The sequence below is a fragment of the Antedon mediterranea genome, chromosome 7, assembly GCF_964355755.1.
Source record: "Antedon mediterranea chromosome 7, ecAntMedi1.1, whole genome shotgun sequence".
Lineage (NCBI taxonomy): Eukaryota > Metazoa > Echinodermata > Crinoidea > Comatulida > Antedonidae > Antedon > Antedon mediterranea.
In genome coordinates this window covers 21,298,800-21,442,978 of record NC_092676.1, presented here as the reverse complement: position 1 = coordinate 21,442,978, position 144,179 = coordinate 21,298,800, and the positions used below count along the sequence as shown (strand labels likewise).

The 144,179-nt window shown below is 32.9% G+C and overlaps 8 protein-coding genes, 2 long non-coding RNA genes and 1 other non-coding gene across 14 annotated transcripts; 5 read left to right on the top strand and 6 right to left on the bottom strand.

Annotated features, from left to right (window-relative positions):
- Positions 1 to 2,963: 2,963 nt before the first annotated feature.
- LOC140055499 (uncharacterized) lies at positions 2,964 to 4,348 on the top strand. Its single transcript, XM_072100842.1, has 3 exons — positions 2,964 to 3,168; positions 3,347 to 3,711; positions 4,094 to 4,348. The coding sequence occupies exons 1-3, from the start codon at positions 2,964 to 2,966 to the stop codon at positions 4,346 to 4,348; spliced, it is 825 nt and encodes a 274-aa protein (XP_071956943.1).
- A 3,904-nt stretch (positions 4,349 to 8,252) lies between these two features.
- LOC140055498 (E3 ubiquitin-protein ligase rnf213-alpha-like) lies at positions 8,253 to 53,100 on the top strand. The gene is made up of 76 exons (XM_072100841.1): positions 8,253 to 8,327; positions 8,534 to 8,638; positions 8,838 to 8,966; positions 9,347 to 9,512; positions 9,664 to 10,008; positions 10,465 to 11,081; positions 12,011 to 12,170; positions 12,738 to 12,955; positions 13,257 to 13,388; positions 14,492 to 14,653; positions 15,024 to 15,877; positions 15,989 to 16,116; positions 16,731 to 16,808; positions 17,283 to 17,386; positions 17,802 to 17,940; positions 18,154 to 18,358; positions 20,034 to 20,265; positions 20,543 to 20,701; positions 21,189 to 21,303; positions 21,568 to 21,730; positions 21,980 to 22,154; positions 22,349 to 22,461; positions 22,623 to 22,814; positions 23,490 to 23,612; positions 23,906 to 24,035; positions 24,383 to 24,621; positions 24,826 to 24,908; positions 25,394 to 25,527; positions 26,266 to 26,346; positions 26,698 to 26,907; positions 27,358 to 27,521; positions 28,043 to 28,265; positions 28,514 to 28,684; positions 29,019 to 29,191; positions 29,418 to 29,531; positions 30,511 to 30,673; positions 30,996 to 31,108; positions 31,291 to 31,414; positions 31,788 to 31,981; positions 32,225 to 32,407; positions 33,201 to 33,309; positions 33,773 to 33,976; positions 34,125 to 34,261; positions 34,408 to 34,637; positions 34,870 to 35,034; positions 35,233 to 35,490; positions 35,727 to 35,859; positions 36,159 to 36,493; positions 36,615 to 36,787; positions 37,065 to 37,268; positions 37,523 to 37,713; positions 37,888 to 37,996; positions 38,148 to 38,248; positions 39,302 to 39,556; positions 39,705 to 39,813; positions 41,101 to 41,334; positions 41,526 to 41,690; positions 42,058 to 42,174; positions 42,364 to 42,474; positions 42,613 to 42,666; positions 42,770 to 42,964; positions 44,873 to 44,966; positions 45,187 to 45,221; positions 45,530 to 45,636; positions 46,130 to 46,289; positions 46,399 to 46,567; positions 46,896 to 46,996; positions 47,316 to 47,555; positions 47,803 to 47,941; positions 48,360 to 48,443; positions 48,761 to 48,941; positions 49,399 to 49,675; positions 50,181 to 50,378; positions 50,887 to 50,976; positions 51,173 to 51,345; positions 52,054 to 53,100. The coding sequence occupies exons 1-76, from the start codon at positions 8,253 to 8,255 to the stop codon at positions 52,199 to 52,201; spliced, it is 13,173 nt and encodes a 4,390-aa protein (XP_071956942.1). The 3' UTR covers positions 52,202 to 53,100.
- Positions 53,101 to 62,701: 9,601 nt separating this feature from the next.
- Positions 62,702 to 62,773, bottom strand: Trnad-auc (transfer RNA aspartic acid (anticodon AUC)). Its single transcript has one exon. It is a non-coding gene; the product is annotated as a tRNA-Asp (tRNA).
- A 5,115-nt stretch (positions 62,774 to 67,888) lies between these two features.
- Positions 67,889 to 69,075, bottom strand: LOC140055664 (uncharacterized). Its single transcript, XR_011846684.1, has 3 exons — positions 68,982 to 69,075; positions 68,410 to 68,580; positions 67,889 to 68,289 (listed from the first exon to the last, which is right to left on the bottom strand). It is a non-coding gene; the product is annotated as an uncharacterized lncRNA (long non-coding RNA).
- A 5,989-nt stretch (positions 69,076 to 75,064) lies between these two features.
- LOC140053914 (cysteine--tRNA ligase, cytoplasmic-like) lies at positions 75,065 to 88,710 on the bottom strand. Its single transcript, XM_072098665.1, has 16 exons — positions 88,604 to 88,710; positions 87,580 to 87,757; positions 85,323 to 85,518; positions 84,686 to 84,835; positions 84,016 to 84,156; positions 82,728 to 82,816; positions 82,172 to 82,406; positions 81,109 to 81,237; positions 80,467 to 80,700; positions 79,960 to 80,060; positions 79,261 to 79,450; positions 78,287 to 78,355; positions 78,033 to 78,114; positions 77,657 to 77,805; positions 77,041 to 77,184; positions 75,065 to 76,739 (listed from the first exon to the last, which is right to left on the bottom strand). The coding sequence occupies exons 1-16, from the start codon at positions 88,611 to 88,613 to the stop codon at positions 76,611 to 76,613; spliced, it is 2,226 nt and encodes a 741-aa protein (XP_071954766.1). The 5' UTR covers positions 88,614 to 88,710; the 3' UTR covers positions 75,065 to 76,610.
- Positions 88,711 to 89,695: 985 nt separating this feature from the next.
- LOC140053915 (glutathione S-transferase-like) lies at positions 89,696 to 96,018 on the bottom strand. The gene is made up of 8 exons (XM_072098666.1): positions 95,908 to 96,018; positions 92,496 to 92,528; positions 92,146 to 92,246; positions 91,764 to 91,851; positions 91,292 to 91,395; positions 90,893 to 90,949; positions 90,388 to 90,444; positions 89,696 to 90,225 (listed from the first exon to the last, which is right to left on the bottom strand). Coding segments are annotated over exons 1-8 (630 nt in total). The 5' UTR covers positions 95,909 to 96,018; the 3' UTR covers positions 89,696 to 90,036.
- LOC140054659 (uncharacterized) lies at positions 93,983 to 95,421 on the bottom strand. Its single transcript, XR_011846546.1, has 3 exons — positions 95,328 to 95,421; positions 94,760 to 94,821; positions 93,983 to 94,630 (listed from the first exon to the last, which is right to left on the bottom strand). It is a non-coding gene; the product is annotated as an uncharacterized lncRNA (long non-coding RNA).
- Positions 96,019 to 96,860: 842 nt separating the features above from the next.
- On the top strand, positions 96,861 to 119,446 carry LOC140055167 (nucleosome assembly protein 1-like 1). Of its 3 annotated transcripts, none has more exons than XM_072100405.1 (14): positions 96,861 to 96,895; positions 97,492 to 97,531; positions 101,371 to 101,480; positions 101,962 to 102,046; positions 102,519 to 102,660; positions 103,143 to 103,247; positions 103,972 to 104,014; positions 104,277 to 104,419; positions 104,686 to 104,825; positions 112,842 to 113,010; positions 113,448 to 113,561; positions 113,814 to 113,834; positions 114,045 to 114,092; positions 116,489 to 119,446. In XM_072100405.1, exons 2-14 carry the CDS (start codon positions 97,515 to 97,517, stop codon positions 116,519 to 116,521), a joined length of 1,170 nt encoding a protein of 389 aa, XP_071956506.1. In that variant the 5' UTR covers positions 96,861 to 96,895; positions 97,492 to 97,514; the 3' UTR covers positions 116,522 to 119,446. The 3 variants fall into 3 exon arrangements, with proteins under 3 accessions (XP_071956506.1, XP_071956504.1, XP_071956505.1); XM_072100403.1 differs by having other exon boundaries at positions 103,143 to 103,271; XM_072100404.1 differs by lacking the exon at positions 96,861 to 96,895 and adding an exon at positions 97,078 to 97,195 and having other exon boundaries at positions 103,143 to 103,271.
- Positions 119,447 to 120,146: 700 nt separating this feature from the next.
- Positions 120,147 to 133,241, top strand: LOC140055497 (low-density lipoprotein receptor-related protein 6-like). Its single transcript, XM_072100840.1, has 15 exons — positions 120,147 to 120,308; positions 120,518 to 120,902; positions 125,136 to 125,536; positions 126,153 to 126,284; positions 126,751 to 126,957; positions 127,338 to 127,704; positions 128,085 to 128,338; positions 128,607 to 128,747; positions 129,756 to 130,048; positions 130,220 to 130,446; positions 130,664 to 130,845; positions 131,452 to 131,655; positions 132,136 to 132,261; positions 132,693 to 132,889; positions 133,212 to 133,241. The coding sequence occupies exons 1-15, from the start codon at positions 120,248 to 120,250 to the stop codon at positions 133,239 to 133,241; spliced, it is 3,207 nt and encodes a 1,068-aa protein (XP_071956941.1). The 5' UTR covers positions 120,147 to 120,247.
- A 246-nt stretch (positions 133,242 to 133,487) lies between these two features.
- On the top strand, positions 133,488 to 137,178 carry LOC140054938 (low-density lipoprotein receptor-related protein 6-like). The gene is made up of 5 exons (XM_072100071.1): positions 133,488 to 133,677; positions 134,113 to 134,300; positions 134,489 to 134,683; positions 135,272 to 135,397; positions 135,904 to 137,178. The coding sequence occupies exons 1-5, from the start codon at positions 133,526 to 133,528 to the stop codon at positions 136,032 to 136,034; spliced, it is 792 nt and encodes a 263-aa protein (XP_071956172.1). The 5' UTR covers positions 133,488 to 133,525; the 3' UTR covers positions 136,035 to 137,178.
- LOC140054937 (hemocyanin AA6 chain-like) lies at positions 137,172 to 143,732 on the bottom strand. Of its 2 annotated transcripts, XM_072100069.1 has the most exons (9): positions 143,561 to 143,732; positions 142,359 to 142,974; positions 141,239 to 141,409; positions 140,487 to 140,663; positions 140,096 to 140,251; positions 139,193 to 139,360; positions 138,527 to 138,628; positions 137,913 to 138,099; positions 137,172 to 137,665 (listed from the first exon to the last, which is right to left on the bottom strand). In XM_072100069.1, exons 2-9 carry the CDS (start codon positions 142,911 to 142,913, stop codon positions 137,199 to 137,201), a joined length of 1,983 nt encoding a protein of 660 aa, XP_071956170.1. In that variant the 5' UTR covers positions 142,914 to 142,974; positions 143,561 to 143,732; the 3' UTR covers positions 137,172 to 137,198. The 2 variants fall into 2 exon arrangements, with proteins under 2 accessions (XP_071956170.1, XP_071956171.1); XM_072100070.1 differs by lacking the exon at positions 143,561 to 143,732 and having other exon boundaries at positions 142,359 to 143,033.
- Between the last annotated feature and the right edge of the window lie 447 nt (positions 143,733 to 144,179).

Below are 144,179 nucleotides of genomic sequence, written 5' to 3'. Positions count from 1 at the left end.
AACAATAAAACAAACAGAAGACAAATCACCAAATGCACAGTCTTGCGTTTTTGGTAGTCAAGACAGGCCTAGTTCTGTCTCACAAGTAGGGCATGAACTCTGTTCCAGACAAGGTCATTCGTCATCTGCAAATGCCTCTTCAAATGCTAGTCAACAAACAACACAAACACAACCAGTTGATCCTCTTTCTAATCAAAATGGTGATAAGCAAAGTTGGGAAGGTTCAGCAGTAGATCAAGTAAGAGTTATGAAGAAACTTTTAATTGGCCCTAATTGATGATTTTCAAAGTGGTCACCACTTTACGACCCTAACACTTTTAATTGTCAATAATTTGTTTAAGACTGTCTGGTTGTATTTAAGCCAACATAATTGTTTAATTCCTTCTTTACCAATAAGGACATTTTATAATTCTTTGATATTTAATCCATGTTTAAATTATATTGCATAGAGAATTTTGGAATGTTAATGTTTTACATTTAGTGAACTCACAAACACACGATTTTCAGTCAAGACCAGAAAGCAGACAGGGAAAACCAACTGTAGACAGTGGAGACCATTCGTATGCTAAAGCTGCCAACTTTAGATATATTTATTAAGAGCATTTTTTTACAATTTACCGTAAAAAAATAGTGGATACTAGTCTAGAGAGAAAGAAGAATGGGAGCTTGATTTGTTGAATATCTATATATAGTATATATAATGTATCATTTTATATTTTTCTGAAATTTGACATCTAATTTGTTTCCAGAATGGGAATGATGGAAGAAGAGGAGGTCACCAATACAAAAAAGACAAATCTAAAGTTTCCACTCAATCTGTTCCGTAAGTATTTACTGTCCAATTTTCAGGTTCAGATATGGTAAATGTCTCTATCAAAGGTTAACGCATTTATTTTATATAGGAACTTTTCGTTTTGCACGTCCACTATGTCGACTGTCTGACTGACATTTTTATGATATTTGCGCATGCGCAAGTCAACTGCCAAACTGAGTATGTCATAAAACTGCAAAACGAGAGTGATCTCGCGATCATGACGTGTACAAATCTCTTAGATTTTTTAACCTGTCAAAATTGTAATGAGGTATCCTGTTGTGAATTATTTACACAAACGCGTACAGCAGAGTCCTTGTAACACAAATCTGCTTCATTGGGACTGCTATTCACTTTTAGTACAGTTTCTAGGTTGTCACCCCAGTGAGGCTCTCCTCCTACAAACTGTGATTTATCAATTTTTATTGGTTATTTTAAATAAAAGTGTAATACTACATGTTATGGCGTAGGTTAAATTACATACATAGCCTGGCATAAGCCTGTGTCCTACCAACGGCGTAGTGATGGAATAGCACCACAAGCACTAGAGATTACAAGGTCATTAGGTCATACGTTCACTGGCACATGTAAATGTCCACTTAATGGGTGAGTACCAGTCGACTACTACCCATGTGAATGTGAACTCTGTACACATTCACTCAAATCGAAAAGTTCCTATTGATTGAGGATGCTGCAACTAGGCTGTCAATTGTTGCGGTTATAGCTATTTTTATCAATTCACTCAATTTCAGTCTTTTATGTGGCAGACCTGCATTCTTGATAATTACAATGGCAGCCCTTACTCTTACTGCCAGTGCAACAATACATATTTGTACATAATACTGACTACATAAACATTTATAAAAAGTGGGTTATTTTATAATCTATTCAACTTCACTTGTCACAAACTCGCCATATACTAGCATTATTGTTTAATTATCATCTGTGTTCTAACTGTAATTAGTTATTAAGTACTGTGGATTTTATAAAAGACTTGTATTAAAGTTGTATTACCAATATTTGTTATAGCAAAGAAAACGTACCATCCGCTTTGAGAGATAAACAAGGTGGGATGGTAAAAATATACTTTCATGCAATTCTTACACCTGAATTCAAATTCAACGAAACTACTGATGCAGTATACATTCGTTTTGGATCTCCGGAACTAGGTAGTTTTAAGTATGACGCAGTTAAAATGATTCCAAACAAGTAAGTAGTACAGCGTTATATCTTATTTAATTGAATGCTTTTGGAAATACATGATTATACATATTTTATCCAAAGTTTGATTGGATATGTCTCTTGTTATGGGTGCTTAGTTGACCTATCATTTTTTAAATTTTAATTTACATTAGTTTGTTTACATTTGTATTAAAACTGCAAAATGAGTAAATGTTGCCAAAAAAATGCAGCTCTTTAATTACTTTATATCTTTTTGTACAAAATATATTTATATATAAACACAACAGGCAAAGACCATTAATTTTAAACCGCCCGGTGAGATACTGAAAATGTATTAATTAATTAGAAACGATAAGGTTAGGAAATCTGTCACAATGAGAAAAAGTCGCCCAACCGAGATTCAAACCCGGAACCTTCTGCTTGATATGCAGATGTTCTAACCATTAGACCACAGAGGTTTTTATGGTATTGTTCAAAGACGATTGGATATTGACTCTTTAACAGGCATCTGCTATGGTAGGCTAAAGATGTAAATGTGCGTCCGTTATGCGTATTATTATGATGTTGAAAAAGGTTTATTGAATCTAAATTTGTGACATTCAGGCAGATTACTTCATTAAAAGCTAAGCAATAATATAAAGTTTGAACCCACAAGTATAAAATCTGATAATGCCTACATAACAGAAATAAGGTGTATGCTATCCTATGACCTGAAGTTCATATGTCTAGTTCCTGGTCTAATGACATATTATACATGCATGCAGTAAAAAACAAACATCAGGTGATAATTTTTACTGTTGTGGCCATTAATTGTTAATTAAATTTGTGTGGGTGTTTTCAATTTTGCATCCCTCTCCATAACAATGAAATGATTTTTGAGCTGTGATTGTGTTGTATTTAACAATCTATAGTTAGTATGTGATCCATGATGTGTTACCATTGTTATTATTTTCTATTTCATTTCAGAAATATGCACAAATATGTGTTTATGACAGGTGAACTTGAAGTTAAACCAGGCTATCTCAAATTTGACTTTCTTACCTATAAGTATTGCCTTGTTAGAAAAAGTAAGAATGGGAAAAAAGAATTTAGTTTTGAATTTCTTTACAATCAAAACGGAAAAAAAATTGTCAACAGAGCTTTGATGACTAAATCGATGAATCTTAAGACAGGAGGTACAATATACTCTATTTATTTTTTTATGTACAACACTAATTTAAAAAAAAAAAATTAAATTTCAAATTGTATAATTAACAAATTGAGCAAGGATTTGCGCAATTTTAAATGTTGCAAATTATGCTTTAACATTAATTAATTAATAATTAAATAATTTTGTTTTCTTTCTTTTCATAGAAATTTGGCATCAATATGATAACATGATTCACCATCGAAAACTAAAAGATCTCATGAATAACGCATCTGGTGGACAAAAATCATTATTTGGACGAGCAATAGAACATGTCACCGTATTCTTTTTTGGTGATAGTACAATGTCAAACTTTGACAAGCGTATTGCAGCAGACTATAAAGAAGGTTTGTTGTCATACCTTCCTGCTTGGGAAGGTTTTGTGTGTGCAAATGCTGATACATCACTGAAGCCTTGTGAAGCGATTAAGAAGTTCATTGATATTGCTACAAGTATGAAAGGAACACATACAAACCTCCAGGATTCACCAGAAATAAAAGTGTGGGTTCCTTATGGATATTCATCTAATCAGGTACTACATTTGTTTTTATCGTTCAAAGTGTATTAATAAGAAAAAAAGGAGGTTAAATAATTTAAAAAAATAATAATGAAGCATTAATGTTTAATGACATATGAAATTGATGAAATTTAATAAAAGTGTGGTACTTTTGGCACACAAAAAAAAAATGAAAAAGGTACAACATTTTTTAACAAATTAAGGTCACGTTGTTGTCTATTTTTTTTTTTGTCAGATGGATTATAGATCTTGTTTCTATGATGTATATTCTATACTTTGATCCATTGTTGTTTTATTTATTTTGCTTTTGTCAATTAAAAATGGGTTTTATCTGATTTGAAAAAAAAATTGACTAAATTTATAGAAACAACTGTGTACTTTGTTGCTTTTTTAACAGGTTATTTGTCAGCATCTTGAACCAAAGATCAACCAGCTAGGAAGTATTTCTACTTCTGATAATGATGCCATCATTAAAGTCTTGACGTCAGCATTAGCTATTGTTCACATACTTATAAAGTCTAGCATCTATTTGAAACAACCACAAGTAAATAACTTACTACACGCTTTGCTCATACCACCCAATTTGAGCACAAAAGAGTATGACTTTATTATTGAAAAAGTCAAGGAAGAGTTTGCTCCTATAATGCAGTAAGTAAAATAATATTTCTTTATTTTTTATTTTATGTTATGTATCTAGGCACATGTAGCAAAGGATTATCAATAGTAAATTAATCGCTGTCTTATCATATGTGATAATCCCTCTGATAAAGGCGCTAATATTGTATGGTGCAATAATAAATAGTTTGATTTTGACATAAAAATGTCAGATACAGATTCCGTTTATTATCCAATATAATGGATAATAATTACAGTGCTCATATCTTGGCTTGCCTAATTGGATAAATATAAAGGAAGAAAAACAACTATCTAAGAAATCTTTTGCGCGTTCACTGTCCTCATCCTACTTCTAACGCAGCCGATTATGTCGCCATGAAGAGGATGATTGGTGTCTTCCAATATAGCATGGAACACATCAGCAAGCCGTTCGCTGTATAAAGAGTCAAGAGTTTGCACAGACTAAACAATTACTTTCCCCGCTCTACCCAGCTCCTTTTCAATTCGATCTTTATCCCCCTTACTGATATTCCCAGCCCAGCCCAACATACAATATCATCATCACTGATGAGAAACATTCTACAAATATCCTGCGTTACCCCAAACGAACCAAGTTTCCTCAAACAGTACAACCTTGTATTTAACTTCTTAACTACATAACCTTCATTGACTTTATTACATGTTAAATGCATTTTTTACCAACTATAGGTATATCTAAAACACCAATATGGTTTTTTTTTCCAGTTCTTTAAATTATATGTGGCCTTACTGCAAGAAGTAATTGTATGAATTCTTAACCCTACAAATGTTACAGTAATGAAACAATTATACTAATGATTGATGCAAATGTAAATAACTGACAAAAACATTTAAAAAAATGTTAAAGAAACGTAATGCCCCTTTTTTTAAAACAGAGATCTAATCAAGTCACTTGAATCCTGGTGCAGGAGAATTATAACATCAGATAGCAATTATGATGCTTCTTGGTTGCTGGTAATGCCTCTTTTGCACTTTTTGCGAGTTGACTCTAGGCCAAACAAATGGCCTGCAAGTTTGGATAAACATAACTACAATGAAGAGCAGTGGATGACATATAATGTGATGAAAGTTAATGAAAGTGAAATACATCAAAATAGAACTATGTAAGTAGATTTTTTTACAGTTATTCATTCAATACATTTTTTTTTTTGGAAACCATACAACAATCTTTGTTCTTTCTGTACAATCTCAATCAATAGACTTCATTTCGTTTCATGGAATGATTAGAGGCACAAGAGAAAATGGTTTCTGATCTCTTGTATTATATCAATACACTCTGAATGGTTGACCAGTAGACGGAACATAGTTTTCTAAATCCAGTGCCATATTGATTGTTCTTGTAGTACCTTGTGAAACCTTATTTTAGAAGAATGAAACCGTAAGCCCATATTGATCTTACATTAGAGGAAGACTTGAATTATTTCATTCACATACTTTTTGACCTAACAACAAAAAGCAAATATATATTACATAATTAATCTTTATTTTAAAAAGAAAGAGAAAGAAGTATAATACTTTATTATACTGTATTTCCATCTAAATCTTTATATAATTAAAGTACATATTTCTTTAGTATGGTGTAACATTTATAATAAAAGCATTCCAACCTTTAATTTCTTCTGACTATAAACAGAAGAGAAATAACACAGTAGCCTATGTGTGAGTGGATAACATATGTTTTTTTTCTTGAACTTCTTTTACTCAATTAATATTTTATTTTAAATCCACACTCTGTCTGTCTACTTTAATTTAAATACTTAATTTCTAATATTAATCCCAATAGTTTTTATCTTTCCTTTTGTCAATTCTTTTGTTACTATGCATTGCATTTGCGTATTGATACAACATTAATTTTAATCTTTATATTTAGGGAGCAATTGCCAGGAATACTGAACAAACTTCAACATCTTTTTGAAGTTGATTTTCTGCTTCAGTCAACAATTTTGTCATCAATGAGCCTAGTTCACCTCACAGAGATCGTTCGCATTGCCAGTTTTAATCTTTACATAACATGTCGTGCAGTTGCACGTATGGTTCACCAGATTTTTGTAAGCCATCAATTGGGCTCAAATAAAATTCAGGTAAAATTACTTAGTGTTATTTTAAAGCTTCATCTACTCTATAAAACTAATTTGACAAAAAATGTGTGATTTGCCCAAATATGATAGTGATGTGACACCAATAGTGTCCATATATGGGCACATCACAAAGTTTGATAGTGTAGACAGAGCGTAACATTGAAATTTGATACTGTGGAATTATTGCACTTTAATTATTTATCATAATAAATTGCAATCAAGAAATTAACATAAATATTCAAAATTGTACACATTTCATTATCATTATTGCACTAAGATTTAAAAATAACAACAGTGCTTTAATTGTAACCTTTTTAATAATTTGTTATAATTTTGTTAAAGATTTGTCACCTTTTTATTCATATATTTTGGTTTTTGTTACTTCACTTTTTATTTATATATTTTTTCCATAAGTTTTATCAACTTTTTTATTATTAATATATGTTAATTTTGTGTAACATATCTCTGCCTTTTCTAACAAAGCAGTACAAACATCTGATATATAATTATCTTTGCCATACAGGAGTTTCAGACTGTCCTCTACATTATAATTGACAAAATGAAAGAGATGGAAAGGTATGTAATGTTTTTTTAAGACAAAGGTTATAAGTTAATTTGGATATGGAATAGGTTTAGATGAAATAATACTCTATTTGCATTTGATGCTAAAAGGAACTATTGTAATCATTTTTCTATGTGTGTGTAGACAATTAGGATTCTGTTTTTCGAGTTATGTGCAAAACAAACTAAAAACATGATATTTACTTATTCACTTTGTAAAAGTTGTATGGTTTGAAGATTCCTACTTCTATGTTTACTTGTACAGAGTGTGCTCCTCATTCCATAAGTGTGTTGACAAATAGTAATATCTTATCCTACTCAAAAGGTGTACTTTTTTATTGTTTAAATTGTACAATAAGTTACAGTCCTTATCCTAAAACTCTAAGAGTTTGTTCTACAAATTATCATTTTTTTTATTGTATGTGCTTGGGAAATACATTACATTTTGTATAATACCTTATGACTACTCAGAAACTTGTATCTTTTATTTATATCACTGGTATATTTATTCAATAATTCAATTCAACATTCATAAAATTTAGCAGCAGGAAAAAAAATTCCGCTGAAATGCACTTTATGATAACAAAAGGATAATCAAAAAACAATAAACACATTAAAAATTTAAATTATTAATTAACTGTACTAAATATGATAGAGGGCTAGTCTTGTGACGCACAGAGTTACAATTGATGTTACGTATCCTACAGTATCAGCATTGCGACTATAATATTTATGAATAGTATTACCTCTAGGCGGAACAAGTGAGAGCTTAGAGTTGGGATTCAAAATGGATTTCGCAAAGGATATACAAAGGTCTCTACGCCTTTCACTAATGCTGTTTAGACGCAATACAATCATTATCATCATAATCATTATTTTAGGAAATATAATTTCTTCCTAACAAAATTTCTTATCTTTCTTTTTCCTAGAACAAAATCATTTTATTTGTACAGTATTTACTTGCAAATATACATATATTTTACCTATACTAATACAAATTGTAGAAATAGGTGTGATAATTTGAAATAATACTGAATAATTGTTTTTTTATTGAACAGTTCAGGCAACCAACTTACTGAACATGATTACAAAGCAACACAAACTATCTTAGAAGCATTGCTATGTCTTAAACGTTGTCCAAATAAAGACAATTTTACAACAATTATGTTGCTGCTGCAGTTGTTTGTTGTAAGTGTAGACAGATGTGTAGCTCGTTCTAATTTGGATTCAGCATCTAATTTGGTTGGAACAATGAAAGTATATATGGCTGATGCTGGAGAACTTTTTAAAAACCTGATAAAGAGTTTGATAGAGAGCAATGGTTATTCAGATTTCACAGTAAGTGCTGAAACCTTATGCAATAACTGCATCACACAGTTAAGTTGCAATCACTGCAGAAATTTCACTTCTATCATTTTATACTGGAAAAAACTTGCTGTACAATTCTGCATTAACATCAGTAATCATGTTAAAATCTTTTTTAGTAAATTTAGAATGTTTAATTAAAATGTTTTATTAAAATGTTTTCCTTTTATATTTACAAGCTTGGCCTGATCAATAACCTGTTCAGTATAGGTTTCAGTCATAAAGAGTTTCAAGAAATATGGCACAACTTTTTGTACACAAGTTTACAAGAAAGCATCAGATCGGTAATAGTTTTTTTTTATCTTTACAAAATCTTTTCAGTAGTACAGTATTATAAAATGATAACATTTGCAAAAAAAGTTAATTTCGTTGAATCCCATAATAGTAAAAAACCAAATTTAAATGTATACATGCCTTTGATCCCCATCCGCATACAGTATCTCTGTTTAGTTTCATAAAATGTGATAATGTAATTGATTGTAGAGAATTCAGACAAACAAAGAACAAGAAGTGGTAACATTTTATTGCACTACAGACTTTGGAAATATAGATGGTAGGATTCAGGAAGCCTTTTCAAAAGCAGCATTTGGTGTCATAGATAAAGTTATGGAGGTAAAATAACTTTATATAAACAAAACTAAACAAATGGATATTTCAAGGATCTTTATTTTGCATAAACCCTACTTTTTACTTGGTCTACATTAAGATAAAATGTACACCTATCAATGTTGGCTTAGGAGTTAAAGATAAATACTGTTGCTTTAACAATTTTTGAAACATCCTTATTTTGAATATTTTTGCATATTTTTATCAAGCCAACAATACTTTTTTATGCAACGGCTCAATTTGTAAACGTGGAACATCAACTAGATCTATATACACTGTTCTGTAGGCTTTATGAAAAGTGTTTTGGACTTATAATATAAATCACACTTGATTTTATTGGGAGAAAAACTCAATACAATTTCTTAAATGTGCATTACATGATGTAGGGTACTAGTGGAGAAAAAATTATGTCCAGTATCCAGTCATCTGAAGCAACCAAATATGGTGAATTATTCTCTCATCTGCTTGAAAGCTCATTATCAAAACCAGATGCCATGACACTTCGGTACCAACTACAATGGAAACCACTTGCTAATTTTCTTAAGATGACAGGTACGACACTATTAATGCGTTTTTAATTCATAAAAAAATCTATTTTTTAAATGAATATTTATAACAATATATGTTTTGTTAAGATTATGGAGAAAAAAAAACTGTTGGACATCATAATATTATACATCTTCATTTTTATATTTTTTTTCAGTTAAGTGCAAAAGCAGCATTGATTTAACTGAAACAGCCCAGTATTTGCTCTTTCAAGCTAAATCTTTGATGGAAGATTGTGTACTGGACAGCATTTTCAGTGGCTCAATTAAAGTAAAAGATCTTAAATTGATTCTAGAGAAGAAAGAACAATTTTTCAAACTTACTGATGTCATGGATGTTGCAGGAATTGCAAAGAAATACTTACCACATTCTGCTAATAATAGCAATATTCAGTTGGATGTGTTGGTGCGTAGAGTAGTTGAGCAGCGAGAATATGAACTGAAAGCTTTTGTGGATTTTTCAATTAGTGTTGCTGTAATGACAGCAATGTGCAGAGACTTTGGTAAATTTGAGATTCTAAAATAATGCATCTTCCAAATGTAATAATATTCAAGTAGTAATTTAACCAGTCTGTTGGTCTTTCTTAATACCATTATTAATATTGATCATAATGTACAGTATTAGTATAAAAGAATGTTTTTGAGTGGGGGAGAAAATCATTTCGAGATAGATTTATTGATCCCAATAATAAATAACACCACCATAAAGTGCAAGAGATTCTCTAGGTTGAAATTAGTTTTTGTTAATTGCAATACAGTACTTGCACACCTTTCTATGTACTTGATTGAAATCAAAAAGAGTATACATGCACTATACTATATACTCACTCACTCAAACATAAATAAAATGTATGCATGTAAACTGTCATTTCATTCCATTGTGAGGGTTGGAACCTAGGACAAGAAGTATAGTACACAAAAGAATAGTATGATGATGCAAAAACAATTTTTTTTTTTAGAAGACAGCAGTGGAAGGAAAAATCAGATAGTGGACGTAACAGAAACTGAGAAGTTACTTAAAGTTGATAAAGACCCACTAAAGTTAAATGAGTTATGCTGCCCATCTGACATCCAAATGTGTATGTTGAGTATGTTGACATCCCCAAATATTACATTCTTCAATTTTTCAAATGAAGTAAGGGGAATGCTCCCAGAAATTCAAATGGTATACAAGAGTTTAATCTTTCGACAGTTCTGGGACAGGAGCGTCCGTAGAGAGTTAAGGCAACGAGGAGAAAGTGGAAAACTGATGACACTGGACAATGTGGAGAAGAGAATATGGCAAAATGTCAAGACAGATTTACATAACTTCATTCAATCCTTAAAGCTTGGTAATATCACATTACAGTCTGTTGAGAACAACTTATCTTGTATCTCTGATGGAGACTTGGAGATGCATTTTAAATTCTTTGAGTCTGACAACTTTTCAACATACTGGATCAAAAATCGTTGTGATCTAATCCGTCTCTACCGACAAATTAACAGATGTTTTGCAACAGCCAAAATTATCCAAGAGATCCATGTAACTTTTCAACTGAAAGGAGATTTCAGTGCTGTAAACATGTTGTGTTCAATGGTAAGTTATTCTATTAGACGCGACTCTACAGCTCACTATGTCGGTCGGTCGGTAAACACTAACTTGTATAAGCCTTATCTTGATATCAGTTTCATCTAGCTAAGTCAATTTTTCACAGTATATTCCTTATGGCCAGGAATCGATGTGGTTATGTTTTCACGGTGCGCAATCAAAAATTACGCGGTCTACGCACGATTTAACGAAATCACGTTTGTAATCCGTATCTTCACAAGCATGAATCACAATTAAATAAAATTTGGTACTCATAAATTTCAGGGCATAAATCATCATATGGCAAAACAATTACGTGTAATTAATATCTTCACAAGCATGAATCACAATTAAATAAAATTTGGTACTCATAAATTTCAGGGCATAAATCATCATATGGCAATACAATTACGTGCGTACGTAATTTTCAAAATTGTCAACATTTATATTCGATGAAATAAGAGTACGTTCAAGCAATTTTAAGCATACAAAAACTTGCCATAAGTGCGCAGATTTTCATATTTGATTCACTTTTCAACTCGAAATTACGTTATACGAGCACGTAAAATATGACAGGTTACGCAAGTGTAAATTAAAAAAATATTAATGTTTTTAAACATTTTCAGCAAATTTGGTCGGTCGGTAAACGCTAACTTGAGCACGCGACTGCAGCCATCTATATGGCCTTGTTTTTAATAGAAAATGCGTTTTTTTAACAAATGTCTAGAAAATTTATTAATAGTTTTTTTTCTTCTAGATCTGAGCTTTCTAGACATCTTGTTGTTTTAACATGTCTTTTAAAGTATTAATTCTAAATTTGGAATCATGATTCACTCAGAATTAAATAATACCATTTTTACATGCACAAGGTCAGCTGAAGTCATTTATAAATATTAAATTAATGCATTTTGATTTCTTATTTTTATATGTACTTTCAGAAAAAAACAAATTTCAAACAGACACTTTTGAAAAATGTGGATAGTGGTATGACAAAAGTCTGTAAAGAGCTTGAAAATGTGACGAAAGAAGAGAGTGAATGTTTGCAAACACTAATGAAAAGTAAAGACCTTATTAGTTGGATAAAAAAGGAAATAAAAAGTAAGTATGTATGTTTTGTGTCATGTTTTAATTCTTAAAATCACAAATTGTTAAGATTGTTTTTAGAATAGTTTACAAATAAAAAATAATACAATGCAAAATATCAGGGTTTAGCCAACATGGTAGGTAGGATACAGATTTTGTTTTTGTATATTTATTATTTACAAACTTTTAAAATAAACAATACTTTGTTATTACATGCCTGTGCTTGTCAACAGTCAATTTATTAAGATCAAATCAAATTAATAGTTGCAGTTCACTAAAGTTGAATTACTAAATGCCATAATGCATCAGTGAATATGAATAGTATTGTTCGAATGAAAGTTCATATGTGCCGGTAACTAGATTAAATGGTTTAAACTAACTTACAGCACAGTAGATTCAACATACCTCAATTTTTAATTTTCGACACAAGGTATGTTGAATTTAAAGCTTGTTTAAACTATTTAATCTTGATAGTATTGTTAGTACCTAATTACACGCTTATATGATATGTAGTCAGTACTGTAGTTGAAAGATACATTTCAGAGAGTTTTTGACAATTCACATTACTTTCAATTTGTATAGGTGTGCAGGAATTGAATGTGTTTGTAGATTTGGCAATGATCCAAGCTGGGGAAACTCCAATGGAAGTGGACAGAGTTGCCTGTCTCCATCGGGTTGCAACTGGTTTTTCTGCTTTTATTTTTAATCTTACTGAAGATTGTAATTTTGAAAATCTCATAAACATCTGCAAACAAACATGGAAAGTTCTGAAAAATGATCCACAATTGTCAAGTAAACTGGTAATCACAAATTCATTATTCTACATGTGTTGTAACAACTATTTATTTAACTTTCTTTAATGCAAGAAGTAAACAAAAACAATAGCAAGCACATATTGTCAATTACAGAATTTGCATAAATGTTATGAGGATTGTAATGTGATTGCTTTTGTTCTAAAACATAGTAAACAAATAGAACTTTATACAGTTCTTGTACATACTTGGTTATAAGCAATCCATTGATACTTTTATACTTGTATGTAGACTTAATTCAACCTGGAATGACAATCTTGGTAACTGTCTGTTTTGTTATTTATTATAGTCGGATATTTCTCATTACATGGAATGGCTGAATGGTATTAAAGAATCACATGGTGCAATGGAAGTGACTTCAATACAGGAAGTGGAGAAAATTAATGCAAAAGGGATTTATGAAATTGGCAAATTAACCAAGGTATAATATACTACGAGAGCATTGAGAGATTACTTCGCCAAGAGCTGACTTTCAAAATAAAAAATGATTTTTTAAATTTCTTTATTGTTTAATAAAGTCCATAGGCTTAACAGGTAGTGGTCTGTAGTGTAATAAATGTATTATGTTTCCAGTTAGTGATCACAAAAAGTCACAATTTGGCCATAATTTCACGGCCTAAAGTAGTCCAGAATTGGGAGTCTGTGGTTGTATTCACCAATCACACTTTAAAGCTTGAATTCATAAATCATGAGCTGCCCCAATGTCTGCTAAGGTCCAATCCTTATTGGATCCTGTGTGAAGGCATATGAATCCAAGGTTGGGGCTATATACATGGTAGGCCTACTGGCTAGTTAAGGGCACTTTTAAGAAACATCTGAGAACTGTGATGTCTGCATAAATATATTTGTGCATGCCACATGCAAATACTCAGATTAATTTAGGTTTTGGGGTTAAGCATTAGTCCTTAGACCATGGCTTATTCTTTACTCCATGCTTAGACTGATTATTGTTAGGTGGCTTAAATGCTGATGAGAAGTAAGTTAACTGTGCTGTTTGCATAAATATATTTGTACATGCCCACACTTCATAGTACGCACAATCTCACTCATGTATTCACATTATTAAGTGTTGCCAGTAGTGATTATTTATTTTTATAAATATAAACAACTAGAATTGGGAGGGTGTGGTGCGGCCAATGCATGGAAGTACTGTAACTAAAGCCTGGTTTCCATAAAATCGCTACACGACAGTGCGTAGCGATTCGATGAAAACGCTAGAATTTATCGGGGATCTAGTACGCGAGCGCTAAATATAGTACGCGAGCGCTAAATATTCTTTGGTACGCGTATACGATTCATCGGCGACAAAATCGGTTGAACTTTGTCGATTTGTCTGCGATGGAATCGGGGAGCCTTCCCGATTGCGTCGGCGACATCTGCGCGTGTAGCGACAGTGTAGCGATTTTATGGAAACCAGGCTTTAATGTTTTGCCAGCGTCACAGAGACACATGATTACAGGGTAAATGAAAAGTGTGCACCGATAACATAATGCAACAGATAACTTGATTGAAATGTTATTTTAGGGAAGTTTACAGCTTCGTGTCCCAGCAAAAAGGTGCAGAAGTGATAGTGAAAAGATTTACACGGTTAAAGAGCTGAAAGACCTACAGAGTAAGTTGATGCTTGTTGCTGGCAAGGCCCACAGAACTACTGATTCAAAAGGAGAAATTGATCGCTTTGTAGAGGTAAGGATGTGGTAATCCTTCTGAGTGGGTTGTTACAGCTATTGAAACTTGACTGAATTACTACACAAACCACATAATGTATGTCAAAGGGCAATCAACATTAACTGTCGTAATGATACATCCAATTTTATCTACAGTAGTCCTACTGTGTTATATAACATTAACAATTTTAAATATATTTATTAAAATAGTTTCCTTCCATCCAGTAATACATTATAGTTACACATTGAAAAAGTCATTATGTCCTTATAGACTTCATTTATTTTTGTTTGATATATTTGTTTATTATATGTAAGTATGCTTTACTCAAACTTCCTACACCACACTTTCACCTGCATGAAATTATGCAAATTATTTGTTCTTTTCATAGATATTTGATGGGGCTCAGGATCTGGAAGCATACTATCACAAAATGTGTGCATCAGGAAATATACACTTTACAGATATGAAGATTTGTCTGCATTGTGATAAGGACAGTGAATTCAATGTTCTTGTAGATTTCTGTGTCAAAGACCTGAAACCTCTGTTTGGGAAGAGAAAGCTTACAGTTATTTTAAATGAGTTGCTAGTGTTTCTGAAAGAAAGTCTGAAGGAATGGTATGATTATATCGATGAAAGAAGAGAAGATTTGTATCATCTCAATTTTTACACGACAAAGCAACTTGTGATTCTGCAGCGTGCTCTCGCAAAGTTTGGAAATGAAGATGTTCGTCCAGAAGTATATGCACTACTAAGTCTTGTGAGACCAAATTGTACAGTTCAGGATTTGAGAAGAGCAGTTGCAGAGTGTTCTGAAGAAATTGATTCAAATATTGAAGAGGAAACTGTAAACGAAGATGCCACATCGGAAGATATTGTAATCAATGAAAGCAATGAACAACTGATTACCTTCTGGGATGAAATGAAAGAAATGGTTGATGTACAACAGACGATGGCATATATAGAGGACAAGAAGCCACTCAGTATTGAAGAAGCAGTTGAGTTTATTTTCAATAGTCCTTATGAAGATGAAGTCTTAGAAGAGTTGGTGAAGAGATTTATTGATAGAGTTGGTTGTTGTCTGTCTGATCTAAGAAATGATGATGAAGAATTCGGGAATGAAGTAGCACAGGATACTTTTGATAGCAAAGAAAATGAACAAAAACCAATCAGTCTTCAGAATCGTGGCTTGGGAACTGAAAATGTCAGGAAAGATTTGTTAAAGGGAATGAAATCAATCAAAGGGTGAGCTTCATGTTGTATAAAAGGATGATTTGTTAAGAACTTGAATCTTGTATCGTATGAATTGGTGATAGAATTTTTACAAATTTGGAATAATTAATATTCTTTTTTCAGAACTCTTGTAAAAAAACTTAAACATCTATGGAAAAACTATCTAAGCTCAACAAAGTCTGTAGACTTATCTGATTATGTTAGTCTTGAGACACTTGGGAAGCTTCTGTACTGTTTGGCGTCATTAGATGGTAAGTCAAGTTTGCAATAACTATATGGTTATTAGATGATTGGGAAGGTAACTTCAGATAAAAAATATACCTCTTTTAACATATCTTTTGTATTAAGGAATGTAAATTTAGAGCATATTTTAATAGATGGAAAGTCGTCTAAAATTATATTGGGTATGGAATCATAATAAATGGTTGGAGGCACTAATTTACATTATTATTATTATACATAACTGGAAGTGGGGTGATTTTCTTTTTTTATGTTAATTTACTTCACTTACTACTATGTATGGCAGCCCTGTCAATTCAGATCAAATGTGTGTGTGTGTGTATATTTTGGCCTTGTGCCCACCACAGAATAGTCCTACTACATCAGATAGACTACTGTAGGCCTACAATAGGCTAGAACCACTGCTGTGATAGGTAAAAAATGATGTATTCACATTTACATTATACTGCATTAGGATAATCTTGATTATGATTTTTTACATACTTTCATAACTAACTCATACAAAAACATAGTGACGTCATTGTGGTTCACTTGCCAGTTACCTCTATTAGGAGATTACAACTTCAATTCATCTTTAATGTTCATGAATAATGTATAATCAAGTTTTTCTTTTTCTTTTTTTTAGATACAACAAATACAACAACAAGAACTTTCCCTCAAGTATTTCAAATAGGAAATCCTAACCTCATTGTTAGCCCTGCAAGTAAGTACGAAAGTACAGTACTTTAATTATTCTTTGGTGTTTTCTTTTTTAACAAAATTATTGAACTTTAATTTGTTCCATATTATTTGTAGTTAAACTAGCGTCCTCAAAATACAACATAAATGTTTGTGAATAATCTTTGATATTGACATCACAAATATCTTTGTGTTTGTACTGATACATACACATTCGAACACACAAATTTAAGTAATGCTACTGTACTTTGAAATTGAAATTAAAATGACCCCTACCATTACAATTTTTAGAATCCTGTTTATAAAACATCTTATTTCATTATAAATCAAAGAGATGCATAGGCAGTGTAGACAGAAAAAATAAAATTAAAATAAGTTAAAAGTACCTTAATAGAATTTTATTAACACAACATGTTTGAGACATTGAAACTCTAACAAATGATAACATTTCATTTATATGTTTAACAATTAAAATGTATCATGTTGTTTATGTTAACAGGAAATGTTCTTAACACAGTACTGTCTGTTTACATGGAAAACAATGAATGCCTACCAAGTTATGATGAAGTGCTACTGTGCAATTCTACAACCAGTCTAGAAAAGGTAATGCAACATTTTAAATTTTTTTATTTTTTTTGGTTGGTTGGTTGTCTAAATATTCAACACATACAAATGTATGTATAAGAAAAAAAACAAAACAAAAAAAAACCATGAAATAAGACTGAAAGAAAATGACACAGAAGAATAATTTTCACTGTTTTGTTGTTCAGCAGTTTGGAGCCTTCAAAACAGAGCTTGCCAAAACAGAACTCACAAGGCTTTCGCGTACACAACATAATAGCCCATCCAAAGCATGAAACTATGAGGAACTTAACTTAAATAGAAGACAGGTCATTCCCTCACACTGCTTTATCTACTGTGATTACTGCAGACATATTGTTTTCTTCTGCATTTTCATAATTTTAGCTTCAAATTTAAAAAAAGGAATTAACACACTTTCCCAAACCTTTTTCTACAGGTTGTATTACTATGGCGACGGGCGATAAATGGTAATAATAAAAAGACATACTGCCTTGTGAATGCTGATGTTTTGAATTATGATGTCAGTGTTGAAGCTGTTAATAAGCTTGGTTATTTAATGAAAGGAAAAAATGAAGGTACAGTATGTAGAACTTGATCACACGACACTCACACACATCAGTGCATGCGAACAAAATAAAAGTGTTTTGATAATTTCAATTGAAAATTAAAATACAATACTACTGATATTACTTATAATAGTTATATTAATGTTTTTAAAATGACTATATGCTTTCTCCTTACACTTTGTGTCTCAGGATTATGTCATTTTTTCTTAAATTACTTGTTAGGTTTCAAGCTTGTGATTATTTGTAATCGTGAAAGAGAAGACCAATCTCACATGGTGGCAGCATTTAACTCTTACCGCATTTCATCAGACAAACAAACTTGCAGAAAGCGAGAGGAAATACAAAGTTACCTTTATAAACAGTTCATTCAACAAGTTAAACTAACAAACCAAGGACTGACAACAGCAGCAATTTTAACCAATCAAAGGTTAATTAGATTAAATTTATAATTAAGTAGAATATTGATATTCAATAATTATTTTAATTAATCATTTTTTACAAACATTTAAAGTACTACAATTGTATTAAAAACCGTAATCATAAATAACATCTTTCTCTTTATAGTTAATTTTAGATTACTAGATGGTACGCTCGCTTCGCTCGCGTACCATCTAGGTCGTGCCCACAGATGGTTCTCGAATACATAATAATTTCAGCGTTAAAAAACTGGCGATTTCAAATATGTACGTACAATAATACATGTCGTTTACAGGAACGAATAAATAGACACTGATTTATGTACTCAACTAAAATTAGCACCCGAGAATTACTTCCGAAAGAGAAACTTGTCACAAAATGAGACCAATTGTTTAAGTCAAATTTAAACAAACTTAATTTGTGTTTTGTATGTAACATTAGGGGTGAGGGATGGGGAAGAGGGTGGGTGCAAAGAGGAACAATTTTTAAATATATTAAATATATTCTTTATCCATTTAGTAACGAAATATTAATTGTTTTCATGTTTTACAAATAATATATCACTAAACACAGTAAAACATTGCTATGTAACACTTTGTTGAAACTATCACCGTCCTAGTCGATTGAAATAGTACAGTACATGTAACGATACATCACTACGTCGTGTATGTTTATATAATGTAAAACAATTTGTGAAAACCACCTCTATTCGGGGAAAATCATAAAATCGATTTAATCGTCAATAAAAATTAAATTATCTAACTCAACTTTATTAGTAGGCCTAATGGTTTTCAATTGTTTCTTAGAGCCATCATACTTAAGTTGGTTCCTACCCTACCCACCAAAGTTGTTCTGCGTTTAGGGGATTTGATGCACCGTAGGCCTATCCTCTACTGGCTTTACAACGCTACTCATGCCAGTGAGGGAAGGGTGATGATGTGGGTGGTTTAAATGCAATAATAAAGATTTGTACATAATATACGGCGACTGAAAACGCTAGCTCATTATCCGTTTAAAAAAAATTATATCCAACCTCTGCAGCACAGATTGAAAAAAAAAATGGATCGAATTTCTGTTATGAGTATACAGTACATTCCTTTACGACGCCTGAGGGAATAGACACTTGTGGAAAGAGATTGGAATGTTCCATTCATCGCAAATCAATACATTTGTATAAACGTATATTAAATCTATCAAAAAAGTATTTTTTTAAGAAAATCGGCCTGTCTTCAACATTATGATACTGTACTCGAGCTGTTCAACCGGTTTTCAGCTATTAAAAACAATTATCGTAGGAGGAGATAGGAAAATGCGAAGCCTCCTCGCATTTTTGTGGCGGGTATTTTTCAAGATGGACATCCATTAGACAGTGTATACCACGATCGGAAAACACCCCTATCTGGGGCAAATCGTTGAACCTAAATTCGTTTTAATCGTCAATAACTAATTATCTAACTTAATTTAATTAGTAAACAGGGTTACATCAGGTGGTTAAAATCAGTACCGAAAGTACGAACCAACTTTACATACCATCGAGTAAAAATTCTAAAAGTAAGGCGCGATTTCCCGAATTTTGCCCTTACGTAAATTTATATATAGATAATTGCATAACAGTCATTGTACAATGAATAGTGAATAAACCATTATTGTACGTTTTAAAACATTTTATTCTGCCACTCTTATAGAACGTGTGTACAGACTATATCTTCTAACAGACCTGGTGTTGGAAAATCACTTCTAGTTCAACGGTACAAAGAGCAAATTGATTATGCAGGCCAGAAAGAAAATTGCTGCATCACGGTCCCTTTACAGACACTTACTGTTCAAGAGCATGAGATTGCAAAGAAATTAATCGGAGAGATTCAACAAGTTGATTTAATCTTTCCTCGGATTTTCCATCTTGATATTTCACCAAATGTGAGATACTACAGTACATCATTTATTTAATACCATCTACTCTCTGTAATTCTGTGTTTTGTAGTTGGTCAACACAAAACAGAAAAATAAAAACATCTACAAGAAATTGACCAACTTCAAACAATCTCTTACATCGTAAAAATTAGAAAATATATACAGTATTACAATAATTATGTAGTACAATACTCTTAAAAGAACTACTGTATAATAAATTATAATAGATTTAAATTGCGATTTTTAAAGAATTCTGTTATAATTACTTGTTATCTTGTTGTAGGTGTGTGTAGCTAGTTTGAACAATTTCTTGTTTAATCTTCTTGTACTAAACACAATATGCTGCTCCGATGGCTTTGTCTGGCGAAGACAATTATACGACCTTTATCTAGTAGAGGTCACTCTTGACCCCAAGGAAGCAGAATCTGAGGAAGATAAGAAGGTCTGTTGTCACTTGTCTTCTTCTCTTTTTTTTAAAACTTAAAATAATCAGTATTTATTATTGTCTAAATCTGGAGATATCTGCACTACTGTAGGGTATTTTTTCTGCTAAGAGAAATGTGAAAGGCTTGAGACTTGTAACCCTAATGCAATAATTTTAGACTTTTGAGCCCATTATTCATGATAGGGGAATATCTTTAGTCCTGAACTACAGTATCTCTGGGATTTAGTCCTGGACTATCCTAAACGGTATTCACAAAAGGGGATTATCTTAAGTCCTGAACTAAACCTGTAAAATCGCCAAAAGATAGACCACCCAAGGGTTAGGTATCTTAGGAAGTTAGTTCTGGACTATCTAAGAATAGCTAGAAAAAAAATTGCGGCCTGAGGTACGGTACTGTAGGTTACAAGTGTGAAAACTTTAAAACCATGAATACGGGCCTTTATTATTTGAGTCTTTTATTTATAATGAATTTTATTTCACTTAGAATGATCAGAAATTCGTCAAAGAATGTTTCTATGAGATTCTCCCAACTGTTTTGTGTCGACCACCAAGAGAGGTACTCGGGTTGGAATTGCAAAAAGCTAATGAACAATTAACAGGTATAATACACATTTATTATGCAGAAAACTGAATGACAACCTTAACAAGGACTTTCAGAAGAAATCATAATCTGTTCATCAAATCTACAGTATCCCTGACAACCAAAACATGGGCATCAATTTATCTTATTTGTAATTAGTACATCTATTGATATTATTATCTGTTATTACACAATTACCAAAGAGCTATTGCTTTTTTAACCACTTTTTAATTTATAATGAAGAACATATAAATCATCATAATATGATTTTTCTTTGTTGAAGATTTTAATGATCCTTTGATGGACGATCAGCAATTCCGAAGTTCAAGTTTCCAACTCCCGTATCGTTATCTAATAGGACTGGAGCAGAATGCGAATCTAGATAACTTTAGGTTTAATATAAGGGTTGATGGAACTCATGCTGAGTGCCTGACAACACTACTAAGGTAAACAATCTACTATAACCTATTTTAGTAAGGATAGTAATAAGTCTTTTTTTAGTTTTCTGTTAAACCAAAATAACAATGTAAAGTTAGGTTTGCGGTACATCAAGGAAATAAAGTATAGTTGAAAATGTCTCGACGTTTTGCTATGCTAACCGTACATTTTAATAGTATTACAGTATCATTAATACGAAAATAAACTTGTATATTAACTGTTTATCAAGTAAAGCTCATGCTGATTTTACATTCTAGACATTGTGGTCTTTGTAATCCATCATGGTCCGAGTTATGTCACTTTGCTCGTTTTCTTGAAAAACAATTAGAAGCTTGCGAAAGCTCTAGTTTTTGTGACCCTGTCATGCTGGCTGACACAGGACTGAATGGTTTTAGAACATTTGTTGTCAAGTTCATGTTACAGATGTCAAAGGTTGTTTATTTTTTATTTTAACATCGACCTTGCCACAATTTGTTTTAGGTGGCTTGTTTCTGCCTGATCTTTGGCCTAATGGAATAATTCATTAATATATTATTCCACATTTTTCTTTCTCTGCATATTATTACTGATTTCTATAGTGATTTTAACTTGAGAGTAAATATTGTTTTTTGTTTTTGTATTATCAGGATTTTGCTACTCCATCTCTTCAAATGAGTGATGAGAGTTACCGTGTAGATCTCGGCCAGGAAATGGATGACAATCTACAAGCATTACAGCTTCGCAGACGATGGGAAAATAGGTAAGATCAGTACAGTGGCCAACTAACACCTAACTTTCTTTTTCTTTTCCTGTTATTTTACTATTAAGTTAATCCAGAAAAGAAATGAAGGAAAAGAAAATGTAAAAAGAGGTATAATTTCTAAGGATAGACACTGGATAATACATCTTTTTTTTTCGTAGCCCACATCCATACATCTTCTTTAATCAAGACAATCAGACCATGACATTTATGGGGTTCAGCATTGATCGCAACGGAACACTTTTGGATATAAATGAAGAGGTACTTCAACGCAATGTGATGACAAAGAGTTTAATGAGAGGACTTAGTAATCAACAAGTTAACCTTTCAGAAGATTTCAACTCATTACCAAGGTGAATTTTCACAGTTAGACTTTGATATATATATAAATTTTTCATAACTTACGGAATAAATTAGAAACAGAATCCAGGATTGAACCTAGTACCTTGGGATTGGAAGGCTAACACGTTAACCAATAAGCTGCAGCTCATCTGGACTGAGCTTATTTTCTTTTGTGAATGCCTGTAATGCAGTATACAAATAATAAATAAATAAATAAATAAATAAAGTGCAATGGTACAAACAATTTCATGACAATGTGAAAGATGAAAATAGAACAAATTTTCGTTTTTTACCAAATTAAATGAAGAAAATGTACAATTATAAAACATTTATTATAGTTGTATAACACACCTACTTTTAACAAGAGGCTAGGCCAAGGATTAAACCATTCGAAAAAGCAGCACTCTAATTTTGTACGCGGAGTACAACAATTACTAATTGTACGAAGCATCATGTTGTGTGTGTTGCTGCTCTCTGTGTAACAAAAAAGGAACTTGCAAAACATTCGCAGTACTCGAATTATTATAACACAATTCAATACAGTAGAACATTTATTGAATATCATGTGACCCACAATCCTCCAGTGAAATGACAAGAACCTACTCAGGTGTGTTATAATGTGGATTAATAGTCTAAATATAGGATACTGTAGATCCTAATAAATAAACGTTTTTTTTTAACAAAAGGGATGAGAAGTTGAAAAAATTGTGTATGGTAATGGGAATCAATTATGTTAGTAACCCGGACAACACGTATGAACTGACCACAGATAATGTAAAGAAAATCTTAGCAATACACATGAGATTCAGGTAAAAATGTGGAAAATTATTTTATTGTTTGGTTTTCCAAGATTTCCAGGTAGGAATAATGCATGCCATTTAACAATTTAAGTTCTTACATTCCTTTCATTGTAAATACCAAACAACTAGGATGTCAATATTTAATTAATTTATTCTACTTTATTGCACATACCTGTAGCATTCTGTAATAGTCATGGCCAAAATTTCGGACCCTTAAGCACAATTGTAAGGCTTTTAGAATTAGTTTAATTTTAGTAAACTGGTTATGCCATCAACTACTACCTTTTTTCATAAACATATAGGTGTGGTATCCCTGTCATCATGATGGGAGAAACAGGTTGTGGCAAGACAAGACTGGTTCGTTTTATGTGTCAATTACAAGCAGGTGGCATTGCAGTCGAAAAAGAGGTTGAAAACATGATTCTTGTAAAGGTAACATTGAATGCTTTTCTTTTCCAGGAAATTTAATTGCGTTATGAGGTATTGGTAGTGACATTGTATGAAGAAAGTTCATATAAAACTTGGATTTTGGAACTGGTAAACAAGCTTTAACTGCCATACTACATTGTAATTACTACAAACATGGAGGAATTTCCTCCATGCTACAAACTAACTCCTTTTTTCTAATGTTTCCATGTTGTAAAATTATGTGTTCCTCAGTTTTTTTTTTCCATTTTATCCTTGTGCAGAATGGCTTCTGTATACTGTACATGTCCGCAAACATTTTACTCATAATGTTAAGCTTTGGAAAAGAACCCATAATATGTTTCTTTATTAAGGTACATGGAGGCACTTCTTCTAAGTACATTACAGAGCGTGTATGCAGAGCTGAAGAACTTGCAAAATACAACAAGTTACACTACAAAATTGATACGATTCTGTTCTTTGATGAAGCAAATACGACAGAAGCGATTGGAATCATAAAAGAGATCATGTGTGATGGTCGAATGAATGGTCAGCAAATTAACTTTGAAAGCAGTGGACTGAAGATTGTTGCTGCCTGCAACCCTTATAAAAGGTATTTAAATGACTACAATGCATAAAAACAACTTAATTACAAAGATATTAATCTATTACTTTTTCTTTTAAGTGCTCATGGCTCTGAATCCTATTATTGTTATGACAAAAAAGTATTTTTGATGAAAACTGTAATATTATATTCATATTGCAGAAATCTAAATGTAATCCTTTTACAAATGTTTGTTTGTACTGTACAATGTAGGCACACAGATGAAATGATAAAAAGACTAGAAGCAGCAGGTCTTGGATACAATGTTAAAGCTAGTAAAACAATGGATCGGCTAGGTATTTTACTAAATTTTTTTTAATTTTTTTTTTTTATTATTTATTTAAACAAATCAGCTGAAATACAACGATACTTTGAATTTGAGCCTAAAGGCTGCTACATGCTAGGATGATAACGAGAGAGATAAATAGCTAAAGACATACATTTTTCATAAAGCAAAAGAAAGTAGAAAAGTTTTCATTCTAGAACTATGGATATCCATGTATGCTGTCTTTAATAAAATAATATTTTAAAAAATCCAATTAAATGACGTCATAATCAATTAGAACAATTAAATCGTCATGATATTATAGCTCTTACTGATGATGACGTCAAAGGCAGCATAGATGGTGATCCTTTAGATATCTTTTGTCTTAAGTGGGAAAAATGTATATTTCTATTTATTGTCGATTGTTATTGTCCTAGAAGGGAGTGAATTTTTTAACAGGAACTTGTACAGCAACGAACACCATTGACATTGTGGTTCTTTTATGTATGATTTCAGGTCATATTCCTTTACGTCAACTGGTTTACCGGGTCCAAGCTCTTCCACCCAGCATGCTACCATTAGTGTGGGACTTTGGACAGCTAAACAGTGATGTGGAAAAGATGTACATTAGGCAAATTGTTCAACGCTTTGTAAGTAGTATTCACATCTTTCTGTTCAACGTTCTTAATTGATTTTGACATGGTTTCTATTGACAATGATTTACAGTTTGGCAAATCTCAACTCAAGTCCTACTTAAGTTTGTTGCCCACATACATTAAAAGCTATGCATTTTCAGTTTTCAAATTGCTGTGTACCCATTCTCATTGCATTTCTACCAAAAATAAATGTCATATTGTCATATATATCATCTATAAGCCAATCGCTTCCATACTTTATCCAAAACTTACAGTAGGCCTAGTGGGCTTATCATTTACTTTTATTATTTACATATTTGGATATGATCTATATTACTTGTCTTATTTTTTTAAAACTTGTTAAAAATATATGTGTTGGAGAAAACAAAAACATCTTCATTATTATATGAAGTCTGTTATTTTTGAAGTTCATAATTTTGTAATATTAATTTATATTTAATATTTTTGTTTTGAGGAGTCTTTTCACTGCAAGATATGCTTTCAGTTAGGCTCTTCCACTTTATTTAAGTTATTAGTAAAGTGAAATAAAATCAAAATGAAATGAAACATAGGGTTTATAGTCCATATTTAAGAGACAAGACCTGTTGTTCTTCCATCAGAACCATGGAGCGATTGAACGATTGCCAATATTGTGACTATGAATTATGGTTCCACTGTCTTAACCGCTGAGCCACTGAGTCAACCTAACTTGCTAGTTACTTAAAAAATTAAAATAAATTGTTTATTATTCAGATTGAATCAACTAGACACCATCATGTAGATGTTCTATGTGACATATTATCAGCTGCACAGACGTTTATGAGGAAACAGGAGGTGTGTATTATGAATAAACCTGAAAAAGGTGGTGCAGTTCTCCTTATTATTAAAGTTAGACTAAAGTTGCTCATCGTAGCGTATAGGGGTTAGACTGCAGAAGAGTTCCATTTAGTCTATAGAAAGATAGTGGTGGTTTAAGGGGTTGGGATTGTTTGGTGGGGGTAGTGATTGCAGCCTTTTCAACTCTTGCAGATCCTCATCTTTACAGTTTAGCCAGTTTAGTTTTTTATTCTTTCAGGGTTCCTTCAGTTTATGGAAAGAGGTTTTCCACTTTCCGTTAAATTGAATATGCAAATTTTATATAAAAGACATTAAGATCAATTGTGATTGCATTTTTATCTTATTCAGAATGAGTGCAGTTTTGTAAGCTTAAGGGACGTTGAGAGAACACTGAATGTAATGGAATGGTTCTATAGTAAGAAAGATTTGCTACGACCATTGATTAAACAAAAGATGGCAGATGAAATAAAAAAGGAAGAAGTTATGGAAGAGCCAAAAGAGGATTACCTGTATGAGGATGAGGATGACGATGATGATTTTGAAATACAGGAGATAAAGGTTTGTTTTATAAGTAGAATTTCTTTCTTTTTTTTAACAAAAGAAATCCCTTGTGTATTTATAGGCCTACTCAATATATTTCACAATACTTCAAAGTTTTTCTTCAGGTAGTAGTCTAACTAATGACCTCCAGATCATTAGCCTGGTATTTATATACCTCTAGCCTACCAAGATGGCGTGGATGGCTTAGGTTAGATTCGAGGCCAATTACTGCATCAATGAAAACTGTTACTACAGTACTATGAAGTAGCAACTTGTTTTTTTATCAGGAATATATGTAGTCAGCCATGTAACTTTCTATGAAAGTGATTAACTTTACCAAAACTGTGTAATGACCACAGTATTCAAAGATTTTGTTATTGTTTTTTGACAATACATCTTTAAGTGGAGTTTTGTCGTTGACTTCTGCAAAGTATGTAGAATGTTTAATTTTGGTTTTGTTTCTTAAAGTTTATCAATGACTTCACATGGGCATTGATCCTTGCTCTTGGTGTGTGCTATCATGCATGCTTGGATAAAAAGCGAGAAGACTTCAGGAAAACTATATCCAGAAGCTTTAAGTATCCACTAAATTTACATGGAGGTCATGAAACAATATACAAAGAAATAGACAGGTAAACATTGATTTTGAATACAAATCTGGATTTGATACAGACGCTATACAAAATGGTTTTTCATCTAGTTAAAAATGTATTGTAATACTCACCAGAGGATAAAACTTTATTTACCAAATCTAAACCACACTTAAGAAATTTGGATTTGTTGGTTATGAAATAGTGCAACCAGGGAGGTATATGGTGCAACTGTCAGAGATAAATAAATAATAAATATTAAGATTTGCCTCTCAAAGTGTAAATAATGCTTTTAATTTTAAGTTTTTCCCGACAAAAACTCCCTGCTACCTTTACAGCACACATGCTTCTACCACTTTTGTTTTTTTTTATGGAACGCCCAACCTGCCTCATTACTACTTTTTAATTAGAAATATACAGTTAGATTAAAATCTTCTACTGTAATAGGAAGTGGGGCAACTTACTGAAATAATGTAATTTTATTTGAATAAACATACTACAGTATAATATTGTCTCAAGCATAAAAAGCACCTATCCAAATTGCGTTTTTTTTTCTTTGACAGCTGTCAAGACATATTTTTAGATGAAATACGCTTGGGTCCAAATATTGCTCGCAATAAGGCACTGAAGGAAAACATCTTCATGATGATTATCTGCATCGAGTTGAGAATTCCTTTATTTTTGGTCGGTAAACCTGGAAGTTCCAAATCTTTGGCCAAGACAATTGTGGCTGAAGCCATGCAGGGTGATTCATCATCATCTAAGTTTTTTAAGGAACTCAAACAGGTATGATTTGTGTCTATACGTACACATGTATTAATCTCTACTACAAATTCCCAATCAATGAAACCATTACAACATGAACCAAATATTCCCTTTAAAAATTTGGTGGTTTAAGGGTTAAAATTGTATTAATAGTAATATGGGCATATCAAACACAATCTTGCCAGAAGCAAGCAATATGCTCTAACATAACAAAACAATCATTTTTTGTTTTCTCACGTCAACCCTTTACAACTTTGAATTTATATCAGGTACACATGATATCATATCAGTGCAGTCCATTGTCGACACCAGATGGAATTGTGGGAACTTTTAGTCAATGTAGCCTACTTCAAAGAAAAAAAGACCTGAACAAATTTGTCTCTGTTGTTGTTCTTGATGAAGTTGGACTTGCTGAAGACTCTCCAAGGATGCCATTGAAGGTATATATTGTTTACAGTCTTTTTTATAGTATAATTTTTTATTTGTGTCATTTCATGTAACCTGTGGTAGTTATTAAAAGCTTAGGATGCTTATTTAACATATGGATTAAACTAGTACAAAAGATTGATAAAGAAGCCTTTAAATACTGACTGAATACGTAAATGATTTGTGGGCAGTAGTAGGGGTATTTCCTCAAATCCATGTCAGTCACGCCTGTTTCAAGTTGTCCGACCTCATTTAACATTTACATCAAAATATTGTGTCAATGAAAGGTTACAGAAGTCGTTTACAAGAATCCATATACTTTCTTTTTTTTTAATTGCTCTTCTTTAGACACTGCATCCATTACTAGAGTATGGTTCTGAAGAAGAAGACAATCCACTACCCGATAAAAAAGTTGCATTTATAGGAATCTCTAATTGGGCACTTGATCCTGCTAAGATGAATAGAGGCATATTGGTTTCTAGAGGAGTTCCAGATGAAGATGAACTCATAGCAAGTGCTAAGTAAGTGTTGTGTTTCTTAACTAACTTCCATGATGTGAATATCAAGAGTTTGTGGATGGAATCTTGTATTTGTAGCACATGATTAGACAAGGAAGTTGCATTTTATTTCCTGGGTGGACACTCAATCCTCGAACTTATTCTGCTTGCATTCTTGGTCAATGGGACTTTTTTCTGCAATGCCCCTTTTCAACCATTTTGTAATTAATTTAATTTAATTATTTCATAGGGGCATATGTGCATCATATAATGTCAGTCACATCCTAAGGCCACTTGCTGAAGGATATTTAGAGATCTACCAACAACAAGAACATGATTTCTTTGGACTTAGAGATTTCTATAGGTAAAGTAATCTGCTTATATAGACCTTAAATCGATGTAAGCTACTTCAACAAATATCATTGAATATGATGCATTGGTTGATAAAAACATTATTTATACATTTTGATCTATGTTTACATTAGAAACTTAACTTGTATTATTATGATTACATATATAGCATACATTGTCACAAACTCCTTTTACGTACGTTTCCGAGCGGTTGAGAATACTTTAGGAACTCCCTTGTGACATAAAAGTATACACACAAAGTCCACAAAGTTGTAAAATAACTAAAAAACAAGGCTTAATTTCAATCAACTTCAACTTTCAACAATCCAGTAAACACTTTAAACAACAGCTTCACAATAACTTTTACATCCCTTTATATACAAGATGTTCCTATCCTTCTAGATCATTCTTTATACTTCTTATTCTATTGGATTACAGTTTCTAATTAATAGCATACTTCTGGAATGTTCCTGATTGTTCTTTTATATTAATTATACATGGTTTCTTAAATCTAAACATACTCTTATTCTAGAATTTTCATGTAGATACTATGTTACTCTATATGTTAGGGAATGGTAATTTATTATATTACATTAGAAACTGAACTTTTATTATTATGATTACATAATATAGCATACATGTATAGGAATTTATGCACACATTTGTAGTTTGCCCAACCAAAATTCAAACATGGAATCTTCTACTTTTTATGCAGACATCCTGCCATATGACCTGGGGCTTTCGTGGTATTTAAAATAGTATAATCATCTTATTTCACAAATCGATTTCTCCGAAGAGAAACATTTTGTATTTGAACAGGAATCAGATCAGTGTACACATATACTGTATATATAAATATATATATATAAACAGTTGCTTTTAAATTTTGGCATTGAAAAACCCTAAAATAATGTATTCATCCATTGTTTTGTCTCTGTACTTATCACAGTAAAATATTTGTTTATTGATTATTAATATTTCTATTGTTACAGTTTAATCAAGATGGTGAATCAATTTTCTGAGAATTCAGGAGCACAACCAACTTGGGCTCAAATTGAGCACGCAATCAGGCGTAACTTTGGTGGAATGGATGGAACAGAAGATTATATAAAGATATTTGTGAAGAAACTTGACGGATACATAAAAAAGGAGAAGGTTTGTGATGATTATACATTATTTTAGCCCAAAATCTGTTTTTCATAATAGTGTACAAGTAGCTTATGTTTCTCTGTCAGTGTAACATTTTTTGACCAATTTTGACTCATGAATATTTAAAAATATATATATATATATATTTATAATTAAACTTCTGGCTCGGCCATGGTAAAAACAGTGTCGCTACCTAAAACTCGTAACAATATTTAATCATACAACAATTTACTCTAAAGGTCAGGACTACTGTACAACTACATAATTTTACAATTTATAAACATGTTAGATATGATAAACATAATCTGTATATATTTTTTTTTTCTAGCACGATACTGATCCAGCTTGTACACCATCTGGCCTTATTAAGGCAAGCTTAGCAGCTCAAGGCCAGACACAGGCTGGAGGAATAAAAAAGGTGGGACATGGCACGTCTGAAGGGTAAGTTGTTCTTTCATTTATTGACTTCACAGTACATTACAATTGTCATATACAAGAACACCTAAAACAATAAATCAAATATTAATACACAGAACAGAAATAAATATTAGTGTAAAAAAAAAAAGAACCTGAGAATAAAAAAGTAACTAGGTTTTGTAAATTGTGAACATTATTTATTATAGAGACAGCAGATACCTTCTGGTTTTAACTGAGAAGTTTGCAGCTCTTCCAATATTACAACACCTGAATAAAGATGCAGTAATTCTCTATGGAAGCAGTTTTCCGTTTGATCAAGAATACACACAGGTATTTTTTAATTTTCTTTTGCTGCCCGAGGGTTTATGAATTGATGTGTAACTGTAGGTTAAATGCCATTGATGGATTAAGCACAATGTTGGGACAAAATGCTGCTAAAACTCAAGTTCTTTGTACTTACAAATCTCCTTGACACAAGTACAGTAGATGTAGCAGATTATAAATCTCTACACTACAGCATGGAATTTTCTCATGGAAGAATTCTGTTCAGTACTATCATTAATCCTCTTTACCGAGTCTTGTCAAATTCATTACTGTACTTGACCATTGTTTTTTTTGTTGTATAATTATTTAAAATAGTGACACAGAACATTTTTAACAGTAAATATATTGCATAGATTAAAATATGTAATAATTCTAATAGGTGTGTAGAAACATCAACCGTATTAAACTTTATATGGAAGCAGGAAAGACAGTTGTCCTTTTGAATCTTGATAACCTGTATGAGAGTTTGTATGATGCCCTCAATCAATACTACGTTTACTTTGGCGGACAGCGATATGTAGATCTTGGACTCGGTACGCACCGTGTTAAATGTCGTGTTCACAATTCATTCAGGTAAAAATTAAATATTGAATTATGTAAATTTAAAAGTAAACATCTCTACTGGATTTTCATTGCTCACTTTACAGTAAAGTAGTAATTTGACATGTATGTGTGTTAGGTGGGGATGGAGGAAAGAGGTGCGTGCATGTGGTGCTTTATCATTTCTCAAGCTCTATGAACATATGACCATGGGATTTTGGTATGATTTATAATGTAATTTCTTCGTACTAAACATGTTCTTAAAACTTTTTACAGGTTGATAGTGGTAGCTGACAAAGAGGTTGTACGTACGCAATTTCCAATCCCTCTCATCAATCGTCTTGAGAAGCACTTTTTGGCGATGTCAACAATGTTGAGTGAAGAGCAGCTGCAACTTGTGAAAAGACTTGAAGATTGGATTGACTGTTTTATTACTAGCAAACAATTTTATCGTATAAAGTAAGCCATAGTGGTTACCAAACCTTTAATAATGTAAAGCTGTATTTACACACTCTAGAGTTACACATAATTCAGTTTGCACACTTAGTCTGATCCCAATCATGTCTTACTTACTACCAACTTTATTGTTTATCTGATCAGGTAAACTCTCTTATATCTGTGTCGTTAACTCCAATATTCAGATATGTTTCAGTATGTAAAGTTTAAATCAAGCGCTTCTCATTCGGGTTATATCAGATGTTTAACTGCTGTATTTGTTTGCGTTTGAAAGTTTAAAAAGCTGATGGAACTCTAATAGACCGCAATTTAACTTTTATAGAAAAAAGAGCATGTAACCAATTGGTTAACAATGTTTCTGAATTCTTTGAAGATGTAAAAAATGTCGGGCTATGTTATACAGTAACATTTCATGGAAAAGGCAGACATTTTATAAAGACAGCAGAAAGATAGCACAATAAACATTGTTTGGCTGTCTTGAGTTGAAAATATTATTATAACTATTATCATAACATAAAAGCTTGTTTCTCTTTTTTAGAGTTAATCTATAAATGTTGTGACAGTCATTACATATTTTTAGATAACACTAAATACTAAAAAGGCATATGTTGTTTTTTTTAAAATGTTAGATGTGTTTGTATCTTAATGTGTAGAAGTAAATGTTTAGTGTGCTGTAAATTGCACACCTCAGAGGGACTGTGTTAAGTAAGTGATTGCAATCCCACACCTCAAGTACAAGGCCTGAAAAGATATACAGTAAAATCAAATCAATTTAATGTTTGTTCACTTCATTTAGGTCATCAAAAGATACTTTTAAGAAAAGTGATGCATTTGTTGGTTATCATGGTGATACAGTTGCTACACTTGTTTATCAAACATGGGCATCATTTAAAACCACTGAAGAGGTATTTAAAATTACGTTATCCTCCCAGTAGTCATGATTTTTATATTGTTTCTTTCATTATTACTTACTCTTGTTGGTGTTATTACCAATGTGATGGAGTTGTAGCTTGTTGATTAACATGTTTTTCTTCCAATCCCAAGATCATGGCCTATAGTGCCAGGACTCTTTCTATTCCACTTCCTTAGCCTAAAATGAGACTTAGTTTATGAGCATGATATAGCTAATCCATCTTGTAATTGGTGAAGGAAATAATATATTTATTTATGTTTATTACACAAATAGAATGCAAGAACACAAACAATTATGATATTTACCTTCTATCTTCAAACAGCTTCTCAATCTTTTTGCATTGCACTTTATAAAGAAAAAGTTATTATTAAACAATGAAAGTCAAACTATAACAGTAATGTACAATTTACAGTAAAGTCAAAATGATTTCAAATTTGAGTTTTCTGTTTCTAAAGATCTTTGAAGATGTTAAAAACCAACTGTTGATGCGTGCTACCCCAGAATCTGTTACCAGATTAGCAGAAACAAATATTACTGAAGAAGAGAGAACAACATTGCAGCATACATATTTCAATGTTCAGAAACATACATGCCTAGCAGAATATCTTACTGATAAATTTAATAATAATCCTGGCATAAATGATGGAATCTTAGCTCAGGTAAGATGTAGTTCTTTGTTAAATTGCTGAACTTCAACTTTGTTTATCTATGGCAGTCCAGATCATAAGAATTTTTATTTTCTTTGGGATAATTCTTGTAAAACAGAAAAATATTCAAATCAAGGGTATAATTTTTTGTTATTTCTAGGTTACCACATATTCACGACTGCTGACTGTAAAAGATTCAAAAGCTCTTGCAGAATCAACACAGCTAGATGTTTCTGACATCAGTTTGGTTTCCCTACAGGAGTTTCAATATGAGCAACAGTTTTCCATTAGACTTCAGTGAGTTTTTGTTCTTAATTTAAGTTCTTAACTTACTGATTTTCCACACAAAACTGATTTGAACATACCTGAAGTGGAGGTGAGCATATTATGTAAACTGTCCATTTGCACTAAATAATTACTATAAAGTCTAATATTTCTTGTAGAAAATTCTTTGGTGTAGTTTCTGCAAATGACAGATTATTATTGATACAATGCGACGCAAGTAGTGACACCACAAATCTGATCCCCTGTGCTTCTTATCAAGTGCAAGATGAACGAAAGAATGTATTGTCTGCCATGAAAGAAAGACAACATGTTGAAGAAGTGGGCAGAGCTCATGTAGTCTTTATTATCCAACTTCCTCGTGTTAAGAAATGCTTTGATAGATTCCAAGGTATTTATTAAAAATATTTGTTCAATAAACACCAGTTGAAAAGATGAATTAACCATCCTAATGAAATGCTAATAAATATATTGAACAAGATTGTTTTTACATAAAATGTTGTTATAGTTTTTTTTTTACCAGTATTTGTTCCAAGAAAAGTAATATTGGAATGTCTAAATTAATATAGTATAATATGAAAATACAGGCATGCAGAGTTGATATGAATATGTTTATATCATAGGTGGACTATGGTCTTCTGCTCACATCGACGATCTTCAACGTCCGAAAGAAAATTGTCCAGATGTCTCCAAACTTTTAGGCCGACCAATAAGTGAATTACTATTTACTGTTCCCAAAGTACAGCAGAACATAATTATCACCCATCAGATGGAACAAGAACTTGAAGGTAATTTTATATTCTAAATCTATACATTTTCTCGAAAGGGAGTCCAATATTACCTTTATTAGAAATGGTATAAGTCAATAATTTCCTTCTATCTAATTACTAACAGTACTGCAAGTAAACAACAATTAACAATTGTTAATTGTTGTTATTGTTTCCTCATTTTAATGTAATAAATAACTTGTTAATTTGAACTTGAAGAGATGGAAGGAGAGAGAATTGAACAAGGGATTGAGGAAGGATCTAATGATGCAATGGAAGTTTCTAAAGATATCAAAATTATGGATCTAGAGAGCAATCTATATGAGGATGTTTCCCTTGTCAGTTGTACAGCTGTTCTTGTTGACTGTATCCATCCAGCTATGGCAAGAATTATTGACCCTTCTGATCAAAGACATCGATCAACTGAGAGAGTCCATCTTCTGGTACATCTGATAGAAGGGGATTGTGTTCATCATGGTAAACTATTTATACATAGTATTTTGTTTTTATTGACAACTACTTTAAGACCTTAGCTCTCTAAGAAAGTTTAGGATATAGTGATTTTTTGAGAACCCATCTGGTTTCGATTGGTGCTTCAGGCTGGCCCCCAGATATCAAATCATTGCTGATAAATGTCGTTTTGCTTTACTCTGCATAAATGAATATTTTTCTTTATTTTTCATATTCTAATTCTTTTAATTATTTGAATTCAGAATTTTTAAATTCATTAAAATGTCTCATCGTTCGTCTCATGAAAGAAAAGGAAGGAAGAGAACCACATCCCTCAGATTGGTTAAGCAGAAAAGGTCTAGACATCAAGCAGGTTCAAGAGAATGGGACATTTAGGTGATTGTTTTTTTATACATACCAGGCTTCAATTCAAACGTCAGTGCTGTTAACACTGAAGTCAACTGGTTTTTACAAAATAGTAACGTATTTATGTACTTTTTAGAAAAGTGTGTAGTGTTTTTCAAATCATCAACAAATTCTCACATGCCAGTGATGCAAACACAATTCAACCTAATTCTTCTGTTTACATTTGTACATCCTAAGAACTGCGAGTACATTATGGATAAGATTTCACCGTTGACCTACCAACTTGTACCATTGTAATATAGTTAATGCATTTTTTTCTTTTAATATAGGCAAGCATGTTGGCAGCATTTAACAGCAACTGTAGCCCTATTTCTGGCTGAAGTAATTGCTGCCTGTGACATCAGCAACAATCTTCACCTTCTGATGACTGACAAAGCTGACAATCTTTGGGTTCACCAACTTTGGCTCAGCATATTCTCATCCAAAGATTTAATAAACATGAACTATGAAATGTTCCTTTCTCCTGCTAAAAGAGTTCAGCGATCAGAAGTACCGGTCTTAGAAAAAGGATTTGGCGGTAAATCATTCACAGCCAGATTTCCATTTTCTTGGATTGTGAAGAGAAAATTTGATGACATTTGGAAATTTTCATTGGAAGCAAAAGGTCAGTTTTTAAATCAAGTCTATGATTTTTTCCCTTATTTGTTTAAACCACCAAGACAGTATAATAGGTACTGTAGATATAAAAGAATTTCTTTGACGTAGAATACATTTTGTATTGATAGTTGGAGCAGATATATCATCAGAGCAGCATTTCTTGCGAAACACGCAGCAATCTGAGATTGGAAAAATCATTCAGACTGCCATGATTACTTGTAGAAGTGAAGAGGTTATTCAACGTTACATCTCAGACTTTGTCAGCATGACTTGCAAGACAACTCATGATTCGGAAAAAATGGTATGTGTAAACATTCTAGGAGTCTTGGGAAGAACCACAATTTACAGCTTTCCTTAGTGTAGTGTATGCCCTTCTATTATAATCCAAAATTGTACTTTTGTCAAAAGTTTTTGGTGACAAAAAATTATATTGTTTTATTCCATATTATTTTTTATCCAGAACTAGAGGGGTTAATCTGGTTGTACTGCCAGTTTTGTGTCTGTGTATTTAAAAATTGTGATGAATCGATGTTATTAAAGTAAAATATAGCTAAACTTTTTTCTTTCTTCATTAACAGCTTCTCTGCCAACAGTTAAGTAACTCATCTTTGTCAACTGTACACAAACTTGGAGGTCAAGTTAAAAGTGTTGATTTGGTTGCTTCCGTGCATTTGGCCTTTATCAAGTTGCAAGCAAGATTTAGACACTTTTCACAGATCATTGAATTATACCCAGGTGTGTTGCCAACACTAGAAGAAGAGATACAAAATGAAGGAGAAATGGTAAGAATTATTCTACTGTAATTACTGCAGTAAGTCTAATTAGTGACATTTTATGGATTTGGGAAAGTGGATATATTGATTGATTGGTCTGAGACTATGCACACTAAGAATTGACTATTACATTTTATACAAACAAATATGCCAGAAATGGCACTAATTGTACAGAGTGATGTACACATTGTTTCCTACTATAAAACAGTTTTAGGAGGAACTCTATAGTGACATACATTCACATATATGTATTTGTGTTGTAGACCCTTGATGTAACAAGTCTGAAATATGTATTGGACAGTATCAATCATGATTTCCGTACACAAGCAGGACAAAGAAAATGGCTGAAGGAAATTAGTAAATTGTTTCCACTTGTTCAGAGAGTGATGGACTTGTTCAGAAAAGATAAAGACATTTATGGAGCAAGAAACAAAGTGATTCTAGATGAATGCAGGTACATTGGTTTTCAGTACAAAGCAAAACATCATTTATATAAAATTTATGCTAGAAGATGTAAGGAGACGCAATGATGAAATGAAACCCTACACTAAAATGATCTTATTTCAGTAGGCCTATTCTTTGTTACAGAAAAAATTTGTTTATAAAGAACATTTCTGCATTTTTTCAGATATTTATGGTCAAGGATCACAGTAATGAAGCTTTTCTTTGAGCATGTCTCTTTGACGAATGATGAGTTTGCCAAATTGATCTCACCAAAATGCAAGGCCATGTGGCTGGTTTGTATATATTTTTCTAGAATTAGAGTAAAGCAATTCACTGTTTATTTACTGTAAACAAGAACATTGCATTGCAAACTCAAGAAAAAATAATATATACAAAAACATATAGTATAAATTTTAAAAAGTACTGTATGGGTTTTTCTTCTAGGGACTAGGAAAATCAGCAAATTTAAAGAAAGCTAAGTCTGTAAACATTGTGGTTAAGATCTTGAATGACATGAACATGAACGCTGGTAAAGTTTACTATAAGTAAGTTTTCATGAGTAATTTTATTTTAGGGCTTTAATTTACATTTAATTTCATGTACATTTGGACTCTATATAACTATAGTTTGTGAATAAATTACCTCGACTTCCTTGTAACACATACAGACAACAAACCCATTTAAGTGTATATATACATAAGGTACAGTAGTAAGAAGTAAGGTAAATTTGAAACATTGGAGAGACTAAACTATTTGCTTGAAAACACAACCTCTAGGTTTTTTGCGAGCCCAATGCTCTAACCACTTCGCCACAGTGCCCCACAATATAAATTAATGTAAATATAACCACAATTTATTTCCTTTGAACAATAAAACGGTTAACTAGTTTTAGTTACACGATTTAAATTAAATATTCTTTGCGGTTGCAGAAGTGGAATCCACAAATGTGGAATTTGTGAAGAGAGTATTGCAGATCCTGTACTGCTTCCGTGTAAGCCAAAACATCATGTGTTTTGTAAGGGATGTATTGAAAAATATTTTAATACCGAAAAAGCGAAAAAATGTGCATCGTGCAGATCAGAATTTCCTAGTGATTTTGTGTGTAAAGAACAATCTCAGTTTTACTTATGCTGAAAACAGTCTCCATAATTTGTCTTTGTGTTTAGGAGTCAAAGTCATTTTCACACATCAATCCTATCTACAGAATCAATCCAATCTAACTGTGTGGGCTTAGGTTGACACGCTACTCAACTGGTTGACATGAGCACTCCAAGCAACTGACAGTTGCTTCAAACTAAACTTCAATCATGTAGTATTGGTAATTGCAACTAATTGCGATCAGTTCAATGTTTACAGAAGCTCTCGCAGTGCATACCCTAGTTCTTCTTTCAACTTCGAATAGTGTCACATGAATGGTATTGGTAACCATAGCTAGTTAAATTCAATGAATGCTCTTTAGCAACAAGTTTCTTTCAGTTGAATTTATTTGATGAGTTGAGTGTCATGTCAACATAACCTTAATGAAAGTGTTTTGTGTTAAAATTATGTTTGTATGTATTAAACCACATTTTGTCATGTGTTCCTAAACTACATTTTAGTGAGACAATTGCTAAGCATAATGCATTTAGGCAATGCTGTAACTCGTTCTTCATGGAAGTCATCTCACAGCTTTGCTTTGCTAATGGTACTCCACCTAGTGGAGAGGTTGTCAAAAGGTTGCTAGGATATGTGACAATAGAATCAAAGAAACAGAACCAACCAGCCACGAAGAATGTGTCACCATTTCCAGAGGACTGCATCGATCCAAATCCTGTTGTCAGATCATTTTTTCTTCAGCTCTTGCTTCAGTCAAAGTGAGTTATTTTATCTTTTATTATATGGTAAATATTTTTATGATAGCAGTAATGATGATGACCGTGATTAAGAATTAAAAGTGATAGATGTGTTTATGATATTTTTTTCTTTGTAATTTCATTCAACACTTTTTTTTTTTATTTTCAGTCTTGAACAAGTCAAAGAACATGTAGACAGATATTTAAGGAATTGCAATTCTTTTATGAAAGAGTCTAATGCTGGTGATATCTGCAAATTGTTTATAGACTGTTTAGAGGTGTGTATATGCAAAGAATATATATCACAAGAATGAGTAATCCGCGATTTTCCCTGTAACAGTAATATTGTCCATGTGGTAGGGCGCCGCCATAAGTGTGGATGTATCTGGGATGTATACAACTTTTTGTGACGGTTTCAATAATCAAAGGCTAGACCACCGGTAGTATTTTCATGATAAAAAATGTTATCAACTACATGCCAACATCATGTTATGCTATTTGGATATTTAATCGTTCGTTTTATGCAATTTATTTAGTAAAAACTGCCGTATAAACAGTTCGCTTTATCAACCGGGCGCTACGATAGCGTGACCGGGCGTGTTGCTGTTTACGCGTTTTCACGAAGGATAGTTTAATAATATTCCTATATTTAACTTGTTTCTGGTAAAACAAATAAATGTTAATGACATTTAACATTTTATCCTATAAATAACATGTATTTTATACTAATTTATATCATAAAAACAATACTTAATTTACCGGGCGTAGAGTAGTACGCGGCAATGGTAAAGAATAGGCCGTGCTGAGTAACGATTTGTTGATTTTGGTGTTGCTGTGTTAGGCCTTTTTTGTGAACTAATTTAGCATGTTAGTAAATAATTGTCTGTAAAAGTGAATGTACACTAGTTTGTTAATAAATATGTATTATAAAATAGTTTACAATTGCGAAATATATTATCATAATTCTATTTAATGTGACATGTATAATATCTATTAAATCAAGTCTTATTTAGTATGTATACATCCGCCCTTATGAGGGCGGGCATCACTCTCTGGAGCTCTCTGTTACAAATTTCTCATGCAAAAATCGCGGAATACTCATTCTTGTTATATATATTCTTTGGTATATGTAATCATCACAAAACTACAATTTAAAAGAATCTTTTTTACTCTATGTCATTAAGTTTAATACATGTTCTTCATTCTTATTTTAAGTTTTTGTTTAGAGTATAAATTTACCCCTATTTGATTGAATTTTAAGTCTACCATCTGAACAACTAGTGTACCCTTATATCATGTATAGGTGACTATTGCATGAAATGAACTTTTATTCTGTGGTAATATTAACATTAGTAAAGCATTATGATTTTTGGTACATAAAAATAAATTGACATTTCCGTTGTTGTAGTGTACTTCAGTAGTCTTCTAGAGTATAACTGCTAGGCAAGTGAAGTTTAGGTGAATATAAACAAACACCCAGTCAAAGAAGGTCATCACTAGATAATAAACTTTGGACTGGATAAATAAAATATTAAACACATCTTTCCTAATCCGATTTCTTTTAGGACACATACTATTCACGTGTCTCTCAAGACTCTGCAGATAATAAAACATGTGAGCTCATAGAGCATGCTCATAGGAAACTGCAGAGTGCTGTAACTTTCTTTACCAGGCAACACGTGTTAGAAGATTCATTAAGTGTAAAGTTACTTGAGGCTGTATCGCAGATACGGTATGCATTTACTATTCTCATTGATGTGACACAGCAACACCAACATTCAATAAACGTGAAGCGTCTTGTAAGTTTTTATTTGATTATTAGTTTTATTTATATTGCTTATCAAATAGAGCATTAACTGTTTGTCAATAAATAATTGTTTGGTTAGCATGTCAACAAGATGTGTCATTGGCACTTACTCAGATGTGAACCAGCTAAAAACTTTATAACTTTTTCATATGTATTGACTATTTATGACAAATTATTTTTTAGCTAAGCATGCTGCTTAGAGAAGCTTGTGGGTTTTGTAGGAGGAACAAGCAAGCTCAGCTGTACCTAATAAGATACATGTATAAGGCATATGGTAGAGATGCTGTCAACCAATTCAGAGGAGATGGACAGTTGAACTGGATCTTGCCAGATGAGTTGAAGGTTCAGGTCTGCATTTTTGTTTAGTTGTTATTTTACAGATAATCTCTCTTTACAGTGGGTAATAAAGCCTCCTAACAATACATTATGTATACTCTTATGGTACACACTTGCATTGTTCTAAATGTCATCTGTTTAAGAATAAGTAAAGTGTATACAAATGTGGTAATATTTGCTACAGTCCTTCAGATCTATGGATATGTGCCTATTCAACCATGGAATAGTCAAAACTATAATTGATAGTGGAAACACATTTACAAAAACAAAGACCTCTCAATTAATGGATGGACACAGACAACTAATTAATATTTTTAACTGTAAGATTCTAAATGGTGAATGTATAATTTTATTTTAATTTTGTTTTTACCACAAATAGGAGCAAAGTGTTCCAGATTGTTTTGTCATTCTTGGAGATATGTATAAGACCATTCGGGAAGCAGTAGGCGAATGCATAGTGGATAAAAAATATAAGAAAATGTCAAAAGTGATTCTGGTATGTTGATAATAATTATTTCTAGAGTAGAATACTTTCATTTTCACATTTGTAAAGATTCAAACGAGCTCAATGTTATACATTTTGGTTCCACAGTACACTTATATATGAAAATAAACTATAACTGGTGAGTCATACTTATATGCAGTTTATATTTAAAATTCTACCATTTTTGTTTATGTACTGTAGAGTGTAAAAGGACAAGAAAAGCAAAAAGAAGTTTGCTTGCTCCTTTCCGTATTCAGAGAGATAACAATGAACGCAACAACACAAGTAGGCATTAAAATGATCTCTTCAGAGGTAAGTTAATGTAATGTTAATTAATTGAATTAATTTTTAATTAAATAGTTTGTATTTTTTGGAAAAGTTTATTTGAATTACCAAAAATACAAATTGCGCAATCAGTCAATCATAGCTTCTCTATGATTTTTTATTTAGGTTAAAAAAAAGCTTGGAAAGGTCTTTCAGAATTTTGCATTCCTCAAAAGTAAGGTAAGTAAAAATGTGATTATTATTGTCAGTACAAAATTCTCAATGTCAATGAAAAAAAAAATACATAAGTAACAAAATCAAAATGTAAATTTTGTTTGTAAAGGATCTAGCAGACACATTGTTGATGAACAGAGCACAGAATGTGCAGCATGTTCTTAGAGTCATGCCTGGTTTGAGTCATCAAGACTACGGTATTCAGGGAGCTGTGAATCACCTTCAAATTGTTCTAAATGTAGTTGATCGAAAATCATTGACACAATGCCTTGCTACATTGATGAGAAATCCTTCTAACATGCAGGTAAGATACTTTTAAACTCAAATAATAACTACAGTAATTAGATTATTGATAATCAGCCCTACAATCTTAAGCCTAAACTGCAACAAAGCAAATGCAAAAGTCAGAGGATGCCATACATATGCCTAGAATGCCTCCTATTAAATGGAGGCAAATGTTGAAACATCTCTATGGTTGAAGTAAACGAAAAATATTATATAATTTGACACTTACAATAAGTAGCAAGTACCTTAATGAATTTGATGTTATCCAGATTAAATTCTGAGTAATCAATTGGAAAATGTGGAATACAAGGATTTTACAAATTACCACATTGATTATAGCAATGACTATAAACAAAATAAATGAATGGACAGAGAATTATGAGAAACTAGATGGTCGTGCCCACAGATGGTTCTCGAATACATAGTAATTTCAGAGTTAAAAAATTGGCGACTTCAAATGTACATAAAGGACACTATTACATGTCGTTTACAGGAACGAATTGTTTTGAAACAAACTGAATTTGTGTTTTGTATGCAACATGAGGGTTGAGTGATGGGGAAGAGGATGGGTGCAAAGACAAACAATTTTTAAATATATTCTTTATCCATTTAGTAACGAAATATTAATTGTTTTCATGTTTTACAAATAATATACCACTAAACCATGGAGGTATTTATACCTCCATGACTAAACACAGTAAAACATTGCTATTTAATACTTTGTTGAAACTGTCACCGTACAGTCGATTGAAATAGTACAGTACATGTAACGATACATCACTAATACGACGTTTATATTTTTTTGTACAGTAATTACATTATTAATTAATATAAACGTTCAGAAGGAACTGTCAGTAATAAAGTAAACACCTCTATTCGGGGAAAATCGTAAATTCGCTTTGATCGTCAATGAATAATTATCTAACTCAACTTAATTAGTAGGTCTAATGGTTTTCAATTGTTTCTTAGAGCCAATTCATACTTAAGTTGGTTCCTAACCACCAAAGTTGTTCTGCGTTTAGGGCATGTGATCCTTTGTACTGTAGGCCTGTCCTCTACTGGCTTTACAACGCTACTCATGCCATTGAGGGGGGGGGGGGGGGAGGGTGGTGGTGTGGGTGGTGGTTTAACTGCAATAATAAAGATGATTGTACATAATAGACGGCGACTGGAAAGGCTAGCTCATTATCCGTTAAAACAATTACCTATATCCAACCTCTGCAGCACAGATTGGATAAAATGGATCGAATTTCTGTTATGACTGTACAGTACTTGTCTTTACGACGCCTGAGGGAATAGACACTTGTGGAACAGAGATTGGAATGTTCCATTTATCGCAGATCAAAGCAGTTGTATAAAATGTATATTAAATCTATCAAAATAGTATTTTTTAAAGAAAATCGGCCTGTCTTCAACATTATGATGCTATACTCGAGCTGTTCAACCGGTTTTCAGCTATTAAAAACAATTATCGTAGGAGGAGATAGGAAAATGCGAAGCATACTCGTATTATTGTGTGCGGGTATTTTTCTATGGACATTCATTAGACAGTGTATACCACGATTGGAAAACACCCCTATTTGGGGCAAATCGTTAAACCTAAATTCGTTTTAATCGTCAATAACTAATTACCTAACTCAATTTAATTAGTAAACAGGGTTACATCAGATGGTTAAAATCAGTACCGAAAGTATGAACCAACTTTATATACCATCGAGTAAAAATTCTAGAAATAAACCGAGATTTATCGAATTTTGCCCTTACGTAAATTTATATATAGATGCACGAGGATGACAGCCAATTCATGACAGCCAGTCTTCTTCGTACAGTAGGACACCAACAAGTAACAGGATTATAAATTCAGCCATTCTTTTTTTTAAACTTTTGAAACATACCATGCAAAACTTGCGTTATTTCTCCATTTTAGAATTCATTTTTACCAGCAATGCCACAAGATAATACAATGGAAGCTGTGAAGGCACTCCGTCGATCAAATACTGAGCGTAACATGACATGGAATCGTAAGTCAACTTAAAGGTCACTTTAATTTTACTTCATATTTGTATGAGATCCTACAGTTTTATACACCCTTGTCACTCTCGTCTTTTGCAATTTTATTAGGCACCAATTATCTACAGTAGATAGAGATCCTTGCCACTACGGTTGTCCAGGAGTCAAGCAGCTAGCAACTAAACTTTTGATCAGTGTTTTTTAATAATACTCTATTTGTTTTTACTGTAGAATGTCCAAATGGTCACCCTTACGTTATTGGAGATGTAAGTATACTGGCCCTGATTTGCTTATGCTTTTAATTAAATTTTAAACTGAACTTTAAAACAAAGACCAAATGCCCCAGGGTTTTCTTACTATACATATTAAAAACATAGACCTCACTAAAACATAATAATTATGTGTTTATGTGTCTCTGTGTTCAAGGTAGGCCTACTGTATATGTTTTTCATTTTTACTTTATATAGTAATAGTGGTAACAATGTACTCCTTACCTTTTTGGACTTAAGCCTACATCTTAATTGATAATATTTTTGTATTATCACTATTAAAGAATTTCCTATTGTATTTTCAGTGTGGCAGAGCAACTTTTACTGGATATTGTCTTGAATGTAACTTGCCAATTGGAGGGCAGCAACATAGATTACGTTCAGACAACACATCAATTGAAGTTACTAAAATGTAAAGTTGTAACTTTGATTTTACAAATCTCATTATTTGAATACCTGCCATTCGTTAATTTAATCATTTTAGTTTATTCATTGTATTATAAATATAAGTGAAGGTAAGGGAATAAAAAAATAAATGACTAATAAAATTAATTCAGGTTTCAACAGTTGCAATATTATATATAAGTATTGATTGTTTTTCAGCCAATCTTCTGGACAATAAAATTTATATTTATTTTTTTTGCCAGCACACTTTTAAAGCCAGTCTTTATTGATCTACTACTCTAGATCTACTATTGATGAATTTTTGTTAAGAACTTGTTTCAACTGAAAATAAATGTCTTTGTCAATTCTTAATTGGTGTACTGTTAAGAAAGATTTCATTTATGCATTATACTCAAATATTTACTCTGTTGGCTCAGATCCTTAAATATCTCAGATCAATATCACAAAAAAAATGTATTGTACTTAAAGAAGGTATAATGATATGTTTACATTTTTTACAGGGTCGATACAACATCAACAGGTCATGTGCTAGGCGAAGCTCAGCCACATGGTAACCAGATTGTTTGTGAAAGATCCATGAACTGTGTAGCAACTGCTATTGTCCGATTCCTGTTGCATGGCAGCATGCTACTGGGTACAGAGTGCCAACATGGACCTCAGGTAGCGTTTTAATGTTGTATTATACATATATCAATTTAGCTGTTAGTGTTTTTTATCAAAGATATTTAAACTTTATAATTTTGAATAAAAAAAATGTGTTCTTTTTTAGCCAATTATCACCATCATTAAACCAACACCACTAAATGTCTTTGAATTTCTATGGAAACATCTGCATAATGATATATGGCTCTTGTCAGTGACAACAGGAAAAAGCAGGGATGACTGTATCTTTATTCTGCATAAAGTCATTGACAATATTTTTCAAAGAAGAGTTGCAGGTAAGTCACACTGTTTGTGTGGGTCAAGGTCTTGTAAGAAGTTAAAAGATTTAAGATAAAAATCTCATCTCATCTCACACAGGGTGTGATGGCATCAGCGTCACAACTGTATGCTTGACAACTGCCAGACAGGTTAACAATTAGTCATACAAATTATAAGCAGCAGGATCTACAAATCAGTGATTTGGTAAAATATTCACTATCCAAACAGTGATGCCTAAATTCATCTGCTAACTTTCCAAAAGCCTTTATTTTAATTTTTTATTGTCAAAAGCGAAAATTGTTTTTATTTTTGTTGATTAATCAAGTTCATTATTTTGTTCTATAGAAAAATTACAAACTGGTTTTCAGCAACTGCTAACATCGAAGAATTGTAGAAAGACTTGGGAAGAAAACTTTACAGCAGCTTACATAAAACCTGTCCTTCAGGTAGACTATCAATCTTTTTGCTTAAATCATAGTTAAAAAGGTGAAAAATTGTATCTTTTAGTATCAAACCAGTCCTTTTTATGTTATGGACATCATTACTCTGAAAACTGACTTAAGAAAAATAATTTACTTAAAACAAAGTAAAGAGGATTTTGTAAGCTGTTGAAAATTTGACCCCAGGAATTTAACTCAACTGGGTTGAGGTTGAATTAAAGCATGATTAAAGCATTCACCAAGTCAATTTTTTTTACACCTCAGCATCCCTTCCACTCATTAAATGTAACTGTGTTCCTGAAACGTACTTTTAATGTTTATCTAGGGTCTGGACAAAATGATCCACAAATCAAACAAGGCATTAAGCGAGGACAAACGTCTTAGCAATGACCCCCTGATGTGTTTGCTGAATGCACCAATTGAGCCTGAAGACCTTGGTAATCTGGCTGACACATCTCACGTTTGGCAGTATCGTAGTCGCATCACAATACACAGCATCCATCAAGCTTTGGAAAATGAGCAAGATGATAATTCCTTGCTTGTACTTAAGAATTTTATGGAAAAGGTTAGATAGTTAGTTAGACTACTGTATGACTGTGATTCGTAATTCAGAAACTGGCAATAATAGTATTTAATTATACATAATACAGTACTAATCAAAATTATAGTAGCAAGACATTTCTGTTCACATTAACATTTGAAATAGTTAAAAATGCGAAATAAGTATACTTTAATCAATAGTTCGCTACTGCATACAGATTTGCTCTGTATATACTATATAAAATACTTTATTAAAACATTTTTTGTTGCAGGAAAAGCATCTAAGATTTGTGCGATATCTACCTGACATAGTACAATTACAACGTCTACTAATCAACAAGTTTAATCGACATATAGATTTGTCTGAAGCAATCACCTTAAGCATCTCAAAGTTTTTGGACCAACTCCCTGGTAATTATTTTCACTGATATTTAATAGAGCTTTGTTGGTAAATAGTTTTTCTTTAGGTTTTTAATCTGATGGAAGAATAAATAATAAATAATGGATGAATAAGTTATTAGTATTTTAACTTGGGATTTGAGATTCTGACCTACCAGTTGGTAGGTGTTTTGTGTATTGTTTGTTACTGTAAACCAATTTCTTTATACCTTAATATGACAGTGAAATTGCTATACTTGTCTTAAAAGGAATAATAGTCTTTTATTTATTTATATTATTTTCTATCTTTGTTTTGTTACATTAAAACCTAAACGGTAAAGCACTTTTATATAAAGTTTTGTAGGTATGGTCCAGGCCTGATAATAATTACAATGATGCCAATTCCAAGATGCAGAAATAAAATAATAATAATAATTATTGTTCGTTTCAGTCTCAGAGCATTCAGAGTTCAAACGTTTAATTGACACATTTTTTTATGCATGGAATTTTCTCAGACAAGATGTGGCAGCAACAGGTAAAATTATGTTTATACATTTAGAACTGAAATAAGTATTCTTTCTTTACATTAAATTTATATTAAATAGATGTACTTTTTTTCTCTTACTGTATATATTATGTTGTTTAAAAAAAAAATTAAAAAAGTATTGCTCAGGAGGGATCAGATTTTACTACAATAATGTTATTTTTTTATATTAAAGCACCTTCTGTAGATAGATAGAAATCTTCCTATTTTCTACAAACGACATTATTATGAAATTGGCTAAGTTGTTCAATAATAATTAGATATTTAAAAGAAAATACATTTATTGCAATTTTGATTAATGATTTTAGTCAAAGCACCAGTCTCAAAAGAATGCTTTTTGGAAACCTTGACGTGCAACAGCAACATGGCGATACTGTTACCAACAATGCAGGGATCGGGGCTCTGTAGCACTGGTCTTGTAGATTTTCTTGTAAATACACAAAATGAATTTCTTGGAAAATTTCAAAACATCCGAAATGAGCAACTAAGGTTAGTTTTACCAATTTATTTTGAGTATTTCTTTCAATTTTTATGCTTAATTTTGCGAAAATGTTCCTGTGTACACATACGTTTTCTGTGCTTTATGTTGACCTGAATATTTTAATGATACTTATTGGTGTAATTTTCAAAAAGATGCAGCTCATCAATATAATATAATGATTGGTGGTATCTCTTTTTATACTACTTTTTAGATTAGTGACATGATACATTTTTAATATTAATATAATTGCAGTTATTGTCCTAGTACCTCCAAAATTCATGGGAACACCTGGCATTTCTTAATTATAGTATAGCTAGGGTGAAACAATAAAGCTGTTTTAATTGGTTTTGATTTAATTTGCTTGAGATGTTCACAGTTCAATGCAACATGACAATTACATAAATTCTTTTTTGAGGACTAATTAATATTCACAGTTTAAAAGTGTTTTTTATTTTATTTTTTCAGTAAAGTGCAGACGAAATCAGATTTATTACAGTCGCATCTGATCGTCTATGACCCAGACCGTGATTTGCTTCCATTAATTTTGTCGCAGTGTCAGTATATAGTACGACCAATGGAAGAGAACCGAGTTGAATATAACTTGGCTGGTCTGGAGCTCCAAGTAATTGAAAGATTCGTCAGAGGACGTGCATTTATCAATTGCAAATTTGACCATCTTTTGTTCCGTGAGGATGTTCGACATGCTGCTATCTTTGAGAATTTGCGAAATAATATTCCGCAGGTAAAATTTAAGATTCATGGCTATTATTCAGATTCACTTTTTAAGTTTGTAACACTAATACAATATATTATATATTATTCTACCAAACAGAAATATAGTAGTACTTTATCAAGCAATTCATTTATTAACCTTTCCAAAAAAGGTTTTGATCTTAAAAATGTAAAAAATATAATATCAATTTTTTTTTAATTTGACAAGTTAATGCCCTTCTTCAAATGTTGATACAAATTTAAGTTAATAAAATAATGTTTTTTAGCTGGGGTTGTCTTTAAGACTACTGAAATACTTCAAAAAACAATCTTTTGATCTCAGATAGTCTATAATATTGATAACTTTAGTATTGAAAAATCCACACATTTTCTTTCTGAGAGTAGTTGCTTAGACCACAACAGACTGTTGTTTGTGTCACATTACAATATATCATGTACAATATTTTATATATAAAAAAATTAAACAAAAAAAAACCCACAACATTATTATTACACAGCTTTTCTTTAATTTGCAGGAAGAATTGTCAAAAGCTCTACAATGCAACATCATAGCTGAACTGAAGTCATACCAAGATCTGTGTGGATGTTTAGCATCTTTGGATATTGCTATTGGTTTCCTCGCTAACTACAAACCGGAAGGCAACATGTTGATCAACAACTACTTGCGAGATAAACTTGCTATGTCACAGAATAAAATGCTAAAAAGTGCCACGGTAATTAATTCCTAATACATTGTTTGTCATGTCAGTACTATATACAGTATATATATTAGGTCTACAGTTGGGTGAATAATATTGGTCTTGTCTTGGTTGGTCAACTCATTTGCGTTGCGCCTATGTTGTTGAATTGTGTACAAGTGAGAACTAAAATTTTAGACCCTAAAATAGACCAGGACCAGGTTTTAGGATTTTTAATTGCCAATCTTAATTTGTTTAATAACTTTTAAGCAGAAAATATAGGGCTACATCCAAGTATAGTTTATTGAGGATCAATCAATTTAAACAAAAAAACATTCCCTACATTTTACAATGACAAGGAATGAATACATCTTGTACAGTATACAAAGCTGTAGCCATATTTTGCAAAAATAAAATAATTCCTAATATTGTAAATATTTGGTGTGTACTATTTCGTTCAATATTAATAAAATTTGAAACTGCACATTGTTTTTTTGTGTACATAAAATAAAAAGTAGTTATGACAAAGTATTATTCTTACTAGGCTTCACGTCATTGTCGTCTGAAACATGTCCTGGCCCTTTGGCAGCTACTCGCAATGGATAAAGCTGTGAGACTTACCAATAACTTTCAGGTAAATATCGATTTTTTTTAGCCGTTTAAAAATTCAGTTCTGTTTCATACACGTTCATAAAACATACATGTAGGCCTATTGCTAACCAAATACATAACAATTGAAACAGAGGATTATTAGATTAATGGCTCACAAATTACAAAAACTTTCCTTTCTCGGTCACATATAAAAAGATAATTATTTTGATGATTTTCAGGATCCATTTGATGGAGTTGGAGAAGATTATCAACAACAATTGACTGATAAGAGCAAAGATGATCTGAAAGCTCAGCTAAGGTTCAGTAATTTAGATCAACTGTGTGGGGAACTTTATGAATATATTGTTTTGAACCTTAGTGACCAATCGGATGAAGACAGGAAAATTTGGCCGTAAGTTTAAATTGTACCCTATTTATATTTATTGTATTCCTATTCTTCTTCTTCAATTCACTAAATTTGCACTACTCACTACTCATACGCGCTCCTATTCAAACTCGCTACTATTCATACTCACTTACTATTCAAACTCACTTACTTTTCAAACTCGCTCCTATTCATACTCACTTACTATTCAAACTCACTTACTATTCAAACTCGCTCCTATTCATACTCACTTACTATTCATACTCACTTACTATTCAAACTCACTTACTATTCAAACTCGCTCCTATTCATACTCACTTACTATTCATACTCACTTACTATTCAAACTCACTTACTATTCAAACTCGCTCCTATTCATACTCACTTACTATTCATACTCACTTACTATTCAAACTCACTTACTATTCAAACTCGCTCCTATTCATATTCACTTACTATTCATACTCACTTACTATTCATACTCACTACTATTCAAACTCACTTACTATTCAAACTCGCTCCTATTCATACTCACTTACTATTCAAACTCACTTATTATTCAAACTCGCTCCTATTCATACTCACTTACTATTCAAACTCGCTCCTATTCATACTCACTTACTATTCAAACTCGCTCCTATTCATACTCACTTACTATTCAAACTCACTCCCTACTCATACTCACTCACTCATGCCGACTTAAAATCTTATATAAAAACAAATGTATATTTTCAGAATTTCTTGCACACTGGAAGAATATTATGGAATTAAAAACGAGAATGCTGAAATTACTGAACTAGACAATTTATCAGACACCATAACTTTAAGCCATGCTGTTGACACATGGAAAACAATTGCACAACTTTACTCTGCACAGAATTGAAGTAAAGCAGGAATTTATGACCAAAACAAACAAAACTGCTTCAATAGTTATATGTAAAAGAATATTGTTACTGAATAAAGACTCGATACAGATGGTTTTTATTAGTTGAAAGTATATATAATTATTTACCAAAATGTTTAGGAGTTAGATACTTTTTTTACCATCCTTTGAGTGTTTTTAAATGCACTTTTTGTTTTTGTAAAAAATACTATGGGATGGATGTTTATAACCCGATACAACCAGTTTTCTTTTGAAACTTTGAAAACTATAGTTTTAGAGAATAACTTTTATATTAGATCAAGTAAAAGTATTGACAATTATTATTATGTGTATATTGATTAATTATTCGCCTTCCTTACTGAACTATGCTACATCATTTGTATTGTATTCTACATAATTCAATTAATTGTTTTCAGACTTATTATTAATTATATTATGTCTTAAATGAATTAACAATTATTAATACTCCATATAACCAAAGTATATAATGTACTGTACTGTATATATTCAGATAGTTGTATATATTCTACTGCGTAACAATAAATGTAAAACTTCAAATCTTATATACGGTATTCATGGAAAAAGATCGACTCTGGTAAAGGAAAGTAAAAACTTACTTCTTTCGTCATAGTTCATTCATTGATATTTTTAATGAAAATTTTATTTATGATATAATTGTAATTTGCTCTCTATTTTTGTAGAGCATTAAGAACATTTTGTTTTATTACATTTGCAATAATACAAAAGTAAATGTTAACATTAAGATTAATCATGGACGTTTAATTTAATTTAAAGCAATATTATAAAATATTATGGACTTTTAAATCTGATTTTTAGCAATATTATAGAAATAATATATTTATTATGCTACATTACTCAGTTTATCTTTATTTCTCTGTACATGCAACTTACATAAAATACATTTACGCTACTTGCCTGAAATAAAGTATAATTAAGTCCCAGATGGTTTATTAGTAACGTTTCATTCGTCTAACCTACAGTTAGGAAAACATGAACACTATAACCCAGAATAAGCGCTGTATAGGGCGTTGACTACGCATTAAACTCATCGTGAGACTGTGTTATCCATCTTAGTATAAAGCAATTGGTTCCAACTAGGACATAAGCGCAACATAATGAATTTGACCAATCACGACACGTGAATCATCTGAATTTCTGCTCGTCATTGGTCAACTCACTTGCGTTGCGCTTATGTTGTTGAATTTTGTCAACTAAGATTTTAGACCCTAAAATAGACCAGGCTTTAGGATTTTTAATTGTCCAGCTTAATAATGATACCATGGTCTGACATCATATATTTCCTCTGCTGGGTCTTCCATTGGTGAAACCCAGTATTCAGCTTTTTTAAGTTTTGTTTTCTCCTTTGGAATGATTTTCATGTGACCACCATCAATGTCTGGATTGATTCTATTCTGAAAAGCGATCTTGTAACTTTTTCCTTTATACTTAAAAGTCTCGGCATATATATCCTCTATCATGGTCAACGATGGACTGCTGTAAACTCCGTTAATATACTCCGGTTCATTTGTGTTGGATTGTTTGTCAACAACCTCACCCTTTTTTCTTATGCTGGTTCCGTGGTACGAGACCGGCCATTCATCAGGACTAGTTTCCGTACGTATGCCGCCTGGTCCAAGCCAAGTGTTATCATATCCGTAGACATCTTTAACAGCAACAGCATATCTGTACCATCCGCATGGTCGGTGATACTGATATCCCCCCCCCCCCCCTCATGTAGACGGCATCACCATCGTCCTTGCGAGTGAAATTGTAATTGTATTTCTTAGCGAGTAGAGAAGGATCTAATTCATAGACGCATTCTGGTTGTTCAATGACATGTACAGGTACACCATTTAGTTGTTCCAATTCAACTGTACATTCATCACGTAGATCTATTTCACCTAATTTAAATTTTATTTCTGCATTGGTGTGTAATTGTCTGCCTACCGATTTCTTCAACTGTGACCATTTTGTTCCTGGTGCTATTGTGACATCAGTTGTTCCTTTGACCGATGTAAATGTTACAACAGTCTCTCTACCAGTAAATGATTTCTCCCGTGGAACCATTGTATGCGAAAGATGAAAGATGTCATGGATGGTAAGCTTGCGATAACCATTCGATCTTCGTTGAGATCTGGATAGTCCTCCCGGGGACCAAACTTTAACTCCGAGTGCTGTAGACAAACCAGCGGCTAACAATTCCAATGATCCCAAAGTAAACCACTCACTATAATAAAAAAAACGCTATTAATGTAACTTTATCTTTCTCCTTTGCCGTAACATACAGACACACTCTAACTTTCACTTCTGTATGCATTATTAAGACGTTTGTTGGTCGTCACACTAACCTAATTCATTCTTCACACCATAGGTAAACATGTATAGTTATCAGATAGATATATGTACACAACACATCACAGAAAACGTTTAAAATTAAAAACATTGATGTCGTAGGCCTATCGAATACTAAACGAATGTCTAATTCTAAAATACAAAACTTAAATAAATAGACACACACCTTATCCAGGCAAACATTGCGACGCTTTTAGATCAGCAGACATGAAGTAACGGGATAAACTTGTATTATGCTCAATGTGTAGACTTTGTGTTCATTTATTGCTTTATGTTATTATTAGCACTGATTGGTAAACATTACCTGGAAATCACGTTTACAATCTTTGTTGTTTAATGAGTGAGTGGCCGAGCGGTTAAGATTGGAACCGTAATCACATAGCCATAACATCGGCAGGGGTTCGAGGCTCACTCACTCCATGGTTCTGGTGGTAGAACGAGTCTTCTTGGATAAGGACTATAAACCGTAGGCCCAGTGTACACATCTAGCTCGTGTGCACTTTAAAGAACCTAGTACATCTTTCGAGACGAGTAGGGGGTTACCCCGGTGTATTAGTACATCACAGCCACTGATCACCAACTGGGCCCTCTGGAGATCAGTCCAGTATAAAGATAAAACAAACAAAAAAATGTTGTACAAACGGGCCTACTATTAGTATGTACTATTGTATTATATGATTTTGTACCAAGCACCAGGTGTCTCGATGGCCTAGCAGACAAACAAACCACCACGATCTTCCGTATTATTCATGTTTTTTTTGTGCGCCTGTGATATTCACAAACTGTTCAAACTTGTTTACTTTCTTCTTATTTCTGCACCAGTGAAGTAACATGAATTTGAACACCCCTATGTATAAAGGTCATCAACTTTTAACTTTATTATTATTATTCCTTAGTGTCCATACCAGTGATATTAGAATCGGTTAAAATATATTACGCTTGTACATATATTCTTCAATTGTGTGTCTGTATATTTCAGAAAAAAAAATTAAGTAGACCTTGTTCATAGTACAGTCAGTACTAACTTATAGTTAAATAAATAAGCTTACATAACAATTGAGAGAGAAAAGATTCAAGAATGGAAAGAATTTTCGATTTTCGACAGAAAACTATGGTCTACTAAAATATGGTTAATTAGTTGAAATTAATTTGTACTTAATATTAATAATCAAGAGAATTAGTTAATGGGTTACATCATCAAATAAAATAGGAGCTTAAAGTTAATAATTTATCTATAGCCTGGGTGCAGAAAAGTTAATATACACATTTGCGAGAAAAAAGTATAGGAAATGTTTTATTTTTGTTTTTCTGATAGAGTATACCGTATAGAATGTCAAAAAAACAATCCCCATCCCAGGGTCTTCGGGAAAATTTTTTGACGGCACTTTTATATTTTGGCTTATATAACACACACAAATGCCAATTAACACACATAGATACCTATATATAGGGGATAGGGTAAACCAACTAACGGTTTTTGTTACTTCCAGTTGTGTTTTAATGATTAAAATTAGTAGAGGCTTACTTAAATAACTACTTAGAATCCAATAAATACTCCAGAATCCAATATGGCGTCCAATTTGGCGGGGAAAAACAACAGTTTACAGTGCTCCGTATAGGTTTGTTATTATCTTGACATGATTTACAAACAAAATCAATAAAAACAAACAATAAAAACAAACAAAGGCAGTCTTTAGTTTGGTTTTCGATAAATCCAAATAACAATGATCGTAGCAAAATGTTGCTACTTGTCAATTAAGTGGATTAACTCGTCAATACGAATTAAGTAAAACTTTGTAAAAGAATAAGCGTTAGGCCTATATTAAACATAACATAATCCAGGATTAAGTAAAACTTTGTCAACATTCAAAACTATAAATAACCCTTACTATTCAACTAGTGTTGTAAAGTGGATTAACTCGTCAACATGGATTAAGTAAAACTTTGTCAACATTCAAAACTATAAATATCCCTTACTATTCAACTAGTGTTGTATGGTGGGTTAACTCATCAGGATAGATTAATAAATAATCGTAGGCCAAGGCCTATATAAACATAACAACGTACGTTTTAGTCTGATGAGTCTTTTTGTATTCTGACAGTTTAATTTAAAAAGATGTTTCATTTTCATTTATTCACTAAAAGTTGTTGTTGTATAATATAGAAAACTTACTAAGTGATGTCTGGCTGAAGGAACAAAGCTAGGGAGGAATAGTAGGCCAATAGAATGCCTGGCACCATTATTTTCAAATGAAACACATTTGTTGTTTCTTTTTTCTAAAGTATAAGTAATGCGAAATCCAAGATTATACTGTTATATACTAGATATAATACTATTATATTCTTGCTTTTGGAAAACTCTCTTCCACTTTCTGTTTTAACTTCACCTAATTTATTTTAATAATCTAAAACAAAAATTATTTCAGAAATGTTACGGAGTTTAAATTTGTCAACCAACACCATGAATTGGAGCCATATACATATTTATTTGTATTATAATTTGATTTTGCTTAATCAAGACCCATTGTCGTGTCACATGCCAAGTGTCAGAACTGTGACTTTAACAGGGTATCACAAAATCAGATGATGTCCTGACACAAAACCAAAAGCTAATCTTGGAAGAAAACATCGCAAAACTACCAACCAGATTACTCATTGCCACAATGACTATTTCGGTTTGATTATAAGTGGTTAAGTCATGATCAGTTGATTGATTATTGTTTTTAATTGGTCGGTTCATTCCGTTTATATTTATTCATTTAGGCTTGGTGCCCACTAACGCAATGAGGTAATCGCAAAGTAGTTTGACCAATCACAATCAGTGAATTTGTATAACTTTTTTTTTTTCTCTTTTGTAGCGCAAACACTACTTTTATTCACATTCATCATTACATAAAATCATATAATTATGTTAATTCCAAATGTCGTTACAATTCATCAGCACAATTGTTACATTTTTTAATTCAGTATTATCTCCTTTTTTTTGTAAATTAATTTTCTTATAAAATTCTTTTTCTATACACTTGACAATGATCATCATTATCATCTATCTCGTTTAAAAATATTTTACACAGAAAGAACAATCCCCTTGTGAGTTTTTCATTTTCATTTGTTTGTTTTCATTTAAGAATCCGGATATTACAATGTATTTATATACAAGATAAAAAGAATAACAATCATAATAGATCAGTACCTGTAACTCGTATCATAATAGTGAATTTTTCAAACTGTATATTGTCATTAGTCAATTCGCTTGCGTTGCGTTTACGTCCTTGTGTTACTTTCTAGTCGGAACCAAGCATCTATATATAAATTATGGTTTCTGAAATAGGCGAGCACAATGGTAAAACTTCGGTATAAATCTCCGCCTACCTTATCTATCTTAGATGTACCGCGAAACGTAGATTTGATAACATTAGTTTTCAGTACTACGCTATTGTTCCATATTTCTATCTTAGGAAGATATTATAAATGGTTTTATAATAACATTTTTTATTTCATCAGTATATTTTCAATTCAATTTCAATTGTACGCGGGTCGAAGTAATTTCCGGGTTCACGATAAGTTCACATGTTCACCTTGCAACTTCCAGGTTTCAACTAAGTTTGCCGTTAGTGGCTATATAGCCATTTTACTTTTTTGATTATTTTCGGATCAGACCGCGCGTGTGAAGGTTCGGTAGTTAAAAAATTAAAATTATACTGCAAATTAATAAAGATCAAATTAAATATACGCCATAAAGCATCGGAATATATTGTGAGGAATAGTATTATAAAATTACATAGGGAGATCTGATGATAAGACATTTTGTTTAAAATCGAGTGAAATCCCGAGAGCCGAGTTTTATTGAGTAAGCTGAGTTTTATTGAGTAAGCTGGCAGGAATAACTATAGGCTATCTGTGTCCCGTTTGGACCGGGATGTCTGCCCATGTTGCAAGCCGTCTTAAACGTCTTCTTACCGCGGAAGTTAGTTTCAAAAGATGTTTAAATTAAATAATGTATTACTTATTAGGATGACATTTATTTTAATAAACGCCACCCCCAACCCAACTATCTAATAAACACCCATCCACAATTATACAGACAATATTGTATTATATTTATAGTAACACAATGATACTATTTGTAGTAGAATTCATCGCACTGTTATCTACAATTTACCAAGTATTTGTTATTCTTTTTTTACCACCTTTCATATATCTATTAGAGGATTTTATTTGATTATAAATGTTATAACATATCCCTTGAATAAGCACCTCCCTCAAATGAACTCCACCTCCCCACTTCAGCCCTATAAGGGCCCTACCAAACAATACACACTATAAGCCTACTGTGTAAAATGTTATTAATCATCTAAGACACTGTGAAACAGAGTAGGTTTAGTTTTACAAATGTCAAGAATTTAACCGACACAAAACGTACAAGGAGAACATCATTTACCCGAGTCATTATCATTCCGAGAACCATCGTCTACACTTCCTAGAGGGGGAGCGAGTGAAGCAAATTACAATTAGGCCTATAAATACAATGAAAATCAATTACAATGTGTATTAGGAGGAAAGTGAGATACACTTGTTTGAGACCAAGAATGTTTAATTATTACACTCTTCATCGTGAGAAATAATCGAGGCTTTCCAATCACGTCACATGTTCTCATTCTGAATAATCGAGGCCCAATTTATAAAAAGCTTTCCAATCACGCCACATGTTCTCATTACTATTATTACTATAATATTATAACTATTATTGAATTGAATTCAATTTGCTTCTTTTAATATTATTTTTCTAATCTGTCGAAAAAGATTATCTGAGCAATAGGCCTAATACTAGTTTTCCAATTGATTATCAAAATAATTCAATTTCAAATTGTTTTGTAAATGGTGTAAGCTCTCTACCAAACTATGTGATGTTTCCATACATGGGCACGATGACGTCATATTACTAACATTTTGGGCACATCACTGTGTGTAGACAGAGCTAACTTAACAATGTAATAATATGATTGTTGGTAATTAAACCACCGGTTGTGTTGGTTTTTTTTTTCTGAATCATATGTAGGAACTTTACGAAATACGACGGGAAGCCACAGGACGGTGCTCATGAATAATGTATGCATGAGCTTTAATAAAGTGGGCGGAGCTTAGCGTGAAATTGCGTCGTCTTAACTTTTTGAGGACGATAAGTTGCCATTTTCCCGTTTACGGAGGACGACTAGAAATAATAATAACAACCATAAATATACAGTTCAAATTACACTTAAACGTGGAATTTTTAAACTCTAAATACTATTATTGAACTTCTAATTTAATTGTTTAATTAAATGACATTTCAATTGGGTTAAAATGGCTGTATATGCTGTATCACTAGAGCCAAGCGATTTAGAAGGGCCCTGCGCCAAGAGACAGGGGATGGAGAGAGACTGCCGGTCGTCGTCTTTGCGAAAGGGTGCGTAACTAATAAAACGGCTATGTTGACTGTTATGATTTTACGCTCTAGAGAACACAGGATATTTGTCGTCCTCCCCTAACCGTCGTGTTCCGTAAAGTCCCTACTTTCTATAGAGGGTGGTATAAGATAAAGTACATCTGAGTAATTAAGTTGTTATGTAAAACAGTTGTCTTTAACATTGTTACTTGTATCTCTTAACTGATCTTCGAAGACGGTGTTTACCGAGCACATATTTAATTTACAAACATTTTCAGTGGTGGATATAGGATGAGGACCGCATCTTTCGCACATCCACTTATAATCTAATAGCGTGTTCGTTTCGAGTTTAGTCATTTTGCAAGTATTAATGTTGCGCCCAGTCCCTAATAAGTTGGATCTTTCACTTTTATTATAGATTTAACAACTGTTAAATGGTTATATAACATAGTCTATGTAAATACGTGAACGCGATTGGTTGAAACTGCATCACATGACTACACCTGCGAGGATCCTAAATCGTATATATCCTCGAGTACGATGATATTGACCGAGTGATTATATTTCCCTTAGCGCTTACGTTTCGCGAAATATATCCCCTCGAACAAAATATCATTCCCTCGGGGATGTCAAATCTTATATTTAACCTCTAAACAGGCAATATCTGTATAATATATAACTTAATTATCTGTATTCAGAAAAGAAAACGACTGCTAAATCAGTTTGTCCACCACCAAATTTATTACATTCTTGCAAAGTAAATAAGTATATAACAGGGCACAAATGCAAAATAAAACTTAAACATCTAGTATACATATATAAGTACCTTTACTAGCAATTATTATTATATAATAATATTGGAGGAACTCCGTTCATAGTTTAAGAACAGAATTCACTAATTAAAACTATTACCGTACTTCCATAATACAACCTGCATCACCGTTGGTGCAAATTTATATTTATTTTAGGTTGTTTTTGTGGAAGATGCTATTGTTAATTTACCTGATGAATTGTTTTGTTTTGTATGTTTTGTATATGGATGTACTATCCAAAATAAAGGAAATGAATAAATGAATCTGTTATCACTTTGTATTTTGTTATGGTGTTTGACGTGTGTTAAATATTAACTGTTTTGGTTCTCACTAGGACGCAACGCAATGACGTAAGCTTAACACAATTGTTCATTTGACCAATCACTACGTGATGAGTCTTCTGAATTACCACTTATCATTGGTCAACTCATCTGCGGTTCTGTTACGCCTTTGCGTTTGTTGCGTCCAAGTAGGAATCAAACTTAATTAATGGATTTATTTTTACTGATAGTTAAACATTTGTTTAAAAAAAAGCTAAGTCCGTTTTCTAATGTGAAGTAAATAAAATTATGAATAAAATTTGTCTAACCATAAAATTACTGAGTATAATGTTTAACGTAAGATTGTTTCCGCCACTAAAATAGGGCATATGTTTTCAACCAAGGACATACATTTTATTAGGCAGGGATGCAGCGTACATCCGCATTCTTTACAATATATGACTTTCAACAGTTCGTGTTTGTACCTGATAAATATGACACACACGAACCGTTAAAAATCAAATCCAGGGTTTCGAATTGGTGGGTATTTTGGGCCACCACAGGTATAGGGAAATGTTGAGAATATGAATCCCTATTTGCTATGAAATTGCATTAAAAAAGAAAATAAAACTAAACAAATGTAATATTTTGACAGTCAAGACGTCTGTGCGTACAGGAGAGGCAAAACCAAGAAACGTCTAACCAAGCAACTGAACCAATCACTCAAACTGTCATTTATGACCACGTAATAATGTATGACTGGCAGTAGTTCAATGTATGAGAAACGTAAATGAAATGCGTAAGAGGAGTCGTTGATTCTTCAAAATTTATGGTAATTTCATTTTATTTCCTAGAGCTTGTTCTTAAAACATTTTCATATAGAGGTTTCTCAGTCATACATTGAACTACTGCCAGCCATACATTATTACGTGGTCATAGATGACAGTTTGAGGGATTGGTTCAGTTAGTAACAAATGTATCTATGTAAACAACTTCGAACTATAGTAAAAGTTGCAGTAGAAATGCATTGCACTGCATTCATTTTCGTCCAATCCACTTCACTTAAATTATGTAGTCCAATAGATTCACTTACACTATAACGTATATAATGTTTATAAAATATATAAAAACCAAATATGTGAATTAGATAATTAGATATTCAAGAAACTAAAGTGATAATAATATTTATAAACCCATTTTTTAATTCCTATCACAATAAATGCCCACAAAAATAAATGCTCATACATCAAGTTCATGTTTATTAGGTCAAAGGTCAATAACTTTACTTCCGGTCATTTTTTTCACAAACTATTTCATTAGAATAAAATAAATAGGTATGGTCTGAGCAATTTGATACCATTTTGAATTTCTATGACAACTCGTTTATTAGATACAGAGCGAGTCAAGGTCAATGGTCAATATAGTGCAGACAAATATCATTTTCTGCTACTTTTCGTCAAAATATGCCATTACAATGAATATAAACACATTAGGTAATAAACATTAATTCGAAACCGCCCGGTGATATATTGAAATTTAGTTAATTAATTTGAAACGATAAAGATGAGGAAATCTGTGAGAATGAGAATAAGTCGCCCCAACCATGGAGAAATCAGTTAGGATTTCTCCATGCCCCAACCGAGACTCGAACTCGGACCGCCTGCTTGATATGCAGATGTCCTAACCATTAGACCACTGGGGCTTTCATGGTATTGTTCAAACTCAATTGGATAGCGACTCTTTAACACTCTCGGCGTGGTATGAATATAAATATGTATGCTTCGAGTATATTCTAATACCATATCTTGTTGGTAGACCAAAGGGTTACGGAGATTTTGAAATGTGGCTTTTACCATGGTTACGGAAATGGTTATTCAAATTTGTTACCTAACATTTTTGGTTTTCTTGTATGTATGTACTTTCACTTTGGGCATACAAATCCTACGTAATACGCCACGAGGAACATGACTATGGTGTTAATCCTCGACATAGTAAGCAGCACAGCTGTCTACTTTAATCTGTTGTCTAGTTATACTGATCGTGTCCGAGTCGGAGTCCAGATTAAGTATAACAATTGCGTCGACTAAACGGGTTCTGACGCCACATTCGACATTGTTGACGATATATGATAAACTGTTATCACACTTTTCATCTAAAAACCATTGTTTCTCATCGTTTGTAAACTATATAATATGATAAAGAAAAATAGAACATTGTATTAAAAGAATATAATTGTATAGTATACAAATATACTTTAACTTGTGAGTTTCTGGTTAAGAATAAACCTCCCGTATTAAACGAAACCTTCTTTATTCTACATTAATCAAGTATATTTTTCACAGTTCTTAATTGTTTATTATAAAAACCTGGCTGACCTGGTTGACCTGGCTCTAGGTCCTAGCCAGGTCAACAAATCAAAAGCTCTCTAGTAATTTTGATGAGAGTGGAGATTAGCATGCATAGAGAATGGAACGCACTTTCTATCTCGATTCCTTGAAATTTTGGTGTATTTTAGGTCTAAACCAACGACCCATATAGGCCGGTACCAAAGATCGTGTATCAGATACTTTTCTTTGGAGGGAAGAAGAATAAATTGTAATTTCACTCTTCCCTGCCTGGACTATAATTAGCCCTAGGTCGTCACAAATTGAAAAACTCACCTGTACAACTTGGACTAATGTTCCATTAACGTTTTCAGCAAAGTAAAGTGAGTTATAGCTGTAAGATGGGGGACAAATGTCGAACTTAATACTTCTTGAAGCTAATTGAATGAAGTGCTCGGTTTTTGGAGAAATGTCTGCTGATTCATTCTCTGTAATCGCCGGTCTTGCTCCGAAGTAACTTCCATAAGTGCTAAGAACTTGTCGTTTTTGGTCTTCTGTAAGTATCAGAATAGGTGGCTGAGCAGCGGGATCCCCCCCGGTAATTTCATCTGTACCAAGCGCTGTGTTCGGCTGACTGTTCAGCTTCTGGAAGTTTTCCAATGGAATTCCATCTTGATTTTGGCGGTTAGGAGTAATTCGGGTAGGTTTTGCCTCATAGCGTGGTGATGATAAACGGTCTATTATTGAGCTAAGAAGCGTGTTACCATTAGGCAGATGGTCTATTTGTGGGTTGTACACAGGAATTGCAATTCCAGCTCCAACCATCAACACTAGTCCAACAACCAGCGATGGGATTTGTTTGTAGAGCATGATTAGGCTTCGGAATTGAGTGTATCGTTCTGTAAAGTATAATATAGGGTGTTGTCTTGGTTCTTCGAGTACTGTACACAAATCGGAAATTACCAGTCTCACCTTAATCTTCGATATTATGAAAGTAACCTGTGAAATTGCACAGTATCATAATTATAAGTTAATGTTATAATATTATAATTTAATTATAATTTATGTGTAAAATTAACGTAAGTAAGTAATATTTATTACTTAGGGCAGTACAATTTACAAAACAGCATAAAATTTAAAATAAATCAAATACATAGAATAATGCAAACATTAAATTTGAAACAAGAAAAACATTGAAACAATGATACGATAGATATAAACAATTTTGGGATAGAACTAAAAAAAACAATTCAAACGGTGGTTAATATGGAAACTTAAATTTAGGTAGTCAATGGAATAATTTTAAAATGAATGAATGGATATTAGCATAATAATAATAATAAACATCTATAAGCCAGAACATTATTAGGTAAATTTTGAATTGGTTAATTTTGCGGATAAAGTCTTGGTTTCCTGAATGAATGAAGGTAGATCAGTCACACATGATAAAGAAACCATCCACATATTCAGAATTTGTTCTTGTAGCGAAAGTGCTATTGCCCGAAATGATGGGTCTACCAGGATTGCCTCCTTTAGGGATTTTGGGTGTAAATTGTGTAAAATTAGGTCCAATCTTGGGATCTATGGAGAGGGTTTTTTTTTTACCATCATAGAAACAGCTTTACCACATTATCCGTAGTTTTGTACAATCTCCTCAATATATCAACTTTAATGTACGGTATGTTTCTAAAGCTTTTAAGTGAAGTAAACTGTTAGGTTGTATAGGTTGTAATGTTGGAATTGGCCTCAAATTGTCCCTTAAATAAACGTATTTGATATTGGTAAAGATAAATCATGCAATATAGGGCTAATATATTGTGATGTTGTAATCATTTTAACTATATTTTATGATCATGTAATCCATATTGGGTTTCAACATTCTGTACAAGGTGTAGTCGTAACACGTTTTTGTCTGCTCCATATCATCTATCGCAACTCAAATATTTCTTTTAAATTAAACTATCAAATTAAAAAAAAGACTCATCAGACTAGAACGTATGTTATTTCATATAGGCCTACGTTTATTTTTTTGACAAAGTTTTGCTTAATCCATGTTGACGAGTTAATCCACTTTACAACACTAGTTGAATAGTAATGAATAGTTACAGTTTTCAATTTGGTAAGAGTGTAGATCTACGCTTCTTTATTGACAAAGTAGCAATACTTTGCTACAATCATTATTGGATTATAAGCCTACTCATCAGACTAGAATGCATGTTATTATATTTTATATAGGCCTATTTATTCAAAAAGTTGTGTTACTTCATACTAGTTGAATAGTTTAATGTACAGTACATACACATTTTTTTTCTTCGTATTTTTATTTTACTCTTTTAGCAAATTTTAAAGAGTTTTTATACATGTTTTTAACCTTTTATTTTTTTAAACAGAACCATATGTAAAACAGGTGTTACATCTGTACCTATATATTTTTATCCTGTATAAATATGTTATATAAATGAAAAAATAAATAAAAAAGGATAGTTATAGTTTTGAGGTAGGCTTAGCTTATGCTTATCGTGGTATTATAATTATTTTGCCGCAGTTCTATTTCTAACTTTTAATTTATAACTCTATTGTGTGAGCCATGCCCGTTGCCTGCTATGATTTATTTGTATTTATATGACTCAATTAATTCCCACAAAATAAGTACAGTGTATATTCTAAAATCGTACAGTAGGTCTATGATATATTTTTTTTCTTAATCCTAACGACTATTTTTTGTTACTGAAAAGTAAGTTTTATGATATTTTTTCAAAATTTAATTTCGAAAGTTGCTTTGTAAAGAATAGGCATTTCAAAGATTAAACAAAATATTTCATATCACAATAAATATTTGTTATTTTTAAATGATTTTATGATCAGAAGCATTTATTTTTTAATCAGGTATCATTTTATTTATTGCTTGAAATACATTGTATATGTTGGTAACGCATTACTTATACTTTAGAAAAAAGAAATAAATATGTTTCATTTGAAAATAATGGTGCCAGGCATTCTATAGGCCTACTCGCTTGCCTAATCCCTAGCTTTTTTTCCTTCAGCCAGACGTCACACACTCACAAGTTTTCTATATTATACAATAACAACTTTCTGTGAATTCTTATAAATGAATATGAAACATTTCTTTTTCTTAAATTAAACTGTCAGATTACAATAAGACTCATCTAAAAGACTAAAAGGTATGATTTATGTTTATATACTGTAGGCCTACGCTTATTTATTAATCTATGCTGATGAGTTAACCCACTTTACAACACTATAGTAAAGGATATTTATAGCTTTGAATGTTGACAAAGATTTACTTACTTACCTGGATTATGTTATGTTTCATATACACCTACGCTTGTTTTTTGACTAAGTTTTACTTAATCCATGTTGACGAGTTAATCCACTTAATTGACAAGTAGCAACATTTTGCTACGATCATTGTTATTTGGATTTATCGAAAACCAATAGTTACGTCAGATCCAGTATTAAAGCCAAAGATTCAGTGGGGCCCTTAGTTAATTATGAAGGGAATATAGTTGTTAATGACATGGAAACAGCCGAAATACTTTACATTCGTGTTTACAATCAATTCTAACTTTATACCAAACGAGTTTTTTACCTTTTAGAAGTTTCTATAGATGATGATAAATTAACCACTGTACTGTACCCCGCAGAGACATAAACCTAACAAATCACCGGGACCTGATCATTTAAATTCAATAATATTGTTGGAGAACTGCTAGTGGTATTGCGACTCCTTTAGCCCATCTATTTCAGAGATTCTTTGATGAAAAATTATGTTCCACCTTAAATGATTGTATGTATATATCACAAGGACAGAAGAAGATGTATCCAATATCAACACAGTTACAAGAATTAAAGCATTTATTGCATGTTGACTACACGTACATGTGATCTGCTGACTGTATTTATTAGTGGTGTTTCAAATATCTTTCAACAGAGGTTTATTATAACCATATAAAACATTTCATATAAACACGAACTGGGAATCTTCATGAGTTTGTCACTTTCAAATATAAACTATAGGCCTATATATTAATGTAAAGTTTTCACATTCATTTTCTAATCATTATTAAATATTATATTATTCATGACAGAACATAGTTTTTCCTCATTTGATTAAATGTAATAAATATCCCAAACTCATATTTACACTGTATATTACTTTAATACTTTTTTTCAAATACACTTATTTAAATAGTGAATCATTGTTTTTAAAGGTATCATTAAATAATTAATCATTACACTCTATATTATCTTATGACTTTTTCACATAAATACACTTATTGAAATAGCGAATCATTGTTTTTAAAGGTATCATTAAATATCAACCAGATTTTCTTTTTTACTACTCCTGAATACTTTCGCAAAATAATATCAAAATAATAAATTTAAAATGTATCATCCGAAAAAAAATGAAAATTGAAGAAATATTATTATTGTTGAAAGTGAATAACTAACCCTAAAGTGTTATACTGTATTACACACAACGAAAATGTTTTAAATTATATTTTCAGGAAGACAATATATCTTGTCCAAAAAATGACACTAAACTTAAAGATGTATTGTCCCATAGAATCATGAAAAATGAAGATGATTAAAATCAAATTTGAATAGGACATTTTGTAGTTTTAACAAATTTAATCACTTACATAGAAAAAAAAAACCCAAAAACTTATGTTTTCACTTATAAAATGAAAAAAAATTCCATTAGCTGGCAGCCAATTTGACTATTTTTTTAGTATTGGAGTATAACAAAACATATACATATATTTCCACGTGTTCTCTATTGCTAAAAAAAGACATTCAGTTCAGCTTTCCTTCTATAACCACTTAATAAATACTAGTTACAGTCCAACTCCTCCTTAATCTCTTCCATTTTCTATAAAAAAAATGAAAAATATTAAAAAATTGCTATAGTAAGGCATATTGCTTAAATCATTTTTTCTGGCCAATGTATGTCACCAACTGACATACCCATTTGAAAAAAGTCTATACAAACCTGTATCAGCCTCATAATTGCCAGTCCACGTTTTTGAGGAGAAATTGCTCTTAATTCCATGGCAATAATATACTGGCCGCTTAAACTACTAGCTTGGTCATTGGTGGAGTTTGTAACGCTGGTAATTATATAGCCTGAAGGATCCCATTTATCAATGTTCATCTAATTGACCTAAACAAAAACAATTAACAGTATTTATGTATTAATATACTAGGCCTATCCTAGCCTTACAACACTAAATCAACTAAATATTAGGCCTATAAATATTAATTAATTGATAATAATAAGTAGGCTAGGCCTAGCCTAGCCTGGCTCTAGGCCTACTAGGCCTAGTACTGTAGTCTGTACTCATATTTAGTAGTAGGCTTAACCTAGGCTAGGCCTAGCACATAGTAGACTAGTAGGGATTAGTAAGTATTATGTAGGCCTATAAGTACTACTTGCATTGGCCTAGCCTACTAGGGTATATGTAGCCTAGGCTAGGTAGGCCTAGCTGGCCCTAGTATGGCCTAAACCTAGGCTAGGCGCGCCTAGCCCTAGGTAGGCTAGAAATAGAAGGCTTGCCAACTCACTTTACAAATTGATCTCTGACGCGTTTTAGGCCTAGTTTTTCTGGCATTCTTCTACACAGATGTTTGTCTGAAATTATTGTCTTCATGCATTAATCCTTATTCTGTGTATGACTTACTTCCTTTATCGTAAAGACAAGAAGGGTATATGACAAAGTATTTCCATAAAGACCTCGCTCGTCAGCCACCATTTTTTTGCCGTCGGTGTGTCGTCGATGAGAGAGATATTCCTGACTTCTGATTGGTTGACGAACGCGAACCGCGCTCGCGACGCCTCAAAAAGTTGACCACCACGGTTCAACTTTTGAAAATTCGCGTGCGAAGCCTTCGCTGCTGTCGTTTTCAACGCGTTGAAGTTGAAATTCGACTATCGTACACTGTTCGATCGCTTGTATATATGTTCACACTGGAAGCGTCCGTTGCCTGCCACGTGCGTCACTTTTTAACGCGAAATTCGCGGCTTCGCGTTTGGTGTGCACCGGCCTTTATGGAAGAAAGCTCTAAGAAATCAACGGCAAACTATGTGCCTGTTAGTTTAACTTCCCATTTTTGTAAATTGATGGAATCTGTCCCGAGGGATGATATTATTGATCATCTTTGACTCATTACATTTACTGAATAAATCCCAACATGGGTTCTTGAAAGGAAGATCTTGTCTGACAAATTTACTTATGTTTCTTGAGAAGGTGACATATGATATTGACCAGGGTTTACCAGTAGATGTAATTTATTTTGACTTTCAAAAGGCCTTCGTTAAAGTTTCTCATGTAAGGTAGTAAGTTTTGGCTCATGGTATTGAATGTTGAAATTTGCTGATGACATTAAATTGTTTGGACGTGTGCATTCCGAGGTCGATTCTGGACCAGGCATGGTCTCTTCAACTAAGGAAAGACATTCTTTTATTAGAAATAGTTCAGCGGAGAGCAACTAGGAAACCGCCTAGTTTGCATGGCATGCCCTATGTAGATGGGTTAAAAGTTTTAATTTAACAATCTTAGAAGAAAGAATGATTCAAACATATAATATTCTTTTCAACAAAGAGGCTATTGATTGTGATTTACTTTTTTTCAAAAGTCTGACAATACCGCCACTATGGGTCATAAATATATAATTGAAAAAGATGCTCGATTAAATCATTGTTTTACCCTACGAGTCGTAAATTCATGGAATGCTCTCCCTGCCAGTACAGTAGAAGTCGACACAACCATACTACTGTATTTAAAAGACAATTTCAGAAGACGAGGGAGGCTAGAGGGCCACGACCGGCCCACCTGCCTCTTGCACCACTCATTTAGAGTGGTGTACGGTGAGCTACATAGAGTATTAGCTCTAATGCACACAATGACCTGTACTGTCGTTTGGTATCCGTATCATCTTTCAAATCGGGTGTCAAAGTATGACCCAAGTAATTAAATCTCTAACAAAGGCAAGTTCCTACTCAAATAAGTTTAAAGTGGGAATCTTTGACAATGTCCTGACTGCAGGGCAGAATAACCGTATCCGGACAACTACCCCCTGGACAATTACCACCCGGACGACTACCACCCGGACAATGACCCCCTAGGACAACTACCACCCGGACAATTTCTCCCTAGGACAATTACCCTCAGGACAACTACTCCCTTAGGACAACTCCCACCCGGACAACTACCCCCTAGGACAACTACCCCCTAGGACAACTACCCTCTAGGACAACTACCCTCCTAGGAGGTAGTTAATAATAATAACTGGTACTTGATATAGCGCATTATGCTGAAAGCCTCAATGCGCTTTACAAAGACAGACAAATTAAGGTGGGTTTTGAGGAGAGATTTGAAGACACTGGTGAAAGTAACCTGACGGATTTCTATAGGCAACGCATTCCATAGAGAAACGGATGCCGAAGAAAATTTAGTGGAAGGATGAAATATATGGGCAAGAAGAGACTCAGATCCAGATCTCAGAGACAGCTTAGCAACATAAGGTTGAATAAGTTCAGAAATGAACTTAGATGAAGAATTATTAAGAACTTTGAAAACAAATAGCAGGATCTTGAAGGTAATTCCTTGTGTTACCAATGAAGTTGTCTCAGCACAGGTGTGATATGTTGCCTTGTGGGGCTTTGAACGACCAATCGGGCAGCTATGTTCTGGACTCGCTGAATTTTAGAGATATCCTTTGCTGGTAAGCTATAAAGTATAATTATAATTTATACTTTAATTACCAATCTTAACAGAGGCAGTCCAGCAGGCAGACTTAAAACGAGAAGAAAAATGAATAAGTTCTGTTTTAGCATCATTCATAACCAGGTTGTTAGATTGACACCCCATGCTCTGACTTCGGCAATACAGGATTCAAGTTTACTGACAGCAGAATCACGCTGATTAGGGTTGTCCTAGGGGGTAATTGTCCTAGAGGGTAGTTGTCCTAGGAGGGTGATTGTCCAGGAGGTTTTTGTCCGGGTGGTAGTTGTCCGGGTGGTAGTTGTCCAAATGGTAGTTGTCCTAGACCCCAGAATAACATACATACAGATTTTTACTTGTTATACAATATATAATGCGTATATGGTTCTAAGATTTGGCGATCAAAAATGTATTTCTACAACGCAATGCCTTGTCGAAGTTTATCCTTAGCTTGTCGCGACTGCAGAGAAATCCAAGATTGTCAATGCTTTGATACTCACGGATTGCCTTTTCTACACATTTATACAGTTATAACAATACGGTAATAATTGGGATCCGCACTAGAAGCAAAAGCTTGTCTCATGAGGGCCCCTACAATGAATGCAAATATGCATAATACATAAAAAGAAACATAAACAATAAACAAAACAAAAAATAGTTAAAAAGAGAGAGAGATAAAATATTGAGCATAACAAACGTTAAGTTGTTTAAGTGGCTAATAGTATTAACGTTTTACAGATTTTTTTTAAATTAAATAAAGATACAGAAAGTTTTATTTTAACGAGGAGATCATTACAAATTTTAGGTCCAGTTATTGAAACCAAAAATTGATTTCTGATTAATCTTGTAAATAGAACATATTATAAACGTGTCATTCTCAAATTATATTCATTACTTAAATTACTTTTTGATAACGTTTCAAGTTTCGCCTGCTATATCATGGTCATCAGAATAGTGTTGTAAACATACATGTCACCTATATATGGTAAGATACTTTCTTTTCATTATTAATTGCTTGCAAGACAAGAGAAAGATCATTTAATAATTTACAGTATTGGTTTGGAGGAAGATAAATTACTCCACCAATGGTGTTTTTATTATTGTTTTATCAAGTACCGTACCGAAGAGAATGGGAGATGCAAAGTATATTTATAATTTTAATTGAAAAAAAAACCACATTATAAATTGAAATTTTAATGTGTTTTTTATATTCTTATTAGAAAACAAGTATTTATTTACAGATATAACTATTTCACAATTTAAGACCAGTATCTAATGTTAGGTTGAAAATAGGTGGTGTTCGAAACAGAATGAAGCTGCATATTGTGTAATTAATTGATAATGTTTTAACAAGGTATCAGCAAGATGATTGATATGATTGCCTAAATAAAATACAGTGGTGTCGTCCGCGTAGAGAAAAACAGAAAACAGTCTTGAAGACAAATGTGTATCATTAATATAAAGAATACAAGAAGCGGACTAAAGTAACACACCCTGTGAAACACCCCATTGTGATAAGACTCAAGCTAAATTTTGTATTAATGTGTAATGTAACCGAGTAATGTAATATTTATATTGTTTTATGAAATGAAATAGGCCTACAGGAAATAAATTAAAAAAACAAAAAGGACTCAAGTTAGATTTAAAATATGTTGTGCAGTGGCCACGATCTGAAAAATAACTTTGGAAGAGATTAAGTGCGGTGCCGCGTATTTTAGAATTTTATGGTCAATGGTGTCAAAAGCCGATTGCAAACTGTTCATTTTCAAATGCATCTACGATTTTATTGGTAAGATCGATAAAGACCATGAGAGTATTGTACCCTTTCCTAAAATCGAATTTGTTGTTGTAATAAAGAATTGTTATATTTGAGAAAGGTAAATTTAATAGTGTTAGAAATATAAAGACCTATTTCTCCTTTTTTATTATCTCTATCGTTGTAATTATCCCTTGGCTTAATAAAAAAAAAAATGAAAAAAAAAAATCAAAGAAATAAAATTGTATGAAACTCAATCCAGTCAAAACATCTACGTCAGGGAAATGTAATGTACTGGATTTTGTAGGCATACTTTTCATACAATAAATTCGTTACTTTAAAATCTCACCAAGCTGAAATATAAACGCCAGAAACATTACGCACATTTAAAGTGCCACGGTATATAACAGTTTATATTGTGTATTGTTTTCGTAGAAGCTGTAATACCACTGAATATAAAAAAAATGATAAACATGTCTAATATTATACAATATTGAATAAAAGTAAATGCATTACTACAGTAGTGAAGTAAGATATATTAATACTAATAGTAAAGGTATTTTTGTGCACCACAATGTACTTATCGTAACGAGGACCAATTCACAGTGTTTGATTTCACTCCACCCTATCTTTATATAGCATATCATCATGCATTATGTATGTCACTGCAGGAAGTGCCTCAATTCTTCTAAAGGTCTTTTCTATTCGTTATTTCTATTTTTGTCTTGCTAACGGGATCAATAGTATAACAATAACTATATTTTAGTATTGAAAACAAATTATTTAAAACGGTAACTTTGCTGTATTTATTGTGTAATCGTGATCGTCAAGAAACAATGACATCTTCTTATCATCATATCAAATGATCAAGTTTGAACATGTATGTATTCAGTATAAATGTATTTTTCTTGAAAATGTTATGAACGGGTATATTGATTCATATTTTTGTACTGAATATTTGTCAATTTCAATTAAAAGATAATTTTATTATATTACCCTCAATGAGGAATGTTGATCATTCTATATCGTTGAAAGTATTCTATAACAATGCCTTGCGTTTGCTGCTGAAGCAGCCTAGAAAAATTGTAGTGCAAGCATGCTGTTTGTTTTGAATTACGTTCCATCATTTGATGAGTTCCCCTATTCTATTCAAAAAAATCTCAAATATGTAGATCTTCTATAAACTAGGTTTCTGCAGTTTTCAGAAGTTGTCAACTAGTCTACATTGGCAAACATTGGAAAATCGGTCTTTCTTTACTGAAAGAAAATCAAAATATCTTCCGTAACAAATATTGGCAAAATATTCCATAAAGGGCAGCCTAGAGTAGTACTTTCTTCTTTTATTGTACCAGTTTTCAAAAAAAGGTATAGTGGAGCTTTCAGAAAAGTCAGTTTGCTGGTCCTTTTTTTAATGGGTCTAGTTGGAATTCTAAAAATCGCAGTCTAGTACTTTTACAAAGGAACAGTTTGAATTACTTAAAATGAGTTTGGTATTGTCTGGTAGGTTGAAGAGTCGAAGAATAAGTAAAAACAACGGGCTTTCTGGTACTTTCACAAAGGTTCAGTTGGAGTTAAGATGACCTTGGTACGGTCTGAGTTGTATGCCTAGAGTTCGTGTTGAAGAAATAAGTAAAAACAATTATTTTCTTATTCAATCAACAGGACGCTGAGATTGGCCAGTTTCTAGTTTCGGAACGATCAGTCTCCGCCCCCTTAAACGATTGACTGATTTTCGGTTGTCCAATTGGCTTCCTCAAATGTTTAGTGGCAGTCACCAGTGGGTACCAAAACGGTACCGTCCATAATCCGTTGCAATGTAGGTTAACGGTAAACATGAATTTCAATTCACGGCAAAAAATATAAAAAAACTTAAAATAACTGTTAAATCTGAAATATTGTGTCTACTTCGATCAAATCAATTTTAAAATGTAGATGCCTATTAAACTTTATATTCGTAAAAAAATCAGACACATACGACCTTTTAAAATACCGAAACACAATTAAATAACAAAAAACAATTCAACGTATGGTGTTATCTTAGAATTCGACGGCTTTATATGAATACCTCGAAGCCTTACCGCAGATCAAAGTATGTTACGATATCCTATCTTGGCAAGCGAGCTCAGTGTCCTGTTGTTAGATTGCATTGGTTGGTTCCCACTAAAGCTTGGTTCCCACTAGCGAGGACGTAAAATCATGACAAGCGACATCGCAATTGTGATTGGTCAATTGCGTTACGTCCCTGTGTTGCTTCTCTAGTGGGAACCAATCATTAACTAGGACGCTAGAGCAACTCAAGGAATTTGACACACAACTCGGTGAATCTTGTGGTTGGTCAAATCATTTGCGTTGCGCCTATGTCGTTGAATTGTGTCCAAGATCATAAAATGGATCAGATTTTAGGATTTTTATTTGTCAATCTTAAGTTTAATGATAATAACGTATGGTCTGATATCATTATTTTCTCTGTTGGGTCTTCCATTAGTGAAACCCAGTAGTCAGCCCCAACTTCTGTACGTTCTTTTGGAATGATTTTCATGTGTTTCATGTGACCACCATCAATATCTGGATTGATTCTATTCTGAAAAGCGATCTTGTAACGTTTTCCTTTATACTCAAAGGTCTCGGCATACAATGCATCTATCATGGTCAACAATGGACTGCTGCAGTGTAGACTCTGTTAATACACTCCTATTTAAAATCAAACACCCGTATGTATAAAGGTGGTCAACTTTTTTATAAAGTGTCCATGCCAGTGATATTAGAATCAGTTAAAATATATTAGGCTTGTACATATTCTTCAATTACATGTTGGTATATTTCAGAAAAAAACACAATTAAGTAGACCTTAGTACAGTCAGTACTAACTTATAGTTAAATAAATATATGACGACAATAGAGGGAGAAACGTAATTCAAGAATGGAAAGAATTTTCGATTTTCGACAGAAAATGATGGTCTATTAACAATATTTTCAATTGGAATAATTTGTTTAAAGAAGCTAATAATAATCAAGAGAATTAGTTAACAGATTCCCATCATCAAATACAATAGGACATTAAATTTGGTAAGTCATCCAACAAATTTCCAAAAAATAAATATCAGATAGCTTTAAAATTTGGATTATACTGTTACATACTAGATATAATACATATTATTGTCTTGCTTTTGGAAAACTATCTTCCTCTTTCTGTTTGAACTTTAATAATGTAAAACACAAAATATTTCAGAAATGTTAATGAGTTTAAGTTTGTCAACCAACACCTTTTTATACATGAATTGGAGCTATATAAATATTTATTTTGATTATTAATAATTATTTAAATTAAAGTAAAATGTAACCAGCAATTCTCTTAAAATTGAGGTCATGACCATTCTAAAATCTGAAGCACCTCATCGTGTGATTGGACAACTCATTAAAAGTTTACCAACCCACTGTTACATGATGTATTGTCACTTCTACCAAGAGTCAGCACTGTGGCTGTGGCAGGATATCACAGAATCAGATCAGGGAAGAGTTAAATTAACTGTCATTTAACTCTTCCCTGATCAGATGATGTCCTGACACAACATCAAAAGCTAATCTTGGAAGACACCATTGCAACTCTACCAACCAACATTGCCCTGCTGATACAATCTCAAAGACAAACTCCCACAAATTCTAGTCGTCAATATATTATCACAGTCCACAAATACATAAAATCTCTATCTAACATTAACTGCCATTATTGGCAGATTTTAGCCAGTCATTGTGGAGTTTTTCTTGCTGTTGATAAGCCTTGGCTAGTTTCTTGACTTGTTTAGCACTGAGAGGTTCTCCTTTGTTGTCATGTGTTGGCATGCCCTGGTGGAGAGAAAAAAATAACATAGTACGGTAGGTAGGTACCATTTTTGATGGAGTATAAGAATATAGTCTTAAAATTTGAGTTTCTCTCATTTATAGTTCTGGTTGTGGAACAAATCTGGAACTACCCATCCCATCTTTTTTTATGGGTAGGGAGTTACCGTGGTGTTCTGTTAAAATTAGGACACAGAGAGGACAAATAAAAAGAAAAACACTACTTAGTTATAGTAGGCCTAGAGGAACATGCAATAGCCAATCTACACCTCTAAATCCGGCCCGGGTATGTCGTCATTATGGATACCTTATCATCAAACTGCGAGTATTTATCAGCTTCTTTCTTGAACATCTCCTGTGGAGGGATCCGTCTTTGTGCGTCTTTAGCTGCTTGTCTCTCTTGTTCCTTTCTTTTTGCTTCTTCTTTCGCTTTTCGTTTCTTTTCTGCTTCCTGTTAGAGAAGTTTAAAAAAGAAAGATTAATTTTAATAGATTACCATTTTAGATGAACTCTAACATTTTAAAATTTTGGAGAAGCATTTATATCTAATTCGGTATTTTTTTTTTCTTGCTAAACAATTCTTGGTAAGTGGCAAGTCAAAAGATAAATTTACAAAATGACTATTTGAAATCAACACACTTATTAGGAAAGTGTAGGTCGTCTTTCAGTATGCTTATCTTGTATTGGGCCAACCAGTACAGTATAAATAATTTAAAAAAATTAAAAACGAAACATATTTTAATTAAGACTAACTAAAGACCAGCTAAAAACCTGAACAGATAAGAAATCAAAATCGTTACTCAGTTTCCTTTATAAAAGTGCATTCATACTTGTGCAATGCAATACTTACAATTTTACATTTGTTTCCCGATTGTAATTTACACTTACATAATTGTTTCGTGTTACTGTTATTAGTGCCATACCTTCAATGCCAATTCTCTTTCTTTCAAGAGCGTCTCTCTGTCATCTAGCTTAATGACTGCTGCAACTCCTTCTCTGTCTTCTAACCTCACTCCAAGTTCTGGTAACACATCATCTCGTAGACTGTCACACAGTTTTAAAATGTCCATTGCTATATGAAATTTTTTTAATGTAATATTCGCATTACTTAGTTCGAGACATAGCCAAACATAATATATGACTAGATTCCTCCATAACTTCTTATCTGCCATTGTGACATCCAGTTCATCTTTAGATGTGTTTGCTACCTCTACAAATACAGTCTAGCTGTGTGTTTATTAAAAATAATGAATTATACATAAACAAAACATTGTGTACGTTTAACGTTTTAAAACTCACATTTTTGTTCCCTTGCAATTTTTCTAACTTGTCCACGGAATTCTGATAGCGTTTGTAAATACGGCATAACAGTTTCCTCTACCTGTGTGTACCGAACAAAACATAAATATATTTATTTTTTTAAACTAATATAGTTAGTTCCAGTGATTGTAAAAATTGGCGTATCAATCAAGATAACACTTTTTCTAAAATATTTAATTGATTTTTGCATTAATGCTCTTTGCATCGATTATAAGATGTGAATACTAACTTACATTTGCATTCTGTGTTCCACCAGCAATAGGGAAACCTATTAGTTCATCCCCAGATATTGCACCAAAAACCTAAGTATAAATAAAGACAAACAAATAAAAGTACAGTATAATCTTGTTTAAAATTGCTATGGTGTAACTCCCCTCATTGTACAATTTTATGTAAAGTAACTAAAAAAGGGTAATAGAGGGTCAAAGGGGAACACAAATATATTTTTAATGTTTTACAACTGAAACATTTTTCTTTGCTATTGTTTTTAACAATACAAGGGTGAGTGGGGCCGAGCGTTAAGACAGTGGAACTGTAATCCATAGCCATAACATCGGCAAGAGTACGAGGCTCACTCGCTCCATGGTTCTGGTGTTCTTCTCGGATAAGGACTATAAACCGTAGGTCCAGTGTACATCTGGCTCATGTGCACTTTAAAGAACCTAGTACATCTTTCGAGACGAGTAGGGGGTTACCCCAGTGTACTAGTTCATACACACACACACTGTTGTGGACAGACGTAATGGCGCCGTAGTTGGCTGCCGATGACACGATGGGACCCTTAGGGGAAAAGAATATTGTTGGTATAAGGTAAAGGTATAACATCTAAGTCCACAGCACCTTTGATCACTTGTTGCTGGAATTGGCGCTTTACAAATTCGTATATATTATATTAACACCCAGAAAAGAAAATGTTATTAATGAATCAGGAAATTGACTGGTCCTTTGCAAATAAATAAAAGAAAAATGGCTCTAGTTTAGTGAAATGGGATGATGATGACTATTATTAATGTGCTGTGCTTCTATCATCCAGATTAGAGAGACTGTAGAAAACTGTACTTAGTAGTTTTAGTTACTTTTTATTTGTTCTATAAATTAATACTGAACAAAATCGAACGTATGCCAAGTAAGATTGGAGCCTATTGCATCCGACTAGTCGTTCTCCCACTGTCCTGTTTTATAACTCAGCATTAGATTATCAACTTACCTTCATAAGTCGTGTAAGATACTTGGCAATTCCTTCTAGCAGTTTTGCATTGGGAACCTGTTTAGATGAACGTTTCTCTTGTATGTATATGTTACATTGTGTTATCAGTAGCCGCATTGCTTCCATAGCTGAGCGTGTATCAATTGAATCACATAGAGATTGGTGGATCTTGGTTTTACCTTCATAATAACTTAACAAAACCAATTATAGTTATTTACATGATGAAAATTCAGTTTGAAATATAATTTAAGACTATCAAACTAGTTTGCCAATAAATTGTGATGTGCAAGAAATATAGTAGTAATATGATATTAAATCTCACAGACCTTTAAGATGGATACACGATGCATTTACAAATCAGAAGCTATAGTTTAGATGATTCTGTACGTCACTTTTGATTGGACATATCCCTTACATTGTGTTTACGCTCTTGTTATGCGTATTAGTGGGAATCCCATTTAACAAGAGTGATCCCTAAATCAGGGTCCAGATAGTGTCCAAAAAGAGAGGTTCAGTTCTACTGTTTGTCTAGGACCTTAGATTTGTATACATTTCATTTAGGAGAGAATATCTCAACTGTTATTAGATAATGGAACAACATGGGATGTGTATCAACATCTTGACAAATTACTCTACCATATCACATGATCTGTGGTAATAATTTGTTTCTTGTCTTATTATTTTACAGTATTTACTTACCTATTATTTAGTTTAATTTCTTCTTCATTCCATTTACAGAAAGCACCCGGTCCAGAAGAGGGGCTTGCTCTTAGTACGTCCTTAACATTCAGGAAAAATTCCTGAAAATTTGTAAATATAAAATATATAGTTAAATTAATTTAGAGTTATTGAACTACTAAAGAGGCAATTAGGTCAAATAGGCAAAGAGACCACTGTGAAACAAAATTATTATTTAGTATAGTAAACTTAAAATATGAAAAACAACACAAACTGAATGGCAACATTCCACTGAACAAGTTTTCAAATGTGGTATCACTGGACGTGCAATTAGAAAAAAACCTACATTGTAATTATACTGATACTGATATTATTTTATTGTCCATAGTAATATAAAATGGAAATGCATTTGAAACTGGCATGAAATATAAAACATAGATATACTATACTGTAAAAATTCAGAAGATTACAATAACATACACAGAATATAGTAATTATGTAATAGTAAATACTGTATTTAACACTCACATGCATAAACTTTTCAAAACCTTTAGCGATTTCCATAGTGGCTGTAGAATAATCTAAAGTGTCTTTCCACGAGTGTAGCAGAAACATCAAACGAATCTGACGAGCTGAATGCTGTTTGAGGGCGTCTTTGATCGAGATGAAATTCTTTAAGGACTTGGACATCTTACAACCTTCGATGGTCAAGTGTCCAGCATGTAGGAAATACTTGACCCAGTCATCATTGTTGTAGTAAGCCTTTGAAATAAACAAAAATAGTAGTAACATTGAAAAATAGGAATAAAAAATGTCAATATGAACTTATATAATCTCTGGTTTTATTGTAAAATTTGTAACATAAATATAAATCATCTGCAGATATGTTAGCAAGATCTTATATAATTCTCAAAGAATTACAATGTAAAACTTCAACAGTATCATGCTAGGAAAAAAAGGTCTACATTCATTCTATGAATGTTTGAAAGAATACAAAACTCCCTTTAAAAAATCTTTTTATGATACTTCATATTATCAACATTTTTTGCTAAATAGCACCCTCTATAGTTTGATGTTTTGAAAATTATCCATAGCACACTTTCTATTATGGTTTGGCTATTTTTTATAAAAATTTTATTTTTTAAAGTTAGGACTTCTACACAGACTTACCTCAGCTTGAGCTAACTCATTGTCGTGGTGAGGAAACTTTAAATCTACACCACCAGTGTGGATATCCATTGACTCATTCAAAATAGAGCTAGCCATCACTGAACATTCAATATGCCAGCCTGGACGACCCTACAAAGTGAAATAGAATCTTAGAAATAACTCTTTTTAGATTCAAATTAGAACAACTTTAATTGTTAAAACTAGATGTAAAATTGGAATGTTCCATTCATCGCAAATCAAGACATTTGTATAAACGTATATTAAATTTATCAAAAAAGTATTTTTTTTTTTAAATCGGCCTGTCTTCAACATTATGATGCTGTACTCGAGCTGTTCAACCGGTTTTCAGTCATTAAAAACAATTATCGTAGGAGGAGATAGGAAAATGCGAAGCATCCTCGTATTATTGTCTGCGGGTATTTTTCAAAATGGACATCCATTAGACAGTGTATATTACGATCGAAAAACACCCCTATTTGGGGCAAATCGTTGAACCTAAATTCGTTTTAATCGTCAATAACTAATTATCGAACTCAATTTAATTAGTAAACAGGGTTACATCAGGTGGTTAAAATCAGTACCGAAAGTACGAACCAACTTTATATACCATCGAGTAAACATTCTAGAAATAACGCGCGATTTACCGAATTTTGCCCTTACGTAAATTTATATAATAATAGATACTATTTCAGCAGAGGTAATTGATAGACATCAGAAGAGTATATGCAATATGTTTTATAGAACATAACACAATGTTTATTGAAAGCTTACTTGATAGTATAAATTTGAAAATGAACAATAATGTGTTGTGTGATGGTAGTAACAAAATGTAATTTAGTTTGTTCAATTCATTATTTGTTTTTAATTTGGACGTACATTAATCGCAACAAATGGCACTCAAAAGAAAAAAGATAATTCTAATAAATTTAATACTATAATTATCACAGAATATAAGCTAGGTTAATATGTAATATCACTGGTCAAATTGTTGTGACATTACATTTTTTGTTTATAGTGCTTTTAAAATTGGTTTACAGTAATTTCAATATCTATTATTACCAACCTTGCCCCATGGGGAGTCCCAAGCTGGTTCACCTGGCTTTGAGGCCTTCCACAGCGCGAAATCACTGTCAGATTTCTTCTCACTGAGACGATCTTGAGATATACTAAGGTCGCCTTCACCCTCTTGTAATGCGGTACTGTCACCGTAGGCTTCGGGTACGAGTTTCGCATAGTGGTGATCCTTGCTTTCGTCAAATGTGCTCGTTGCGAAATACACAGAACCGTTTGACGAATACCTGTAAATGTGAATTACGTGTTTATCTATATTCTAGAAATTTAGAAGACAGTGTACAGCAACAAAGTCAGTGAGTGGTCGAGCGGTTAAGACATAATTATTATAAGGACTATAAACCGTATAAACATCTAGCTCATGTGCACTTTAAAGAACTTAGTACATCTTCCGAGACAAGTAGGGGGCCCCGGTGTACTAGTACACACACAGCCACTGATCATAACTGGGACCTCTGGAAACCAGTCTTTGACTTGAAGAGGTTACCCAGTATAAATAAATAAAAAAAACTTTAAAAAATCACAAACGAACAACATAAGAAGCCTACCCATAACCATTTTCAATGATCTTCTCAATGTATGTGACAACTTCTGGAACATATTCACTAACTCTTGTAAGGACATCTGCAGGTAGAACCTAAATATTAAAAGATTTCAAAAAGTTAAATTTAAGCAATTTTTGTTTGAATGAAGAGAATAATTTTATTTGCTGCTTATTTCAGAATGCACCATTAAACACAAATTGTTTCTTTACCAAATGGAACATGCCCATTCAATTCATAATGTCAATACATTATTTGTATAATAAAAACAAGTTCCACATTCACATGCAAATGCCACTCTACATCTCACTATGTCGGTCGGTAAACACTAAGGGTATGTTCAGACTCACGGAGTTACGGTGGAGTTATCTACGCAAGGCGTACGGTAATCCGTGGCGTTAAAAGTCAAGGTGTTCAGACACAACGATTAGCATTCCAAACGTCTTGCGTTTAAAGCGGAAGTTCCGTCATACCGCGAAACGGCCGATGGGATACATACACACAATAACAACAACAGAGCTGAGAGTGACACGCGCGAAAGTTTACAACACTAGCTAGGCCTAGCAATATAATACAATGTTACCTTCAAATGTAATGGTTTTTTTGCCGATTTTTTTGCAAATCCTTACAGAAGATAGTAATTTCGAACATAATTATTACACGGACAATGACTTTGCCATTTGTATGATTTTAATTAACTTTGTGAAATCATGTCGCCGACGCCAACTTCGTCAGGAAGAATTTTGCAGTTTAGATGCAATTTCTTTAAAAACAGCCATCTTGTTGCCGGCGCTAGCTTTCCAATTTCTAATTTCTATCTTGTCTATAAATTCAGGGCTGCCCCATAATGAAATCAAACACGTTTCATTTTAATTCGAATGTTGCTGTTGATCTAGGCTAGCTCGAGGAATAGGCTATATTGTTTTGCTATTAAAAAAAACCGCGCGAATAGACTGCTGCTAATTGCGGTCGTGTCTTTTCATTGGCTGACGTTGACCGGAGGTTGAAATCATTGATGCATCAATGGATTAGCCTTATGAAATCTACCCTCTCCCGCTGGAGTTATTAACGCCATTGGCGCGGAGTAACAGCTCCCTAACGCTAATCCGCGGCGTGGTTCAGACACAAAAATATGTACGCCGCGTACATAACTCCACATACCCTAACTCAAATTTGAGCATGCAACTGCAGCCATGTATATGGCCTTGTCAGTGGGTGATAATGTTTGATTGGCCTTGGCCCTCTTGATTTAACTTATTAACATATACAATAACAGGTTATACAAAACACTTACATTCAGGTTTTCCATATCCTGATGATACTCAGCCTCAAAATACTGAGGTAGTTTACTGAAGATGGAATTATCCTCAACACTGCTTCCAAACTGTGCATCCAGCCACTCGGATAATGGATCCTTGGCATCTTGTAACAGTTGCTAGTATAGTATAAAAAGAAATGTTATACTGAAATTAATGTCAATATTAATTAATAATAAAGATAGAAATAATAAATATATCTGTGAGAGAATGATTCGAACTTATATTCAGGTTTGATGTCATGCAAATACTGTATGCCATACAGATAGTAATGTTGTACACATGTTATTTAATTTAAATACAAAAATGATTTGACCTTGAAATTTGTTATTCTTGATTTGATATTTTTCATTAAAAAATATATTAACAGGGTTTTAAAAAGTTACATTTGTTGGGTAGAAATAATTGTAATTATTAGCCTATGAATATTGCTAGCCCAGAACCTAGAATTTAAAAACATCAATTACTTTTTCCCCAATTCCTTCCAGACATGCATTGTGCAATGATGCTTTCATGAAATCAGCTATCTGCAACAAACCTTATTATTCAGCATTGTTTGTTACCATATTTTAATTTTTTTGGGACCACAATCATTTTACATCTTCATTATTGACCTTTGCCCTGTACATCATTATGTAAATAACTTACTGTTTTCATTTCTTGTAGCTGATCTGTTGCAGCTTGACTTTTGACCCCTTCTGTGTATGCACTCTGTGACTTTTCAACCTGCTTTATTATCTTTTCTTGCATTACCTTCTTATCTGCATTTGTTTCCTTTTCAAATTTATCTTTGAATTTCTATAAAATATAATATATTATAAAGTACATTTAAAGATACTTTTTGAAATTAATATAATCAGATCTATTTTATTATTTATTTCTTTAAATTGAAGTATAACCACCACGTTTTCTACCCAACCTAAAACATATTTTAAGGCCTTCTACCTAGCCAAACACACTGCCAACTCAGGGAAAAGTTTCACTCTTCCCTGACCAACCCAAGAAACCTCTTGAAAGTACTTCTATATTTTTCTCACCAACTAAAATCTGTGACACGAAGACCAATAAAATTCTAGCTATACACCCTTTTATGTGTCTTTTAAATTTAAATAGGGCATTATATATAAAGCTCTGTCTACACTATCAAACTAGTTTGACAAAAAAACTGTGAGTGTGTCCAAATATGGTAGTGATATGACCAAATATGGTAGTGATATGACATCATCATGTCTATATATGGGAACATCACATTTTTTTTGTCACATCAAGTTTGATTAAGGTATACCAGGAGTGCTTCATCAACATCCTTCAGAACTTGTGCAGTGTCCGTTGCCTTGGTTACATAATCTTCAAACAGGTAGGTTGTCCGAGCTCTCTTGATAATCTTATCATCAATATCAGTTATGTTCATGCAATAAAATATATCATACCCAAAATAGTCTGAGAGAACACGCCGCATGATGTCAAATGAGATATAGGACCTGAAATTTGAAACAGATATGATTTATAATTGTTTCTATATTTGGGAGCCTTAGGTTTGGGATGACAAACGACCCTTGACCTAGGTACCGCCGGAACTTTGTCAAGGAAGAGAGTGAGGAAGCACGTTCCAACTTACGCACAATAAATTTTCATGACCTAACTTTTTCAAAGGTCAATGCAAATTAAACGATATTTAAAGGGGGGTTCCGGGTTTAAAATGAATAGTAAAAAATGTAAAATATATTTGTTTGTCTCTTGAACGGTAAAAGTTTCAATTTATATAAGCGCCCAGTGAAGCAGAACGAAGGCTGTGAAATGAGGCCAGATTACAAGTGCAGCTACGGCAAAATCACACTGTGGTTACAGAATAGCAAATTCGTGAAATGGTCAATCTTCCGACGACTCGTTATCATTAACCATATCAATTACTTTTGTAAAATTATACTTATCTGATGTAATTTTAGTCGGTCTTCCCATTTATAAAGTCAATTTTCTATGAAAATCCATCAAAACAGTGAAAAAATTAGATAAGTTTGCACTTTACGTTTGCCGATTTTCGCACTGACTTAGGGAAAGCCTTCAAAATCAATGAAGCGTAACGTATACATTCCTGCTGAGCGAGGAGAGCGAGACGACGATACACGTGCTCTCTCTGCCCATGCCTGGCATCGTCACGTGATAAGCAGATACAGTATACAATACCAAACTGGTCGGGTCGAGTATACCCCGTCTATAATCACAACATGAACGATGTACAGTATTTGATTGAAGGTCGACTCAACCTACCGGAATGGTATAGATAATATAGCTCGAATGAGAGAGTTGGAATATTTGTAAACATAAGTACAGTATTGCTAATTTTAACAAGTGTAGCCTAGGCTATAGTAAAAGGCCTGGTAGTATCAATTCGCATAGGGTCTACTACACTAGCTAGCTCAATTTTAACTGGGCCGGATCGGCTAGGCTCTAGGCTAGGCCTCCTTCCTACTACCGCCCGGTCTACTTGCTTGATGCAGTATCCGCTTTTTTGGAGAGTAAACTAGGCCTACTTATTAGACGATCGGGACACCATACGTGCGGACGGCGATCGGACCTTGTTTTGCCTCAATATTTACAGCCGATTTTTGTAGAACGTTTTAGGTTTAGATTGTTTAGGAGTTTGGTTGATAGGATGGGTTTGGAATCCACTGAGTTTTGTTATTGATGGGCCAATCGTTTAGTAATAGGCTAGCTAGGCCCATGAATGATGGCCCCAATCAATGTTTTAACGTAGCCATCGTGGCATGGATCCCTAGTCAGAAATGGCTCTCACCCCGGCATGAATAAAATTATTTAGGCTAGGCCTAGCCTAGTACGTGAAGCCGATATACGATCTGTACTATTAATTCGAGGTATAAAAATAGTATAATTTATGACTCCGTAATCTGTACTAAATTTTGTATTTCATTAAATGTCAAATAAATATATGCTACTACTGTTATTATTACACTTTAGGCCTAGCTTAGCAAATCTACAAAAAATGTATTTAACAATGATCGGGTGGTCGTCGTTTGACAGAGGAGAGAGAACACAACGTACAAGCTTGACGTCGCGAGTTTGGAATCCACTGATGACGTGATTTTGTGAATATCTCATGAATATTAATGAGCTTCCCTAAGCTGCTGAAAAACAGATTTTCCATGAATTTACCCTAAAATGTATATGAAATTTAATTTTTTTAATTTCTTGTTATTACTTCTTCATTCTGACATGTCTAAATTGTTATAATATTTTTTATTTAATAAATAAACGATATTTAAAAGCAATTTTAAACCCAGAATCCCCCTTTAACATTTTACAAAATGCATGATAATGAATTTTATAAAACTGAAATTAGAATTAATGCAAATACATAAAAAAAATATTTTTAAATAAAAAAAATGAATTTGCATCATAATGGTTGGTATTACAATATTATAATAAGTAACCTCTACATTTTTTAATGGAATAAACAACTAAGAAGCTGATCTCATAGTTTTTAGGTATGGCCTTTTTATTTGGTTATTCTATTCATACTGTACCTTGCATGGCCCATGTGAGACGAGTCATAAACTGTTGGACCACAGCTATACCACTTTATTGTATTCCCATTTATAGGTATAAATGGTTCTTTTTTCCTAGTTAAACTGTTAAAGAGTGTCAGCTGTGGAGCAGTCTTCCCTGATGGCAAGATCCATTCCGGTTGGCATCTCTTTTTACCTGTGAAGAAGGAATAAATACAAATTATTTTTGATATAAAAAAAAATGACGACAATAATACAAATAAGGTATTATTTAGTCGTATGTTTGGTTTGATGAAATTTGTTGCTGCATCAATAATGACCTGCTGCTGTTTGTAAAACATGCACCCTGATGAATGGTGTCAATGAAAATAGACTCCATCACCACTAGGCCGTATCATTATTTAATTATGTTGTTTTTTTATTATTTCAAAACACTTTTACAGTAGGTATAGTATTAACTATTATTATTATTAATATTATCATTCAATAACTATATTTAATATTTATTTTATTCCTTTTTTAATTGGTCTAAAATATTTATAGCCTTGTGGTGCTTTATTTATATTTTGTGATCATGAAATACTCGATTCTCTGTTGTAGAGGAATAATAAAATATACCTATATATATTATTCTATAGTTTGAATATCAAACCTACTATATTTAAATGTCACAAGAAGTTAGTTGATTTCATCATCATGCATTACGATTCAATATAATAGTGAGTTTAGAAAAACAATATACAGACTGACTGAGAAGGGTGATAATATTAATAAAAGTTGATAGGTCTATAAAATTACAATGTTTGTTATTACGAATTTCCACTACTGAATTGGTCTAGGCCAAGCATATTATTGACAAAACATCACTTTACTCACTCGGACTCAGAGTGAGTCCGTGAGTCAGTGGTAGTAGTACTACCTAGTGGTGAGTAAAGTGTGGGTGTATGTAGGCTAGCTAAAGCCATAACAGACTAAATAAAGGTGGCACATTAGTGTAATTCTTTCAAATTTGAAGAAATTGATTAATACTAATATTAGTTACCGTCAGTCATCTTGATATTCTATTTATAGCAGGTTACACCGCTAGATTCTAGCCAAAATATGGGATAGGCTAGCCTACCAGATTTAGAAAACACCGCAACATACACAACGTGTACAAAATGGTAGGTTAAAGGTCAGAAAACTATCGATGCGTGAACTGTGCGCTTTCATGATATTTCATGATGTTTGAGTTTTTATCTAATATAATGGTCCTGGTTCAAATCCTGTCAGATTTGCAACTAAAACAGTTAATTTAAACAATGTAACCAACTATAATTAATTAATTTCAGTGATTTATAAGTGACACATGTACTATATAAATAGAAGAAAAGAAAACAGACTAAAAAGGACTTGGCATCACATGATTAATAAAACCACACATCAAAACAATATTTCATAATATAACAAAAAGGACTTGAATTTATAAAATATATGAACATAGTCATTACAAAGTCAAATCAAAGTTAATTCTCTTTTGTTTAGTTATTAAAGGTTATATATTGCATTGTCGAATTACTGCACCAAATTATTTTCCTTAAAAAATATATCTTTTTAATCACAGAATCAATGCAAAAATAACTTGTTTATTTACACTATTTTTAAATTATTTATTAACAAAATTAATATTTTACCTGTTATCAGGCCTATTTTATTTATTATTATTTTTTTATTTGCATTTATATATTAAAATATCTTTAAAGAGAATTATTAAACAGATTATTGTTTTCCATTATCATTAACTTTCAGCTGTTTGTAATCCTTGGACGCCTGACGCGCTGCAATCTTTGGGCGTGCAGACATGCGTTGATGGTACGCCTTCAGAGCTGGCACGTTGTCTAATAAAGTAAGCAACAAAATCAGGAAGACGTCGAGTAGGTTTTTTTCACAACACACTCTGTGACACTGTAAACGTGCAGCATGTGTTTGTACGTGTGTGCAATGATGCAGGAAGACGAAAAATAAAAGACCTGGGGATTATTGCGTAATAATAATGGTCACCAAAAATAAAACATCAACACCACCCGCAACTATATGAAATCTATCTAGTGATTTATAACACAAAACATGATAGAAAAAAAAATTATTAAAATGATAAAACAAGGTTTAACTTTAATACTTCATTTGCTTACTATTACATGATTAAACAATTACGAATAAAAATATTTCAGAAAATTATAATACTTGATTGTTTATCGAGGATACTCAAAGACAAATTTGCACTGATGCAACATTACTGATTGTTTCATCAGTTTACTGCAGTATTTAAGGTTGTCAGCCAGTGCACTTATGCAATAGAATAGTCACATAAAGAAAATTCTTCTTAACCACAGAATCAAAACAAATATTTAGATTAATAATTACAATTTTCATGATATTAATACTGATTATTCAAAAACACCTAAGAGCTAATTTGGTCTAGATTCGATCTCTATTTTATTGTTTTCCATTTCCATTAACTTTCAGCTCTTTGTAAGCCTCGGTCGCCTGGCGTGCTGCGATCTTTGGACGTGCGGACATGCGTTGATGGTACGCCTTCAGAGCTGGAACTTTGTCTAATAAAGTAGGCGACAAAATCAGGAAGACATCAAGTAGGTTGTAGAAATTGAAATCGGTGAAAGAAATCTATAAAAAAGAGAGAAAATTATAGTACTATAGAGTTTATAGTTAAGATTTGGTGCTATGAAGCTGGTATGGTAAGACTGGTTGAAGCCTGGGTTGAAATCATACCCAACTCCTCCTTTTTCAATTGATGAATAAATGAATAAAAAAAAAACCAAAAAATACCTGTTTTCCTGCAGCAAATCCACCATCAGCACCTCCATTGTTAGCTTTCATGAGGCTCTGAAATATTAAGATAATAATTTGATGAAAATTCTGAAATTCATTAAGTGTACAACATATTTCATCTAAATATGGTGACTGGTTGGTTATTAATGCTCAAATTGGAAAAGAGGAAACAAAGTACTTTGGAAGAACAAGTTTAAAAGGAGGTACAGTAACTCTACTTTTCCTCCCGTCTTTTCTTTGATCTGATGAGTAGAATCATAACAGAGAAGTTAAGAGACTGTCATTCTAAAACGTTTCAGCAGCAATTATTTGACTGTATGTATTCAGTTTATATTGAATAGTAATTTTAATAACTTTGTCTAATCTTACAAAGTAGAGTTCGTTGGGATGAAAATGATGGTTGCAGAGGATACAGGTAAGAGATGTTCATACAGCTAGTGAAATTAGTTGTTTCCACTGTCAAAAGGCCAATACCCCATGAAAAGAAATTTCAATCATTTACCTCTAGTAGTTCCAGTTGAGGAGGGGCAGATTTATTCACAAAATCATCTTTGCCATCCTGTTTAAAAAAAATGAATACATTTTGGAAAGTTAAATTACGACTTTCTAAATATGATTTATTAACATTCATATGAATGGTGATTTTCAAAAAGTCTAATAATCATATATCAATGGCTGATTTGTATTTATTTTACACCAAAACAATGTGAACACCAATTACAGGATGAAAAAAACATTAGTTATTAAAGGCCAGTTGAAATTGATTACAAAGCTCTGTTGATGAAATGTTGCTGCAATCCATCTAACAACAATTTGAGGTGTGTCGATGAGAATACACAAATCACTAATAAATTATACTCTGCTTAATGATACATAACGAAAATATCACTTGTTAACTTACATAGTTTCTGTAAATCATGTTAGTGTATGCCACCCTCAGATCTTCAACTCCATCATTGAACATGTCAATCTTCAAGGCTTCCAAGTCATTGTTACCATACAGACCTGGTAAAAATGTCATACAAGAATACAGTAATAAATTGTATAATTGGGGAGAGAAACAGTCATTGTTACCATAAAGACCTGGTAAATGGTGTTATAAAGAGCAATTTTTAAAAATAAATTATAAAATAACTATTAATAATTTACAGTCAAAACTTCCAATATGTCAGTATTTCAATATTTTTTTAGTAACATTTTGGACCTCAAGAAGTCTTGATTTTGGGATTATTTCCAATTTTCAGGGTCCAGCATTGGGAGCATTGACTGTACATACATAATGTTGAGGAGATGCCATGATCAAAGCCTGCATATGTACAGTATATGACACATGCAGGAGTTCAGGTCAAGGTTCAGGATGTGTAGAAACTTACTATGTTTCCTAGCAAGATATCTCAATATAGTATTTGACTGAACAATGGTTAAGTCTCCATCGTAAAATGCAGGGCACTGTCGAAACGGCTGCAAAAAGAAAAAAAAGATGATTTAAATGAACTTTAAAAAAACAAAACTAGTTCTGTTCGAAAACTGTCTACCTTCAAGATTTATAAATCTGCTTCTATGGTTCTCCATAACATTTAATTGTTGAACCCTAACATTTTAAGATTGTTTTGAATAAAACCATCAATGCATTCAAGACAGTAGACAATAGTCTAAACATAATATATATAGTGGATCTGCTCCTGTACTGTATCTATAGAGCTTGACGTGTACCGCAAATGTGGTATTTGTAAAATGTAACACTCAGAAACCTACCAATGTTGGTTTGATTGGTGCAAAGTCTGGATAGGATACCATGTGATCTTCAAAGTCAATACCACTGTCCAGTAAAAGTAATCTGATTGGCTCTGCACGGCCTAAGTAGATATTTGAATTTGTGTGTTTACTGATTTAGGCACATTTTTTTTTATATTCAAAATGGTTGGTCTAAGTAGTGTTTTGTTAAAATATAATACTGTAATACTGTAGGAAAAGAATGAAAATATTGCCAGAATGATGAATGATAATCTCTTTTTGCTATGGGGAATCCTTGATCTGCTATTAGATGATGTTTTATGTGAATACTGTATGTAAATAAAAGTTTAAAAATATAACTGAAATCTTACCATGGATTTGAAAGTATGTCAATTTATAACCCACTGAAAAAAAACCATAAATTATATATATTACTGCATTATTATCGAGTAAGTGGGTAGCCATACAAGCCATAATTTTGACAATGGTTCAAGGCTCACTCACTCCATGGTTCTGGTGGTATAACTATTCTCCTAAAATAAGGACTATAAACTGTAGGCCCATAGTGTACACAAAATGCTTATATGCACTTAAAATAACTAGTACATCACTAATTTACACATATTGTTGAGAGAACATCTTACTTGGCAACACAGACATAATTTAACCCATAGGAAAGAAGTACGAAAAGTTGGACAATTAAAGCAGTATTGAGTGATAATTATATTGGAAACATTTTTATTTTGGTTTTTTTTTGTGCAAAATATATCATTTTTTTAATAGACTGTATAAAAAATATAATATAAACAAATAAAAAATGATATAATAAATATACGACCACCCTCATTCCAATTCGTCGTAATTTCTCAACATTGGCATGATATGCACTTTGGTGAAGGAACATAGAATTTGATCACTGCATAAAAAGGGCACAGTCTAGTGACTACTTGAATTTGATCGCACTCAAGTGTTTATTTTTGTCTTAAATCGATCAATCATTTTAATTCAAAGAGAACAGGAACAATAAGAAGGCAGAAAATACAGTTTAAACAAACTATATCAAAATAACTAAATCAATTCAGGATGCCATAAAGTTGGCTTTCATAGGCTAATTCAATACACAATGTTTGCGCTACAAAAAACATGTTGGAGAGCAGATGTTCATGAGATTTCCAGGCACCATGTTATTATATTATTTCAAAAACAATTTAACTCCTGTGTACCTAGGTCTGTTTTGTGTTATAGTATTATTGTATGTAAAACCAATTGCACAGCGCAATTTGAAATTGCGCAAGTAGATCCTAACGCATTTTCCAATTTTGCAGTTTCTTATTCTTTTTAAGAATATTCTTGGGCATTTTTTTAATTGCGCAAATCGTTCATTTGTAAATTGTAGGATGTTCCTAGATTTTTAAAAAAAATGAAAGTAAACAAAAACATCTGGGCAATATTATTATAGCCCATCGCGCCCTAGCCGGGAGTATTGTGCCTAGAGTACTGTATTGTACCAACGTATACTGTATAATAACTATAGATAGCCTAGCCTACTATCTACTAGAGTAGCCTATAATAAATAGGTAGGGCCTATATATATATATAGGCCTAATACTAATAGGGACTCTACTAGGCCTAAGGCTAGTAGTAGTAGTAGGCTAGCCTAGCCCAAGTTACTTAATTATAGGCAGTCTCACAGGCAATAACAGTGTGGTGCAAAACTGTAGTAGTTAGGTATGTCAAGAAAAATTTCAAATTTATTTGATTTTAACCAAACTATTTTTTTATAATTCTATTTAAAAAATGGAATTCAACAAAGTTTAAATGAACAAAATCAGTCAACTATTTTTTTTTATACGATTTCTTTTAATAATCAAATTCGGTGATAAATTGTATATACAAAGTATACAAAATTTTGTGACCTTTCTTTTACTTCTGAAAATATAAAGTCATAACTTTTTTGTTTGTAATTCTTTTTTAATTATTTTTTCACACCAGTTGAATATCAAACTGATAACATCAAATACAATACATTCATCTGTATATCAAGATGATTTAGAAAAAAAATGTATTTAAACTTTACCCCCTCCCCAATAATAGAAATACTGGAACCATAAACATAGCATATTTTAACACATAAAATCATTTGAAATTTGTTATTCACACAGGTTGAATGACAAGATCATGTATCTACACTGTACATTAAGATGAATTAAAAATAAATTATATTTAAACGTTACCCCCCTCCCGCAAAATAGATATTTGAACCATAAACATAGCATATTTTAACACATAAAAATCATTTGAATTTTTTTTTCACACAGGTTAATTGGCAAGATCATGTAACTATACTGTACATCAAGATGAATTAGAAATAAATGATTTAAAACTTTATCCCCCTCCCAGAAGATACAGGAAACAATTATATACAGTACTGCTTATTGCGTTAATAAATCGCCTTTCACTTTTACTGGTAGCATTCTCTTCTCTTTTTTATGTGTTCCTGACATTTCTATAAAAAAATAAAATATAATCATAACTATAACATTTTTCAAAACATACAAAATCAAGTTTAAACAATAAATAAATATTGCATTTAAATAAAATTCTATATTACTTTCAATTAATAGAATGGTCTTACCAGACAAATGGTTGAAATAATAGTTGGATTTCTTGATTCTTGAAATTAAAGTCTGATATCTACTGTAAACAAAAGTTAAAATAAAACAAAAGATGATTATTCCATATACTATTGAAATCATCCAATGGCAGACCACCATTATGGTCACGTGGCATATATCAGCCAATGACAGAATAGTACACCGCCATATGCAATTTCCAAAACCACACCAGTTATTTCAAATGGTGTTTGAATCTTAAATTATCTAATTAATTACATTGGAATCTAAACAAATATCGTATAAAATAATAATAATTAATATTTATATTTGACATTTTAGTCACAAATCTGGCTATAGTACGTCGATTTCATAAAAAATATGGCATTTTTAATCTGCTTTAACATGCACTATTCATTGAATATAGTGTATTGAACAACATCCATTCTCAACCCCCAGCTCTGAAGTTGGGTTATTTGTTGTGGGCTAAACTGTGATTGATTAACGATCAATTTTCTTCAAACTTAGTAGGAATACTGTTTATATTATAAAGAAAAATACAGGATATTTTTTGAAAAAGACAATACTTACGAAATGTGTAAAATTAATGCGTTTTTCCAATGCTAAAATTAACTTGTGTACCACGTCGCGATCGCTTTTCTAAAAATGTTGTTTTTTTTACAAAAATAAACTTTGACCTGTTCACTATGTAAACAAGTTCAAAGGTTAGTGAAATTCAGCCAATAAGCATTTTAAATTAATTTTTTAAATCAAGCACCTATATGAAGACGAAAAAAACAGGAACGAGTTTCCCGACGAAACCCACAGTGTGTGACGTCACGTATCTTGACATACCTATAGTAGTAGCGCCAACTCCTTCCTTTTCCAATAATTAATAATAATGTCAATGATGATGTCGATGATGATGGCCTAGTAGAGGCCTACTAGTAGTAGTACTACTACTACTAGGCCTAGCTAGCTATAATAGTGTAGTTTGTAGGCCTACTAGACTAGGCCTAGGCTAGGCCTAGCTAGGGACTTACTAGCTTATCCAACTAGCCTAGCTAGCTAGGCCTAGTGTAGTGTATAGCCTATAATAATTGAACGTATGTAACTAGGCCAGGTGCTTATATTTAATAAGAATATTTAATAATTAAATCCATAGGCCTACTTTTTGTTGCTTAATCAATGGTGGTGGTGGAGAGGGATCAAATCAACCTTCCGAGTCCGCCGCCGATGAGAAAAGAGGACCTGGGAATTTGTGCAGACTTTTTTGGCCATGTGTTGTGTGTGTGGTGGCGTTTAATAGTCGCGTCTTCTTCGAAGGAGGTAGAGGGCGGACGTTAGAGAAATGGATGTGGTGGTGAGGGAGGTGACTGATGAATCATGTCATAATGTCTAGTAGTGACAATCAATAAATAGCAATATGAGTATAATAATGAAATAGTTTCAAATAATCACATTTTTATTTTTATAAGAATAAATCATCTGAGCATGCGGCATGGTGTGTAGGCCTACTTGATCATTTTGTATAAAAAAAAGTTTGTTGTACACTTGTAGATGTAGGCTTAGAACATAATAAAATAAAGTAATTGATATTACAAGCATTTTGTTAACATTGATTGATTAAATTGTAAAGATGATTGTATTTAATAATGACATCACATTTATTTAAAAAAAACCCCTTTGAATAAATCCCCCTCCCTCACCTCCTTCAAACTAGAATTCATTGATTGACACATTCTATAAGTTACCAGGCATTTTGATACAATTATTACTGTATTTTATCCGCTTTTTGATATTAATTGTGTTGCATTAGGGGATATATTTATTTGATTAGGCCTATGTTTTACACCAAATTATAGGCCTACTACACACAAATAATATACACGTTTCCCCTAATAAACGCCCTCCTAAAATCCGTTGTGAACAATAAACGAATAAATACGGTATCTCAATTAATTAATATTTTATTAAATAAATTTTGGGTTAACCCAGTCACGACAAAAAAAAAATATTTTCGCGCCACTTGTACCAATTAAACTGAGCACTTTGATTGGCCAAACCGTTATAATGACGTAACCGTACGTCACACACTGACCAATCATTCTCTGTCTATGTTCCCCGCCATATTGCAGCGTGGTGTATGTTGGAAGAATGTAAGTACCGATTAACGAAAACGTAATCGTCATTAAAATGTGATGAAAATGTATTTTGATAATTTTGTAAAATGTTGTTAATAATATAACATGTAGTAAAACGTATTAATAATTAAGGGATATTTAAAACGATAAATTTCATGGTTCTAAGCTCGAATATTTGTATTGTTCTGCTCAGTATCCGGTGAAGAAGTCCACCGTGCGTGTTGATGCACTAGCCGCACACATCGATTGCTCTTGCACGTCTTGTTGCAGGTTGAGATGATTTAAAATAAAACGTAGCGGCCTAGGCTAGCCTAGGTACGGCTCCCACTTACTTGATAGTAAGCTGGGCTTACTGTTGTGAAATAAAATCAAGCATTGTTAAATTCTTAATTGGACTTTAGTTTGCAAGCTAGGCCTAGGGCCTAGGCCTAGGCCAACCAGTCAGCAGCCAGTGGTAAAATTAATTAGCCTATAATAATAATATAATTAAATTACAATTTCTACATTTCTCAAACTGCCCTGTGGCCCTTCAACAATGTTTGCGGAATTTCTGTTTAAGATGATGCCATTTTCCCAATGTACTTTATCATAATTATTAATTTGAATTTCAGAGATACACAAGACTGTCTTTACAATGGCAGAAAACAATCAGTAAGTACAGGGTAAACATGCTACAGCAGGCCTTGTCTTTTTAAAATTGTAGATGTGCTACAATAGTACAAATTGCACTCAATACTGTCTGTACATTCAGGGGTGCTGTACACACTCCCCAGGGGCAGTTTAGGAGTGTGTTAGGCGAGCGATCGCACTCGCTCGCCTCAAAAGAAAAGGCCTGTACATTCAGGGGTGCTGTACCCTGTGCTGTACACACTCCTCAAGGGCAGTTTAGGAGTGTGTTAAGTGAGCGATCCCACTCGCTCACCTTAAAAGAAAAGACCTGTACATTCAGGGGTGCTGTACACACTCCTCAAGGGCAGTTTAGGAGTGTGTTAGGTGAGCGATCGCACTCGCTCACCTTAAATAAAAGAAAAGGCCTGCTACAGTATATTGCTAAACAGATAAATAGTGGGAGGTCTGATGTACTGTATTGTCACCTAAAATTAAAGATATATATTTTTGATTATATATTTTTGATTAAAATCAACTGTTTTGTTCAACAAATGTCTTTATATAAAAGTGAAATAACAATTTTTTTCACAGAAGTGAATAACTTTATTAAAATTGAAAAATGGCTTATGTAAAGTCTGATTTTATTAATCTTCATTTTTTATGTTTTGGGTGACAATACATCAGGGCATCATTTATAAGGAGCGCCTGCTCCTCCGCGCTCCTCAACAGGCTTCGAGGAGAGCAATTTATCGCGCTCCTTAATTTTCAAAATAGAGCCTAGCTTTTGACAGTGTTGATTTTTCTGTCAAGAGGCCTAAAAACACGTGGATTTTTAAAAGTTAAAACCAATCTAGGCCTAGGCTAATAATATATAAGCTAAGTTATAAAGCTACAAGCCTAATGGCAGTCCCTCGTTTTTAAGGATCGCGAGCGCGATCGCAATCAACAACCTTCGAAAAGGAGAGCAATTCATCGCGCTCCATCTCACAGTGCGAGGTACCAACAAAGGGGATTCCCCTGCCTGCGCGCATTCAAGGGCGAGTTTACTTCATCGCCTCATAGTGCAACCAGTACGGTGTCATAGAAACACCTCCTTTACAGGCAGATCATGTCCCAACCAATAATTTTTCCCTTTATGTTTTTATGGAACGAGTTAATAAAATATATTTAATTTTAAAAGGAAACATTAATATAGGAGGCCTAAATATAATGTTTATTATTTAAAAAAGCTTAGCTGCTGGTTGCTTTAATTATGTCATTTTGAAGATGGATTATTTCTTCGAAAGTTCTAACCAATTTTGGTCACTCAAATCCTCCTCAAAACACGTGCTGATGTGTGACGTCAGCATCTTCTAGAAGCTCTCTCAGCCCTCCCCCCTATTGTGCGTGCGCCCATGTGTGACACATGTAAACACGATCAAATATCTTTCTTAATTATTTTAAAATGACACTTTGTAACTTATTATCAATATTTTAATGGCTGTTGCATGTTAGAATTGTATAATTTATGAATTGCAGGTAAATACTTTTCAGGTTTTCTGTCTGATTTCTAGGCCAACAAGCTAGGCTAGAAAAGCTAGGCTAAAGGCATATAGTTGGCCAGGACAGGATTCTCCAGGCTCCTGAAACCCAATCTACCCAGGCAGGCCATAAAAAAAAAATTGGCTTGAGTTTTTTGTACTGTAGAATAATACGATCCCCACGGAAAATATTGTGTGTAAAGGTGGGTGTGGTGGATTTTAGGGGAGAGGTACAGTATACATTTGTTGTGCCCGGGGGGGGGGGGGGGGGGTTATCCCCTGTCGGTCAAAAAAATGTGTACAAAAAATTAATAAGGGCCAGCCATTTTTAATAAGGGCGACCATCCTTCAACTTCAACATAAATATTTGAGGAGAGCGATTTAAAATTTTTGCAAGGTGAGCGAATTGCTCTCCTCGGTGATTTGAGGAGAGCGATTTGTTGCTCTCCTGGGTTTTGCATACGTGATGCCCTGAATACATCTTTGACAGTAGAACAATTATGCATTGTAAACATATGATTTTCATCATGAAGTCCTAATATGTTAATAATTTGTTAATTTAATTTGTGAAGAATTAAGTTATTTATTAATTAGTGGGACTAACTAATCTAGAATTATAGTATAGTTTAAATTTGGTTGCTTAAACACAAATTTGCAGCCCTGGACTTTCAGCTCACCAATTTGATGACTATTTTGCCAAGGCCGAATCATCCTAAGACTGCATTTTTTTTACTGACCTGGCCAAAAGCTGAACAAACTGATCTACTGTAGGCCTAGACATTTATTTTTTATATAATCTTTAACGAACAAATATAAAAATATGGTCTCATCGATATAGGTTAATTATTGTCTAACAAACAGTTAGTAACTGTACTTCACTATTACAAGACCAGCTGCCACTCTTAATTAAAGAGCCTGTTTAATTTGTCTGTTGGGTGGTTTTTTCTTTCTATTCTATGTTTTATCAATGCAGACTATTTACTGTGAAAAATCTAAGAAGTGTTCTAAATGATATCAAATCAAATCCATTTATTGCAACAAACATTGTTAAATTTACAATTAAAAAATAAGTAAGATAAAACACAAGTATAAAATATATCTAATAATACATACATGTACAGTACTTATGGAATATTTTAGGATGGAAAACAGGAAAATGTTTATTTTAAATATTAAAATGAAGGTCAAGAGGCAATTATTATTTTTGTCAATTTTTTCCTCATATTTAAATGGATATATAAATATATACACATACTTAAACCACGCCCACATTGACCCCTTTCCTCTGATCCCCATTTTATTCCCCTGTAAAAAAAAATATGCATGCATGTTTTAAATTTAAATTCTCAAAATCTTTTTAACTGTCTGTACTATTAATCTATAGTTGGTAAACATGCATAATTGCTGATTATTCCATATTTGTCGAGTTAATATTCTAGGCTATTTATATAACCAAAATCTAAAAGGAGCATTTTGTGTAGACAGTGAGATTTGTTTAAAAAAAATATGAAGGCAATCCGAATATATATATATATATATATATATATATAATTATATATAATGCATGACTATCGTCCGTCATTTCAATATCTCAAATCTATCTCAGTTAGTAACTAAAACCATGGCTTTTTTAATGTAGTATGCCATTGCCAAGCATGAATTTAAGAAACATTATGCACGGCATGCAGCCAGTGAGTGAATAACAATTGCTAGCCGTTGCTAGATTCTTAATGATTTGTCTGTGAATGGGAAGATTAATTTGGGTTAGCCATAAATTACAGGCAGCTCACACGAGAGTATGACATCCTTACATTGTGGTCTTGCCACTTGTGTCATAGTACACTGTAGTAAGTCATGTGGAATAAATTATCTCGGCTTGTTTTTGTCTACTATAAATAATTTCAGGCAAAATGTTTTATTGTATCGAGCATTTTATTAAATGGAGATATCATTAGATATTGTTTAATTTAGTGATGTTCCTTTAATTTCCCATAATAATTGTAATAATCATTAGTATTATTATTTTTTATTTTAATATTTAGTTTATCTTTTTATTAAAATTAGATGAGTAACAGAAACAAAATAAACAAACTGTATGTCCTTTGATAGTTGATGATTAATATTGGCCATTGAATAGAGAGATTATAATCTTTCTCTCCACCATATTTATTTGGTGTTTTTTTTACAAGATTAATCTTTTAATGGTATGCTGATTTGTAATCTGTTTTTCTATGAAAGATGCATTTTTTTTTATTCGGGCTAATAACTATACTCTGCTTTTTTCATTGTTGTTGCTTATTGATCAATATACAGTGAGTATTGATCAGTGCAGATATTATATTTGTAATTTTCCTCCTGTAGGGCCAGTGATGCTGTAGCTAACATGGAAGCAGGACCAGGGGGAGATTCAATGGATGATGTAGAGGAGGTGGAAGAAATACAGGGAAATGTTACAGATGATAAGGTTAACCGTAAGTCTAACCCATTAAAAAACATACAGTATATTACTCAAACCTGCATCACTACCCCACCATGTCCAGTGTGCTCCCTAGGCCTATGATGCATCACAGTATGGTGACTCTTTGGAGACAACTTGACACATACAACCTGATGCTATTGCCTACATTTCCACCAGGCTAATTTGTTCATGCGAATCCAGCATTTCATATCAACAAAAATCATGCTACCCATTCGAAGAGTAAATAACTGCGATTTTCATTTCCATCGCATGTCTGCAGAGGTTTGTGAGAAGCAGAAATATCTTTGGAGTTTTAGCGGAGGGAGGGAGGGAGGTAAATTTTGTTAAGTACTGTAGCTGTTATGCGGAAAAAAATAAGTTGGTTTTAAAAGTGTTCTGTATTCTGAGTGTACTGAGTCTTGAACTGTATTTGTTTTTATGTTAAATTATTCATTGTACTGGTAACTAATTATTTTATAATTTGTATTTTGCAGTGGTTTTACAGAACCCCCAGGTGTTAGCATCACTACAACATCAATTAGATAGTCTTGTTGGTCAACGAAGTGGCTATATTGAAAGGTCAGTATCGCTGCAATGGGCTATTTTGCAATAAATATTCTCGATATGTGTTTAATTGATGGCAAATATGTATTAATTGGATAGCTTTCTTTAGAGAAAACAAAACAGTATTAATTAAATTTCAACAGTTGATATGGTTTTTGATTATAATAGTCCCCCTGAAAAATAATTGAAATATCAAGCATTTTAGTGTTACATAATATTTATACATTTTGGCTAAAATAATACCATATGGTATTATTAGTTTAAAGGCCCAGAGCATATTACCCAAAAGTCCAGTTTATGATCAATGTAAGCATTTAAATACTTTGTACTTTTGATAAGCAATATCATTATTTTTGTTTGTCTTAATAACTTGAATAAGAATGCAAACTGGCCTATTGAAAATCTTGTTTTGAATTTATGTTTTGGTAACAACATATCTTTATTTGCAAATTATTTTAAATGATTTGAATAATTGTTTTTTATTTAGTTTACCAAAAGTTGTGAAGCGTCGTATCAAAGCCTTGAAAAAGCTACAGCTAAACCACACAAAATTAGAAGCAAAGTTCTACGAGGAGGTCCATCAATTAGAGTGCAAATATGCTAAACTTTATGAAAATCTTTATGATAAGGTATGCTATTCAATATTTATGTTTGTGTTTATGCATGACTTTATTTAAAAGTGATGTTCAGTAAAAAACTATCAACTAGAACAGCGTTCCGCAACTTTTTTAACCGCAACCCCATCATCCTATTTTGTGAATTCTTGCGACCCAACATTACGTATTTGAGCTGACAAAATAAATTTTTGTTTGTGACCCATATGTTGCGGAACGGCGCACTAGGAAATCTAGAAAATAAATTATATTGTCAGAAACTAAGTCAATACTTTGCAATAGACAGATACTTTAAACACAGAGCTACGTTTCCTCAAGTATTTAATAAGCTGTTATAGTATAGAAGCATCCACACTCTCCCACTCAAACCTTGTACGCAAGTTTTAAATTTGTTATAAAACAAATATTGTTTTGGTTTTTTTTCAGAGGAAAGGTATAGTTACAGCACATTTAGATTTGTTATAAAACCAATATTTTTGTTCTTTTGTTATTTTCAGAGGAAAGATATAGTTACAGCACATATAGAGCCGACAGATTCCGACTGTGAATGGGAGAGCAGCGATGACGAAGAAGAGGAGGAAGAGGGGGATAACAAGCTTGCTGTAAGTGAGCCAAAAGGGTCTGTTGTAAGTTAAATTTGGGGTTTGTATCAATTCATCTTCACCATCGTGTCCATACCATCATTGCTACTGTCTTTGATAGGTAACTAACATTTTAATTCAATTGTCTATGATGTTAGTATATGGTGTTGTTTCATGGTGTTCTTTCCATCTGTGACTAGTAATTGTCTGAATAGGGATTGTATCAGTTGACGATATTTACGACCCAACCGTCTGTGTACTTCGTGGTAGGGCCACATAATTGGAGAGTACCTCAATAGATATTTGTGGAATTTCATCCGTTTATTTGTAACCTTCCATATTAATTAAATTACTATTTTATTAATAGTTATAATTTGTATTTGATGTTTAATATTTTATGTGTGTTAATATGTAAAAACAGAAGTATTTCAAAGACCCATTTTACAAAATTGTTTCACTTCCGTGGTATTTTTTCTATATTGTATATATGTATTGATTATTTGTGACAAACAAGAACTTTGATTAGAAACGGATCTGTTTAGTACTGTGTTTTTTAATTCCTTACCATACAAAGACATTTGGCAGGTTTTCATATGTATCGCCACTCTGTATTGTACCAAATACGCTCCTGGGGTGAACATAAAACCATGTGTTTATTTTTAATTCCTAAATTACATGTTCGTTTACCCCAACCACCACCGACATACAGTAGTTTGATTTAATAAAATTATTTATTTTATTACAGGATGAACTGAAGGAGAAAGCCCAAATAGAAGATAAAGAAGAGGGTTAGTTTTTAGAACAAAAGAAATCAAAGTTCATTTTTTATTATTAAAACATATCTTTTATTTAAATAAATAACACAATTACCATTATATAATAGCTAATAGAACACAAGATCATTATAGATTGAGTGCAACAGGATGTTCTTGCAGGGTATAAGACCTTAAACATAAGATTATAATAATTTATTTATTTTTAATGTGGCTCTTAAGATTGTTGTTGCATTATACAGGTTATTCTATGTTTAAACTGTTTGTTTTTTTGCAGAGAACCCATCAGGCATACCAGAGTTTTGGTTAACGATATTAAAGAATGTAGACCTACTGGCAGATATGGTACAAGAACATGATGAACCAATCCTGAAGCATCTTAAAGATGTCAAAGTTCAATACTGCGACAATCCAAATATGGTAATGAATAAACATTATATTAGATTTTGTTTTTTCTTTTGATATGGATGAAATATTTCCGAAATAATACACAAAAGAGAAAAAAAATTAAAATATTTCCGAAATGAAAGAAATTAAATTGAATTGGCATTTGTAGAATTCTGAAAGTTTAAATCTAGTTTAAGAAAGTGGTTACTGAAAATGTTGTAATGCTGCATGATTTTAATCATCCAGCTCTTCATTCTGTGATTGGTTGATCAATTGTTTTTTTTTTTATTTTACCACAGGGCTTTACATTAGAATTCCATTTTGAAGAAAATGTATTTTTCACAAATCAAGTTCTTAAGAAACACTATACAATGAAATGTGAACCTGACGAGTCTGATCCATTCAGCTACGAAGGACCAGAAATTATTAGTTCCGTAGGGTAAGTTATTTACTTGCATTCCTTTGTACACTCTCTTCACTAGCCGGTCTCCCAGATGGTTCTTGAATATTGTAATAACGCTTCGGCGTAAATAACTGGAAATTAGACATAGATTATTTTCTCCCAAGTGCAATACGAATAAAGTTTTATAAAGTAATCTGTATTTTAAATATTTGTATTTTAAACTTGGAAACCTTGTTTTAACCACATTTTTTGAATTGTTGATGTATTTTTAAATGAATTTGTATAAATTTTGTCTCTGGAAACAAATTTCATATGTTTTAAATATTTTAACATGACTAAATAAAATGAATCTGTAGTATGCCTGAAGAAACTTGTCAGTTTATTCACGTTTAATAAACTATTTATGCTTTAGTTTCTTTGTTAATTACATTAATTTTACGCCGTGGCTAAAGATACGGTACCGTATTCTAACTTCTGTTTACTAAAGGTACGGTAAAATTGCATTACGTCATAATCAGCCAATGGGGTGCTGGTACGTGTGTGACGTCATCGGCATGGCCTTCTATCGTTTCATTTCGTGATCCCCTATCGGGGGGGGAGAATAAAATTGCTATGACAATTATAACAAAAATATAGATAACCTTAAACTGGCCGGTCCCGCTTGTAAATTTTACGCGTCAACGAAATATGTTTGTTTTTATATGTATTTTATTGCGATATAGAAGATTTTTGTAGGTCAGTACAGGTCGCACAATTGACCAATCAAAAAATTTGTCTTTTAACTCATGGAGCTGTGCAACAGTAACTGTCCAATCAGATTCCCTTACACAGCGGGATACGGCTACTAGACGATCGTAAACAAACATGTGTTGTTCTTCTGGAGCGCGGAGCAGGAAGATGTCATCTTCTGATGATCAAAAACGTTGTTATTGACACAATACATCTAATTCTGGGACAATATTAACATTCACAGAAACCAAATGGAAAACTTTTTTAATGTGTACAAAAAGTTGGTGCAATCTAAGCGGCAATCAAAAGGAGTTTTGTAGCCGCAAATCCTTTTGAAAATATTGAGAGGAGCTTACCAATACTTGTTACCAATTCCTGGCGACCTGGATGTCATAAAAAGATGCTATCAATATTTCACTGATTGTAGCAAACAAAGGCGAGCAGTAAAATATGAAATAGAGGATGTTAATTCATCCAACAATGAAGAAGGTAAATTCTATTTGTTTTAATGATAGGTCTAGCCTAGGCTAGGCCCCTACTAGCTAGGCCTAGTAATTAGTTCATATCATACTGCCTTGCTTGCTAAAAAAAGCCTAGCTCTAGGTAGGTTGGCGGTGGGTAGTCTACAAAGTTTATTTTTTTAATATGTATTAAGCCTACGTAGAGTAGGCTAGGCCTAGTATATAATTTTTTTTAAATATCTGGGCCAACAAAAAATGAACCCATAATTACAATATGAATTAGGCCTAGCTAGGGTGGCCCCAGTATTATTGTGTAGTGAACCTAGTTTGATGGTACCTCCATCTTGGGAAAAAAACATTTGCATTTTATTATTCAATGTGGTAATGCATGTGTTATGCGCGATTTGAACGATTTGCGCAATTTGAAATTGCGCAAAAAAAATCCTTGCGCAATTTGAATTGAAACATGTGTTTCAAATTGCGCAAGCAACGTATTAAATTGCGCAAGTAATCTGCAAATTGCGCAAGGTTTTTCGACAGATTGTGAAATCATGCACACCCATATTTTTATAGTATTTAATTTCTAAGAATGATTCAAAATTAAAGATAAATATCACATTTCCTTATTTTAGTAGTGCAAATATTGTTATAAGTTAGCATACCGTCGAAGAACCGACGAAGGAAAACGAAGCGGTGGTGACGTTCCACCAGGCGGGCGCGGCGCGGGCGGCCGGCTATACTAGGCCTACTCTAGCCTAGCTAGGGTCTGGACTACTGATACTGACTAGGTTACATGGCCTAGCTTAAACTAATATTAAAAACTTAAAAAGTGAGTATTAAACATTATCTTCATTGAAATGGTCTTATTTATATAATAAAATACTAAATTTTAAACTCCTCTGCCTAGGCCTAGCCTAGCCATGTATGGGAAAATTTACAGTTCGTTTTCAAATTGCGCAAAGGTGTCATATTGCGCAAGAACTATCTTGCGCAATTTACAAATTGTGCAGCGCAATTTAAAATTGCGCAAAGATTTTCTTGCGCAATTTGAAATTGCGCAAGTTGATTGCGCAATTTGAAATTGCGCAAAAAAATCCTTGCGCAATTTTAAATTGTGCAAGAATTCTTTGCGCAATTTCAAATTGCGCAAGGATTTTTTTGCGCAATTTCAAATTGCGCAAATCATTCAAATCGCGCATAACACATGCAAACCTTGGCAAGTAGCCTCAGGCAAGGACAGAATGGACCAACCTGATGCTTTATGTTGTTATTTGAGACATATTATTTGAATTCTTGTACTGCAATATTAAATAGTGTATAGATGATACTGAACTGATTATATTATTATACTTATTACACAAACATTTAGAATCATAAATATTAATTAGTATTCTTTTTTTTTACAGAAGAATTTGAAGGATTAGAGTCAACAGAAGAGTTACTAAACGAAGGAGAGTTCTGCGATCACATGTAGCAATTACACAAACTGCATAAAAAATGCTGAACGAAGTCGAAGAGTAGCCATCGGCTCACAAACAATTAAAATACCAAAAGCCGAACAGCAAATTCCAGAACAGTTGAAAACATTTTTATCTGCTAATCAAGTTCTTCTTTCAAATATGAAGCATGTGTGAAGCAGATCACCTCAAGGGAATAAATGTATTCATAACATCATCATTATTATGCCATTCTATTTCAGAATCAAATGGAAAAGTTTTAATCAAGAAGAGGCAGACACCAGAATGTTTCTGTATGCGAAGTATGCTGCACACCATGGTGGTAAAGATATTGTTACAATCAGCCCTGACACTGATGATGTTTTTATTATTGGATTGGCATTTTGCAAAAGTCTGCATGGCTCTCACCTATATTTCAATACTGGAAAAGATGCTAATCTCCGAACAATTCATCTGCAGGCTATTCAGGAACATATTGGAAATGATGTTTCAAATGCATTAATTAGACTACATTGCTTCACAGGATGCGATTCAGTCAGCGCTTTTTTTGGGAACGGTAAAGTGAAGGCAATGAAACTCGTAATGGAAAACTCTAATTTATGCATTCTTTTCATTGGGCAATTCTACCAGCAAACTTTCAGATGAATTACTTTGTGATCTAGAAACATTTGTATGTACAGTATTGTCACAAGAACCAATCTGTCAATGAAGTAAGGTATGCAATGTTCTCAATGAATGTAAGAGCTGAAAATATGATGCCACACAATAAAGATACTGTATATAAACATATTCAGCATGCCAATTCTCAAGCTTCAATTCACAAAGCTAGTTTTATTCAACAACAAAATGCTCCATCTCCTGTTGGAAATGGGTGGAAGATGGCCGATAATAAACTCGTAATTGACTGGATGGAGAAGCAACCTGCTCTACACAGCATTCTCGAATTGTAATCCTGGTCATGTAAAAAGTCAAAATGCAATGAAGGGGTTGCAAATGAAAAATGCTGTGTATCCTTAGGATTCTCTTGTACAGAATTATGCTCGTGCAAAAACTGTAACAATCTTCTTCATACATCAGATGTTTGAAATTGATGGAGATGATAGCGATGATGAGGAAGAGTTTGAGCAGGAAGAACTTTTTAGTGTAGTTTAAGTGTAATTTATGGTTTACAAATGTTCATTTTACTTGGTCTACATGATTTTAATGTAATAGGCCTATAATATGTAAATTTATATTAAACTATTTTGTAACTTAACTATTTTGTAACGTAAAGGATGAACCATGAGAAAGTATAAATAAAGAACCCATGAGGTGATAAGCAATATTAAGACACAGGAGTATTATAAGAAACTTTCTACTTTGATGCTTACAATACATTAATATGCCTATAAAATGTAAATTTATATTAAACTATTTTGTAACTTAACTATTTTGTAACGTAACGGATGAACCATGAGAAAGTATAAAATAAAGAACCCATGAGATGATAAGCGATATTAAGACACAGGAGTATTATAAGAAACTTTCTACTTTGATGCTTACAATACATTAATATGCCTATAAAATTTAAATTTATATTAAACTATTTTGTAACTTAACTATTTTGTAACGTAACGGATAAACCATGAGAAAGTATAAAATAAAGAACCCATGAGATGATAAGCAATATTAAGAAACAGGAGTATTATAAGAAACTTTGCTGTAATAATTTCATTTATTTGTTACTAATTGATTATAATTCTATGTTATACATCTACAATGAAAACAATAATGCAACATTTGATTTATTACTAATTGATTTTAATTCTATGTTATGCATCCAATGAAAACAAAAAGTTGCAATTATATAGGAGAGATAGTATTAATAAATATTTTGTGACAGCATAGTCATGAATTATAAAGATTGAAAATGCATCTTCTTTTCAGCGTGCTTAAATAAATATTAATTAAGGTTTACTAACAGATACATTTCTTACAAGGACTACAATATTAATCTCAAAATTATGATAAAAATATTGCATGTTAAATGTGAAAGAAAGATACAGTATAAGTTATTCCAATGGAACGATTGTATTTTATCCAGTACTAACACTAACAGAAAATATACAAAATAGAGGGCGCTATTTCTTTATGTTGAGAAATTCGATTTTTTTACACCTAAAATTACACTTATTGCGTAACTTTTGAAAGCGGGACCGGCTGAATTTGTGTTAATCTAATTATTAACTATAAACTGTGTGAATATCTTCCTCCCCCCCGTTAGGAGATCACGAAATTCGTTTTCTAGGCCTCTTTTTGGCTCATGCCCCATAGTAGGTACCTGCAACTTATGGTGACACGCCCCTTTTTGATGTCGCCAAAAAAGTGTGACCTGATATTCAGTTCGCGCTGAAGGTCCTTTTTTAAAAAAATCTTTAAAATTACTTCTGGTTGGCTAATGATGACATTATTGGTAGCAAAATGTCAACAGGAAGTTGTTCTAAAGCTGGGAAATTTTTTCTTTTTTTTTCTGATGTTCATTTCATGAGTTACAACGATTCGAAAATATGCCTCATCAAAACACGTCTTTTTTTCATAAAAAGTGAGTTAGTCCATTATTTTCATGTTTCAGTCCATATACTACATGCTATTACGATTATTTTGACATAAGTTTTGTGTATATTGATAGATGTTACAATGGAATTTTTAGATGTTGAAATTTTGTATTTTTTCCAAATGTTTACCTAGCATAGCATAGGATGTAGTGTTAACGCAGGGATGTATCTCCCTGGTTAAAGAATAGGCCTTTGACGGTCTATGTCGACTACTTTGTATACATAATATATTTCACTCTAAATCACTCTAAATATGTAGGAAATAAAATAAAACAATGTTTGATTTATAACATTCAATTATGTTTTGGTACTAAAGTTTTTAGAATACAGCGATTTTAAAAGATTGCAAATAAATATTTTTCATTAATAACAATAACCCGTATGAATATTAGTACGCTAGGTTGTCAGTTTGCAATGCGGCCAATCAGAGTGCGTGTTTTTACCCAAGCTGGTGTAGATTATGATTTTGTATTGTCTATTGTCCATTTAAACTTTGACCCTTAATTTTTTGTTTTTTTCATCTGGTTGAAATGCTTGTATTTCGTTATCTTTCACTTATTTATAACAACACATTCTTTAATTGAAAAAAAAATAAATTTATTTGTTTAAAAAAATATATATAGTTAAATATGCTAAATATATATTATTTTACAGTTGTGACGATCCATAGTATGGAGGAACCACTGGGATTGACTCTGCTGCAATTTATCAGACCGCACTATCTTGAGATACCAAGCGATGCAGGTTCGATTCGATACAAAACGGACACAATACATATATATATTTTACCTAAGTCAAAAAAAAGACATAAGAAGATATCTAAAATATTTTTTATTATACAATATTGCTGTAAATCCAAAATCTACTGTATTTAATTTGGTAAAGAATTCTGCTAAAAAGAAAGTAGCTAAATTTGATGTTTTTAAAGTCAAGAATTTCTCAAAGTTTGTCAAACTGGATGCACCATCTCAGAACCACAATCATCATCAACAGAAACCATTACAGACCAAATATATTTTTAAAATTTGAAAAAATTGTGAGGGGATATGCAGGGATTAGGTATATTGATGTAATGAGGTACTTTGTAAATATGTATATTGACAATGTATAGAAAATAAATTTAAAGAAAACTATTTTGTAAAAATACTATATTTCATCATCGTTTTAAATGGTTGCAATTGTTTTAATCTACCAAGCAAAGTGAATTTCCATTTTTATAGACAAATAAAATTTCTTGAATCTTGAATCATACTACAGTGACCACACGTCACCATAAACAGGGCTGAAAGACAATATAATATAATAGATAATAAATTAGACAAACTTAGACATTAATTATACAAAACCTTTTGACGGAAACATGCAAGCGAATCAAGGAAAATATCAACAGAACCTTCAACTTTACACAGTGAGTGGTATTACACCAGTGAATGAGTCTGTCAACATCATCTTGTAACAACAACATATTATTTAAGGTTTGTATCTTCAGCAAACATAAGAACAAACATTACAAAACATTAGAATAATGAGGAACAATGGGAAAATCGTTGATAAACATAACAAAAAAAGAGGCCCCAAAATTGGTCCCCTTGCCATTTGAGTTGTCGGGAGCTTCACATTTAACTATTTAACAGCCCTTTTATCTCAGGTAGATTAAATTCTCCTAAAAGCATATCATGAGGGTAGGGAAAAAGTTGTTATAAAGTAATTGGATTTGGGTGTGCAAGTATAGTATGTTTGTGATTTCGACTAAAAGACAATTTGTAATAATTCCGGGGGGGGGGGGGGGAGTTGTTATAACATAAATGGTTTTGGTTGTTGTTGAGAAGAGGTAGATTCATGTTTGGAAAAATAATTAATTTAAATAATAATTTTAAAACTATTTTTAAGAATATTGCACTTCATTGCCACACTTTTTTTTTCTTATGCATTGAAATGCCTATACTGATTTTTTATGAAAAAAAAACATTAAAAAAATTATAAAAAATTACCATGTTGACGAATTTTAATTATTTTTGTGTTATTAAATTTCTATTTTTTTCCTTCATTTTTTGATGTATGACTCGATCTGTTTCAGTAAGTTTGAATTTTTATGTTAGGTACCTACCCATAGCCCGCGTCTGTTGTTGGTTGTATACAATATGTAGAGAATTCCTATCGGCGGCGCCAGGCTGCGTGGATGTGTGTGCGCTGCAGATGAGGGTTTTATTTTTATTCAAAATGGCCTATTTAGGCCTATATTTTTTTAAAACTTTGTTTACAATGGTGACCATAAACAACAAGCAAATGCGGACAATAAAGGGGCTCTTAAATACTATGATTTAGACAGCAGTGAAGCCCCAGGGCTGACGAGTCACAGAAATCAGCGCACAGCACACATATGCAGCTGGCCACAGCCTGGCATCGCTTTCCCTACACAAACAAACTCATATAATGAGGTTATACATAGTACGTAGTAAGTAGGCCTAGGCCTCTTTTAAAACGGTTTTCTCTATTCTAGAATTAAAATCAACATGGCTTTTCAATAATAATAACAGACGTAGGCTACATTTAGTTTTTGTCACACACGACGGCGATAATAGCGATAAATAAAGCATAAAGAAAATGCGGTTGATCACTGTTTTCGCCATACCTCCATGGTTTTCGTGATATGAAAAAAATCCACAAAGTCCTTATACGATGACGTCACACACGTACCAGCACCCCATTGGCTGATTATGACGTAATGCAATTTTACCGTATCTTTAGTAAACAGAAGTTAGAATACGGTACCGTATCTTTAGCCACAGCGTTAATTTTATTTCTCTACAGTTGTACTATCGATTGGAAGAAAGGCAAAAATATAACTGTGAGACTCGTCAAGAAGAAACAAAAGCACAAGGGTAAAGGAACAACTCGAGTGGTTACTAAAACTGAGCAAAACGATTCATTTTTCAATTTTTTCAGTCCACCTGCTGTACCAAAAGAGGGTGTGGAAGTGGTGAGTACACAAGTCCAACCGTTTCCGATTTTGTTTTTAATTCTTTAACCTAGGTCATTAATGAAGGCAATGTGAAAGGGGATTTATGTACATAATAGAGACCTTTGAAACTACATCGAGACATTGGAACATGATCCTTCCTGAATTTCTTTAGCACAGTTTTAGCTTAATTCTAGCAAACAACCAATAACGAAGGTCCTAGTTCGTCGAAAATCCAAAGTTCCCTATTTTCTCTACTTATTTATCTTTTTCTGCAAACCTGTTATGTGTGTACAGACCCCATCAAAATGTGGTGTCTATGTTTCAGCACCCTCTAATGACTTGCCCGACAGCCATACCTTTTTGAGGTTTTTTTCCGATTCATAATAGTTGGGAATCTTGAGCAGAAGCATTTATTTATTGATTCTCAACCTACTTTCAAATCTATTTTCTCCCAGGATGAAGAGACCGAATCACTGTTGAGTGCAGATTTTGAGATTGGTCACTTTTTCAAGGAACGTGTTGTCCCACGAGCTGTATTGTACTTCACAGGCGAAGCCATAGAGGATGAAGTAAGATTATTTATGCGTAAATAAAAAAATAATTTTAGGTCATTTTTACACATTCACTGTAGGTTTCCAGTTGAGCATAAAAAGAACCATAGTGTGACTTTTATGCTATCCATTTCCATTATTACATTTATCACCATTTAGAGTGCTATAAAAAACAAGTGGGCAGGCAATATTGTTTTGTGGAAGGAGGGAGTTATGCCTCTTTTACAATGAATGAAATAATTTTTTAAATAATTTTTTTGTTTTTTTTAGTTTGAAGAAGAGGAGGAAGAGGTAAATCTATCAAATTGTTTTGTTTAAGTAAAAAAAATATCAAATTTGCATATAATTTAAATAATGGTCATCATATGATGTATAGTTAAATGTACATTTTGATTAAAGGTAGTTGAACTACCTCTTCAGGTTATGAATGAAAATAAGCTGTATAAAATGCCTTAGCCCTAGCTGCTACATGTTAATACCTTATATTTATTTATTGTTTAGGTGAATGAAGAGGAGGAAGATGAAGACAGTGATTATGATCCATCCAAGGTAAGAATACCTGCCATACTGTAGAAGTGACACTAGATATTTAGAATAGTGTTTAGAAACCAACACTAGATAGTCCCTGTGTAGCATCTAAAGGTAACACTAGATATTTAAATAGTGTTTAGAAACCAACACTAGATAGTCCATGTGCAGCATCTAGAAGTGACACTAGATATTTAGAATAGTGTTTAGAAACCAACACTAGATAGTCCCTGTGCAGCATCTAAAGGTAACACTAGATATTTAAATAGTGTTTAGAAACCAACACTAGATAGTCCCTGTGCAGCATCTAGAACCAACATTAGATATTTAGAATAGTGTTTAGAAACCAACACTAGATAGTCCCTGTTTAGCATCTAGAAGCAACACTAGATATTTAGAATAGTGTTTAAAAACCAACACTAGATAGTCCCTGTTTAGCATCTAGAACCAACACTAGATAGTCCCTGTTTAGCATCTAGCCAACACTAGATAGTCCCTGTTTAGCATCTAGAACCAACACTAGATAGTCCCTGTTTAGCATCTAGCCAACACTAGATAGTCCCTGTGCAGCATCTAGAACCAACATTAGATATTTAGAATAGTGTTTAGAAACCAACACTAGATAGTCCCTGTTTAGCATCTAGCCAACACTAGATAGTCCCTGTGCAGCATCTAGAACCAACATTAGATATTTAGAATAGTGTTTAGAAACCAACACTAGATAGTCCCTGTTTAGCATCTAGCCAACACTAGATAGTCCCTGTGCAGCATCTAGAACCAACATTAGATATTTAGAATAGTGTTTAGAAACCAACACTAGATAGTCCCTGTTTAGCATCTAGAAGCAACACTAGATATTTAGAATAGTGTTTAGAAACCAACACTAGATAGTCCCTGTGCAGCATCTAGAACCAACATTGGATATTTAGAATAGTGTTTAGAAACCAACACTAGATAGTCCCTGTTTAGCATCTAGCCAACACTAGATAGTCACTGTGCAGCATCTAGAACCAACATTAGATATTTAGAATAGTGTTTAGAAACCAACACTAGATAGTCCCTGTTTAGCATCTAGAAGCAACACTAGATATTTAGAATAGTGTAGTCCCGGTGTAGTTAGAAGCCACACTAAATATTTTGTATAGTGTATTAGGCTACACTACTAGATTAGAGTAATGTCTAGACGCAACACCAGATATTCTTACTAGCGTCTAGAAGCAACAATAGATATTCAAGTAGTATTTATATGTAACACTAACATTTATATGTGGAGAGTAATGTATAGAAGCAACACTACACTAGATAATCAGTGTGTTGTCTAGAAGCAACACTACACTAGATAATCAGTGTGGTGTCTAGAAGCAACACTACATTAGATAATCAGTGTGGTGTCTAGAAGCAACACTACACTAGATAATCAGTGTGTTGTCTAGAAGCAACACTACACTAGATAATCAGTGTGGTGTCTAGAAGCAACACTGGATATTCAAACTAGAAAAATATTGTCTGTGAAAACATTATATTTAAAGTTTGTTGAGTTCAAGAATAGAAACATAAGGTGTTCGTAAAAGCTACAGCAACTAAATTCAGAAAATGGTGTCAGAGTTTCAGTATGCCCAAACATTTAATTGTGAAGATTTTAATACAGCAACAAAAAATGTTAAAAATTACATGGAATGGTATTTTTTATCTCTCCGTACAATTAGGATTTAAACATGGTGTCTCTTTAAACCAAATATTCCCACCAAGTTGTAAAGGGAAGGAGGTATGTTTATCTGTGGCAGATGCACATTGAATTAAATTAACAGAGCTAATGCATATCGACGACCTACATGTACTGTAAACAGTAGTTACACTAGTTACATAATTCACGAATAAAAAGTGCAGGTCAGGTAGTACATGTGGTAGGCCTTTAAAAACTTAAAACATGAATATTGATAATTTGATTACAAATTCTTCTGTAGCCAATGCTAGCCTTTTAACAGATGTCCAGGAACATAGAGTAAGCAATAGATAGCTAACATTTGGGAATTCTCGTTTATATGTGCATGAAAAGGTTAATTTTGATAGGATAGTTCACCTTTTTTTTTCATACAAACATATAGTGCATGACATTCTTCATTTTGCATGATATGTTATACAGCACTTAGTTACATTTCCAATATCATCAGCCATCTAAGTTAGTGGTACGCATTTTCTTCTTTCTTTCCACTGTATAAACCTAAATGGTTAAATATAACCAAGAACCCATTGTCTGACCGACAATTTGACTATTTTTGTGTTTTGTTTTTTCAGGTAAATCATTTTTTTTTTAAATCTAATCAAAGTGAATAACATGAAATATTTAATAACAAAAAAATGTCTTAAAGCATTTTTTCAGGGGTCAATATATTATAACTTTTTCTTTTAATCTGTAGGATAACAAACCAAGTGAATGCAAGCAGCAATAGATCATCTAAAAGAACCTAAAATTACGCATGTGGTGCGTCTTGGACCGTTGCCTTGAATCATCGTCTCCATGGTCCCGACGAAGAAATGGTTGCTTTATTTCGCTGGTGTCAAGTATACGTACTGTGCTTCAATGACGGCAGAAAGCTTAAATCTATTCAAAACGTTTAAGAGTTTGAATTGTGAATAAGTTAAATGTTTTTCTATTCCTACTGTGTCTTACTTTGCAAGCTGACATAATTTAACAATGTACAGTTAACCTTTAAACAAGCAATTATAAATTTGTATTGGTAATCTAAACTGTAGTGATGAACCTTGGACGCAACACAGGATCATAAGCGCAACGTAAGCGATTGATTATCAGAACTTGTCATTGGTCGCTTGTATTGCGCTTACATCCTTGTGCTGCGTTCTATTGGGAATACAAACCTGGCTTAATTGTTAACAATAATTCCTTGATTTTTCTATAGTTAGATTCAGCCTGTTTTGCTATGCATGTCCATGGATGTATCATAATAATAAAGTTAATATGAGCACTTAAAGATGTGTTGTTCTTAAAAATGATACCCCACCCCATAGAAAAATAAATTAGTCTTAACATTATTTCTACAGAATTTATTTTTATTTTTATTATTCTTTTTAGTTACACTTGAATTTTACAAACAACAAAACACAAATAACTGAACTTGCATTTTATGTTTTATTATCAATGACATACATTGTTTTAGTTGGCAGATCACTAGCTAGTGCAGGATAAGTAAGATACCAATTCCTGGTATGAGCTTAAATTATGTTCTATTCCACCTGAACCACCTGACCCGGTGCCATGTTTGTTTAATGTTCTATTATATTTTGTTTACTTGTTTTTAAGAACAGTACATCTTGAAAAATATAAAAGCTAACAATAATAGTCTCTTATGGTTGGTTTTCATAAAGTTTCTATGCTCTAAATTGGGCTGCCTCTTTTCACAGTTGTGATCACTGTGTTAGATGTGTTTACAGTGATGCACGGGTTCACTTTGCACAATTTTTGCTTGTTTAACTGTATTCACAGTGCTGCCTATGTTCATAGACAATGCAGCCTGTGTTATAATGGCTTCATATGTCCTTTGTTACTGTTGCTTGGGTTAACTGGGCTTTTTGTGTTCACATTGCTGCCTAGCTGTGTTCTCAGGACTGCCTGTGTTAACTGGGCTCTTTGTGTTTACATTGCTGCCTAGCTGTGTTCTCAGGACTGGCTGTGTTACCTGGGCTCTTTATCTTCAGCTGCGTAGCTGTGTTCACATTGCTGCTGAACTGTGTTAGCAGTACAGCCTTTGTTCTTAGGCTGTCTGTGTTAACCATGGTTACCTGTGTTCACACAACATTCAAAATATGTAAATTCAGGCAGGTGTTGTCGATGCAAAGATGTCTACATAACCATTGTCTCGAAAATGAGTTGAGCAGTTCCAGTAAAAGCATAGAAAGTTAATTTAAATCTATTTTGGAGTGTAGACAAATTATTTTCAGTGATGAAATGTAAATAACTGTATTTTGAAAAAGATAAAAACCTCCGTTCACAATTACCACCAGTCAAAAAGTTGTTTAGGTGTTGAAGTGTATTCACATATAAATTTGTTGTTGTGTTTCTAGTCTTTTCTGAATGAAGAGGCATTTAATCTTTAATGTGGTAAACAATATTTTTGTTAATTTAAGAGATTATCTTTGGTTTACTTGTGGCATTTATAAAATATATATATTATATTATACCATATCGAAATGTGTAGTAGGCCTATAAATTGTATGTCTCTATAAATGTGGCTCTAAGTGTTTGGAGGGAAAACTTTACCAGGGTTTATATTTTATTTATATTTAGTTGAAATGAAATATTATTTTGAAATTGTATTTAAGTTACTAAACCATTGTTGTAGTGTTATACTACTTGGTTTTATTTTGTCAGGTAATTTTTATTGTTTCTACTAGCCTATTAAAGTTTAAAATAGAATTTAAATTGAACACTTCAATACAACTGTTAGACAATATCCAGGAGAAATTTCCAGTTGATACTTGTAAATACCAGTGACCAAATTCCAGTTTAAACCAGTTTTAACTGGAAAGGTCTAACTGGTTTGCATAGGAATCAAGACATTAGGTTTTTACAAATTATCACAAACGCATACATTTAAAAAGATAATCTGTTTTGATTTTAGTGATTCTTCAAAATTAACATTTTTTTTCTGCAAATTTTTCTAAATTTAAAATATACTTTGATGGAATAAATTTGTATTTAGCCAGTAATTGAATAATCGTCTTTGATGTACTCACTGCCATATCATATTTTTGACGATTTATAATCCTAATAGGTCATGATAAAATTGTGAGTACATATGACGAAAATTGCAAGCCTTTGTATAGTCATATTTCTGACCATTTTTGTAAAAAATATGACTATATCTTGGTATTCCTGGTATCAGTTGCTAAGATACCATTGTATGTTCTTTTGAGGATAAGTTATTGTGGTGATTTGTGTTTTTTATATCGCCTACATGTTAAGTGTGAAGACGATAACTGTGAAATCATTAACATTTAGTTGTTGTCAAATAAAAAAAAAAAAGGTTCGTTAGTAGGAACCATTAGCTGTCATTGATGTGAGAAACTCTTCCTAATAATAAGTCCAGGGACGTAGATTTTATTATCTTATTACACAGTGCATTGCTTTCCTAGTGACTGGTTCACACTAGCATAAGGTTTTGCAACCACTATCCATGTACTTGCATGGTATGCATGCTTTTTGCAAACAATTCAGAATTATTCTAATGTGAACCCAGTCATTGTGTGAAACTTTGGCATATACCTGCTCTTTATCTCTGCACCTATCGTCTTGTCTCGAAGCCACCGTCATTTATACACCTAATGTCAAATAGTATATTAAAAGATGAACATGTCAATCTGTTTTTATGTTGAGTGTTTTGTTGGTAAAGACGATTCGGATAAGAACTATATAAAATAAGAATTATAGAATAATTGAGTCCCACTTTAAAGGCTACCTCCGGGTATAATGTTTACCCGCTCTCTCCGGATTCTCAAAAATGTATATTTTGCAAATTATTATATTGGTCTGTAGATCTTTGATTGTATAGCCAGTGTCTTCTTGAAGCTTGTTAACTAATGCTATCATATAGGCAGGTCTTCCCACGTTCCTTATCCCTGTGTTGGTCTAACTAGTCTAGACTATACCACACTTTCCTGCAAATTACTGTCATCTCATTGATACTAGTTATCTTTGGAAGGCTTCCATAGATATTTCTTACTTGGAAGGATTTAGGAGGGGGGAGGGTTAACAAGCTTTATACAAACACCCCCCCCCCCCCTCCCTAACATTTAACAGCCATGTCTTTTTTTTTATCTTTTATTAAAATAAAATAATGACTGCATTGCATTGAAGGCAAATCAAAGCAAAACACCGGACTATATGAAGAACGATCACACAATCGACGGTCCAACATACCGTAATATACGCAAAAATGTTATGTAATTGTGTTTACTGGCAGGAAAGAAAATATGTTTTGTTTAATGCCATTCTGTTGTAAAATGATAATGAACTAAACCTTGAACTGTGTTTATACCAGGTACAGACAATCACTGGCAGATACTTATACAGGAAATAAAGTTTCCTTTTCTCGTTGAGAGTAAACTTAGCTGTGCGTTTCTATTTCATTCACTTCTTTCACACCAAAAAAAATGAAAGAATGTATTTCTTAACAATACTCAACGTGGTAAATTTGTCTGTATTTCTATCGTTTGCAACAGGTAGGAATATTTTCATTTTTAATGATAATAATTAAACGGACTTTGGTGTAAACAACAATTAAGGCCTTGTCTAATAATGTTCCAATCTTATTACTTTACAAATGAACTGTGAACAATTAGCTTAGAATCTAGAAGGTAGGGGTGTGGTTATAGGCTTGCATACAATAAGCTTAACCAGTTAAGCTACTTCTCTAACATTATTTTTGTAGCTGAGACATATTTGCTGTATGCAAATCGCATAGATATCCGACTTCTTGATGTTGAGAGTGATAATAGCCGGTCTGTTATCAGCAACCTTGAAGATGCCACCGCAGTCGATTTTATATACGATGAACAGTATCTTTTCTGGGCTGATTACAGTCGTAATACAATAACAAGAACATCGTTAAATGTATCACAAGGCAATAGTGGTGAGGACATCATTTCATCTACCGTCGAAGGCCTTGCAGCCGACTGGATTGGCCGTAACATCTATTGGACAGATGGAGAAAGTAGACAAATTAAAGTGGCTAACTTTGATGGCAGTTTAAAAAAGGTTCTTATTTTGGATGATATTGACAAACCACGTGCGATTGTTTTGGATCCAGTGAATGGGTAGGTCTCTTTGATTTTATTCTTAACATTTTTATATAATGTCTTAAAATATATATTGCATTTTATAGTTCGTGGTTCTATAATGGTAAAACTAAAATTAGTTTAGTACACACGCGTAAGCCTACAATTATTTTTAGGATATGATATAACAAAGAAATGTAAATAAACCCATTTTGTATTATATTTTAGAGAAATTAAGGCATAGCCTTTGTTTTAAGCCACCTTCCAATTATAACAACATATTACATAATACTATTTTAAGAATAGAGTTTTAAGAAAAGACTAAAAATACATTAATTAAGGAAAACCATATAGTGTAGGCCAGTATGTAATTTCGTGTCATTTTTTTTGTTAAAAGCAAAATTCCAGCTGATTTAGTGTCTTTAGGATGTAAAGTAATGAAAAAAATATGTTGCCATTTTTTTTAAAAAGCTTAAGGGTGTCAAATCCAAGATGGCCGCCAATATGTAAAATATCCAATAAATGTACCATATTGGACAAAGTAACACCCATTATGAATAATATTTTAAGTTCATATGGGTTCTCTGCTATATAAGAATTATTATAAACCTATATTCATTAGTATTCTGACATTTTGAATTTCAAAATGGCCGCCATTTTTAAAAAATGGATTAAATTTCTTATTAAAACATGTGCAAGTTATGACGTTGATTGAAATCACATAAAATGATAGGCCTATGACAACAACATTGGTGATTAACACAAAATGGCGGCCATTTTGAATTTTAAAATGGCTGCAATTTTTTTTAAATGGGTTAAATTTCTTATTAAAACTTGTATAAGTTAAATAAAATTAGATTGAAATACACAAAATGATATGCTTATGACAACAACATGGTGATTAACACAAAATGTTGACCATCAGGAGGTCTACAGTACTGACAGTACACTTCTTCATATTAAAACATCTCATAAACTTCTTCAGTTAAATGACAACTAACTCTGCCAAAGTCCTTCAATGAAATATTTCTAATCTTGGATGCGATACAGTAAGTTGACCTTCCTTCGTTCTCTACTGCTGTATCCATCAAACTTCCACAGACCTTGTTCAGAAACAAATTGGCAAAATAACTGAAATACCTCATTTCACCGGCAAATAATCTCTATAGGAGTCTTCTTTTACTTTGATAAGTTTGTCACCTGTATTCACCGTCATATATATTTTTTGCCAATATTCGTCGTTTTCTTAGGATCCCATATAGACAGTTTGCCTTCTACAAGACTTTTACCAATGCCTCAAACATTTTCTGTCCAATTTCATCATGCCATGGCCAACAAACACCTTTGTGCGAATTGCAGCATTCTTCATTAATCGGGATATCATCTCTCTTTAAATGTAAACAAAATTTGCCAGCTCTGATGAAATCATTAATTTGTGTTATTCCAATGATACCACGCTCAATGACCCTGATCAATTGATGTAAATCCAGCAAGTCTCACACATACATGTCCTCTCATATACATACCATACTGTATATAGGGATATAGTTTAACAACATCATTTAGATTTCGTCGACTCTCAGTATTCAAGTTAATATCTTTATGATCAGCCTCTTTCAAACAAAATGATACTTAACTTAGAATCTCTTTCTCCGTCTGCATTTGTAGAAGCAAGTTGTAGAGAGAAAGCAGAATTAGTGTTCTTTTGTCCTTTACAGATGTTTTCCATTTAAGATATTTTTGTCCCGATTTGTGTCACTAGTTGTATAGGTAATACAAGTTCAGTTTCAACAAAAGCACTTGCCTCAACACTATTTTCACAATGCTACATGTCCAACCAAAAGCCATATAGTTCACCGGGTCGACATAATAATTGCTTTTTGATGTCATTTCTGTCCACCTCCACTCATCTCGGGTAAGAGTCATCACCAGGCATTCTTGTCTTTCCCTAGTACATGGGTTTTTATACCACAACCATGTGCACTCATCAAACCAGTGTATAATGCTGGTCTGTCTGTAGGGGGTACATATCTAATGAAATTGGTTGAGATTGTAGAAGATGAGAAGTAGGAGTTCATTCATTTACAAGGTTATTTATAGGCAGAGCTTTATCTGTATTTCCTTCAAGCTTCTGCCAAAAGTTGATAGGTTGAAACTTACCAACCATACTGGTGACTATGGCTCTGAAGGTTCAGACATTGAATTACATAGCAATAACGCATTTATTATTTAACATATTTATACAGGATTTCACAATAAGGTATAAATGCACTTGTTTTATATTGTGGTCCTGTCTCCTGTTAAGTTTCAGTTTCATGAAAAGAAATGAGATCTGTAATTTAGAATCTATATATAAATTATGGTTAATTCTGACATAGGCGAGCACAATGGAAAAACTTTGGAACAAATTTCTGCCTTGGATACCTACCTGAACTATCTCAGGTGTACCGCGAAATGTAAAACAGTTTTCACTATTACGATATTGTTCCATATTTCTATCTTAGGAATATATTATAAAGAGTTTTAAAACAAAATTTCTGATTCATCGGTAGATTTTCAACTCAATTTCAATTGTACGCGGTCAAAGTAATTTCCGGGTTCACGATGAGTTCACAGGTTCACCTTGCAACTACCTGGTTTCAGTAAAGTTGGTCGTTAGTGGCTATTAGCTATTTTAGTTTTTTGTTTATTTTCGGATTGAACCACGCGTGTGAAGGTACAGTAGTTAAAAAATAAAATCCCGATAGCCGAGTTTTATTGAGTAAGCTGGCAGGAATAACTGTAGGCTATCTGTGTCCCATTAGGGCCCATATTGCAAGCCGTCTAAAACATCTTCCTTCTTGGGCCGAAACGGCCTACACTGTCGCGGAAGTTAGTTTCAAAAGATGTTTAAATTAAATAATGTATTATGATGGTATTTATTTGAATAAACGCCTCCCCAATAAAACACTTTGAATAATAATCGCCTACACCCCCTCCCCCCACCTACCCAACTATCTAATAAACGCCCATCCACATTAATTATACACACAATATTGTATATACTATTTATAATAGAATTCATTACACTGTTAACTATAATTTACCAAGCATTTGTTATAATTTTTTACCACTTTTCATATCTATTAGAGGATTTTATTTGATTATAAATGTTACGATATTATTAAGACTAAAAAATCCCTCGAATAAGCAACTCCCTCAAATGAACTCTGCCTCCCCACATCCCTATAAAACAATAAACACTATACTTTAAAATGTTATTAATCATCTAAGACACTGTGAAACAGAGTAGGTTTAGTTTTTCGAATGTCAAGCATTTTCAATAATGGTAACCGACAGAAAACGTACAAGGAGAACGTCGTTCTAAAACCTTTTTACCCGAGTCATTATCCTTCCGAGAACCTTAGTTTACACTTCCTAGAGGGGAGCGAGCGAACTAGATGTCTAACCCTCTAGTTAGACGTAATTGTTGTTGAATATTTGATATAAATTGTTAATTTGTTCCATACTTTTGCAACTCCAACTTTGAACGATTATTTAATTTTATAGTCATAGTGGGGTATTATATATCTGTTATAGAGGACATTGACAACTTTAGCCTTATATTTACAATTTACAATCCTGTGAGAAGTGACAATTTTAGAACATTGTGTACAAACAACAATTTATGCACACATATTTAAAAAAAATTATTTAAAGAATTTAATTTTTAGTGGCGGCCATTTTGAAATCCAAGATGGCCGACAGATTATCGCTTTACATAGTTAGGATTGTATAATGGGTACAGTAATACCATCAAAACGGACTTGTTCCACATTTATAATTTGTATTATTGATGATATTCTGATTTTTAATAGGGTTATTTGAATGTTGGCGGCCATCTTGAATTTGGTCCTTTAAATGTCTTTTGAAAAAATGGCAACATATTTTTTTTCATTCCTTATATTATCAAGATATGAAATAAAGTCAAAGTTTGCTTTTAACAAAAAATATACACGACATTCATATAAACGACATACCAGCCTATACCAATCGGGCAACTTATGACTTACGGTTCTGTTCATAATTTGTATGTTGATGTCTGCACATCCCACCAACACAGGTGCCTTCCACTTTCCTGTGCTTGCCAAAATCTATCACTGGTCACATTTATCGTTTGCAGGAACTTTCAAATATAGTCTTCTCTTCTGAAGTGTGATGGTTTACTGTCTATTTGTTAGTACTTGTATTGGCCCGATGTTTAGATATTTTTTTAAATGTTGTTTTCTTAAGGTATATGTATTGGACAGATTGGGGTGAAGTGCCAAAAATCGAGCGTGCCGGAATGGACGGAACCAGACGATCTGTAATTATAGACGACAATGTCGAATGGCCAAATGGCTTAACAATCGACTATGAGGAGTCACGACTCTTTTTTGCTGATGCCAAAAGGGCCTTCATTCACAGCTGCGATTTTGACGGATCGAATAGGTTATCTGTGATTGAGGGGGCTGATTCAATCCCCCATTCATACGCATTGACTGTCTTTGCGGATACAGTATATTGGACAGACTGGAAAGAAAGTGGTATTATTTCCTGTAATAAATATGATGGAAGTAGGCGAACTGTGGTAGAAGACAATATTTCTTCAGTGATGGATATACGAGTTTATTCTGCAGAAAGACAACCATCAAGTAAAAATTAACAATTTCATTTCATATTTTATTCACTTTCCTAATAAACATATATAAAGTGGAGGAGCCTAAATGGAAGCATAACTTGTAGTGATTAGGCTCCTCAAAAGAAAAATATAAAATATAAATAATCTTACAGAATTAAGAAGAAAAAAAAAACACCAGACTTCATAAATAATGAAGATTTTTTTCTTAACTGATACATTTTCTCGTAACACATAATTTTAACAAGTTTAAAACTTAAACAACAATAACAATTAATGACAAATCATTTTAATTGTCAAGACATCAATATATTTGCACTGCTCGCCTACCAATCCCATGTTCATGGGTTCAAACCAGTCCTATAACCGCCCGTAAATAAATTTTCTCTGTTGCTGTTGGAATTGGAACAAATTGGAATTGTTGGAATATTGTTAGAAGTAAAAAAGAACTGTAGAGTCATATTTTTTGTATGTGTGGAATTATGAAGCTTATAGAAAAACCGAAAAATTATCAGTAGGTCGAGTTACATAATTTTGTGTCAAGACACATGAAGTGAATATAATTAGATGTCCATCCTTTATTCCACCTTCTATGATTAATAATATAGGTAGAAAAACGTTCTTCTTGACAGGTTTTAATCCATGTACTGTAAACAATGGAGGTTGTTCACACCTGTGTTTAATGGCTCCAAATGAATTTCACCATTCCTGTGCCTGTCCAACTGGTGTACTACTTCTTGAAGATCAACTCACGTGTGCCGATGGTATGTTAATTAAAATGTAATTAAAATTCTGAAAAATAAAACAAATTTGTCTTCTTCAAAATGGAAATGCAATCCGTTATATTTTACAATATTCTCATTAATTTCATTACATTTACTTCATTACACAAATAATTTTCTTGACAGAGTTGCTCGTTTGATCTGAATCGAATTAGGGCTCGATGAAAAATCCTTAAAAAAATTTGTTTTTGTTCAGGTGTGCAATGTAATGTAGTGTAAAACAATATCTGTAGTATCCTAGTGTCAAGAGAAATTTAATAACAAAATATTTTAAGAAGACGGTTATTTCAGAATAAGATTAAAAGTCGTTTCAAAGTATTAAAGTCTTATCATTTTTCAAAAGTACCAAAATATAGGATAATTTGAACTCAAATTGTCTTACTAAAGTCAATCATAGATAATACTAGACTGACTGATTGAACAATTAACATTTTCTTCTTTTGTATAGGTCCTCAGGAGTTTTTACTAGTAGCAAGAAGGGTTGATATTCGGCAGATATCATTGGACACGCCAGAATTCATTGATGTTGTAATTGAAGATAAAGAGTTAGTGAATGTGATTGCAGTTGACTATGATCCAGTTGATGGTGTTATGTATTGGACCGATGATGAATATAAATATAAGTCCATCAGAAGAGCAAAGCTTGATGATTCAGGTATTGAATAATATAATGTTAATGATTGAAGTAAATACAATTTATTTTATGAGTTGAAATATGGACTGATTTAGCCGAGTCTAAAAAATAGTAGTAGGCCTTCAATACAAATATTCTATCAAGTCCACAAGTGTAGCTGTTAGATGGTCAAACCTACTTTATCTTTATTAATTTAGAAAGCATTTTCTTACACTTTCGTTCCTGTATTGTGGCGTGCTTCATGCTTTTGTATGGTGTCAAAAAATATTTTTTAAATAAAGAGAGAGGACGGTGCGGATAATGGGAGAGCCTAGTATTAATGTGAGGCATGTATTTGAGAACTGTCTCGTATACGCTTGATAAGTATCTTAATTGCCTTTTCCTTAAAGTAACGTAAAATCGTTGGTCATGTGTACAGACATTGCATATTTGCATGGTAAGGGACTTGGTACACTATTTGATAGGAGTATGGGATCGTCCCGTAGATACTGATCATGGTCCGGGATTAGGTGCTCTTTTTGGAGAAGGAAGAAATCAATCGTATGCACTACTCCGATTATATATTTTTATAGATGGTGAAGTGATTGTTCAAGATGACCCTTTTAATGCGGATGGAATTGCTGTGGATTGGGTTGCACGCAACCTGTACTGGACTGAGGCTGGAAGTGATACAATTGGGGTATCGCGTTTAAATGGGTCATCACGTTGTGTATTGATTGATGAGAACTTGAATGAACCTAGAGGTATTGCTATAGATCCAAAAAATGGGTATGTAAACAAGGAACTTGAGAGTAACAATAAAACTGAACATCATATATTCGTCATCTTTATCACTATTTTAAAGACAATACTGTACATACTTTTGACAATTCCATGTTGATTTTAACCTAACACTCCTTCAATTATTGAAGCACCATTCACTGTCACTGAGCTTCAGTCTTTATTTCAATTTGTCTTCAATTTATTCTAGGACTACTTAACCTTTTTTTTTATTCTGTCAATAAATATGTTGTTTAAAGATATCAAGTCTAGAGACAAATGAAGATTGTCAGATGCTTCAAGCCTATCTTAGTTATAACAACTGTGCTTAGTAACATACTGATACAATCAAATCAACTTGCTAAACGACTATATCGTCTGCTTCTTAGATATATGTACTGGACAGATTGGGGTGAAAATGCAAGAATAGAACGTGCAGCATTGGATGGCAGTGATCGTGAAGTTCTTATTGATACATCGATTGGTTGGCCAAATGGCATTGCAATTGACTATGAACAACAAAGAATATGTTGGGGAGATGCAAAGACGGATATGATCGAGTGCGCCGATGTAGATGGGCGTAACCGTGAGGTTTTACTCGATCTTGGAGGAGGAACACATATCTTTGGAATTACCTTACTTGGTAAAATATAAATCTATTTTATAATTGATTGAAATCAATTACGATTTTAGTCAGTCAACATAAATTTAAAAATCACAAGTAATAAAAAATGACAATAGATTTTATTTTAACCATTCAATTCAATACAACCACTCTGGTACTCACTCAAAATAACTAGAAAAACAAAAACAGAATCTCACTGATATTGAAATGTATGTTCATGTAATGGTATATGATGATATTGCACGTAGGCTTCACATGTTATAATATGTCTGTATGTTTTTTACAGGGGATTATGTTTACTGGACAGATTGGCAACGACGAAGTATAGAACGTGTGAATAAGAATAATGGAGCGGACAGAGAAATAGTAATCGATTCACTTCCATTATTGATGGGTCTGAAAGCAATCGATGTAAACCAAAAATTGGGTAATGAATTCTTTTTATTTAATTATGTTTAACTTATTTATCAGATGACTTATATTAATTGAAGACTGCAAGCAGCAGTCACGAGCCATCAGCCATGACTGACTGAATCGAATGGATTTGTAAAGTAAAGTAAATTACACCCACACCACTATTACAATTAAATTCCTTCTTGTGTGTTTTTATTTTTCTCTCATGTAATTTAAACTAGGGTAATTGGAGACCACTTTCACAATGTGTTTTATCATAATATGCTTAGATGTAATTTTACAATAACACCACATAATGCGAATGAAGTCGAGTCAACTTGTCGATATTTATTGTATCAGGAAGATTTGTTCCAAAATCAGAATCAGGAAGACTTGTTCCAACACCAAAATAAGAAAGACTTGTTCCAACACCAGAATCAGGAAGAATGTTTCCAACACCAGAATCAGAAAGACAATTGTTACAACAGCAGACGTGAAGACTTGTTCCAACACCAGAATCAGGAAGACTTGTTCCAACACCAGAATCAGAAAGACACTTGTTACAACACCAGAATCATGAAGACTTGTTCCAACACCAGAATCAGGAAGACTTGTTCCAACACCAAAATTAGAAAGACTTGTTCCAACACCAGAATCAGAAAGACTTGTTTAAAGACCACAATCAAAAAGACTTGTTCCAACACCAGAATCAGGAAAATTGTTTCAAGACCACAAACAGAATGACTTGTTCCAACACCAGAATTAGGAAGACTTGTTCTAAAACCAGAATCAGAAAAACTTGTTTAAAGACCACAATCCGAAAGACTTGTTGCAACACAAGAATCAGGAAGACTTGTTCCAACACCAGAATATGGACGATGTTAACCCTAACTAGCACCTGCACGGATTGTATTGATGATGATCCAATAATGATCCATTGAATCATTACTTTCGTCTTTCTAGATCTACCCTAACCTAATTTAGTTATGTTTCCACTTATTTATACAGTATTAATGATGAATAAATGTGTATTCATATTTAGGAACAAATGCATGTAGTGAAAACAATGGTGGATGTGGCAACCTATGCCTGTATACACCTTCAGGCGTTGTCTGCAAATGCCCTACTGGATTAGAGTTACATGCTGACAAGAAAACTTGCATAGAACCATTGCCTATGCTTGTGGTTGTGCATCAAAACTCCGGACTACATCTGTTGGGTCTAGAAACGAATTCAAGTAATGTACCTATAAACATTCCAGAGGCAGATCATGCTTCAGCTATTGACTTTGAATTGGAAAATGACAGGATATTTTGGACTAGTAAGAAGACAAAGGTTAGTTAATGTACATTTTTAGTCTGTTCTACGCAACGATATAGACGCTCACAAACTAAACTCGGTAACTCAACTATGTGCTTAATATAATATGCGAATACACATAACTGCACACTATCCAATAAAAGTATACATAAAAATACATATTATTATTATTAATTTTTTAAATAGCAAATCATGACAGCCTTTATGGATGGTAGTGGATATGATGTTATAATAAAAAACGGAATTGGATTTCCAGAAGACATCGCTGTTGATTGGATAGCCAAAAATATATATTGGACTGACTCGGACAAAAATTGCATCGAAGTAGCTCGATTTGATGGTTCATCAAGGCGCCTGTTAATCTGGGAATATGTAGAAGGACCGACTAGCTTAACCATTGATCCAGTCAATGGGTTAGTTTAGCTTTTTATCCAGTCAATACGCTAATAATATAACTATTATTTGCCCATGCTCTCGCGAGGTAATTGGTTATGATTTAGATGATGTATGATCTGCTACTTTCTTTGCTACATTATGCTTATGCTTTGCTTACCGTTTCTAGTTTGCTAAGTATTTAAATTTTGGAATTTGTCTTTTTAAGTCTAATATATTCACCTGTTATTTTTATAGTTACATTTACTGGAGTGAGTGGAGTAGGTCTCTTATATTTCGGGCACACATGGATGGGGCTATCAGAACCATTATAGCAGACAGTGAAGGGCGTATTACTGGACTTACCATTGATTATCAGGATGGGAAACTGTTCTGGATCGATGTAGATCAGAGGGAAATTTATTCAGCATACTTGGATGGTACGTATTAAGGTTAAAAACAATAGGCCTACACTAATGATTCATTTCAATACAGCAAGCAAACATTTTTTTGGTATGTCTTGAATCAGTTGTTTGTGGTAAAGACAACATACCGCAGTTTAATTCCTCTAAACGGTCATGTGATCCTCAAACAGATTGCATCAGAGATCATTTTCTTAATGAAAATTGGATGAAATTGGTTAGATTTCACCATACATTTCCACATTTGTGAATATTAACAGGTGCGCCAATGTAAACACGTTGATGAGCGCTGTCTAGCCTTTTAGTTGTTAACTATCTCACAATACAGCGTGGGCAGGCACGATCAGTGTGATGTCGAAAGGCGCTCGTGTGCACTAGTTTTTCTTTCAACTTTGAATCGTGTCGCGCATACAATATTGATGTAACCACGAATAGATTATATACATTAACAACATGAGTAACTTTCACACTGGAGGTTTTTTTTTCAGTTCTTTTTCAGTTGCATTAAGAGTGCTATGTGCAACTAGTTTTTTCTTGCAGTTAAGATGAGTTGAGATAATTTCTCTTTCGACTTAAACATACCTCAGTGATTACAATGATTTCATCCATACTTGTCATTTTTAGGAAGCAAGAAACGTATACTTGCACAGAGTGATATATCAAGTCCATTCGGCCTCGCCCAGTACAACGACTTCATTTACTGGGACGATGCATCATCAATGACTATAAAACGAGCAAACAAGAGAGATGGAGCAGAACATGAGACTATCCATCAAAATCAAGATGATGTAATTGACATCAAAGTTTTCCATAAGTCTCTTCAAACAGGTTAGTTGGCGCAGTGAACCTCTATTCTACAAAAAGTAAATCTAAATAGTATTTTGAATACGGAATGGCCAAATAAATACATTCCCATGACTAGTTTCATCTAAAGCTCTGTCTACACTATCAAACTAGTTTGACAAAAAAAAGTGGGGTATGCTCAAATATGGTAGTGATATGCTTATGGTAGTGATATGACATCATCATGTTCATATTTGGGCACATCGCATTTGCGTGTGATAGTGTAGACAGAGCCTAAGATTCGTACATAAATGTGAGGCCCTAGGAGCCTTACATTAAACACCCTTACAATTAAATTAGTTGAATACTAGGCAGATAGCCTGTTGTGACTGCAACTGACCTATTTAGATTATTTATTAGTATTAAGTTTCTCTAAAATTCAAAGATAGAAATTCTGGTAACTTGGCCAGTATATGAAATTCACATTTATATACTTTATTTTAAAAGTGTAATTTTTGTCATTAGGTACTAATATGTGCAGTTTCGATAATGGTGGTTGTTCAGATTTATGCCTGGCTATTCCAGATGGTTTCCGTTGTCAATGTGAGGCACATAACACATTGGATGCGGACAGCCGCACCTCTTGTTCACGTAAGTTAGAAATGTTAACTTTACTATAATTTTGGCAGGACCTTACTAGACATTATATGAAATAAACCAGATTTGAACAAAATATGGTTATTTCTGAAACTCTAAACATCTTTAAACTGTATTTTTTTAAATATTATTATTCAAATAATCGGTTTTTGGCATTATCAACACAATCTCAAATCAGTTTGACACCTTGTAAACCAGATATTACAAGTAACCAATTAAGCCACCTAATTTCATCTGTTTTTAACTTGAATTTTAACTGGTTTTTCAAATAGAAATTTCCTTTTGAAAACTTCATTAATTCGATTTGAATTGTATTAGTATTTAGTGTTGTTAACTGAACACTTAAACAACAACTTAACTGAAAACCACTGTCACTACCAACCATTAAAGAAGTACATTTCTGTTTTTTGTACTTATATATTTAGCTCCTGAAGAATTTATACTCTTCAGTCAAAGGGAAAGTTTAAACAGAGTGTTATTTGACTTTGAAGAACCGGCTTACACTTTTCCAATCAACACCATTGGGATAAGTGATATAGGTTATGACTACAATGCAGGAATTATTTTCTGGATCAATAGAAAGAAAAAGATAATACAACAATCAAGAATTAATGGTAGTGAGGTAAGCATGAGAGATTAGACCTCTCTCTTTGATTCTAAGTGGTTCGAGGTATATAAACTGCAGAAACATAATATGGAAAAGTATTTTGATTATGACGTCAATAAACATTCACTGTTCCATTACTGAGTATGTGAACTGATAGCACGCTACTCACCAGCCTTCTCTAACCTTAGCATACTAAGAATACTATAAATCAGAACAGGTAGAGAAGTTAACATATTTGCAGCTTAAACGTTAGGATTTTTTCAGATTAGATGTCAGGATTTTTTTTAACAAAAACTCCAAATTCCAAAAGACTCGTAAAGGCTTTGTTTTTTTACAGCTCTCCTTGCCTTTCCAACATGCATTATAGAATCATGAAAAATTGATAATCATTACATCATATAATTATAATAAAGAAAGCTGGTAAAGTTAACGGCTCCCAAGAACGTATCACATGGTGTACACTATGGCAAGCAATATGGAAATAGCTTTTACATAAGCCCTTATTTATTATTCTTTATTGCTTTACAGCCCTAATACCTATACGTTTAGAAGATAAATTTGTGTATGTTTCTTATTTATACAATGTTATTGCTTTTTTACATTCACTAGCCTAGGACAATAGTCTCGGGTGATAATATCAGTCCATTCGGAATGTCATACGATCCCTACAACCAGATGATTTTCTGGTCATGTAAGATAAATAATGAAGTGAATGTTATTCGTGTGGATGGCACAACCGTTGGCACCATTATTGATGGACCAAATCAGAAACCAAGAAATCTTGCATTAATGCCAGTAAAAGGGTAAGATTGAATTTGTTTTGGTTGAAAATCAATAAAATGGCACCACAACCTTACTATTTTCTGTAAAAATATTTGCAATTGTCTTAATATTTCAGGCCTATATCGTGATAATTGTTAAACTACGGTACGAATACTGTACGTCAAAGGTGGCAGGGCTGAGTAATTGATCAGCCCTATATTCGGCAGTAGTAAAACAATTATTATCTTGTTGGTGTAGTACTTGCTCTAACCCTAGCCATTAGCGCAAGCTAGGTGGTATAGTGATAGTGGTATAAATGCCAGGGTAGTTATCTGGAGGTCGTGGGTTCGATTCCCATCTCGACTATTACTTACAATTTTTACGCAATATGTTACTTAGCAATCACAGTTCTCAATGTCATTTCCAATTACATTCAAGATTCCATGGTTAGCACTATTAATTTATTTCATATTTAGGCTTATATTCTGGACCAATATGCTTAAAAGATATCCTAAACTGATGCAGGCTAGGATAGATGGCAGTAATCAACAGGAATTGGTCACTGGCTTATACAGGCCCGGCCCAATTGCAGCAGATGCACAATCTAACAGGATATATTGGTTTGACAGCAGATTGAAGGCTATTGAATATTTTGAAATTGATAGTGAGTATTCTGCTGAATTTTAACGACTGTAGAAACTTCGAGGCTATTTCGTGTTAACCCAGCACAGATAATAGAAGGGTTGTGTTGCTCTACCATAATCCAATTGGATTACATAGAATTATGAAATTAGAATTAAGGTCCAGTGTTCAAATCCTTTTTACACTCTTCCTTGGATTTCATTTACATAGCTGGCACACGCCATCGCCTAATCACAGAAAGCATTGAAAATGTAGGAGGTTTGACACTTGATGGTTATTTCGTTTACTGGGTACGTAACAAGTTCATTGAACGAGCTGATAAACAGACAGGGGAAAACAACCAGACACTGTTGAAGAGCAATGGGTTACTAACTGATGTTCTTACTGTCAAGAAACCACAATACTGTGAGTATTCGTCCTCCTGTTGATTTTTAGGTTGACAGTTTGTATCGCCTAATAAGCATGGGGTCTAGTTTAGAGCCATTCTGATTGATTGGTAATTGGTGGTTCTACATTTGCTGTAATAGGTATAGGTTGTTCGTAATGGACATGGTTTACACATATACTTTATTTTTCTCACGAGTCACAAGTCTCTCAATAATGTCGGGAATTTTCAGATATTTGTATTTCTTATAAGTATGCAAAAAAACATCCCAATAGTGCGTATATTTACCATATTAAACTGCCTGTTTTGGTTTACTAAATGCGAACATATGTCACTCTTGGACCATTCCAGGTTTACTTTACTACAAATGCATACTCCCAAATGCCCTCTATACCAGTTGGAACTGGAACCAATAGGACCAGTTGGAAAAAAGACGAATTTCGATCTGAGATGTAATTTTTATTTTAAAAAAAAAATTGTTTGGCCCTATTTTTAGGAAATAATTTTTCCAATTTAGGATGAATAACTGATAGCACTAAAAATCAGCTCTTATTATATATAGGCCTATAATTATAAATTAATGACAGTTCAATTATATTCTTTTGCAGCTTCTCAGCCATGTTCTAACATGAAAGGTCTTTGTTCGCATTTTTGTATTTTAACCCATGTGCGTACTACAAGATGTTCTTGTCCCCCAAATATGATACTAGACAATGATGAACATAACTGCATCGGTAAGTACTATCCGCATGTCTTTATTGTAAAGCATGATATACATGTTCAGAGCTTGTTGTTAGAATAAAACCAGAATTTGTTATAGCAATTCTTAAAAACTAAAGTTTATTACTAGAAATGAATCAAAGGCTCTTCTTTAAATAAACATCATACATTTTTAAAATTAATGTTTGGTAACTATGGTTAAAAGAACTCCATGTGTATCTTAGGGTTTAGTGGAATTCCAAATGCAGGTTGATGGGTCAATGCTGCCTATGATTGATGAGAATTCCAACTTATAATTTTGTTGTTCTTATGTTGTCGTTGTCGCCACCGCTACCGCTGCTGCTAATACTGTATTACTATTACTATTAGTATTGTTTTAGTTGTCGTCGTTCCCATCTCCCGTTTAGAAATACTTTTTTTACTTGCGTTTGATTTAATTTTAGTTCGTCGAATGAAGTTTACATTTAAGATATTATAACTAATTGTTTTCAACTAAGAGAAATTTGTACTTTTTACATAGAACCACCAACATGTGCGCCAGATCATTTTAACTGCCTGTCAGGTTATATTGCGTGTATTCCGTCAGAGTGGGTCTGTGATGGAAACAGTGAATGCAGTGATGGAAGTGACGAGCTGGGATGCTCAATCTAATACATTCGTAGTAAAATTATTTTGCATGGTAACAACGAAATAGAAGAGACGTTCCATACTTCTAAGATATTAAATTTGATGTTTTTTACATTCATTGCTAATTTATTTATTTTACTGTAATCTGAATCTGTAACTTTAGATTCATCATAGTTGATAATTTCTTGGTAGATGTGTTCATGTCTAACAAACATTTAGGCCCTAACTTGCCACGTCGTCATCGCCTCCAATGTTTTGTTATGCTTTGAATGGCATATAACAATAGCATTCATACGTTTTGTGAAGTAATACACACAACCATTTAAATCTTTTGTATGGTTTTTTTATTCATTAATGGCAACAGCTAGAGAAGAGGTTAGATCATTAAGAAAAAAAAGACATTGGCTTAGATCTAGATCAACTGGCGGTTATTCGTATTTCTAGCCTACAGTACAAATGATTTCATTCGGTGAAAGATGAAAGGTGTATATTTTTATATTACACCTCATGCGATTATTTGTAGCCTACCATCGTACTAATAAACATTTATTGGTGTATGACACACGATAATGCGTAACTGAGCCTATAATGTATTTAAGTATCTATACACGGTAGGCCTACAGTAAATATTGTATCCTTTAACATGCAAGGGATTAAGATCAAGATTAACAACGCTCTATAATATAGTGAACGTACCAATTCTATGACATCCATTCCTTAGCATAGTGTATAATTATAAAAAACTGTGTTTAATTCACAATATTTTCTAATTGTATAATCCATCATTAATCCGCATAGTATAATTAATGAGCAACAATGTTAAAAATGGCTATGTCCATTCGTTAGCATAGTGTCTAATAATAAAGAAATGTGTTTAATTTACAATACTTTTAAGTAAATAATATTAATATAATTCTAATACAAATATGTTGATAATACTAATCGTATAATCGATTATTAATCCGCAAAGTATAATTAATAAGCAACAATGTTCAAAATGTCTATAATAAGTAATAACAATATTAATATAGCAATTAATACACTACTAATCAGGTTCAATAAACTAGATCAATAAACAGTTTGAGACCTTTATCTGATGTTATGCATGGAGCATGTAGCCTATAACACATTAATAACCCTATGCTGTAGGGTATTTTCCTGGCTTTATCAAATGATATCTTATGCAGTTTACTTAGTAGTTGGCATAGTTTTAATAGTAATTGGAACTGACAACATATTATCAAATCTGTCCACGAACGTATCAAGAAATTTAGTAAAAAACTTGACATCAATGTTTCGATCAAATGGGAAGCCCATGGCACGACCATCTGGATACTTTTGGTTTTTAACTCCACAGTAACTAGTACCTTGGTCAAGGTTGTCGGTGCAGTTGTCAGACCCCCAATCGGTCACCATAACAAAGAGGTCAAACCTCATGCCACTCTCTGTACCTCTTGGAAGAAGGATGTTTTGCGGCAATCCACATTCACAGTAGCGCTCTCTTCGGCAGACACATTCGCTCTCGACATTTTTTTCAGTAGATTTTCTTTTGGTTTCCACCTCTTTTAGGATGTCTTTAATGGATAGACCAGGGGGCTTCACAACGGAAGATAGCTTTGATGAACGTTTGATTTCATGGGTTGCATTTCCAGGAACTAAAATATCAAGAAATATTAGTAAAGTATAAAGCATAAGCAGACATGCAAGATAATGTTATTAGATGTAGAATTAAGTTTGAATTTAGAAGTTTATTTTTAAAATAAACAGATTAAAATTTGACGAATGACTTCTCATCGTTTACCTTTTCATATTAATTTCAAATTGAATGAGTTTTGCGTATTCCTAACACTCAATCAAAAGTTATTAGACAAAATAGTACTACCTGTGTAGTATTGTACTTACTTTCTTCAACAAATTTGTCCATTTCAATAAACAATCGTCGTTGTTCGTTCAGACCAAAACGATCGCTGTGTTCATCGAATGAGGGCGCCATAAAAACTCGGAAAGCCGCCTTTACATTCTTACTATTTGCATTCTTGACTTTCATGTTGTACTCGAATTCGTCGTGGTTCACTCGGTAAACGCTAACCTTAAAAACACAAGAGAATAGCCAGCACTCTTAATGCACTATAAATTACCAGATTATGCTGATAATAATATAGGCCTACACGAAAGCATGAACAATCGGTTTCAGCAATTAGATTTCCTTAGGCCTAATACTAAAATCTTTATTTTGATTGACGCTTAGATTAACAGCAGCACCACCAATCGGTAGTACAGTACATCCTAATTATAAAATACTACGATACCAATATCAAAATTACAATATAAAACAAAACAATGACAATGATTGTAAACTAAACGTAATATTTAGTAAATTGTATTGAGTTTAAATTCAATTTTTAAAATCACATTCTTTGGATATGATGTGAATTTCTTTTGGTGATGTTGAAATTAATTTATCAATTTTAATATTCAGAACGTTTTTAAATATACTAACTCCAAACTTTACTTACTTGGAGAGACTGTTGTGGGTTTCCTTGGTACATACTTTGATAAATATCCACATTGACGTATTCCATGCGTGTAGTCAAGACATTCTGATCACAGTCGTTTACCTAATAATTAAAGAAGTTTATCAAAAGCAATACATCAAATGCACACGATCAAACTTGTTAGAGGTTGAAAGTAACACTTATTAATATAAAAATCTATATATATAATAATATATTATGTATTTATATTACCTGAATGAAATTACAGTTGGTGCCCAAATTATATTGAAGAATTATAGACATTTAGGAAACACCACATTGACGACATACTCCAACGACGCGCTGATTCCATGAAAATGCGCGGAGACGTACGCATATTGAAGGATAATAATTAACTGCAATACTACAACAGCAGCAACAACATCAGCAGCAGCAACAGCAACAGCACCAACAACAACAGCAAGTAATGCTTCAACTACAGAGCATACAACAACAGCAGCAACAACATCAGCAGCAGCATCATCAACAACAACGACAAAAATACTAATAATACTGAAAGGCGGTCGGTATATACTGCATATATAATTCCTGGCACGATAGTCCATTGTGAATATTTATATGTCAATGAGCGCGGGGTTCATTTATATTATGCATGAATGAGATATGATCAAATAAGTTTATCCATACCTTGACGCTTATTTCTTCCAATTTTATGTTTTTAAAACCCAAGTCGTCGGCACTGTAAGGATCCAACATGTTCTTGTGCATGACGAACAGATTATCAATATATTTGTGCCAACGAAAGAAAACAGGATCTCGAACAGCAGTTTCTGTCGCTCCCATTACTCCCATTGCCTATTTTGATTATGAAAAAACAAATATTCTCAAGTCAGCTGAAAAATACACCGCTACTAGAGATCAAGAGTCCAGTTGCTAAAAAGTAAAAATCACCTCGATAAATTTAGAAAAAAAACCACCATGGGATACGTTTCACAGCCGTGAATTAAATCCTATTAAAAATGCTTTCGCATATCCAAGAGCAAACGACTAAGAAAACGAATGTATGCAATGTTCTCAGATGTATAATTATGTTGTATGTTTTGATCATGTTGTAGATGGTAATATAACTGTACCATTGATTGGTGTAAAGGTCAGGAATAATTAATTAACTTGTCACTCTTGATAATAGGATATTATTAGGTGGTTATGAGTTTGAATGATACAATATTAGGATATTATTAGGTGGTTATGAGTTGGAATGATACAATATTTCTATAACATTTACAGGAAAGAAACCTGGTAACCAGCATATTTCAAGTTAAATGCTGACTAATATTTCAGAGAGTTTCTCTCCGATCGCACTACAGCCATTGCGCTGACATTATATATATCAGTTCAGTGATGGAATAGGCCTATATATTATGTGAATTAATACAGATAGGTCTATGTCTAATAAATCCAGTCATTGAATAGATAATTAAATAGTTTACCCCATTATAATAATTCATTATAAATGTTTTATTAGTTTATTAAATATAGATTTTCGTTCTACAAACCATGCTTGCTAATTAACTTTAAAATTAGACTAACCTGCTTGTACCGTCCATCCGGGTCTGTGATGATGCTGAGAAGGTCATGTCCATAGTTGTGAAGAGAACCATATAGATCTGGATTAGGAGAACTAACGCTGGATTCAATAGCGGCTCCAAGATTATCAATGTTAACATCCTCATAAGAGTTGTCTTTCTATAATAATTATCGAATAGATATACAGTGTAATAGTTATAATCAACGTCATATTGTGTATTCTTTATACACACGACACTCTATGCATGATTACCAGAAAGTGTAAAAAGCCTTTTCAGAAACTTTTAAAGTTCCTTTTTAGCATTGTAAAAATGAAAATGGATTGTCCTCTTTGTTTTTGAGTATTGTTTAAACTGTAATTGCTCCCCTGCATCTACATTTATCCATTTCATACCTTTTGGAATTTTCCAGTGTTAATGGCGTTCAAGAGGCGATTCCAGTTGTAACTTTGCTGGTGGACAGTGACAGGAGAGGTGGGATCTGTGTAGTTGTCGGAGAGAACCATTCCAGAAGGGCGTGGAGCATACTGGAGGGTACCGTATTCATTCGTCAAATGTGAATCGTAACCTTCCTGAAAATTGATATAATACAGTATAATTACCAAACACTTTATGTTTTAGTTTTGCTTATTTCGATGGCAAGGCCGTAGTGAGAGGTTAAAAATGTCAGGCGAGGCAAGCGCCTCGTCTGCCTCATGCTGGCTAGTTACTGCCCCTGGATGGGGGGTTGCGCACCATTTGTGGCTTGGACTAAACCCGAGCACTAGCTCGTATTCACCTCTGCGTACACTTATGTATATTCAATTTTGAGGTCTCTCTACACAGTACATGTGGGTAGGCCTAACTTAGCCAAACTATTTGGTATTCTTCCCAAGGAGTCAAATGACCGAGGTAGGAATGTGAAAGGGGATTTATGGATATTATGGATATTATACAATGACAATATCTAACTGAACTATAAAAAAATAAAGGCTAATAATATTAGTATCAGTATAATTATTTTATGAATTTTTGTTTTTCTGATTTTGTTTAACCTCATTGTGATTATAATTTGCAGTGCGGAATTTGCATTAGTGTTTTTATTACATTGATTTGTAGCGGCAGTTAATCTTAAACTTGCTTAACATTGATTTTGACTCGACTTTACCTGAATAGGAATATTCCAATTATCAAACGGTATAACTCGAAGTAAACCAACAGCTAGTCTTTCCGCATCGTATCGTGCTAACATTTGCTGATGCATGTGGTAGAACAGCTCCCCTTCTCTATCCTTTGTGGTAAGTTTGCCATTTATTTCAATTCCGGCCCAAGGATAAACCTATAAGTTGAAAACTATGAAAAATTTTTTCCTTCTGGAAATGTTTATAATTAATCTTTTTTGTTTAAATTGTACTACGTTGGAAAATATGTTATATGCAATTATATAGCACTTTTGTAAAAGATGAAGATTGGATGGAGTACACGTACATGTGCTGTGCAAATTAACGATAAAGACAACCACGGTTCAACAAGAAGTACATTGAACAGTTAGAAGAGTTGTCCAATTCCGTTTGGGGCACGGCTGATCAAATCTACTAGAGTAGACCTTAGTATCACCAAACACTATCAGATAGGCCTACATTAAATAATATTATAATTTACAAAGAGATGTTCTACTTATAAACGCCAACTCACTTCTACCACTTATTGCTTTCAAGTCAAATGTAAGTTATTGAAATTTAAAGATAAATTTCATATTGCTCAACAGTAACAGTAAACATAGGTAAAAATATGGCTAGGGTACAAGTGACATCAGTAATGTTAATATTTAATTCTAGTTAATAAAATATTAGGATTTTAGTATACAATGCATGAGTGGGCTTGAAACAATGGAATACAGGTCAGGCATTGACTAGAATTGCATAATGTGTTAAGGCCAACTCAGACTGTGTCGTACTACGAGGCCCGACCAAACGTCTTTACTCGTCGGTGCTGTCTGAATTAAATCCCGACGAGACGAGTCATCTTGTCAATGCGTCGGACGTATAGTGTTTGGTGTTTGGTGTTTAGACGACTCGTCGGGCCTCGTCGGACGAAGCAGTCTGATTTGGCCTTTATGTGTTGGAACACGTTTTGGTAAAATTTACTTCTGATTTTGTTTACTGTAGTAGAGATAATCATAAGTGTCTTCTTTCGAAAAACAAATTAAACCTAAATTTGTTTTCCATTGCTTTTTAAAAATAGATCCATTTTGTACGTACTGTGCGTGTAATTTACTATAGACTTACCTGATGCCAATGAGCGTGATGCCAATTGAGTCCAACATCTTCTCTCCACCAGGAAATCTTAAACTCAGGGTCTCGATGTGTGCCCGTGACGAATGTGGACACAATATCAGATTCTGCAACTGTTGGTTTGACAAGTTGTAAACGGGCTAGAGCAGCCCTGATACGTGAATTAGAGAAATATGCATGTGGATGTAGCTGCCATAGAAATGGTATATCGAAGCTATGCTCATCTTTGCGGTGTGCAAGGGCGACGGAGAGTGCGTATAAGTACAAGCCTTCGTTGAGTATGCCCTTGAAGTATGAGGCAGCCTTTACGAAATCTTCAAATTTGTCACATGATATGAGATAGTTATAAACTCTAGCTGCTTCATCGGTGTGCTTCTTTTTGAAGTTGGAGAAAAATTCACCCTTTTTAAGAATACCGGTATTAGCCGGGTAAATCGTTGTTGCAGGAACGGTAACAAAGTATGCTGGAAAATGATACGCCAAACTTGCATCTTTTTCTTGACCATAACCAAACAGCATTAAAACTTCCAGTTGCTTCTTGGGATCCATACTTTCAAGCTCTGATTGTATTCATATACTATTTTGTTCTCAAAGAAAGTTTCTTTCTTCGCTGTTTTGTTAGGACATTGGGGTATACGAAATAAAAGGTGTGGTATAAATAACCTGTACATTTCAATTTATTTTCACAAAAAAAAAACAACTTAATGATAATATTAATAAGTATTATAAAACAAAGATCTAGGGAAAGCTAAAAAGCAAACGCTGGCTAGTGTATAGACAATTATCTAAATTCGTAACGGTACACATACGCAATAGATCACATTTCACTATAAAGTGGAGGTAAGGAAAGTGTACAATGCAAGGGATTGATTTTAGTTTTTATAGGGCTAAGTAGAGCTAGAACACTTAATAAAAAATGTCCTTAAATTGGAAGAATGAAAAACAATTATTGATGGAACATCGCAAAACGACCATGTCAAGCACTATCATTTTTTCTGTGCCCAACTGCATTCCCAGACTCAAATTCAACTCTGGTCACAGACGCAAGCAAGCTTATACTAACTAGGAGGGTGAAGGCGAGATTGTGGCACATGTGTGGGAACAACAAAATTCAAATATAGTATGATGGAGGCAGTGAAAGAAATGGCAAACATACGCATTCATATATAGACGAAAACAAATGAAAAAAGTTATACCTTTCGTTATCTCACTGTTATTGGTTAAGAATCAGCTTAAGCTTCTTCAGAAACTTCACGACAGGAACTGCTGTAACTAGAAATAATGTTGTTTATATAGGCCTACTATCCTCTATGTTTTCCCAGGTGCGTGTCACTACATACAAACTCCGCCCAAATAATGATCTAGGCCTACTACGTCAGTCAGAAAGATGTTAATATTCCCTTTAAAAAATACGATGGAATGTATCGTGCCAGAATATGAAAAGACCCGCTCTGCTTACGCACGGTCTTTTATCACACAGTGTCACCTGTATTCCAATTACAGAATGACTACGCAGCGCCCTCAATACACAATTAATCCAATTCATCACATTAACCACCATTTAAGCTGTTTTTTAGTTTTATTCCAAAATTATTTATATCTACCAAGGTCTCTTCTTTGTTTTCTACCCAATACTATCTCCATCCTCTATTCAACAGTCTTATGCCTCTTTTGTTTTATTTCTTTTATTCATGTCCACTCAGGAAGCGCTTGCCTGATATATATCGATCTATCTTGTCCAAGTACCTTCACTTGCTCTGCCAACTTTTCTGGCTGTTTTACTTTATCGTTTTGATTCAGCTTTTCGCTTTTTTT

What these genes read in the sequence shown, in the direction of transcription:
- LOC140055499 (XM_072100842.1), top strand. Translation starts at nt 2,964, where the DNA reads ATGCACAAATATGTGTTTATGACAGGTGAACTTGAAGTTAAACCAGGC. An exon ending in GATGAATCTTAAGACAGGAG is followed by an intron (nt 3,169 to 3,346) that starts GTACAATATACT and finishes TTCTTTTCATAG; the next exon opens with AAATTTGGCATCAATATGAT. An exon ending in ATGGATATTCATCTAATCAG is followed by an intron (nt 3,712 to 4,093) that starts GTACTACATTTG and finishes CTTTTTTAACAG; the next exon opens with GTTATTTGTCAGCATCTTGA.
- LOC140054937 (XM_072100069.1), bottom strand. Translation starts at nt 142,913, where the DNA reads ATGGATCCCAAGAAGCAACTGGAAGTTTTAATGCTGTTTGGTTATGGT. An exon ending in ACACTGGAAAATTCCAAAAG is followed by an intron (nt 140,252 to 140,486) that starts GTATGAAATGGA and finishes TAATTATTATAG; the next exon opens with AAAGACAACTCTTATGAGGA. An exon ending in TGGAAGAAATAAGCGTCAAG is followed by an intron (nt 138,629 to 139,192) that starts GTATGGATAAAC and finishes TTTAATTATTAG; the next exon opens with GTAAACGACTGTGATCAGAA.
- LOC140055167 (XM_072100403.1), top strand. An exon ending in CGAAGTGGCTATATTGAAAG is followed by an intron (nt 102,047 to 102,518) that starts GTCAGTATCGCT and finishes TTTTTTATTTAG; the next exon opens with TTTACCAAAAGTTGTGAAGC. An exon ending in GCGAAGCCATAGAGGATGAA is followed by an intron (nt 113,562 to 113,813) that starts GTAAGATTATTT and finishes TGTTTTTTTTAG; the next exon opens with TTTGAAGAAGAGGAGGAAGA.
- LOC140055497 (XM_072100840.1), top strand. Translation starts at nt 120,248, where the DNA reads ATGTATTTCTTAACAATACTCAACGTGGTAAATTTGTCTGTATTTCTA. An exon ending in GTTTTGGATCCAGTGAATGG is followed by an intron (nt 120,903 to 125,135) that starts GTAGGTCTCTTT and finishes TGTTTTCTTAAG; the next exon opens with GTATATGTATTGGACAGATT. An exon ending in AGCAAAGCTTGATGATTCAG is followed by an intron (nt 126,958 to 127,337) that starts GTATTGAATAAT and finishes TAACGTAAAATC; the next exon opens with GTTGGTCATGTGTACAGACA.
- LOC140055498 (XM_072100841.1), top strand. Translation starts at nt 8,253, where the DNA reads ATGGCTGATGCTGGAGAACTTTTTAAAAACCTGATAAAGAGTTTGATA. An exon ending in ATGGTTATTCAGATTTCACA is followed by an intron (nt 8,328 to 8,533) that starts GTAAGTGCTGAA and finishes TATATTTACAAG; the next exon opens with CTTGGCCTGATCAATAACCT. An exon ending in CTCATGATTCGGAAAAAATG is followed by an intron (nt 36,788 to 37,064) that starts GTATGTGTAAAC and finishes CTTCATTAACAG; the next exon opens with CTTCTCTGCCAACAGTTAAG.
- LOC140054938 (XM_072100071.1), top strand. Translation starts at nt 133,526, where the DNA reads ATGTCATACGATCCCTACAACCAGATGATTTTCTGGTCATGTAAGATA. An exon ending in TGTCAAGAAACCACAATACT is followed by an intron (nt 134,684 to 135,271) that starts GTGAGTATTCGT and finishes ATTCTTTTGCAG; the next exon opens with CTTCTCAGCCATGTTCTAAC. An exon ending in TGATGAACATAACTGCATCG is followed by an intron (nt 135,398 to 135,903) that starts GTAAGTACTATC and finishes CTTTTTACATAG; the next exon opens with AACCACCAACATGTGCGCCA.
- LOC140053914 (XM_072098665.1), bottom strand. An exon ending in TCTCACATGGGCCATGCAAG is followed by an intron (nt 85,519 to 87,579) that starts GTACAGTATGAA and finishes TTCAAATTTCAG; the next exon opens with GTCCTATATCTCATTTGACA. An exon ending in GTGGAACACAGAATGCAAAT is followed by an intron (nt 78,115 to 78,286) that starts GTAAGTTAGTAT and finishes CGGTACACACAG; the next exon opens with GTAGAGGAAACTGTTATGCC.
- LOC140053915 (XM_072098666.1), bottom strand. An exon ending in GACATACTTTCAAATCCATG is followed by an intron (nt 92,247 to 92,495) that starts GTAAGATTTCAG and finishes ATATCTACTTAG; the next exon opens with GCCGTGCAGAGCCAATCAGA. An exon ending in GATTTGCTGCAGGAAAACAG is followed by an intron (nt 90,226 to 90,387) that starts GTATTTTTTGGT and finishes TCTTTTTTATAG; the next exon opens with ATTTCTTTCACCGATTTCAA.